This window comes from Pagrus pagrus (genome assembly GCF_965226575.1).
Source record: "Pagrus pagrus genome assembly, chromosome: 8".
NCBI lineage: Eukaryota > Metazoa > Chordata > Actinopteri > Spariformes > Sparidae > Pagrus > Pagrus pagrus.
In genome coordinates this window covers 8,620,897-8,749,690 of record NC_140192.1, presented here as the reverse complement: position 1 = coordinate 8,749,690, position 128,794 = coordinate 8,620,897, and the positions used below count along the sequence as shown (strand labels likewise).

At 40.8% G+C, this 128,794-nt stretch overlaps 8 protein-coding genes across 8 annotated transcripts; 4 read left to right on the top strand and 4 right to left on the bottom strand.

The window, feature by feature from the left end:
- Positions 1 to 8,021: 8,021 nt before the first annotated feature.
- On the bottom strand, positions 8,022 to 12,015 carry fbxo4 (F-box protein 4). The gene is made up of 7 exons (XM_084360973.1): positions 11,785 to 12,015; positions 10,082 to 10,347; positions 9,777 to 9,997; positions 9,389 to 9,464; positions 9,104 to 9,276; positions 8,787 to 9,004; positions 8,022 to 8,670 (listed from the first exon to the last, which is right to left on the bottom strand). Exons 1-7 carry the CDS (start codon positions 11,947 to 11,949, stop codon positions 8,575 to 8,577), a joined length of 1,215 nt encoding a protein of 404 aa, XP_084217099.1. The 5' UTR covers positions 11,950 to 12,015; the 3' UTR covers positions 8,022 to 8,574.
- Positions 12,016 to 12,890: 875 nt separating this feature from the next.
- On the bottom strand, positions 12,891 to 15,748 carry rimoc1 (rab7a interacting mon1-ccz1 complex subunit 1). Its single transcript, XM_084360974.1, has 6 exons — positions 15,622 to 15,748; positions 14,821 to 14,930; positions 13,989 to 14,135; positions 13,531 to 13,662; positions 13,308 to 13,422; positions 12,891 to 13,220 (listed from the first exon to the last, which is right to left on the bottom strand). The coding sequence occupies exons 1-6, from the start codon at positions 15,713 to 15,715 to the stop codon at positions 12,985 to 12,987; spliced, it is 834 nt and encodes a 277-aa protein (XP_084217100.1). The 5' UTR covers positions 15,716 to 15,748; the 3' UTR covers positions 12,891 to 12,984.
- A 7-nt stretch (positions 15,749 to 15,755) lies between these two features.
- Positions 15,756 to 61,956, top strand: oxct1a (3-oxoacid CoA transferase 1a). The gene is made up of 17 exons (XM_084360972.1): positions 15,756 to 16,258; positions 17,840 to 17,948; positions 18,541 to 18,631; positions 23,278 to 23,413; positions 23,635 to 23,784; positions 24,515 to 24,621; positions 25,418 to 25,478; positions 37,215 to 37,322; positions 37,621 to 37,735; positions 38,545 to 38,639; positions 39,298 to 39,346; positions 40,136 to 40,208; positions 41,947 to 42,022; positions 50,517 to 50,606; positions 51,516 to 51,596; positions 60,905 to 61,006; positions 61,119 to 61,956. Exons 1-17 carry the CDS (start codon positions 16,181 to 16,183, stop codon positions 61,152 to 61,154), a joined length of 1,557 nt encoding a protein of 518 aa, XP_084217098.1. The 5' UTR covers positions 15,756 to 16,180; the 3' UTR covers positions 61,155 to 61,956.
- Positions 61,957 to 64,101: 2,145 nt separating this feature from the next.
- On the top strand, positions 64,102 to 83,344 carry plcxd3 (phosphatidylinositol-specific phospholipase C, X domain containing 3). The gene is made up of 6 exons (XM_084360453.1): positions 64,102 to 64,393; positions 75,888 to 76,144; positions 76,924 to 77,097; positions 78,743 to 78,918; positions 79,477 to 79,578; positions 80,683 to 83,344. Exons 1-6 carry the CDS (start codon positions 64,291 to 64,293, stop codon positions 80,837 to 80,839), a joined length of 969 nt encoding a protein of 322 aa, XP_084216579.1. The 5' UTR covers positions 64,102 to 64,290; the 3' UTR covers positions 80,840 to 83,344.
- Positions 83,345 to 88,459: 5,115 nt separating this feature from the next.
- c7a (complement component 7a) lies at positions 88,460 to 95,343 on the top strand. The gene is made up of 18 exons (XM_084360209.1): positions 88,460 to 88,555; positions 88,913 to 88,974; positions 89,089 to 89,167; positions 89,314 to 89,455; positions 89,538 to 89,682; positions 89,769 to 89,907; positions 90,388 to 90,531; positions 90,620 to 90,863; positions 91,077 to 91,193; positions 91,308 to 91,474; positions 91,637 to 91,865; positions 93,067 to 93,238; positions 93,384 to 93,471; positions 93,604 to 93,736; positions 93,813 to 94,001; positions 94,485 to 94,584; positions 94,687 to 94,871; positions 94,963 to 95,343. The coding sequence occupies exons 1-18, from the start codon at positions 88,550 to 88,552 to the stop codon at positions 95,145 to 95,147; spliced, it is 2,526 nt and encodes an 841-aa protein (XP_084216335.1). The 5' UTR covers positions 88,460 to 88,549; the 3' UTR covers positions 95,148 to 95,343.
- Positions 95,344 to 97,882: 2,539 nt separating this feature from the next.
- rgs7bpa (regulator of G protein signaling 7 binding protein a) lies at positions 97,883 to 107,300 on the bottom strand. Its single transcript, XM_084359229.1, has 6 exons — positions 106,241 to 107,300; positions 105,145 to 105,311; positions 100,635 to 100,765; positions 100,075 to 100,219; positions 99,103 to 99,173; positions 97,883 to 98,940 (listed from the first exon to the last, which is right to left on the bottom strand). Exons 1-6 carry the CDS (start codon positions 106,388 to 106,390, stop codon positions 98,849 to 98,851), a joined length of 756 nt encoding a protein of 251 aa, XP_084215355.1. The 5' UTR covers positions 106,391 to 107,300; the 3' UTR covers positions 97,883 to 98,848.
- A 2,339-nt stretch (positions 107,301 to 109,639) lies between these two features.
- Positions 109,640 to 118,085, bottom strand: rnf180a (ring finger protein 180a; the record flags this gene model as incomplete). The annotated part of the gene is made up of 6 exons (XM_084360886.1): positions 109,640 to 109,876; positions 110,897 to 111,022; positions 111,956 to 112,193; positions 117,060 to 117,281; positions 117,396 to 117,500; positions 117,702 to 118,085. 6 exons carry the CDS (start codon positions 118,083 to 118,085, stop codon positions 109,671 to 109,673), a joined length of 1,281 nt encoding a protein of 426 aa, XP_084217012.1. The 3' UTR covers positions 109,640 to 109,670.
- A 5,492-nt stretch (positions 118,086 to 123,577) lies between these two features.
- On the top strand, positions 123,578 to 125,564 carry htr1aa (5-hydroxytryptamine (serotonin) receptor 1A a). The gene has a single exon (XM_084360226.1). The coding sequence runs from the start codon at positions 123,869 to 123,871 to the stop codon at positions 125,147 to 125,149; it is 1,281 nt and encodes a 426-aa protein (XP_084216352.1). The 5' UTR covers positions 123,578 to 123,868; the 3' UTR covers positions 125,150 to 125,564.
- Positions 125,565 to 128,794: the final 3,230 nt, after the last annotated feature.

Genomic DNA, 128,794 nt, shown 5'->3' with positions numbered 1-128,794 from the left:
CGCTTCCTTCAAAAGCCTGTAAAGAGTAAAGAATAGGCAACTATGGATCACTCATTGTTTAGAGGCTGCCATGTTTGCTATAAAACTTTGTGTGTGGTCACCAAATAAATTGACCAAAATATTGTGGATACGCATAAGCCACTGACACACCCTCTTTACCAAACTGAGGATGCCTCATCTGCCCTAGATGTACTCATGTTCCCATTTTCTACAGCCTAGTTGGGTTTGGACTATTATTTGAAGATATGCTGTTTTATGTTATTTGTTAACCTGTTTTCCTGTCTCATTAATTTGCTGTTGGCATTTTTGTTCAGCATCTCCTCCAAAGTTTGGGCTGAGGTTAAGGCAAAACATGCACATCTGTTTCAAATGCACCGTGTTTATTCATACTTGGACCCCAACAGAATACTAAACCTGATCAGAAACTGCTCAAAATGATATCTATCACCATTAACCCGCCCCCAAAGACCCCCAACCCTACAGTTCCTATGAATGGCTGCATCTGTCTGAGGAGCTGTAGCCTGTGTGGGCTCACGTGGAGGGTCCACTGGAGAAGTGACGCCCTGAGAGGCTCGACCAACGTTTCAGCTGTCACTGGATATACACCCCCCGACCCAAGAGCCAACAATGGACGGCCCGCCCCGACACGTGAGAGCAGGACACACCCATGCAGCCAGCTGTTGCTGCTGCTGCTGCTGCTGACTTGCGGGTTCTCTTGACCGATTCTCTTTCGTCTCCAATCAATGATCACCTCCAAGGCAAACATCCATCAGTGTAAACGACATCAATTGCAGTATTGAAGCGAAAGTAACAGATTTTTTTTTTGCATGAATGCATCCGGGTGTAGATACTTACAGATCATGCAGTCAGAGCATATGTCAGCCTATACAATTTAAAGGGAAACTATGTGGTTTTGGAGAAGCAAATTCAATATTTACAATATTCATGAGGTAATAATACAAACTCGGAAATATTTATTTTTCCCATGACTGAATAAACAAGCTGTCTGGAGCTAGAAAGGTGGCAGGGTCCGCCAAATATAAACAAAGCAAAACAGAACGAAATTGTGTTGTCCTTTAAGGTCAGTTTGTTTATTCAGTTTATTCAGTCATAAAAAAACAAAGAGAGTTTGTTTATTTAGTTTGTTTATGCATAAAAAATCAGTCAGTGAAGATCTTTTTCTTCTGATTCCCCAACACTACATAGTCCCTCTTTAAGTTAACGCCTGCTCTCTTAGATAACAAACAGATTCAATAGCATACAGCCTCCAGTCCACTCTATATAGTAGGCTATTCGACACATTCGGTAAATGGAAACAAACAAATGTACTGACAGTCACAGTCTCTAGGGAGTATTTTCTTGATTCAGTGCCTCTTTTTTTCCCTCCTCTCTGGCAATGCACTGACGCACGGTTGACATAATTTGTGATGCGAGGGGGAAAGAAATGGAATTGGCCCGTCTGTATTGAGCCGAGCCATCCTTGTATTTTTATATCCCTGTCCACTTCTGGTTTATAAGGTCCACAAGTTATGGCTTGGCTTTCTCCAAGTCCTCTGGTTGCAGTGCGCATAAAAAACACTCAACGAGACACCAAGTCTGCTCTCATGTAACACAAATACTGTAAATTATAACTTGCGGCACAGAGGAAAAAGCCATAAACTCAAAGGTTTACATTTTTCCAATATGCACAGTAACTTTCTTTATTTTATTCCTAAAGGGAAACAGGGTTACTCTTATTTGCTGGCCTTTCAGTAAACTTGCTGCACTTTGTGACATTAATTACCAAACAGAAACAACACTGGCAAACAATTTGCATGTATTAAGTGACCCCTGAACATGTCCATGTAGCGGTCAGTAATGGGACAGAGAGCTCTGATTGGAGGAGAGCGGGGGGCGTCCACTGAATTAGTTCCTTTGTTATGGAATATTCATTCCGGCGTTTGTCCGCTCTCAGTGATCATGTGGACTTATGCTGTATTGAATGTGACAACAGAACAATGCATCTGGCCCACAGGCTGATGCTCCTGGACCTGCACTCACTGGAGGGACGGAGCTCCTCAGCTACACTCTCCGTGGGATGTTTGGTGACAACGCTGGTGTTTGTTGTTGCAGCAGCCATCGGAGTGATGTCGTCTTTTAGTAATGTGATCTTTCAGCATAGCAGATGTCACGACTGAGGGGTTTTAAGGCTTGACACCATTAGCTATTAAAATGCACACCTTTTGGCATGAGTCCTTTGGTTCATAAATCTTCCTTATCATTCTGCTGTTATTACGACTGTGACATAATGATTGATGTTCAAAGATAAGGCTGGTGTTATTGTATAGATTTCAAATATGAAAAATGCTGGAGATTCCAAACATAGTTTCTATTGAGGATGTAAAAAGTGGGTCATAGTTTCATCTAACACTGAGGAAGAAAACCGTCCGTCTGTCTGTTCTTTGCATATCTCGAGAACCGTTCATCCAATCTGCTTCACACGTGGCAGGTCAGTTGCAGAGGACTCGAGGACGTGCAGTGTCGATTTAGACACACGACACATTTAATATTATTACATTTTGAATAAACAGCGAACACCATTCTGTGCAGACGTGGCCTCAGCGCTCTGGCATCGTGGCTCTGCAGACTGAGGCTGAGATCTCACGGGGAGGGAGGCGTAAACAAAATGGAGATTAGCAGGGGTGCAACCACTCGCTGCAGTCATGTTTGCTGTAAGGAAAAACAAAAGCAGAAAAGGGGGTTTTATGAGTCTGGATGAGTGTGGAGACACGGTCAACACAGGTTTTTCTTTTCTTCAGCGAGAACTGGAGGTGAGATTTTAAGTTTCTGTCAACTTTAGTATGCTAGCAAAGGCTAGAATGTTTACAGTTGCTTGGCAGCACCGTCAGCTGCTCTGGGATGCCTCTCTCATCGGTTGTTGCACTGATGTAATCATCCAGATTTCAAATCGCAAATATCAAACGTCAGAAAAATATCAACGATGAGTCTGTGAGCAGTGCAGGAGGCTTAAAACCGGATTTGTAAACCGCTCACATTACCAGATTATGTGCCCAACAGCATGTTTTGAATGAGCACTGCCCTAGTTATTAAAAAAAAAAAAAAAAAGGCTAAATCATTTCCTAAAACACTGCAGCTTTAATCAAACATAAGTAAAATGCGTATTTGTTGGGGACTATTTTAAGTGATGGATTAAGTGTGTCAGTGAGCTTTAACAGCAGGGTGATGATGTATTCAGGATCAGTTTAGGGATTAAGCGCCCAAATTAAATGCTATTAGAGACATGTGTAATGATGTGGCTCATTTCTGTGTTTTCAGCAGGTTTTGGACAGCAGTTGAGGTCTATGGCACAGAGGAGCAAGCCCTGTCAGGCTTTGGCAGTATTTGTTAGTAACGCCAACCATTGTTGTTTACTGTGGGATTAGTCAGCAATAAAACAAATATATCACAAGATTATCTTAGTATTTCCAAATGACTTTTTATTATCATCAGAACTGAGGCCTAAATTACAAAATAACATTTCCCACATTCGGTTTTCTCCAACAGCATGCCTTTCAATTGCCATGTAAGATCTACTTGTGGTTGGCTGTCTGTTTTTATTATCCATGTAATGAAAGAGTGCCCTTTGTGTCATCCCCCCCAAGTCACCTGTAATGCATTTAGTGCAGTTTCACATCTCTAGTGTGGCCTTTCAATACTATGTCAGCGCCCTGCTCCCTATTGGATTAGGATAAGAAAGAGGAGATGGCTACAGGGGACACGCACCGACATGAAATAACAACAACAGCAAGCAATAGATTTAAGGATGGACCGCTGTGCTCCTGGTTCTATATCTTCTTTATTATGGCGCTGCTGTTGATAGACTTAAAGTGATTCACAAATAATTCACCACTAACACTTCTGGACCCTAATCCAGTATTACGAGTCCCTAACTTGCCGTATATGTCAGCAGGAGGTAGGTGTGGCGCTCGAGTGAAGTGGGGAGGAAATTGAAGTGAATTGGTGAGATTGTATGGGATGAGCAGGATCCACAGAGTATCAGCATGAGAGCCCCACCATGTGCAAAACAACACAATTAAGAGGGACGCTTAGCCTAATCAGTGAATGCATCATGCAAATGATGTTTTTTTTGTCAATGCCAACTTTAATCTTGGCTGTTATCGTAGAATACAAATCAGGGACTTAACTCTAATGAAAGGAGGAGAGAGTGAAAAGAGTGGGATGAGACAACGGTGAAGAAAAGGGACAGCGGAAGACGCAGGCAGTGATGTAAGAAGAAGTGTGAGAAAGATGGCGTTGGTTGTGTGGTTACTGTATTTAACCCTGTGAGAAGCGTTTAGAGTCAAGTTCATAATTTTCGAGTCGAACAATTATTGACACAGCAACCAGTCTTCATTAACTTTGTATCTATATGTTTACTGCATGCTTTTAAATGTTCCTGGTAGCTCAGTTGGTAGTGCATACACCCCCGTACATAGCAGCTGTATCCACACCACAGTGGGCCAACGTTCGAATCCATCCTCTGGCCATTCGCTGCCTATCATCCCCTTACCCTCTGTCCTTATTTCTGTCACTCCTCCCAATAAAGCCATTAAATACCCCCCAAAAACTTTAAAACATATTCCACAACCCTCATAGATTGTGACTTTTATTCAACTTATATACACACATACTGACATAAACATAAATATGGCTGCCTGATGCAGTGGTCCAAGAGGTTTGAGCGCAGAACTCACGTCCATCCACTGAACCACATATCACCAGCTGTTGGTGAAGCAGCATGAGGCATCGTCTGCATTTCCAGCAACGGCCATTTCAGCATTCACACTGCATTTTCAGCAGGAAATGCATTTTCTAGTTGATCATGAAAATGTATGAAGCACAAAATAACTTGCTTCCTAACTGTATGCTGTGTTCATCAGTACAAAACAAATATAAAACTCAAGTGTGACCATTTTGTTTGTGAAAGTATTATTTTTATTTCTGTTATGATTTGTTCATGTATAGAATAAAATATGAACTTCTTATATGTAATATGAAATGTTATATAATATTATATTTTTGTTGTTGTTTTTGTGTATACATTATGCAAAATTGTTGATGATTAACGAAAATACACTGAACTGATATTGTTGCTGCGCATTGGTGTTTGAATAATAGCTCAAATTTCGGCAAATCAATTTAATTAAATACACGATTATACTGTACACCACCACAAACAACAACCTCTGAAAGCACAGACACATTTTCAACTGAGACTGAATATTATAAGCAAGATAACACCAGTTATTGCTATATTATAGATTTATGTTGTACCGGTGTTTTTATTAGTGTGTCCACCCCACCTAATGTTATGTAGTTGCACAAAAAAAAAGTGTTTTGAATAATATGTACTCAGAGAGCATATTTGGATTCAATGTCTGTGCAAATCTGAGTAAAAATAACCACTTATTTTGCATTTGTAGTACCTGGTAAATATGGTTCTCCAAATTCAGTATTTGACTTTTTCTACAAACGCTTGAAAGCTGTGCGTTGACCAACTTAAACATGGCATAAAACCAGATACTATACATGTCCAACATCAAGAAAACTCAAGTTTCATTGAGCAGGGAAACCCTTCGGGAATATATAGGAAATATTTCCAGCAAAACATTCTTCATATTACATAAGTTATAAGTGAACAGGCTGCCAGAGAAAAACTGCTGATTATTTCATTTTTTATGGCCTCAGGCTGCAGAAGGAACGGTATAAATGGAACTGCATTAAACTCTGTTGGCATTACACCGAGCTTAAATCACAGAGGTGATTTGGTTGATGCATAATTGATCAAAGGGCATGTGTTGTGGTGCGTTCATACGCTGCATCCTGGTGTCTCTATACACATCTTACAAGCATGGTTTGCTTCAACTGTCCTCACAATGTTTCTTGCGTCTGTAAACTGTCTGGGGTCAGGAAATAGGGTCTTGTTGCTCGTGACTTCATATCCCAGAGGCCCCTTTTGACTGTGGAAGAAAAGAGGCAGCTGGAGGTCTGGTCTTCATTCATCCTACCAAAACATGGTCAGGGAACCTCCCCCACCAAACTGCCACCATTATGTAGGAACATGTGCTAATGGTTCACAGTCTACAGCCTAAATAAGGAGAAACCTTGAAACTATCCCATTCAAGCACGTTTCAACACATCCTGGCTGCAAACCACTCACTTGATTTATACTGTTTATTTTCTTCCGCCTGCATTCACATAAAAGTAGTTCATCTTCATCATATCCATCCACACTGACAGTGTTCGTCCTTGTTCAGTCTCTACCTCCATTTGCTCCCTCAGGATCACAGAGTAATAACAAAGGATTAAGGGATGTTTTTTCCCTGCATACCTGCCCTAACAACGGGTTCCCATGGTTTTATATACCATTTTTTGGAAAGTGGTGCACCATTATTGTTAGACAGTCTGTGTGAGCATGAGCATGCATGACACAAGAAACACAGGCACATAAACATAGAATGCAGGTAAATACCATGGACTGAGAACTAAAAAGATGGACATCGCGTTTGCAGAGAACAGAGAGATGTGCCGAGATGAAAAGTCAGATTATGTCTGTTCGTCTCTCTCTCTCTCTCTCTCTCTCTGTCTCTGAAACACACACACACACAAAACACACACACCTGCTGACTCCTCCATCATTTCAATTTAAATTTCACCAGGAAAAAAAAAAAAAGAATCAATCTCTGCTTCACCAGCGACCATTCGGCTCATCTTAATGCACCTAAATTGCACCAATCATGGTTCTATTCTAAATCTGTATGTGTATGAAAATAATTGTTGAGGCTAAGGAACCTTTTGATGGAAAGGTTGCCAAGGGACGTACTTTTACCAAAGATTTGTGGTTACCTAGGGGACTAGAACAAAAGCGCATCAGCGAAGCCCATTATCTTGTCATCCTTACATCAGGGCATGGGAACAGTGCCGACAGGGATACAGAATATCAAACAGGTGGTAGTTCTCAGTGGACAAACACAACTTCAACAATTCACAACTGAATTCACAAAACACGTTAGAGTTGACATGAACAGTGTTTACAGTGTCTATCAATCAATATTAATCTAAAATGACCAAATGTCTAACTGTGGGTTTCTACCATTTTAATATTTAAGAATATATTGTGCATTTTTCATGCGTGCCTGGTAGGCAAAAAGCCATATGTGCCTCTGTTATCGAGAAACAGATCCTTTTGCCTCTGAACTAGAAAGTTTTAAAGGAGACCTATTATGCTTTAATGTTGTGACTTTGTGACATCACACTACGTCACCGTGTCACACATTTGCATTATTTATGTTCAGCGGCTGGTTTGGCACCTAGGAATTGATGTAGCATAGCTGCTCTGTTGTTGTTGAATCTGAGCATGATCATAATACGTCTCCTTTAGTAAAAACCTTTATGGCGTGGGAATGCTACTACTACTACTACTGCTGCTGGAGCTATTGCAAACTGTGTTTGAAGAAATCTCTACAGTCATAGAAGTCTTTCACTTGTGAGCCTAACACCCATTTAAAATGTACCTGGCTTCCTGAAGAGCTATGTGTCTTTTACAGCATTACATTGTGTGTTGCTTGCACTTTTAAGTACTGCTACTTTTGAGCTACTTTAAACTTATATGAAATTCAAAATAAAAGACAAAAGGAAGCTAAAAAGGCAGAACTCTCATTAACCGAGCACTGAACCACACAGTTACTAGTAGCACTCCCTGGTGGCCAAAACAGGACATTCATCCTAGCTTGCTGTCATGCAGATGTGGATTCAACCTTACATTCCAGGGCTGACGTCAGAGGAAAGGAACCACAGGGTACGATTGTGGCACATTACTTCGCAAAGTAGAAAGGAAAAACCTTCCACTCCTCACAAAGGTTGAAACTCGTGAATATGTGCATGAAATAGAAAGAAGAACAGAAGGAATAAAGAAAAAAAAGGCAAAGACAAAAAGCATGACTCATATACAGACAATAGTTTTGTCACTGTAATAACTTATCCATTTATCATGACAGCAATTTGCCAGTTATTTAACAGGCATTTAATGGTGAGCAACAGTCAGAAAAAAGTGACTCATTCACCACAAGAAACATCTGCCGTTCTGAAACCAAAGAACAAAGTGATTGTGCAACATTTATTAAAAGGCAAGATTTTTTCATTCCATTACAATAAATAATTTGAAGTTAAAAAAATGCAATTGCTTGTATTAAAGTTAGCTCTAAAAATCACACTTTCGTATAACATTAATAACATAAACATAAATTGTAAACCTTTGTCATTTGGCTCATAAATGAACTTATACCAGTGTATAATATATTAACATATACACTTAACATTCTATCCTGCGATATTTTCTCCACATCACTCTCTTTGTACATAAAAACGAGGTCTCTCTCAGCTCATTAAACTCCATTGGAAGTGCTTCTATCCTGAGACATTCAGTGCACATGTGTTAAAAGCACATCACTCAGGAAATGCCGTAGTGTGTCTTGGTCTCAGCATAATGCAGCAATGATAACTGTGGGTTTAATTCATCTGAGAGCAGAGGTTAGGCTACATGCTACCATAGAGTTTGACTCCAGAACATCTCAACAACCAGGAGATGCCTTCCAGAAGACCTGACAGGGATTCTGCTACTGTGTCCTGCACCTGAATAAGAAAGAGAGAAGAGAAACACAAACGTGGGTTAAAAGTATCCTCAAACTGACACTGGATGGATTTACAGGCAGTGAAGCCTTTCATTTGATCAAATAGCAGGCAATTACCATCCAGGGGTTTGCCAGTTGGGGTAGGCCGAGTCTCTTTGCCATGTCGACACAGGGAGTTCGACACCTTGCCCTGTTTCTCCTGGGAGTAGCTTGCAGGGTAGTTGCTTCTGATTCTTCTCTGGAGACACAGGAGAGCACCAGAAGAGGCCTGGATGCTGAACCCCCGGCCGAGCTCAGCACAGCTCGAATCTGAGCCACCTCTGACTCCTCCTCCCCTATTGAAGACATGGATTTCATGCAAATGTCCTGTGCTGATGATTTATATGACAACAACCAATGTGCATGATGTGACACGGTGGCAGCAGAGGTCTTACCTTTACCAGGCTCTGCATTGGCTACATAGATGAAACCATCCACCACCTGGCAAACTTGTTGGACCTGAGGAGCAGGACTGTAGATCGGGTGGCCTGAGTCATCTTTTCCTTCTAAGGTGAAAAGTTTATTACCGATGCTCTGCTGCTGCACTCTGGCTCTTTCCCTCTCTGCCCTGCAAACATAAACAGGAAGAGTTTAATAACTGTAGCCATAGTCACAATTATATGCAGAAAAAGATGAACAACTGCAACTCAAAGGGTAACTTCAAAGTGCAAAGTGCTCACCTGTTGGTTGAGTACAGAGTCAGGATATTAAATTTGTGTTGGTTGTTGAACAAGTAACTGATCCCTGAGCCGATACCTACAATAAAAAAAAAATGTTGACGTTGACTTGATTACATTTTGGGCTAATACTGCCACTTAGTGGTGGACAAATAAACCTGCAAAAAGCAAGATAATCCATGTTTTTTTCAGTAACTTCAGTAACTGAATTTATTTGGGATTTAAGTAATAATTGTAAATAATAATAATTGTATTGATGCATTATATTGCATGTGTATACAGTAATCTGATTCCAGTGACAGCCCCTTTTAGCTTAAGAATAAGCTTGATTTGGGGCTAGTTTTGTCCCTGAAAGGAGAGAGAAGCTTATCCTTCCTCATCATCGTCTCACCATTTATCTGTCTGTGTGGAGTGCCCGACACAGGAAGCACATCTGGTGCATGCATGAGCCTTGTGACTAAAGAGACATCCAGCTGCTCCATGCCAGGGCCAAACATGGCATAACGGGGTTCAGTCGAGGGCACCAGAGACTGAAGAAATGATGTCACGACCTCATACGCCGGGCGCGAAGGAAGCCATCGTTGTCTGCAGGAAGGGCAGCCTTTCAGGTATCTGTTGAGACAAAGTCGGTGGTCAAAAAATGTTTCTAGATGTTATCAACTGGAATTATACAGGACAACAGAAAAAGATACCCACTCTGACATGTAGTCAAACTTCGATTCCATCCCTCTGTCTTCCCCCTCTTCTCTGTCATCCACGCTCTCATCTTCACTGATTAATGGTGCATCCAGCTGTGGCATTGACAAATGATCAATGGAGGGCCAGTATGGCATGTCCCTGAGCAGGAAGTACCTCCACAGTAATGGATCTCTAACCATGGCTCTCCAGTACTGACTGGTGGCTCCCAGCCGGCAGATGTCAGAAGGCGACAGAAAGGTCATGATCTGGAACTGTACGTCCACCTTAAGGAGGGAAGATATGATGATAGTGATTTTTCCCCCCTGTAGTTTAAGGCCATTAACAAGTGATACAACAGGTCCCCGCATGACACGCTGGATGCTGGTTTTGTTGATTCTGTGCCCATGAGATTAAATTCAAATGTATGACAAATACAGAGAAATTTCTCCAATAGATAAAGGCTGCAGGCTGGAAAAGGTAAAAGTGTGTCAAGAACTGAAACAGGAAGGAAACACCAGCAAATTTATTATCAATAAAAATACAAAACAGGGAAAAAATGAAGGTCTAAAATGAGTATCATATTTTTTTTTTATCATTCCATATTCAACAATCTGCTAATCTTGAGCTGTTCACAACTTCCCCATTTCCAACTTTTTTGAAACATATTGCTGGCAACACATTCAGAATAAGCATATGCTTATAAAAATCAATGAAGTTAATAAAGTAAAACATGTAATATTTTGTCATTATACTCTTTTCAATTGATTATACTTCACCAAGGATTGGCAAATAATCTGTTTTACACAGCCTTTTTTGGAATCGGGGTTGTACTCTGACAGTAAAACTCTGGTACTTAAGATGTTACTTTAAGGAATGTACATAATATCAGCAAAATATTTACTTAGATTATCAAAAGTAAAAAAAAAAAAGATAAGATAAAAAGAGGAACAACATAGGCTACATTATACATGTTAGTTATATATTATGTAGCTGTTCGAAACTGGGGTAGTTTAATACAACATTATAAGATGATCATACCTTTTATTTAACATCAGAATCTGCAAGAGTAGGCTGTGTATATAAATATAATGGGATAAAGGACAATATTTAGTCATTAAAGAAGTGGAGTGACAGCATCAGTGTTGTTTAAAGTACCAAAGAGTCATATTTGAGTCAAAGTAAAGATTACATGTTAAAATATAACTTTGGTTAAATCACAGTCTCCAAATCTTGTAGTACCTGGCAATAAATGTACCTAAGTATCATAATGTAAAAGTAGGATAAATCATACATATATGTTTTTCAGCTGTCTTTGCTGCAATCTGCAAACTAACTAGTGGGCCAAACTCAAGTTGTCAAATAAATGTAGTGGAGTAAAAAGTGTAATACTTGCCTCCAAAATAAAATGCAGTGGAAGTATAAAGTAGTAGAAAAAGGAAAGACTGAGGTAAGGAAAAGTAAATCAAAATCGCACTAAAGTACAGTACTTCAGTAAATGTACTTAGTTAGATTACATCACTGGATAGCAGGAAGTACCATGGATTGGTCATGTGGACTAAGTTGAAGTACAAACTCTTTCTTTGAATACTGCTTGAAGCCGAGCTTTGTACAAATGCCCGACATCCCTTTACCGTCTAATCAACATTAGAAAATAACTGTTACCGCAATATATTTTTTGGACAGTCGGAATAAGAGAAAACCATTTAGGCTCTTCTTCTCACCGGTAAGATATCCAGAAATCCCGGTTGCGGTTCTTCTCCAGTGTCCTCAACAGGCTTCGAGTCATCTTTGAGAACTGTCCCTCTACTTGTAAAATATCTGTCTCTGAAGCGCCTGAGGCTGCGGATAACTACGGACTCGTTGAGCTGCTGGGTCTTCCCTGCCATGACTTCAGACTATCGCTGGTGAAACACTGTAATACGAACAGAGTGCGACATGACAACAAAGTTGACGTTTCCCTATCTCTGTCACACTTCCTTGTTGCTGGCGGCAGCGCGGCATTGTGGGTATTGTAGTCCTCCAAGAATGTACACTGCAAGTTATCAGGTATGATGCAAAGCAAACGTGTTTTTCTTAAAACAACGCGTGTGTTTATTGTCAACGAGGACATAAAAAAAAAGAAAATGATTTTCGTCCAGACAACACAGATTCTCTAGTAATAGTTATACTATCAAGATTATTTAAGTGGCAGAAAAAAATGGTACTTTCAATAGATGGGAATACAAGTGGTGCGTTATAAAGCTGGTATGAGCAAATCTGAACAAAGTTTAAATGGTCATGAATACAGCATTGTCAAACTGTTGTTGAACACCTTTCTTTGCCTTTAGTGTGTATATGTTTATACACACATACATATATAATGTATATGCAATTATAAATATTAAAAGCATAACAAAATGGCAACAAAACAATAAATAAAAATGTTACTGTGCAATGTCTCACTTCCAGCTGGATTATCTTCAAACTTGTAACAATCTTAAAAAATGAAAAAAAAGGTCAATTTTATTAATAACCTTTTTATATTCATATTAATGTTATTATAACACATTCTCAGAGCAAAACAAGTGCCCCAGTCAACAGTCTGGAATCAAGATGACAACTGCTTTTTAAGCAGGACAGGGCAAAAAATTATTCAACAGCTTCCCTCTGCAGTCACTGCCAGTTCTACACAACCTATCTTATACTTTCTGACCTCTCTTTCACCTGCTTTGGCCTGGGCCATTTGGCATGAGATGAGGTTGCCTGTAGACACTGATCCAAAAACTCTTCTTCACATACACTTTCTCCCTGTGCCTCCCCTTAACCTTCCACAACATTACACCCCACCTGATGGATTCCATTTTTATTTGGGGTTGACACACATTTGAATACTGAACTTAGATCTGTGCCTGAGGGCAACTTCAACACAGGAGCGGCTTGGTTCACTGTAAAATACTAAGGATTTCCTTGGCATTCTCTGTGTTCCAGCCCTGGCCCTGTAGTGGGCCCTCACAAGCAAGCACATATTTGTTGAGGATCTGCGTGCCAATGTCCCGAAACTGGAGCCGATCTTCTTTGCGATCCATAGTGTCAGCGCTGCAGTCCTCGTACTTGACTGCCCAGAAACACATTTCCCCGATGTACATCATTGTCAACAGGTGTGTGTCTGAGAAGATGCCTGGATGAAAGCAAAAACAGGTAGTGAGTACGATCAGTCCAGTTAAGAATGGTCTTCAACTTAAGACAAGTGAAATGACAGATTTACCTTCGGATAGGAAGCTTGCTGTAGCAGTGTCATGGAGCACCACCCCATCATTGAGCTTCACAGAGTTTCTCACCTGCAGCATCCTCATAAGGTAGCGCACCCCCTCCTGAATACACTGAATGACAATAAAATTTGATTAGTCAGATGAGAATCGGTAAAGCTCATATCTCTGTTCACAAATATACTTAAATGAAACTACTTCGTTCTTTTGTTAGTGCGGTACCTTAAGGAATGTGTCCTTGTTTTTCTTAATCCACTGTTTTCGCTGATGAAGGGTGTGACAGTACATGTACAGCAGAGCTCCACGTCTCCAATAGAGGCATTCCAACAGCTCAAGGCCCAAGACAGACTGCACCTACCATGGACCACAAGACGTGAATGAGGCTCCCAAACAATGACACAGAAGTTAATGGACGTGTTTTGCAAAACCATAAACCCCATGGAAAATGACAGTGCCACAGACCTTTTCCTGGGAATACTTGCTAATCAGAAGAAAAATAACAGAAAGTGTCTGAAATATTTATATCTCTTCTATATTCTTACACGTCTTTTTACCCTCAGATAGTGAGCTATAAATTGCACAAAACTTAGTGATGTTTTCCCTCATCTTCATTCATGCCAAGCACACATGGAGTCAGATGAAGTAAAATGAGACTTTCAGAATAGTTTTGATATACACACTTCTTGTGCTGGTGCTAGCCTCCCCGCCAAGACTTCTGGCTCAGTCAGGTCTTGCAGCAGCTGCTGGATTTTAAATGGTGAACAGTCCTCAGGGAACTCCTGGTCCACCAGTTTGTTCTCTTCATAAAACGTGATGTCTAGGATCACCTAAATGATGAAAAACAAATATAAACCCACAGCATACGTTGAATAAAATGTGCAAGAAAATTACACATTTTCAAAATCTCAAAAATCTCTTCAATTTGTCAGAAAACAAATACCCTCCTCTATTCACAAAATTACTTTATCAAGTTACTCATTGATTAGGGGGATGAAATCAGGGATGAACCAGATAATATACCTTCCATTAAGAGGTAACCACAGCTGTAGCCTCTTCTCCAAAGCCCTTTTCTAAACCCTTAGTGCCCACACTAACATCAAATTAACTTCAGTGTTCACGAGCAACCAGTTGCTTGATTACTGGTAACCAAACCTTATGCTAAAAAACTTGTTGAGCCTTTACACAGTTTTTTCCAACTGACTTAGCATCCCTTAAGGCTTGGTACCTAGTTAGATAACATTATCACTATAACATCTGTTCCCTTGAAGAGGGGAACAAGGATATCCCATGTAACCCACAGGAAAAGTGGTAACCGATTAATAACGTATCTGATTTATCTAGCAAAACTGTCAAGCATTTAAACACAATCTCAAATTTAAGATTCCTTTTCCCTGTCTTATATAACGATACATGATTAAATACTATATTCTGATGTAGTCAGACATCAAACAGAAATGAAAATAATCATTAATTGCAGCTAAACATTTCATTAAGTTTGATGTAATGAAGTACCTGTGTGTAATCCTGGAGCACCTTGGAAAGGTTGCTACTCTCCCCTCCTTGCCTGTAATAGCTTTTCAACTTGTCTAGTATGGCGGACGCATTCTGTAAATAGTCATCATCTATGGAAGAACGATATGTTAACATAGACTCAAGAAATGGCCCTCAGTGTTACACATTATTAAGTACTGTTACTGATGGCTGATGATTTATAGTTAACGTTACACACAATGTTAGAGCAAAACACTTCGAGTAACTTTTAACCGTTAGCAAGACTACGCAGTAGACGACATGGCAGAAGTTACAGTCAATGGCAATAAATGTTTAACTGACTATCATTTACAAGCGTCTGATTACGTTGAAACGTAATGACACATGTGAAAGGTACAATTCAGCATAAAATGATGGCAACGCTGCTTGGACAACTAAATCTCAACTCTCAGTTAACAATAGGCAAAATCATGTCTCATGACCAGCTTGACGTTTGTCAACAATAATGCATTTTAGCTAGCGTTAGCGAACTTAAGCTAGCCATTAACTCGAACATCCAGCTGGTCGAAAACAATCATCCGTCACGACACTAAGTTAACATTTCACTGACTTATTAGTTAACTTTGGGGAAATGCGTTCTTCATTTTTGCTAACATGCAACATTACATCAGACAGCAGCTGTTGTTATGGTTGCAAGCTACGTTAGATAACGTTAGCTAGCTTGCTATTTGGCTAACAAACTGAACAAACAAGTTAGCCGTGCACGCGAAGTGCCAAGAGCGGCCACAACACAGAGGAAAAGTCACAACAACTGGTCGGTACCTTGCTTTTCGGCTCTGAGACTAGAACACTTGATGTCTAACTCAAATATCCTTCTCTCCAACTCGAAACCCTGTCGCCTGTACTCGTCGGCCATGACTAAAAGTATTCGTCACGTGAGCCAGGGATTACTCACGTGCTCATAGAATGTCATCCCCGTTACCAAGATATCACTGTGTGTTTGCGTGCGCGCGCTCTAAAACGTTGAATTTAGCTAATCGCCGCCATTAATTCACCGCATTCGCTATTTCACCCGTGAGTGTTTTGAAATAACGTCGAGATTTGCCAAATGGTGCGTAGGTGACGGAAGGGTTAAATTTAAATTAGCATGCCGAGCCTCTCTGTTTCCACCCGTGCTAGCCCGGCCCATTGAGAGAGCCGCCAGCCAATGTCATCGCAGCGTTGACTTTTCGGTGTGTGTGTGTGAGCTAGCAGCGCTAAGCTAGCAGCACCGCATCACCTTCCGTCCACCAGCTGGAGCTTTCACTCCAGTTTCCACTCTCTCTGCCCATCGTCTATCTCTCATACGTGTGCGTGTGTGTGTGTGTTTAAGCTCCAAAACATGGCGGCCCTCAAAGCGTTGTGCAGAGTGGAGAATTTACTCTTCAGAAACCTCTCAGGTCGTCAACAATTGAGCAAGGTCGGTATGCAAACGGTAGCGCTAATTAGATTAATGAAGGACTCGGTTGAGAGGAGATGGTTTGCAAATGACTGGGCAAGATTAAAAGGTCATAATACAATGATGGTGTTTGCCCTTTGTCGTCCAACATTTCGGAATAAAGTGAATTTAGGTACATTTATCTTCACAGTTTACTTGTCGAACATATCATGGAGTGACCTCAGGCTGCTGCCGAACATACCCGAACACCTGAACTGGCGGGAGTCTATTTTTTTAAGCAGCCATATTACACGCTGATGATAACTTTCAGTAATGCATAATATCGATTTGATTACTTAAGGCTCATATGTGATTGCATGGCTCTGTGACTTCACTTTGACATTCAGCATAGTTAATACGCTCAGTGTCAGTGTGTAAGGTTATGTGTGTGTTGCAGGCGATATGATCACAGCTTGGATAATCCACTCCTACCAGCATAGTTTCACATGCAAACACATTACAATATTTACATTATGTTTCTCTTTGTCGGTGCCCTTAGTCTGCACAAGGTAGGCATGTCTATGAATAGTATGATCTGAGAAATTGGTGTGATGTCTGAGATCAGAGCTCATGGGGAAAGCAAAATTAGCTGCTTATGGGAACATGCACACTTGATGGTTTCTTGTCCTATTATAGTAGGGAAGCATCAGAGGTCTCAGAACACGATGATATTTATCGGTTTTCTTAAAGTCTGATTAGGGAAGACAGAGATACTGTGTGTTTATGGATGGACATCATAAAACACTGGCTGTATTGTCAGATTTGGCGTCTGTGACCTCAAGATGTTATACTGCAGTTGATATAATAACTTGAACCTTTAGACCAGCTGTAAAGCATCTGGATGACAGTAAAAACTGGCTTTTACTAAAGTGGTCATGCTTTGATGCCTTTCTTCTTGTATTTTATACAGGACAGATAAGTTAATGTTCAAACAATATTGCACACAAAGGGGTTTATGTTAACTTTATTTGCAGTTAAAGGAACGTGTGGAGTTTCCTTCTTCAAGTCTGGCTAACAAAGGTCTAAATAATGCAGCATTTTAAAAGCAGAAATCACAAATGTGTAATATCAAATGTCAGGATTACAGATTTACAATACAATTGCAATACAGATAGAATCGGCACCATATTACTTAAGAGGCAATACAGTGGGTAAAGGGAAGTACCTTGTGGTTGTGTAAAACACAACAAAATGTCTTTCACAATATATAAAAAAAAAGAGGTATTGAAGTTACATTTGAATAGACCAGTGTTGACACAGAGGATTTTAAATTTGAGTCCCAAGCAAACTCTGTTGTGTTGGGAGTCTTGGCTATGTGCTGCCTGGAATCTCTGCTCCTTTGTTGTAGGATTTGTCGAGCAGTTTTGCTTTTCTTTCCCCTTCTCAACTGAGTAAACTGGACCAGCCATTGAAACTGTACCTACATATTAGCTGCCCTCAGGCTTGTGGTCATTTTCAAGCATTATACTGATACGCTTTAATCCAGAATTACTGTCACTGAGTTTCCGTTGTAGGTGGATGTTTTGTGTAAGTTTAATTGACCTCTTCTTCTGCTTTCTACAGACCTGTGGCTGTTACTTTTCTACCTCCATCCAGAGAAGCTCGCAGTTTTATTCAGATCCTACCGATGCAGTCAAAGATATCCCGAATGGAGCTACCATCCTGGTGGGAGGTAAGATATACAGTACCATGAAGACGGACTCCGATGTTTTTGGATGGTCATATGCACACCTTAAGGCAATTGCTGGCTAATTACCTCAGTTTTTAACTGCATGCAAGTTCTGTTGACTGACAACAAGTGTAAAAAGATGTTCAACAATGTGTACAATAACCCCTTTACAGCAAAGTGAGCTTGACCTCAGTCTAGCATGGTGGTTGATTAGCATACACTCAGAGAGCACACACAAATTCCACAGCTCTTATTTATAGTCAAGTTCAGAGTGACATTGTTAAACATTTTCCACTGTGTCACACTTCAATCTGAGGGGGAAAACACAGACGGAATGAAATCTGCCTCACTCAATGTAATATTAGAAATGTTGAATAACATGCTCAACACACACGACTACATTTATCTGGCCCTCGATCCATGCTTTACCATGCTATTGGACTTGAGGTTTTTCTGTTTGATTTGTAATAGTTGTAGGCATTATATTTTTTTCTGTACAAAATTACAATGTACCTTATCTACTAGGTTAAAGTTCCACCTTAACATTTTTATTTGTTTATGGTGCATAACTTTATTTTTTGGGGTTCTTGCACAGGCTTTGGATTATGTGGTATCCCAGAGAATCTTATCAACAGTTTACTGAAGACCGGCGTGAAGGGTCTCACTGCAGTCAGCAACAATGCAGGGTAAGTGTGCGTAGAAGGGACGAAGCATGTGTGTACTATACATGCATGCTTCGCACAGACGCAGGTGCCTGCATATACTCATGCAGTGAATTCCATGGTGGTGCTTGATATTATTACTAAGTTAACGCCAGCGCTCCGAAATCCCGGCTTGTTTTTCAGGAGTAGATATGTTGACAGAGATGAGTTTGTTTATCAACTCTATTTGAGTAAATGTTGTGTAAAGAAATGAAAACGAAGTTCAATCTGACTCCGGTTGCTATTCAATCTTAAAAATGTAAGGGGTTAACTCTTTCACCAGTTTTGGAGGCTGCGTATTGGTGCTACCTGAACTATTAAAGGCCCGGGTTAAGGTTATCATTTCTGCTTCACTGTACATAAAAGTTCACAAGGTCCCTCATTTTGCAGTCTGTTACTTTCTTAATCTTTCCCCACATGTAAACATTAAAGTCTTCCGTATTGCCTGTAAATAAGTGATAGCAAGGTTATTTAACACAAGAGTCAGTGAGTGAATGACTATCCCCTGGCCCCCTGTAGCTCTGCAGCGCGTGAAGGGGAGTTTTAATTGGACACACAAAGGAGTTGTCACTTTAAATTCATAAGGGAGATGTGTTGGTGACCTTGTTGCTGTACATTCAAACCGGCATTGTTGACCTAAAGAGTTGGCCAGATGTTAGCTTCTGATAAGTTATCAGAGTTGGTTGCACAAGGAAAAGTTGTGTCCCGGTTAGACTTTAAAAATGCTTTCTGAGTTTTCCCCTCTCACACATAGAAAAACAAGTGCTGACTTCAGTGCTCGTTATTATGTATTCCATACCTTATCTTAAACTAGAGATGAAATAATTTGTTGTGCTAAACTGCTTTCATGGCTTAGTATTTTGGGGAAAATCTGAATCACGATAATCTTTGAAAGAAAATAATTATGTTTTCAAGGTAACACAAATTGCATGTTCAGTTCAGTGTAAGATTATTTGCAGTTATATGATATAGAATTAAGACAAATTGTGTAACACTGAAGAAGAAATTTCTCTATATAAATTTGGTCAAAGGAAAAAAAAATCCATTCCAGGAAAGAGTCCTGGTCTAGTCAGTTTTCCGTAATTTAATCCCAAAGTACTGCCACACCGTCAACATATTTTTATTTGATTTGTTGACATAGCAACACTGAAATTTAAGAAGGTGACCAAAGCTTGATGTTATCTACTGAAACATTAAAAAGATTTTCAAACATACGGGATTCCTCTCGGACTTCTGTAGCACAAAATCTTACATATTTCAACTATTTTGTGTGGTCGTTACACTACTCATAACTAAAAAATTTTATTATTAGATTGAAAGCACTAGCTTATGAAAAGATAAACTTAAACCCTAATTTATGGTGCAGAGTAGGACGATCAAAATGGCATCAAAGTCTCTGCACAGACTGTTTGTCACACATTTCTCTGTGTCAGTAGGTGTTCTAGCCTAAAAACACCCCCCCGATGAGGTATGCTAGTGGGCCTGACAGAAGTGACGAGACTTTTTTCGTGGACTTTGATTCTTGGTGAACACTGATTTGCGGGACATGCATTCATTGTTTGCTTGAGTCAGGCCACCCATCTGAACAATCATTAGTCCTTCTAATAATTTCCCTCTGCAGATATCAGTTGTTGGGGAAGAGTGTAACCACTTGCTAATGGCCATAATTTCTCTTTTGAGTAGTTTCTGAGCATTTCTGAGGAAGTTCCAACAGTAGTATGCATATTACATTCTACATGGAGTGTACATGTTGATTCAGTGGGAACTTTAGTATGTAATGAGCCCTGGAGCACACACTTCTCTCCCATTTCTTTGTGAATACCGGTTTGACTGGGGCTTATTGACAGAGACGGGCATCTGGCTTATATTGCAACAGGGAGAGGGAAGCTGAACATTGAGCAACATTGACGTTAGCAGCAATTCGTTCCACATGACTGTCATTGTATATTCTTGTTTTATAAAAGCTATCAGGCCTTAATAAAGTATACCCACTGTTTTCTTGCTCACAGCTGAATTGTGTTTACGTCACAGCGAACTTTATGTCCTCGCTCTGTGGGGAAGAGGGAAGAGGGCTAGAAGGGGAAAGAAGTAGTTATGTAACATTTAATTTTAGAGAGATGAAAACTCCCCTTTGCCTGCTTGTCTCTTCTTATATGCCTGAGTGGATTGTTAGTTAAATCCTCTTCAATGAAACATGACCAGACAAGTAATGTAAAGTACTTATAGTACAGTATATCAGAAATAAGGAATACTACTGACATCTTAATAGAGAGGGGATTTTATTACTGCCATGAGAAATTTGATATAAAGACAATTCTGCTGATCTAAATCTAACTACAGGTATGTAATACTGCAAAGAAAAAATATTGATGTTAAAATAAGAGTCTTCTTCCTCAATAATCTTCCATGCATGTACATTCAGTAAAAGTGGAATATTTTTTGTGGTTTGGAGCACTCCAAAGATTGAATGTTTGTTTGAATAAAGGTAAAAGTGAACCCCACTCATCCATTGAGATTGCATACACTGTTTGTACTGTACAATAAACATTACCTATTTTTGGTAGCAGTGTGTGGCAAGTGTAATTTTGAAAAAAACAAAACAAAAAGTATGGTTTGTGGCACATTGTCCTCAGAAAGTTTTTTTCTGTAGCGTTTTAAGTATTGTCTAGGCTAGCTGTTGTGTCTCACCACTCACATTGAGTGAATCGAGGGAGACACAGCTGTTCGACTTTATGGAGCACTGATACAGTGGGCTCTTTGTGTTCTGTAATATGAGGTGGGAGATACAAATCTGTGCTCTGGCAAAACAGCATCCCCTGCAGCTTTATATCAATTCTTTAATCAGCTTCTTCAGGAATAGATTCAGTATGAAAGGCATTTGTGTTCAAGAAATTGTTGGAAACGCTTCTGATAAGTGAATATTTGCATTAAGTGCCACTGATAGTGTCCACCCACTTGATGTCATTGTTGAAGCTGACAAGGTTTTATTCCTCAAGCACGCTTCCTTTTGCATAGACTTCATATTATGTGATGTATCACATGTGGTGTACACAACATGGTGCTTGTCACAGTCATCTGTTTTTGGTATTCTGAGCGAGCATGGCCTAGATATCGTGTCAGCTGACCTGAGGTTAGGGTTAAGGACAAAGCACTGATAGCTTCTTGGAATACAGAATAGAAGGAGATCCCACCCTTTGCAAAAATCAGCGTTCTTCTTGGCTCTGATTCGACACACGCTCTGAAAAACATACACTGAACATCTTTTTATTTCTTAGGTTAATCTTTGAAATGGACCAAATTTGATCACACTGTGTTCTCTGAATATTGCTTGTAATCTGATAAGGTGTAAAATGTGAGACGATGAGAGGTTTGATTTTACTTTTATTTTGTATCACAAGACAATGCCCTGTTTAGAACAGTTTAATGTGTTTTATAAAGTACAATGACTTTATGTTACAACTGACTAGCCACACAAAGTCAGTCCACCAGTAGCTAATGGCCCATTTTATGACTATGTCAACAGCCCTGGTAAAACAATAACTTTCTTTGGTCAGAACTCTTGTGTGTTCACAACACTGTTTAGGAATGAGTTGTTCTCACTGTCAAATAATTATGGTTTGTTCAGGTTTTAAATGTGTGACATCCCATAGTACAATGTGGAGCAGCTGCAACCCAGACTTGAGACCAAGTTGATGAGCATCACAGCTTCATTAAAGTGTTTGCGGAAAACTGCACTCTACATTTGATTACACTGTGTTCTCAGAGGAGTATTGCTTGTAATCCAACAGGGTGGAGAGGATAAGATGATGACAGTAACACAAGACAGTACCCTGTTTATAAAACATATAAAACTGTTTCAAAGTTTTATGATTACTATGCCTTCATAGGTTAACAACTGACCAGCCACCCAAAGTCAGTCCCCTTGTTGTCAATTTATGACTATTTCAACAACCCTAGTAACACAATAACTTTCTTCGGTCACAGACAGTTGGAAAAAGGAACCAGACTTTGAGTGTAAAATAACTAGCGTCACAGCTTCATAAAATCTTAATCCCAGATGATAAACAAAGAGGCTGTCACAGTAGCTACGCCAGTACTGTGGATAGGCTGCAGGTGACCTGTGCTTTGCCTGTGTTTAAGATCACAAAAAGGAGCTGTATCATCCGGTGTGACCCAGTTACAACCTCAAATACAACTGCTGGGGATTTATGATGATGTGACCTGTGTTACAAATTGATAGGAAAAAAATTACGACAGTCAAAGTGGACAAATGAGAAGCAAAGAGTGAATCACAATGTACTGTACATAGTGTCTGTACAAATGACCTTAAATGATTACACATATGAAACACAAAGTTATTGATTACAACATTCAAGACAGTTTGTGGGAGAGGCACCTTTGGCAACTATATATCAGCTTTGCACATCCAAACATTAAAGTTTTCCCCCTTTGTCTTTGCAGTAATCTGCGTTAAAACAAGGCTGACTGGGAATATTTTCCTTATTGTCTTAAAAACACTTGCAAATCATGCATTAGTAAACTATTAAAATCTAAGTTAAAAAAACGCCACACTTCTCTGTACTGGTTTTTTTATAATACTGTGTGTGTGTGTGTATCTGTGTGTTTTTCAGAGTGGATAACTTTGGCCTGGGCCTGCTGCTCCAGACTAAGCAGATCAAGAGGATGATCTCTTCATATGTCGGGGAGAATGCTGAGTTTGAGCGTCAGTATCTGGCAGGGGAGTTGGAAGTGGAACTGACACCACAGGTTGGTCAGATAACACATGAAAAGGTTTACACGTGAATTTTCAGACAAATAAAAAAAATATGTACTTGCATATGAAAATAAACATTCATCATGCAACATCTATATGTTTAATTACAACATCCACTTGTTAAAAAAGGATATATTAAAAACGTTAACAAAGGTTTGCAGTGGACTTTCATCTGTTATACTCATCTTTTAATCTGTCCCTTTCTTCCCCACAGGGTACTCTTGCCGAGAGGATCAGGGCTGGGGGTGCTGGGGTTCCAGCCTTCTTCACAGCCACCGGCTACGGCACACTGATCCAAGAGGGAGGCTCTCCTATTAAGTACAACAAAGATGGCAGCATTTCTATCGCAAGTGAGAAGAGAGAGGTGAGGGTGCTGTCATCCCTGTTGTGGTTGTGCCATCAAGCCCATAATGAAGTCAGTGTTTTTCTTGGGAGGACTGCAGAACATGGCCACTATCCCTGAGTGTTTGTTTACTGGGTTTAGAGCTGCATTCGAACTTGGGTGCGGTTAATGAAAGTGGTGTTGAACCCACCGTTATTGGCTTTCCAAGAGCTCGACTGTGGGCTGTTTGAGTTCTTGCTAGAAGTGAAAGCCAGCTTCTCTATACAGTGGAAGATAAATAAAGTGCTGGGTTGAACACATTACCTTGCATTATGAAAAGACACTTAAAGAGGACAGGCCTCTGCAATGGGTTTACATTTGTAATGTGAATGTGAGCATTGAGAGCACTGCACAAACTCATGTCAGGCAGCTTGCATTGTTTTCAAAAGGAAATTGCAACGTGTTTGACAGGTTTCTTAAGTTCTTCATAATTATACGTATAATGCTTTTCACAGGTGGAACGTAGATGACAATGTGTTGCCATGAATGTTTGTCTTGCTCTGATTTTCTGTTGTGGATAAAATGGCTTATGTTTGGATTCATGTTTTTTTTTTCTCAATATGGCAGGTTTTTTGTTCACTGTACAGATTGTAAAGCCCACTGAGGCAATGTGATTGTGATTTTGTATAAATAAAATTGATTTGAATTGATTTGATTTGGGTCAAGTCTGACAATGCCGTATATCCTTGAAATGTGTTGTCATTGTGCACAGGTAAAGGAGTTCAATGGCAGGCACTACATCATGGAAGAGGCCATCACGGGAGACTACGCACTGATCAAGGCATGGAAAGCTGACAGAGCTGGAAACATTGTTTTCAGGTAAATGAAATGAAAGCACAGACTTTTGACCATGTTGACCTACGTCATTAGTACAGACCTGTTGTATTATGTCACTGCCAATATTTATCTTTTAAAGGATCGAGCCTCTCTGTGCCTCAAAGCATATTAGACTAGTCTTAATCACCTTGGATGTGTTTGCACAACAATCAGCACATGCTGCTGGTGTCATGTGGTGATAAGTGAAGCAGTAGCCGTTTCAGATGATCTTATAATGGGCATTCACTTAGTTTGACCTTGACCTTGATAAGATCTTTGAAGGCTGTACTGTATGAACTGATTATAATCAGTATATCTGGATTAGCAACAGGGTTTTATTTTGTTTGTTCTGCGATATCATTCACATCCGCTTCTTTATCTCCAATTACAGCACACTTATTTTAGGACATGGTTGAGATAATCAGTCATTAGTGCTAATTTAGTTTCAGGCCAAAATATACATTGATGCTGCACAAAGTTAGAAAACTCTCCATTATAGATCACTTATTACACCTGTTTGTTGCTATCCTCATTATTTATAGAACAGTCTAAATTAAGTATAGGCGCCGCTCTCTAGCACTAGCAAGTAATTTGCACCAACCTGTTGTGTGTGTGAAGTATGAAAGTTAGGCAATGCAGTAAAATCTTTCTCCACAAGGGAGCAGTGTCTTGCAGTAATCTAGCACCTAATGGTGGATATTACAGTAGGAGTGTCTGAGTTTACTTGCTTTTCTCTTTACAGTAATTGTCCTTACCTCCTGGTTTTTAATATCAGCTCTGTTTTGCTCTCTTCTGTCAGAAAAACAGCCAGAAACTTCAACCAACCAATGTGCAAAGCAGCCAAAACCACCATTGTTGAGGTATGCACTTCCAGCAACACAAGGATTTGCTTGTAAACCTGATATCTGTCTGGAACATGTCTACTGACACATATCAGTCAGACTCAGGAGGCACCATCTCAGAGTCTACACTACAGCTTTCTTTTAATGGATTTCATGCATTATGTTATGTGAATTTATTTATACTGGCCTCCACAGCTAAAGTGGACCCTCGAGGCAAAATGTAAATGATGTAAAAATCTACACTCAACACAGTATCAACTGACCTTTGAAACAAATACTCTATATATTCGATATAAACAACTAAAAATAAAGCCATTCTTAAAATCTAGCACCTCCTAGAACTGATATGGAATGAGCCCAAGTGTGAATTTGTGTTTCACCCGACTAAAATCAACACCACCTACATCTTCAAATAACGTGTGGAAAAAAAAGTTTATAACGGTAGATTATTAAGAAAGTAGGGGAAAGAAACCAACCAGCAGTCCCCTAAACATCCTATTTCCAGTCAAGCAACCAAACACATCATCATTTCAAATAGATGCTACAATATCAAACCACAGTCAAAGGAGTCATGGGAGGAAGCAGAAAAATAGTAAAGGTCAGAAGCAGAAATGTGAGTTGAGAGAGGTGTTTTGTAGCCATGGGCTGAAAAGATCACATTGAATTGCGAATAGTTTATTTTTTATTTTTTATATGAATATGACTCTAGGACCTCAGATATTATTAAAAGATAAGAAGTTGTAACCTCCGTCTGTGTGGTCAGAAAAGAGGTGAGACTGTCCTGTTATCACTGTGCTGTTTGTGTCATACCGAGTTTTATCTTATCTCTCTGCTTACCCAACTGTCTATAGCATTTGACGGTCTAGATGTGTGATCTCCTCCCTCTGTGCGCGTGTGTGTGTTTGTGTGTGTGTCTCCGTCTCCCTCTCCACCCCTCCAACACACAAACAGCTTCACACCTCCCATATAGGCACCGTTTGATTCAGAGAGCAGCAGGGAGAAAAACTGCGTGTGAGTGAAAACCATAAAACACAGGCGCATTCTGAAAATAAATCGGTAGCGAAGGGTCTCTCATAAATCTAACGGGGTTCCACAAAGCACATTTTCAATTATTCCACGGTTGCTGGACCTGAGATTTAGCCTGCTGTTGATTAGAAATGTCTGGGACCAAATGGGGAGAATAAATTCTCTCACTATACAGCTATTTTGGACCGTTACGGTCGATTAATTACTAAAATTTGGTTTATAGCAGTAAATAGCACAGGCATTAGTGGCTTTTAAGACAACAGTACTCTGCAGACTTCCACACCAAAGTAACCACTAAATTCAGCTATTTTGCATCATGCCCAATCGAGTGCATGTGTTGTGACAATGACCATGATGAATATCAATTACATTTTAAATCAATTGTAGAGAATCTATGCTCAGGTATAATTGAAATTGCCCAATTTTCTTTCTGCAAGGATAATTAGGCTAGTCGCTCTAACAGCAGTGACGCCGCCAAGAAGTGTGTCTGTGTGACGTCTGCTGGAGTTGTGATGTAGACAGTAGTGACATGAATGACAATGCAGCTCTGCTTAGAGAGTCCTATCATGAGATGGAAACATAATTGGTTGGATTTAATATTGAACTGTCTGCTTCAACCTTTGTGCAGCCAGAATTGGATGCTCAGGTTGTTTTTTTTGGGAGGCGGAGAGGATGAAACTGTTGTTTAACAGGTTTTAGAGAACAAGGCTGCATTTGGACTGAGGAACAGAAGTGTTTTTTCAATTCCCAGGTGAATTTCTAAGATTGCTTTTTGTGGCATTTCTTCTTGAGTACAGTGAGGAGTTGCAGGAATGATAGGAAAGAGAGAGAGGAGGAATGACATGAGAAGTTGAAAGGGAGATTTAGATCCTGCAGTATCACAAGCCTCCAGGATGCACCTGACACACTTCAGTTAACAAGGCCTGAGGAAAGTTATGAACATAAACAGCCCCTGAAGACTCTCACAGACACAGAAATAATTGCTTTACTTATTAACAAGGACACAGTTTAAGCAGCCTTTTTAATTGAGTATTACACATGTGTGTGTAGCCTAAAGACATGTTATTATAAACTGCCTATTTATGAAACTGAATTGTCACATCTCAATCAATTAACCTCACCCAAAACACACCCTGACACAAATCATCTTATTTTTGGAAATGGAGCTCTGCATTTGCATTTCAACTTAAATTAATCCATTTTATATGTAATTTTCTGTTCCCTGCTTGACATGCTGTGACTGTGTCAAACAACTGTGTCAGTGTCATCTTAGTCTTTGAAGATTTTGGATTTCACTTCTTTTTTCTGTCATGTTCTCATAACAAATAGTCCTATCAGACACTTGTCATCCACATATCAACTAAATGCTTCTATCCGACAGGGCATTCATTGTAAATTGTGCTCCAGTCTGACATGTCAAACAGGATTTCAGAACATTTTAAAACTGTCTTCCTTACATTCGGTAGATATTCACTTGTTCGTGATTGCTTCTTTGAAATGTGACTGCAAAAACTTCTGAAAAAGTTTTTTTTCACAGTTCTGTTCCTTGTTTACCCATCCACCTCAATTCCTAGTTTAAAATGATAAACATGTCTCATAATTTAAGATAAATAAAAGAAATATCTATTTAGAATATGCTTTTGGAATAATATTCATAGACTGTGTCTGCTCAGTTGCCATTTTCTTCCTACCTCACTCTCACGATGGGAAACTTGAATGTTGGGATAATGTAATGCTGCTGTGTTCTAGGTTGCAAGTCATATAAACAAAGGTAATCTGAAAATTTGTTGTCATGCAACTGAAAAGATGATTGATAGTGAAAATCTGGAGGCACATTCGGCCATATTTCAAGGTAAAACAACATACTTGATAACTCCTTAGCTAATGTTAGCATGCAACAACTTCCTACCTGACATTACCGTTTGATTAGATCCAGTATATTCACTTCCAGGTTTTGTCAATTGTCTTCAAGATGTGTGTTGATAATTCTAAATTGATTAATGCCTTTCCTAACAGGATCATAATGTGGTTGAATGCTAACATTAGCTGTTGTTTAAAAGAAGTGAAGCGCTTATCAAAACCTGTTGTTTTACCTTAAAATATGGTGTGTGTGCGCCTCCGGATTAAACTATCTATTGTCTTTACAAATGTTAATCAATCAAGAAGCAGTGAGATGATGACAATTTGTCAGATTACCTATACTTTTATGATTTATACCCAGGAACACAACAGCACTGTACAACATCTGAGCTTTCCACCCTGAGTGTGATGTAAGAGGAAAATGGCCACCGTGTGAATATGGTCTATTAGCTGTGTGCTTAAGTACTTGGGATCCACATCATAGCTGTCTGAACAGTTTGTCTTATCATCCTATCAGGTGATTTGTCAGATTGTCCACCATTTTTTATGGTGCCTCCTTTTATGGCAGTGCAGGTAACGTGAACATTATCTATGACAAGCCTACTTATTGGTGACCATAAAGTGATAGACCTATATTGCAATACTCATTAAGAACCTTTTTATATCTGATATTGAAGCAATTACCATCTCTGTGGCAACAAACTTATCTTTAGTATTCAGTGCATGCTCAGTCATAAATCTAGTGATCCGCTGTCAATATTGAACCTGCTGTTTGGTGCACTGGTGAAAGCAGAGAACTAACAGACAGGGTCAGGGATGTTTGAAGGTATTCATTTAACTTGCAGCAGCTCAGCTTGGCATCACAGGCCAGCTTGCGGCAAGCTCTTTGACGATCATGTTGCACAGTAAGCTGCTTGTCTGCTGGACCAGATTTTTCTCTGTAACCTATATGCAGCCAGGTAGGCTCAAGCTGTTCATGGGTAAAGCAATTAATTGTTATCAAAGCGCGAAAAATGTCAAGACATTATGGAGGGAGACTGACAGGGGTAGAATAAAGATGATTTGTGCCTTGGCTTGCGTCAAAGGGCAGGAAGTTAGACAGCACTTATAACTTGGACTAGATTCTATCCAGATTAATTTAAATTCTGGCTTCAAAATACTTAATCAGTTGTGAAATTAAGTATTCGGAGTCAGGAAAACCCCAGAATTTCTTTATTAGTGTAATTCTGGTCATTGTTTTTAGTAACTCCTAGAATATCACCACATTGAAGTGTGTCAAACTGAGTTCCAAAAATACCAGTGCGCTCCTCCTCGACACTGCAAAAACTGGTGCCCATTAGCCTCTTGAATAAAATTTTGTTTAGCCAACCCACTCCTGTCTAATGGCTGTTTGAATTACCTGTGCTTGAACTCTTCACTCGCAGAATCGGATGACAATCTCCTGTCTGTAGCTTTTTTTTTTTTTTTGGGGAAGGCATAAATTTAAATATTTACATATTATATATCCTTATCTGTCAGTCATAGAGTATTCATTTTATTTAAAATTCGGAGCCAACTCCCTCACCTAAGGCTCAGTGAATGTGTGTGTAATGCACTAAATCCCAAAGGGGCTAAGAGACGCATAGATAACCTGGTGACTCCAACTCTGTCTGACATTAATGGCTATTCAGGGTAAAAAATTCAAATGATCTCCCAGTAGTCTCTTATCAAATCTGCAAGTGTCACCAGCCGGCTCTGTTTCTCTTAAGAGACCCCACATTTGCCATGTTCAAGATAAGTGGATTAACATTAAAGTCCTTTTTAAAGTTGTGTCGTTATTAACAGATAGCCATCAGTAGGCTACTGATTCAGCCCCTCGGGTCAGTGATCACTGGCGTATCATCGTAGTCCCTGTGCGAATTCTGAGACGTGCATCTTCCATTTTTTGTGCTGAATTTTTACTACAAAAGACAAGAAAAGGGTGAGAAAACGAGATAACACAAAAGCACTTTGAAAATTACCAGATCATCACCAGCGCCTGCCACGGTTGCTAGGCAACCAAACCCTGCTATTCAATTGTTGAATGTTCCAGGGTATCCAGCTGGTCCGGTTATTCCCTTATCGCAGGTACAGTGAAAGGCCCCAGTGCATTGTGGGATATAATACACCAGAGACTCGATCAAAGCGGTGGTTTCTGCTGTTGTTCGTCCATCAGTCACAGCAAATGACTCAACTGTATTCTGTTACTGTGGCAATGCAATGTAGCCGTGTGGGTGTTTGTGTGCACGCACAACCAACCAGTCATGCATGCCTGAATCGAATGGATGTGTTTATGAGTGTGTTTTTGTTCTTTTAACCAGCCTAGAGGCCTAATTGGATGTAAACGACCTCAGTCCTCAGGGGATCAGCTCCAGCCTTCCACTGTACATTAGTGTTGAAACATAAATAGCAACAAAAAGACATACAGCTTCAGCTAGGGTGAAGTTTATTCACTGCATGGCCACTTGCTGGAATGATTATTTGGTATTATCATGACCCTTTAAGTCTTTTCTGTGGCACCCACTTCTTTGTTTGCTTGCTGCTGGAATTTAGATTATTTGTCACTGCCCACATTTTCATGCTGTTTTACAGCACTTGCTATGCCTTTTTTTTGTTTTTCGTGCCTTGATCTTGACTTGTGCCCTTGACTAACTGCATCACTCATCACTCAATTTCCCCCTTCATTTCCTGCCTTAAAAGGTTTATGAATTTGCCTTTGTGTGCACAATATGTCCAATGAAGGTCATAATTCCGGTTTGTATTTTGCACAAATTGTGGTTACGAATGATGTTTCTAGCCTTCTTTGCATCCTCACCATAGTGTTGCCAAAGAGAAAAAAAATCCTTATTGTGGAACATAGTAGTGGCATTTTCTTGAATTAGTATAGCTACAAAGGCATTGCACACTACTGAGTCTTCATTTATGACATACTTGAGAATGTGTCAGCAACAAAGTTAAAATCGTACTTAGTATTGTGTCACTTTTTTGACTTTGAGCTGAAACCTCTCTAGAGCAAATGGTGGTAATTGCAGGGCAGGCTGGGCTACAACCACAGCAATTTGGTGTAATATCAGTGGACAGATGGGTATAAAAGCCTTTGACATCTATTTCCCCCCAAAACTGTGTGTATGCTGGTTTGTATGTGTCAAAAGCATATCTTGAGACTACACATCAATGATATTAGCAGTCTTGATAGTGATGAAGGACAGCAACATTATTTTATTTCAGCCTTGAAAGAAGCACACGTGAATTAACCATTCAATAAGATTCGACAATGAAGTATTCTGCTAAGATTTTCCTTTGCTACTTAGTGTCTTATTTTGAAAATAAATGTTTGCCACCTAACATAAATGACAAGTATCAAGACCTACATTCATGTGTTGATTCTCTGAAACTAAATGTAGGCTTCTGTTTGTCCGCCAATTTCTGTTTAGGCACTCCTGTATACATTTGTGCACATAATAAACATAAAATGTATATTGGCAGCAGACTTAAGTAGTTGTCTAAATGTAGTCTGTGGGCTTGCAGCTGCGCAGCTCAGGCATTTTCTTCTTTCATTAGAACGTTTGAAGATGCAGTCTCATATTGAGCTGAACGGAAAACCTGATTAATGTTTTGTAACTAGTATATTTTATTTATTTTTTATTTTTATATTTTTCAGCTTACCTTTTTAGAGATATTGCTGGCATGGTTCGTCTTTCTGCATTGCCAAAATATTTTGCTAAAGCATGGCTCCAATTTAAAAAAATAAATAAATAAAAAAAGTACTTCTTCCTGGACATGAGAGGACTCATTGGGCGTTTTGGTCATGTCGAATCTGAAAAGGAACATTTACAACTCCGGCTGGCATTGACTTATCTAGGAGTAAGTCAGGTTTGGCATTGACCGAAATTCACATGCAGTGCTGACATTTACTGATTGCGGTTACAGACTGTAGGTTGTGATAATCAACTTTGGGTCACTCTAGGAGCAGTTGAACAGAGAGACAGAAAATTGGACAGAGAATATCATTTTAAAAACTGATGGGAGCCAGTCGAAGGGGATGACAGATTTGCTGAGCATATGCACAAACTGAATGTTTGTTTGAAATGGCAAATTTGCATGTTATACGCACTAACTATAAGTTCAAAGTTCCGTAACGACTGCCCATCATCTGAATGTGAAGCACATTTCACAGGCTTATGTGTTCTTTGAAATGTAAACATTTGAGCTGGGAGATGAGCTGTCCATGTGCAGTTTGTGTGATTTCAAAGAACGTATTTTTAGTTCCCTGTGATGTTGTCAGGGTTTGCATTGGCTGGGTTGTCTCACGTTTTTTGGATACCATAAAGACTGTCATAGGCGAGGCAAGCTTCCACTGTGAGGAAACAGATTGCTCGTGTTGACAGTATTCTGGGTTAGAGGATGGAGCCGGAGCTGAGCCCCGAAAGTGGCGGCAGAGCATGGCCAAGTGCCGGCATACACAAACACACATGCACACACACTGGGAGGAAAATGGTGAGGCTAAAAATACACAGGGTAATGAGAGTGCGGTGTCGCTGCCATCGTCATGCTCTCTCGCCTGTAGCCACACCATCTCTTTCCCCCGACAGTACGCGCACAAACACGCAAACACAAACAAAACATAGGCTCGGTGGATTATATGCTCAGGTAGTGTCACAATTAAAGTATTCGCTACTGAGCTTTGCCAGTCTGTTATATCTCAGTTTGTCAAGGTGATTTAATAATCTGTTGAAAAAATCGAAACATGAAATTGAATATGCATTTGTGGGGTCATATTCGTCAGGTAAATGTACTACAAGGAACTTTAACTGGTTATGAAACAGTCTTGATATACCATTGATGCTTCTGTATGACCTAAACAAGACCATCATTGGCAGACTGGCTATTTCTATATAGTTATTCTTAATGGCTGCCACTGAGGCGGATTTTGAAAATGACATTTTTATGGTTGAGTGCTGAGGATGAATTGAGGCATCTCACAGCCTGAGAAAAGAAGGTGCTCTGTAGTCTGGTGGTGTGGCAGCGGATACGTCTGTATTGCCAGACAGACGGCAACAGAACAGCTGGCTTATAACATAACATTTTATTTACATACATTACTCGTGAATATTGATAACTTAAACTTTAGCTCAACAAAGTTACTATTACAGAGCAACCAAATCTCTTAGCTGAGGGATTACATGTCACCTAGGCGTATGAATGGTCAAATTGAATAAAACAAAGTTTACTTTGTTTCACCATTGTTACATTACTGTTATAAAATAAATAGGCGAATAGCTCCTTGCCAGATAAATTTTGAGTTTGAGATTCATAGTCCCTAGCAGATGATTCCCAGACGCCCAGACCTCTACCGCCACCATCAGGTCAAATTTACCCTTGCATACAAAATAGACAAGCTTTTTTAGTGTCCAAAAGTGAAAGGGTCCTTTCTCCAGGGGTGGAATGACTTGATTTTCATTAATGGGTATCAATGATTATCAGAGGAAACATTTGAATGTTTTTGGTGCATCCAAAAACCACATAGCACCACCCTAAGGACAAATTCACAGTTGTACACCAGTCATTTGTATCAATGGGATGTTCTTCATCCACCCAGTCCATTACCTCTGTAATGAAGAGCATAATGACCATAGTAGCCTCTAGGAGCTGCTTCCTAACATTTTGTTTGAACTGACTTATAATGAAGACACAAACGTACGATCCTGTGTAAATATGGTGACTGGAATGTAGGCCAGATTGTCAGTATGAGTGCAATCACCTTAATACCTTTCAATACCTTTTCAAGTACATGGAACTAAAACCAATTATGATCCGTAAACGAGTAACACCAGCATACCTTCAAACGTAAATGTAGCACCAACAGACATGAGTGATATATCCAGCATTGGTCATTAACCGATCCCTCTTTCGTTAATGAACAATGCTGGGTATATCACTCATGTCTGTCAGAGAGTGGTTTATTCTAGGAATCCGGTAGCATTGTAATTCAATCAGTTTGATATTAACAAGATTTGACAAAGCTCACATCCTAAAAAAGCACAACTCTCGGAAAAAAAACGCACATTGCGTCCCCGGAGGGCACTTTGATTCTCTCTATCCTTCTGCCAGCTCACTTCATGCCTTGCTCAGCTCTCATTGATGTGAAAATCGTTCGACAGATACTGGAATATCAATGTGTGTGTCTGCGCGTGTGCCTGTTTGCCTGCTCCACACACCTGCTCATTTGCTTCTGTGTGTGTGTGTGTCTGTGTTATTCCTGTGTGTGTGTGTATGTATGTGTGTGTGTGTGTGTATTTATAAATTATTTTATTTTAATGCTTTATCTGGCCTCGTCCACTGAACCTCCTGTCTGCGCTGCATCTGAGCGCGGGTGCAGCCGGGACACATCACCTAGATGAAAGGAACGGAGGCTTTTTTATGTACGCACAACATTTAAATTGCATGAGCTTGTTATTGTGCTGTGACTTATCTTTGGAAAGCTAATTGAAAATTGAACTGAATACAGGATTTGTTCACATGTGTGTGAGAGACCAACAAATGATCTGGAGAAAAAGGTGTGATCTCCCTCTTTCGTTGTCATCGGTTTTCGAGGACATTTGAAACCTTTTTGATTGAAGAGACAAAATTAGGGATTGATGCTGTAAATTAAATTCATTTATCTGAAGTCTTGAAACTCATGACACCAAATATCTGAAGTGATTCCTTTGCCCCCCAGTCTTTCCTATTTTATTACACTTGCTGTTTCGTAATATGATGAGCTCAGTCTTGCTTGATGAGGACGCCTATGGAAAAATCACAAAAGACAGATCGAGCCCCCCAGAGAAAGACGTGGGTGGATGTGTGGGACTGCTGTATCAATTCTCTCGCGCTACCAATCTCATCTCGCATGGCCTCGTTTTCACTGCGGTGCATCAGAGACTTACCATAACCCGACCAAGAGAACCAGAAAAAGAGTCTGAAATCACTTTACGGTCCTGAGTGGCCCTCGCTCACCGCAGACCAAAGCCTGCGTATCCATGACAACGCTAAGATGGGATCCACTCTTAGCCATTGACTCCTCTCAGTCAGCACTGAGTGCTGAGGGAGGAAGTGGAGATAAGGAGAGATTCAATTCAATTTGCTCCGAATAGCTGCTTGCCCCTCATGTAAATGGAAAAAATAGGTTACTCTCTGAGCTACACAGGAGCGAAGCGCAGAAACGTAGAAAAAGGAAGGGTGAAAATTACCTTATCATGGTTAAGTCCTCTTTTTGGTCCCCCGAGATGTGTTAACTCTGCTTGGCGCGCTCTTATTTTCTCCTTTTTATTATTGTGTCATTTCAAGTGCTTTTCCCCTCTTCAGGAAGAAAGAAATTGCACCTCCTCCCTCTTGGAGTCTCTTCTGTTTGCTAAAAGAAAGTCAGTTGTCTTTAGAAAGTCGGCTGTAGAGTCATCCCCAGTTAAGTTTGATTCTTATGTTGACTTAAAATCTCAGGGGGCCACTGCGTTAAATAACACAGCCTATTGTAAATATGAACAAGACTTGTGAATTTGAGGTGCTGGAGCAGGCTTAAATGGGCAGCAAGATTTAGTTTAGCCCACACATATGCTGTACAGCTGCCCCTGAACACCTGTATAAGTGGAGACTGTAGGCACGGTTTATAGCAGTTACCTAAGGAGGAGGGAGCAGGTGCGTTCATTCTGGGATTTCTATCCCAGTAATGTTGACCCAACTCTGCTTAAATCAATAGCCATTTCCATCCGTGTTGTGTTAGTCAGACAGAAATAACCCCTTTGTGTACACTCTTCTTCTTCTGCTGGACACTTCCTACACAAAGGTGCTGCACTTCTGTCTCAGAGTCAGGAATAAATTGTGTGTTAGGTGTCCGAAGACATTCCTTTGTTATTACGGTGCCATATTTATATAAATGTTAGATTAATTAAAGTGCTATGAAGGTAAATTTAGACAATATCATTGACCAATGTTAACACAGCTCCTGCTGAACTGAAATGTAAACCTTGTAGGAGAGTCCTGAGGCAGAGCTTTGTGGAATAGACCTAAAAATAAAAATGGTTGCTAAACAGTGTTTCCCACATGAGGGAGTTAAAAGTTTTGACCTCCGTGTTTGGTTTGACCAAAGTCCTCCCAGCGCCATAACAATCTCTGCAACGCATCCCTACTCTCCATCGCCTTTGATCCTGGGATCAAGCTTCGCTCCCTGGGCTTGGTGTTTCAGATAATCCTCTGCATTTTTTTTTTTCAGCCAAGCTGGCTTTGGGTACACAGACAGAGTTGCTAAAAAAAATTAAATGTAACGCCTTCTTCCAAAAATATTTACCCTCTTTTTCCTGTGAAAGATGTGACAGTAGGAGGATTTGAGGTCATATTTGGAGAAGTGTCTGCCTGTGCGTCACCATCAAGATTTTATTTAGAATTGTCAATATACAGTATACACTTGGGCATCAACAAATAAAGACCCACAATCTTAACGACAAAGTGAAGACGAACCAAACAAAAATAACATGCGACAACACACATTTATATTGCCCTCACAGCACCATCTGTCTTTTGCAGCTCAGTCTGGGATTTAATATCAAACAAATTAAAAAGACTGCTGAATTCCTTTTTAAAAAATACCCCACAGCCTATAAATCGATGTAATATTTGGAAATTAACCTGCAGAATGGCATGAAAATCTGCTGGTCTCTATCACTTAATCTGTTAAATGTCATAGCTGTGTAGGCAGAGGTTATTTCCTGATGTCATGGTTCCATCAGCTCGTGATTTCCTTATCTGAGCTTTAATCTCAAGGTTTTCGAGACATTTTCCAGGTGAAGGCGTAGCTGATCATTCTGTGTCTGTGTGTAGGTGGAGGAGGTGGTGGATGTTGGGACCTTCGCTGAAGAGGACATTCACATACCCAGCGTCTACGTCCACAGGGTTGTCCAGGGAGCCAGCTACGAGAAAAGGATTGAGGTACAACACAATACCTTTCAGAGCTTGCAGAAATAAAGAGATTATACATTTTGTATCTGTGTTTTCTGGATTATCACAAATCATGTTCCATTCACTTATTGGTTCAATTAATAAAAACGATAAGTGATTAATCCTATAACAATAAAGTGTAGAGTTAAACCCTTTCTGACTTAGCCATTGTAAGAGGATTTAACATTTCCATCACCATCTCTTATCCATATGTGTCCTTGTACTTGGCCAGAAATAGCCTCTCAACATGCTGTTTCCCTGTTCTTCATGTATCTCTGTATGGTTCCAGAAACGAACAGTAAAGAAAAGCCAAGACGCGAAGCCCAAACCAAAGAAGGACTCGGATATTGTTCGTGAAAGAATCATTCGCCGGGCTGCTCTGGAGTTTGAGAATGGGATGTATGGTATCCTTTTATAAGAAAACGTCATATAAATGTGTGCTATAATTATCACAACTAAAACCAAACAAGGTGTCAGTCCATAGCCACAGAAAAGAAAGAAAGCTGTGCCTTTGTTTCCTTTCCTTTCCAACACGTAATGAATAATTGTAGCCTTTGAACCAGTTGATTGCACTGGCTAATTTCACACATACTTTTATTATACTTAACATTTCATGTTTACAAGCTATTGTGATAGCATTCATCCTTCCTGATGAAAGCAGCCAGTTTTTTAGTGGGTGATCTGTGATTAACCACTGATTTTTTTTTTTTTACTTATTTGCATTACCCTATAATTCAGTCTGACACATTTGGTATCTTTGAAAGGTTAAGAATTTAAAGTTCTGCAGATTTAAGCATAGCCAAAAATGGATGTTCCTTACCACTAATTTTCCTGACATTTTAGCAGAAAAAATATTGTTGTCCAAAAAAGTATTGCATATATTGTAATAGCCATTTAAAACAACTACATTCTTGAATAATTACATTGCATATTTAAATGTCACGAAAATGCGTTGCACCTTGAGCTGTACATTAGGAACATCGCTCATTATTCTAGAAAACAAAAACAACTCGCCTATAAAAGTTAACAAAACATTTTTATTGAAAACAACATTCAATGTAACAAAAAAACAAAAAGGCTATGTAGTGTATGGTAGTCTCTGTTAGCCACATTTCAACATTATGCTGTATATGTTTCTCCTCACCTTAATGCCTGATTTCCACTGCATGATTACAAATGTAGCTGTAACTATCTTTAACCAAGTGCCAATCAGCCAACCTTGGTATTGGTATCCCCATGCTGGCCAGCAACTTTATAAAACCAGACATTACTGTCCACCTCCAAAGTGAAAATGGAATTTTGGGACTGGTAAGACGCCTGAAGAGAGCTTTCTTCCCCCTCAGATTTCAGTGCTTTGAATCTCAACTATAGAAGCTAACGAGCAGCATATTCTCTGACGGTCGTTTCAAGCAGCAGTCAACGTTTTTGAACTGAATTGTGCCTCTGAGTTTGTAGCAAGATGAATAGCCATTCATTTTAGCGGTATCATTCCTAGTTAGGGTCTTCATTTGGAAGTGTGCTGGGTTTGTTATGTAACAAATTGTGTCAGTTTGACAATTTCTCTTCCATTTTCCTTTCTTACAATTATTATTTGCTGGCTGAGCCTTCAACAAAGGCTGCTGACGCTGCTATGGAATGACTTCCCAATCAGTTGTGTTGACAGGAGAATGTAGGCGCCTTTGCTAAAGCCTTATTTGTCAAAGTGTCTTTTAATAATGAGTACCAGTTTATAAGAGATCCTCTCCTCTCCTCTCCTCTCCTCTCCTCTCCTCTCCTCTCTGGCCACAAGGTTTGCTCCTTTTGTTGAACACAAGGAAAATCAATGTCTCATCTAATCAGAAAAATGTGGTTGTGTCTGTCTCTCCCTTGAAAGATCATGGCTGGTCAGGCTGAGTGACGTGGGAGTGTATGTGTCACTGCCCACCTGTGTGCACATTCTTGTTTATCTTCATTTCTCTCCGTGTAGGGCCCATACCCCACTGACGATGCGGTGGATGCAGACCTGATTAACGCTGGTGAGGGGTTATTCTAATCAATACCTCCCAATAGGAAGGTATATAAATTTAAAAGATTTAAATCTGTGGAAACGCCAGTCTAACTTAGAAGAGAGCTTTCTGGCTAAATTGGACTGATTTCTTGCATTAGAAGAATGCTTAATGAAATGGATCGGTAATGATCATTGAACATTTATTCATTCTACTGATATAATGATAACATGATAGCACAATAAGGAAAGGGAATGTGAAATACATATTAAAATATTCTTAATAAATAAAACATAAATAAAAACTAGAATGGCACTTATTCGTGTTCATACCTCAGCCAAGGCCCAACAGTCCCCTTTAATTCAATCAAGCAGAAATCATCATTGCATAAAACATATTTAAATCCACTAGATCTGGATTTTTATTTGGATTCAAGAAACCGACAGGGCTGAAAAGATAACTTCCTTGTTGGAAGTCATAAACAAAAAATAAAATGTCAAAAAATTCTTAGGTGCTGTGCCTAACAACTTAAATTTTGTTAATCTGATAAATCTAAAGATATGCGCAATAAGATATGTACGATATATAGTTAACATACGTTTATCGTGATAACTTCAATTATGTCAATACTTTATCCACACCAACATCTTCTCATTAATTTTTCTGTTTCTGTTTTTTTCATTTACCCTCTCTGTGATTATATTTATCTGTAAACTATGTTTCTTTTAAAACAAGTTTGCTGTTAACAAAGTTTATTGCTACACTAAAATAATCCAAATATATTATTTTGGCCAAAAATCTAACATTCTAACTCTGCAGGGAAGGAGACTGTCACTGTGCTCCCTGGGGCTGCCTACTTCTCCAGTGATGAGTCATTTGCCATGATTCGAGGGTAAGGCCAGAACACAGCTTTGAAGCTTTGAAATCATGTTTGCTGTCTGAAGTTATAAATGCCTGACATTTCTGCATTTTTATTCAGGCTGCTTGTTAATGCTTAAAAATAATTTTCATAATGCCATGAGTCACAGTTGATGCAAGAAAATCAAAACAGCTAACACACTTCCTTGATTTTTCTTTGGGAGCTTTCTCTTAATTCAATAGGTTTTCACTTGCACGATAAGCCAGCTAAAACCATTTGGCAGCACTTGACCACAGGACATGACACTGAATATTAAGAAAATGCCTTCTGTCACCGGTACAACTAGACAGCCGCCCTGCCAATATTCCCAAGGTCCCTGGTTTTTATTGATTTGCCGGCTGTCTGAGATTGCCCACCCGCACTCCCTGCAGCATCAGTTCTGTTTGTCCACCCAGTGGAAATCCAATAGTGCTCATAAATAGCGCTGTCCAGTCACACCGGTGGGGCCAAAACGGAAACACGCTGACACTATGTGTGTGTGTGTGCTGCGTATGTGTGTCTGCTGTTGTGCGAAAACAGTTGAGAGCCCAGAATCGCTGAGAAAGAATAACACAACATATGGTGGTGGTGGATCGTGAGCCATGTTACCTCAAATACCACACTAGCTTCTTCTTGTACTAGGATAGCATTTGGATGTGTACTTCTTTATTGCAAAATTGTATCACTTTTTAAGTCTAAGGCTTTGTTCATATGTGGTCTCACACCGGCTATCTTTTGCCACATGTAAGATCCTGTTTTAATCTATGCAACTGTAAGCATCCTAACAGTGCCCCGAACTGCAACTTGTTGGATACCTCATTTAGGATGTTGAACCATTTCGGAGGAAAAGAAATTGCTCTCAGTACACTGGAGCACACATTAATCGAGAGAGGAAATGAAAAACTTGTTCTGCTAATACAGTACATTTATAGATCAATCAGCATTTATACATAATTTATACATCAATCAACTTTAAAACCACCTGCATAATATTGTGTAGGTCCCCCTTGTGCCACCACAAAGCTCTCATCCGTCGGTCATTGACACAGAAACTCTGGCTGTGTCCTGTGATGCTGGCACCGGGTTGGGGTCTGGGGACTGGGGACTGGGAACTGGCAAGGTCAACAACTTAAGGCAAATTTTTGTGCTCCTTGAGTGGTTCCTGAACTGTTTTTGCAGTGTGTCGGGGTATATTGTCATACTGGTGGGGGCTTTTGCCATGAGGTGTTGTAGTTGGTGTGCAACAATGTGTAGGTGGGGAGTATGTGTCAAAGCAACCTCTGCATGAATGTCAGGACACAAGGTTTCTCAGCAGAACAGTGCATTGTAAAGAGATGATCAATGTTAATCACTTCAGCCCTTTGTCCTTTTAATGTTGTGGCTGACTGGTATATGTAATATGTAATGTGGCAGCTGGAGCAGATAAGACATTAACACTAACCACAGAGGAACTATGCAAAATACATCTTACATTTTTTATAAAAAGTAGATCAGAAGGGTTGAAGATTAAACATTGTTCACAGCCATTTGCTTATGACAAGTTCTGCTGTCAAGAAAACAGCAGAGATGTGAAGATGGTTATTATTGTGAGGACATTTGTTTTGTTGTATGAATCTGTCTTATCAAGTTGTATCAAGTGTATTTTTTATTTTATTTTTGATGAGTGAACTTCACCAGTTGAACTGACTCCGAAGTTGACAGCTGTCTTTTTCTTTTGTGTCATTCACTGTAGGGGTCACATCAACCTGACAATGCTGGGAGCAATGCAGGTGTCAAAACATGGAGACCTAGCCAACTGGATGATCCCAGTAAGTTTGTTGGTACAAGTCTATTAACCTTGTTTTCAAGTTCTACTGGTGGTCATCACAGAAATGTCGGTACAAATGCTCCAAATGCTGCTTCGTGAAGATTGTAATAGTTTCAGGCTCAGGTTATATGAAGCTTATAGTGCTGTTGCTGTGCATGATACACATATATGTATATTTTACATGTACATTTTTCTACTTCTACACTCAGAAACTCTGAGTGATCAAGTTACATTAGTGTTATTTCAGGGTAGGAAATAAACTTTAATATGTGAACATCTGCCAGCCACTGAAAGATAAAAGTTCAAATTCACCAGCCACTCATTAGTAAATCATTATTTTGTGCCTGAAGTCCCACTGTGATATTTTACAAGCATTTGACTGGTGGCTGTTGCTAATTTCCCACCCTATAATACTTGATATTTCCTCTGATTGAATGTCAGTGAAATAATTTCAATATTTATTTGAATGTCAGTCGGTAATGCAGTTGACATGAGGCTTTGGAATCAACCGAGAAAAATATCAAAGGAAACTTTGAATTAGTGCTGTAAGTAACAGCGATCTTCATCCTCGTTAAAATATTTTCTCCATGAATCATTTTGTCATAAAATAGTTAAAAATCTTTTCAAAAGTCAATAGTAACATCTTCAAATTGTTTTTGGCCAACCAACAGTTCAAAACCCTCAGGCATTCAGTTTGCTAACATAATACAAAGTACATTAGCAAATCATGTTTCACATTTCTGCCTGAAAAATACATTTCCTGTTAATTGTTTTTTTAGCTCTACTCGGGGCGATGGCCTTAAAGGTGCGATATTTAACAAACTGACTTTAAAACATTAAAAACCACAGCATCTGAAGAAATCCCAAAGATGTCAATGTATTGTGTCGCAGAGACATCTACTGAAGCTAGCATGCTAACCAGCTAGCCCCAGTCCAGCGCTCCTGTGTTAGCCATATGAGCTCACAGTGCGTATATACTCCAGTCAGCTAATTGGACCACTATCTACATGGCTAACAAAGCTGACTAACGGCAGTTACAGATAGCAACAGTTAGTGGTAACTCTGGAGATATACTGCTCCCTATTTGTTTGGAGTATGAATTGAACAGGTGCCCAGTTCTTAAGATAACATTGTGATATGTAAAGACTATGATCTATCTCAATCATTATACCATTATATCCCCTCAAAAGCACCGCTTAAATGCGAGGACTAGGCGACATAAAAAATCAGTCAAAGATCCTCATATTCCCTTGTTGAAATTTTAAGTTGAAAAGATCTTCAAGGTCTCTTGAGGTATATTATTTATCTGTAGTCAGTTCAGACTTTGTTATCCTATGATCATTTTAGGAATGGTCTCCGAAAACATTTCTCAAAAAAGGAGATATCCTGGTTGAATCAGATTAAGAGAAGTGCGGCCTTGGTTGTTGTTATTCAAGAGCACAGGGAAATACTTGTCAGGAGGTCGTGGTGTGTGGGGAGGAACGTGTATGCGAGTGCCACAGTATAATGGGTGGAAAACATTATTGCGAGATGTCTCATCAGGTCAATTGGTCTTAAGATCACAGTGGCCGTGGTTCTCCTCAGTGATTACTAAGGTCAAGAACCCATTAAAAGCCTGTTCACAATGTGGGAGAGCTCAACCAGAATGCCCCACGGTACATAGCTGTTTTCTGCTTGACTGAAGTGTACATGCAAGGTTGTTTCAGCCAGTGTATTTCATAGATGTGTCTCCTGAAGCAGCCGAGTGGATTCAGACACACAGTGCAAAGATATTTACACCCAGCTTAATTTAAACATAATATATATAAATCATGTAAGCATGCACTGTACAAATAATACCGTCATTGATGGTGATCTAGGCATCTTTTGCAACACAATTTATTTTCTCTTTACCAAGTACGTTGTACTTGTTTGTCCATGGTAATTGCCAATTAACCGTTGCTTGATTAAGTACGTTCTGCAGTTATTGAAGGCCTTTAGTGGAGCTGTTATTTAGAAGCTGGGAGTTTATCTTGTCTGCCCAGTCTCAAATTGGACAGGGTGAGCAGCAAAAATGATGCAGCAACACAGGCGCACACACCTCCATCCTCACCTACGCTTCAATCTTCATTGTCCCCTCTTTTGAAAGGATATATGAAGAGAATTACATTTCCCACCTTCTGTGATAATGAAAATTATTCACTATCTAAAGATGGGTACATAGCGTGAAATTGGAAATGGTGTACGTAGGAGTCGGGGATGCAGTACTCTCAGCGTGATTATGTTGATTTTGAGCGCTTTTAATATGCAAAATGCAGATGAACATTTTCCAGTTGAGGGCTTTGAAATGCTTTTACATCTCCACTCAGGCTGAAACATCTGGAAAAACAATAGATGGAGAGACCGGGATAATAGAATAAAGGGTGGCATTTTGGATTTAGTGTGCTATTTTATCATTTAGCTGTTGGAGCTTTGTCACGCTGCCCTAATCGTGAGGGGTTTTGCACCCAGCAGTTCACAGGAGATGCAGACACTGATGTTCTCACAGCAAGCTACACACATTTTGTAAAAGCAGAGCCATAGAGTCAGACTTTTATTGACTTGAATTTTGCTTCCTGAGCAGTGCTATAGTTTCATTTTTTAATTTTAGTTTAAGTTTTACCTTCAAACCTGAGGCATTACCAGATAAACAGCTATTGTCAATGAAAGAACACTGATCATATTTAATTTGACTAAAATAATAGACATGTATCATGTCAACACAAATACCATGATGTGTGTGTATATATAAACAGAATTCAGTTTGATCGTCTTCAGAAAAACAAGCGCTACATCAGCCATATATCCCACACCCCTGGAGGCTTGCTATAACTGCAGCTTAAGTGCTGCAATAGCTCGAGCTACTGACTATTAAAATGCAGTTACTAGCTCAAGTGTTCATGATAAGGCCTAATGGCAGCTTTAATGAAGGAGCTGCTTAAGGGCGTAGGGGTTTTTTTCTCAGAACTTTACTCGTTTCCCTTCTGTATCATAAACAGATTTACCTGTACATGGTTGCCAGGTTATCATCAGTTAAAGATGCCCTGTTAGGTGGTTGTAGCAATGCATACCTCTCAGTGTCTGAAATGTTAAACTTCTGTTCTCCCGTGTATGTGACTGAGGTGAAGCTCTACTGATCATTCCAGGCACCCTGGGTCACCTGATGTTTCCGACATTAACACTTTGTTTAAAAGAAACTACGATCTAGTCAACAAGCAAGTGCCTTAAACCTGCATTCTTTCTATTGGCCAGCAGGGAGCAACTCCCCTGTTTTCAAACATAATTCAGATTGTACGCGAGAAAATCACCATACTTCTCACTTGATTTATTACATCAGTAAACAGTTAACAAATAAGTTTATTGTCTCAAGCGTTAGTATCAAGTCTTCCTTAATATTGCATTATGTTCATTTGGTAAATTATGGCACAAAGTAAAATAGATGATATAGCAGGGAATGCTTTAGGATGTGGCAACCTTGTGATTGACAAGCTGCTAACACAGCATGTCCTTGGTCTTAGTCAAATCTAATCAGAATATTCTCCCCAGCTCCACCCTCTCTTTTAAAAATGCCATATTCTCATGATGCCAAACTCATGGCTTTAAAATGGTATTCGAACAAACAACGGTTGACGTCGTCACGGTGGGTTTACACTTGGGCTCGCCCAGTTGCAACAATCTGAAGCGTCGGAATCAATTACAGAAATATTGCAAGTTCAAATTAATATCAAGATATTTGGTCATTGTTGGGAGAGAAAATGTTCATTGTAATTTCTAGTGATGGATTACACTTTATTCCCCAATTATACACGGTAAACAGTCTTTCAGTTACTTTGAACTCACGTCCATTGTCCTCTTGTCAATCCCATCTCTCCCTGTTGATTCTTGCCATTAGTTGTCTGGGTAACGAAGGCTCGTGGCGGTCCGTCGCTATGTTATTAAATAGAGAGCCATTTGTATCAGACAGCGGAGATTGTCAGAGAATTTGTGGGGGAGAGAAAGGAAGCCAGTTGGTAAGTGGGAACTCTTGGATTGTAAAGGGGGTCATTTTCAGTGGTGTTTGTGCCACTGACTGGAAAGTGAACACTTGCACAACAAGTGAGGAAATCGTATTCTGTCGTCATGGCAACACACAAAAAAAAATTGCAAGCAACCCCCTATGCTTAGTAAAAGAAATACAGTGCAGGTTAAAGGATGCTTCCCATGATTTTTTCCTAGTGCAATAGTGCATCAGTAGCATATTTTGGAAGACCGGTCCCACTGTGCATCATATTCACAACTGGCTACTGAATCCATCCTTTAACCAATAATGGATGGTCAACCCTGTTTTCCTGGACATAAAGGCTAACTTTTGTATGTGTAGATTCACTGCTTTGCATTCTTACTCCTAAAATGCTTTAAAAGCCTTATATAATAGCTGTAGATATGTGCCATTTGTGGCGCGCTGAGAAAAACCTTGTTGTTCAAGTGAGACCGACTGTGTCTCTGCTCTTGCATGTTCTGATAAGTGTCATCCTAGCAGAGCTTTAACGTAAGAAGTTCTGTGTTATCTGGGTTCTGCACTGCTGATGCTGCCACCCGCAGTCCTCCATATTATCTCTCGCTTTAAAAGCCATTATATGAACGGATGTGCCATCGCTTACATCTTCTCTCATGTCAATTCAATTAGCATATGGGTAGGCTACCGCTACTGTATAGCTGCCGCTGGCAAGGATTAATTTCGAAAGAGAGTTCAATATGCCAGTTAAAAAACAAGTAAAATGGCATTTTCTTGGAATTAAGGGGCTATCTGTGGAAACTAGAGCAAGGAGATTTGTCTCAGTACTGGCTCTAATGTGAAGCAGCGAAATAAATAACTACAAAATTAGCATAAATGTTTCTTTAAATTATCATACTTACTGTCGTTTCTGCAGTTAAATAGACTTAGGTGTTTTGTAATACATTATATAACAAAACAACAGTTAAACAGTATGCATGTGTCCTATTGTGTTCAGCAGTTGAATAAAAGTTGTCTCTGCACAGAGAGAGACGCCTTACAGCTTAATTTCATGTTTGTATGTGTTTTTGCTAATGAAATGTGTCTAGATACACATTGTCAGGTGTCCTGTTGCCCCCATGGTGCTGAGATTATAGCAGGCAAATGGACACAGTCAGAGTGGCAAGGAAATTAAAAACCTGTGGGGCTTCAATCAGACCAGCAAAGTTAATATCATCAAAGCTGTGTTAATTAAATGACTAAATTACTCAAGCTCTTGTTGGTGACTTTGGCGGAGGATATTTCTCTCCACGGATATTGTTCTGACAATATAGTTTTTCTGTTTTAAGTGTCTTCCTGTGGGTTCTGCTGGCCTAAAGCCAGATACTATGAAATCCATGAAACTATCCATTTAGCAAAATAATATTCTTTTTAATCTGGAAAAGAAAAGATTCAATCTTTTGCTGCCTGTTGCAAGTGACTAGGTTTACAGAAGCCTTGCAACCAAACCGAGTCAGACAAAACAAGTCGTAACAGACAACCAAAAGGTAAGGCTTGATTGGGTTGAATAAAATCACTTTAGTTTGTCGGATGGAATAGTTATTAGCTTGTGCCATTGTACCATTTAATACATTTGCTCTAAGTCACACAAGATAAGTGTGAATTTTCCTGCATCGAGCAGCTTAGATCAAAGGAAGTTTAGATAACCGCATGCAGAGCTTTAAATCAGAGGCAGCAAATGCCAATCCTTCCAACAATTTAGGTCACAACAGTACTCAGTGAGCAACAGAGCCCATACCTGTCTATAAGTCTCCACAGCAATGTAATTTGCAATAGTGTTTTCTATATAACAAGGTCATAACCATTAGTGAGACATCTGGCCCATGCACAAACGCGCACACACACAAGCTGGATTGTTGTTCCTCTATGCTTGGCTGCTGTCACTGAGATGCAACACAGGCACTGTAGCCACATCATTTCATTTCCTAGGAAGCATTCATTAAAAAAATGAATGGCCTATTACAATTTCAGTCACACGATGCCTGTATTTTCAGTTGCCAGAAACATACAACCAATTTATTTTTGTAGTAAAGGGAGGTTCCCATAGAAGTTTCATTGCCCCGCAGTGAAACATTTTGTAATTTGACTCTTTCATTGATCATAACCAGACTAGAAATTTAACAGGGATGTTAAATAATAAAAAAAAATGATGCCCTCTTTGATTAACAGCAGCCTTTCTGTGTGGAGTATATAAGCAGGTGTCTGGCTCACACAGCTGTAAATCCAGACTTGCTACTATCAGATCAGACAGTGTTATCCCCCTAGGGCCTCTGCACACACCACCTATCCCTTTGACTGTCAGAAAGTGCATTAACATTGATCATATAAAAAAGGACAGTTTCCTTTTATAGTATCATCTTAGGAGTCAGTTTGTGTTGAATGAAATGGAAAGAGACAAAGGAGGAGAGACTTGTTTGAAGGCTTAATGTCAAAATGAATATTATTTATTGACTATTTTGTAGCATACATTGTTGTGGCTTAATTCAAGGATGTTTTGTGAGCTGTTCTAGTAGGCCTCTTTCAATTGTTTTTTTTAAGTATATGAAATTAAACGCAGCCTCTCCCAGTGCCAGTCTGTGCTTTTCTCCACTTCCTCTACCCCTCCCCACCCCCTCCAAGCCCTCCTTCCGCTCCCTGTTGATATCTTCTCCACCCAGCTGGCCTCCCCGGAGGCAAACAGTATCCTTATGATGCACCACACTTGGCATATATATCCTCTGGTTATCGAGCAGAGAGCAAAGCAGGCTCTTCACATGATTGATGAGCAAATGGGATTTTAATTCGGTTACTCAGCCGTCACCCTGTGGCCATATCTGCATGTCAGGCTTCCTTATTTGGAAAACCGTCTTCATTGGTAACAATGAGGGACTAGAAGCCAATATTTCACCCAGCTGGCAGTTCTGCTGTTGTGATGATCTTTCAGATTTCTTATAATATATATAATAATTATATAATATGTATTATTATATAATTCTTTTGATTTTTTAATAATATTTATTTTTCTTATTTCTGAATGAAATATAACTCACTGTGATTTTCTTTTAAACATTTGATAAAAACTTTAATTTTATTTGCATACTGAGCTACTGCACTGTGTATCTACATTGGAACATTTAGGCCAAAGGTTAACCATATAATCCAAGAAACTCATTAAGATAAGGAGAAATGAACACTAAAGGGGTGCCTCCTGTTTGAAGTTTGCCTAGGTGCAGATGCTTTGCTGCTTGCTCTCTGCTCTTCTCATTTCTTGGCCATTATTATTTTGTTGTTCTGCCTAAATAAGAGACAGTGGTGCCTGGATATCCGTGAATTGTAGGGATTGTGGTGTATAAAAGAAATTGTGGGCTACAATCATATTTAACACATTTAATTCTGTCTTTAGTGCAGTGTTATTGTTTCTGAGATCTGGCAGTAAACATAGTTTTACACCCATCGTTTTTCCTTAAATATACGGCTGTGAAAGCCATGTGTAGACAGCAAAAGCACGATTTCTCTTATGATGGTACTAAATTTGTCTGGATACTGAATGCTGAAGTCCTGTACAACCTTCAATACCTTTGACCATTAAATATACACTCAGAATGCAGTTGCTGTAAATGTACAAGAGCCCATACACTTAAGGTTTTGTTCACACAATTACTGAAGGCATATTTTCTCCCTCACCTCCATTGGTATGTATTTGTGCAGATAACTTAAGTTTAATTTGCTCAGGTTTCCAGTTATCTGTCTGTGACATTTCTGCCAGCACACCAGTACATAGCGGTGATAATTTAGTTTTGTGGTGCTCACAACATAGAAAAATTACATTTAAAAAAAAAAAAAATATATGGACCCATGCCTTTCCAGAAACAACCTCCCTGCTACACTGTTTAATCCTCAGAACAGGCTGCCAGCCGTTTTCATTTGAGCTACTTTCCACCACAGAAATGGTTCCTATTAAAAGCTGTTTTGCAGTGCACTGGATTATTTTAATGGATAATAGGTATGTTCACCTTCCTTCTCACCTAAAAATAGGTGGTTAAGGTTTGTCAAACTGGAATTGTTTATGACCTGTGCGCTCCATTTTGCACTTTTAATGTCTTATCAATTAAGCTGAGACGTAATATGTTCTAGTAGCCCATACAGTAAGAATAATGATTGAAATACTAAAATAGGACCCGGGTTGATATTTTGGGATGGACCATTGTGTAAACTTTGTTGTGATCCAACTGTAATCTTACCACATTTTTCTAAGTTTTTCATTTTCTCCCAACTTTTCTTAATGCTTTTGTTTACTGGTATTTTGTATGGTTCTGTTTATCTCTTGTACATTGAACTTTAATTTTTAAGGCCTTATTTAATGGCAGTTTTGGATTGGATTGTGTTATAATGTAAGGTGTTGCGTCATGGACGGCAGCACCTCTTCTAACTAAAACCTCAATCTATTTTTATCTTCTATTGTTAGGGTAAGATGGTGAAGGGAATGGGAGGAGCCATGGATTTGGTGGCTAGCGCTGGAACCAAGGTGGTGGTCACCATGGAGCACTCAGCTAAGGTGTGTATATATGTAAGATTGTGTGTGTGCTTTAACTATATTCTAACCAACATTTCCTTTACAAATTACCCCAAACCAATCATTCCCTTTCTCAGAGAACCAGGTTGCATTTAATTGACAATTTTCTTTTCCTGTGTTCACGAGTATACCTTGAATCTGCTTACAGCAATAATGAGTGTCAGTGTTATGACTGATCAAGGATAATTCTGTTAATGGATTGCTTCAGATACCTATTTACTACAGAGCGTCAGCTCATCCGGATGAGATTTTCCACACAAACCATCTCCTGTTCGTTCATCTTTGGCTAATTTGAATACAAGTCTGGAAATGAACTCAGTGTATCAGGAAGAGCTGATTAGTCAGACTGGTGCTGCAGCTAGAGATGAATAACCCCACAGGGCTTCTGACAATAGCAATGGGCAATCCAACTGAATTGGTTTATGTTTGGAAACTACAGACTGATATGATGCAAGGGCGACGTAGCATTCTGTATTCATAGAAGCATGCTGTTTTTTGCTAATGGGAGCCTGTCTGGTGCCCAGCTATAGTCCAGATGGTGCAGCAGGTGAGCATACATTTACAGCCCTGAAGCCTGTTTTCATTCTTGATGGGATAGGGGGCTGTGTGATGTATGATGTGTGTTTCTCAGGGAGCGTCACAGGCATTTGGACGTGCGTTTTTCTAAAAGATGACTTACGGATAAACTGAGGCACACCCACATGAAATATTTGCTGTGTCTCCTTTGTGAATGGGATGAGTGTAGATAACCAGTTGCATGCCTGAATATATTAAAATTTAAGCTGCATCCCTAAAAGAATTAACCCACTGTTCGGGATGATTGACAGGCTCAGCCGACTGAACTGGCCTCCAGTTACGTCTGTATTTTAAACAGCTACCCTTTTCTTTCAGGGGGGAAAACACAAGATATTGGACGTATGCAGCCTGCCTTTGACAGGGAAGCAGTGTGTGGATCGGATCATCACAGAGAAGGTGCGTTCATTTCTTCATGTGATGGATGGGCACATGCATGAATGGATGGATGAGCCATTAGTCATAAACGTAGGCTGATTACTCATAGGTGCTACATCGATGGTGCCACTGAGTAAGCTATGTCTGCACAGTACTCCCGGCCTGTAAAAGACATGAATCTGGGGGACAAGAGAGAACGTTATACAAGCAGTTTATTTAGTATTGTTTTAATTGAATGGATAATTAATTCCAAAATGATCTAGTACATACAGTTACCGAGCCTTCGCCCATTCGCTAAAATTACCAGTCAGTATTCCTTCCCTGCAGTTCTCCCCATCTACAAATAGCTTTAGCTTTTTGGTTTCTTAAATAGTGATTTGAAAATCTCTCTTTCTTAAGTTTTTTAAGCCATTCAGGGCTGGCAGTTCACCTTGCAAGGTAGTACAATTTCTCACCCTCCAGTCAGGAGTGATTAACCGAAACCAAAATGTAATAACTTTTGCAGTCAGTGAGTTTGCATTCCTGTTATATCGCAGCCAATCAGTTCCCTGAATGTGTCACCAATAAGGGAACTCAACGAAAACACAAGTTACACACATTGTATCTGTATCTCTCAATTACATCTCCCTCACACTCGCCCACATACGAAACCATTCTCACTGCAAATGATAGATTGGTATGTTGCAGCCGGATGACGTGGGTAGATGGAAATTACTTTTATTCAATTAGCACTAATTCAATCAGCTGATTTCTGTAAGGAGGCTTATTGATTTTGTCATGTTTTTTTTTTTAATTTCATGGTTGGGGTTGGGTTTCCCTTTATGACTTTTGTTGATACACCCATTCCTGTTTCAGGGTTATGCTTGTAATGTTGTTGACGCTTGTGCAGTGATCGTAGTTATGGCCGATCTGCACTATGTCTCTCGATCTGTCTGGTGAAAAGCCAGACAGACCCTGTAAACTCAAATGTTCAGTAAGGTCAAACCAATATTAAAGGAAGCCATCAAGCTGAAGGAGGAGGGCTATTGTTTTGATATATAATTCTCTTTGTGTTTCATCGTATGCTTGAGTATCTGAATAATTGAGTTTATTTCTGGCTTGGTTATCCGTGGGGACCCTTTGAATTAGCAGACAGGTTTTCAGAGGTCAGTTTTTCAAAGGCCATTAACTTCAGGTGTGGTCTGAGTTTTGGACTCTAGTTGGCCTCAGAGAGCCTCAAGGCTTGTTCAGCCTGCCAAGGTCTGGGTCTTGGCATATCAAGATTGCATCCAGCTTTTTAGGATTTAAAGAAGTCTGGACAGCAAAAAAAAAAAACCACATAAAACATGTGATTTGTTTGAAATGTGATTCAAATTCAGATTTCTACAGTTGCATCTCAGTCTGGATGGAAGTGTTTATTACACTTGCAATGCGTTGGAGGACAATGACATCAAATCCAGAGTGATGCAAGGCCAGCAGAGCGGCTGAGCAGAATCTATGCTGCTACTAGCAGAGTGGTATGGATGACAACACAGAGAACTAACGTCCGTGGACAGTCGCACTGAATTAATGTTCTGCTTCGCAACTTCAGAGTGTGATTGTTTGGAGGGCAAGATGATGGATCTCCATTTCTCATGTTTCCGTGTTGGAAAGCCACAAGAAAGCAGAGCCACACTGTTCTCAGCTCACTGGGTGAAACTCTCTTGCCCATAACTTAATTTTTAATCGACATGTCCTCCAATGAAGGAGGTCATTTAGCTGTTCAAGACGCTCCAAGGTGGTAGGGGATCTATATAAGATAGACCCTGATATTTTAAGTATCATTGCGTAGTCTTGGTTGACACACTTTTTCAGTATTACATGAGAATTTGGGACAAAGCCTGAGGGCCTTTGACTGGCAGGTGATGGGTGCTGTTTCCACATTTTTATAAAGTTGGAGCACTGTGTACTTTTGGAAATCTTAATGCTCAATCTCCCCCTGAAAGCTTATGGAGCTTAGCCTGAAGGCAAATCTCCATCGCCTTCATTTGTGCGTGAAGAGCTCTGTTTTTGGCTCTGTTTTTTGAATTTCATCAGCTCCTCATAGTTTGAATTCTGCATGGAGTGATGGAAGAATGTGAAAGCATTTGCTAACCTGTCAGATATGGCCCCCATTTACAACGATATGTTGTCATACTTTGTAGCACAGATGGCGAAAGGGGGGGGAAACAGCCGGAGAATGAGTCGAGCTGTGTTGGAGCAGTATTTTATCATTTTTTCACTCTGCAATTGTAAATGGGGCTTAAGTGACCATCATATGGTAAAGCTTATCTTGTCAGAATAGTAGTTCAAAATTGATGGAAATTTCTTTTAAAGGGGATATTTAAAAAAAGCAGACGGTAAGCAAAAGTACCAGGGTGAAAAGGTAAATAAAAGTGAAGATGGAGGGCAAAGGGCAGTTAGATGGAATGGAGAAAGGAGGGAGTATAAATGCTGATTGAAAAAAAAAGTGTGGGGGAGGTAAAGAAGAAAATGTTCAGAGGGAGGTCTAGCAGAGCTGGGTGCTTATGCAGTTTTTGTGTTCTCGTGTTCTTTGGTCAATTCCCTGTAAGCCTCTGGTGGTTGCTGCTTTTGGAACTTGCCCATTGAAAACATGACCTGTCAGGGGCAAAGTCAGACAGTGTGTCCATGCCTTTTATTTCTTCTTTTTTTTGCTCCCGTCTGTTCTTTTCTGCTCAGATTGCTTTTGTTGTGATTGCACAACATTTCTCAGCCAGCAGATTTCTGTCAATATTTATAAAGGTTAAAGCTCTCTCTACTGCCTTGCTAACGCTGCTACCACCTTCCTCATTTCATCTCCAGCTGTTTTTTCTCCCTCTCTAACCATTAGTGCTTTCTTCTCTTATGACATCCCCGGCTCTTTACTTTCTTTGTAATGACTTTAATTCTTACATTCTTTCATTCATGACCTCATTTCTCATTTCCCTCCATCTCTACAAACACACAGTTTCCGTCCTATTTTTTCCGTCGTCCTTACTTATCTTCTGACCTCTTCATCCCTCTTCATCTACTTTTTTCTTCTGATGTCTCTTTGCAATGTGAATAAATGCAAGAAAAACAAATTCTCTCCACATTGCATCCACACAACGGGAAACATCCATCCCTAAATGTTGACATTTTAAAGGGCTCTTCCTTTCACAACGCCAGCCTCTTTCTTCAGTTTGGACATGGAAAACTGAGTCTTTCAAAAGATGCTGACATATGACTGTCAGCTTGTCAGCCTCTCAGGTATTGCCAAAATACTTATACTTGGCAACAATATGAAGAAGCCAGCTTTGTGTTACCCCTAGGTCTGGCTTCAATAAAGTCGTTGTCATGTTGACATGTTTTTCTTATTCCCCTGTCATACCAGTACAATATAGTGATTTCATGGGAGTATCAGTGCAGCAACTCAGGAATTACTGTTAGCTGGTAGCTTGCAAGAACGTCAATTAAGTTGTAACAGATGTGAAAAAGCTATGTCAGCATACTCATTTTGCATATTCACGCTATAGAAAGACGAAATATGAATCGGGGAGAAAACGGATCGAAGACCACACAAGATGTCACGGCATGTTTGCCATAACTGTCTGTTCATTCATTCCCACATTAGCAAACTTGCTGTGAGAAAATGGAGGAACCATGAATCCATGTCATACTGTGTGAGACTGGAACATTGTCAATTGAATTATCACAAATCTAATCATCTAATTTAATAAAACGGATTACAGTAAAATAAGATATAAAATAATTACAAATTGAATTTTGATGGGTTAGGGTTACTCAGTTACAGATTTTTCATGTTACTTTACATTAGACATGTAATTTCACAGTCTATTTCTGTAATTTTATGGGAAAATCTGTAAAATATAATGAAATGATTCCATGAAATAACAGTGTACTGATTTTGCTGAGTCAGATTTTGCTCATCTCAAATACCTGATCTATATTTTCCTCAGGCCTCCTTTCTTCCCTTTTTAATATTGTATGAGTAAAGATTGCCCTGCCAGACAGGTGCACCTAATAGAAGTGCAGCCTAGACACCTAAAAAAACCTTTGAGACAATGCCAGAAGTGCATGAAATGTATTTGTTAAGTCTGAATTCATTGGAAGGTAGACACTGCGATTTACCCCCAGGGGATCTCCTCATATATTGCCATTACTGCGAACCACCTGACACCATTAACTTCCTTTGAGGAACCTAAGTGACGAGTTAGAAGAGTTTCTTTTTCATTTTCACAGCATCTTCACTAGTTCTATTTACATGAGGCATAATATTGGTTTCAAAGCCCAAACAAAATACAACGGCTCCATATACATGAACGTCAGTCAAAATAAACAGGCCCAAACTAAAAAACACAGATGACAATAGATATCCATCTTAAGGACAGGTATCTGATCAAACACGAGCCAAAAGAGATAAAATCTTTAACAAGGAAGATAAAAGCATACTGATTTGTCAGCAATCATCCAAGTGTGTTGAACCTTACTGTTGAATAATAACAAGTTTTCTTTGCCCCTGAGTCCCAGATCCCCATATTTGAGGATCAACACCCAAACAGACTTGGAAGATTTTACTATGCTGTACTTGTTTCACAGCTGTTTAATTGTAGTTCATGTAGTGTTTATAATATAAATACTGTAATACCTTTTTTCCAGTTGATTTTCCAAAAGCAATGTGAAACATGGATAAAGCATAAACCTTTAAATTGGCCTTTTAAACCTGACAACACAGAGACACACAAGACACACAATGAGACAGTTTACTGAGTAGAAATGATTTCCCCTCATATTGCCAGTGTGATTCAACTTGCCTGTGACAGATTTCGGAGTCCTTGTGGTATAATTTAGTCGGTGATAAATCTGAAAGGAGAACTGTGTGCTCTGCTACCGTGTTTCTCTACGACAGTGATAAAGAAACAATAACCTGTTATTGTCAGGAAACGTGTAACAATAAAAGCAACCATTAAGAAGTATGCAAGGCTCCCTGAAGAAATACTACCAGGACAATTGTATCACATATCATACAGGATGGAGGGGTAGATAGAAACTGAATGTGGTTACCAGCTAATACTATGGCTTAAGACCAGGAGAAGTGTCGTGCAGTCTCTCAGCCAGTGTTTCCACACTGGACAACAAACCAATTTGGGCTTAATGGCTGGCTTAACCTTTTTATGCAGCGTCTCATGGTTAGATGAACCACCCAGCGGCATATCATTGGAGCTTTTTGTTTATTTATTAGCCAACAACACCATGATTACAATCACTTGTGGGGTGTGAGAAAAGATTGTGGTGATCACCAGAGGAAACAACCAGCAGTAAAAAATTATGGACTATAAACCAAACGGGGCCTTTAATAAGCCTGTTAATGGTTATCCACAATTTATTCTCCAGTTTGTTTTCTTTACATGATTAAAATTTCTGTTCCAATTTGTTTACAAAATTAGAGCAGCAACTCTTATTTTGGCTTCCAAACCTGCCAGAACAAACAAACAAACAATAAACATGTTATTTTCCTTCCACACAGGCACATGCATAGATGCTGACATACACAATATATTCTCACAAGCACAGCATCCTCCTTGGCTCGCGATGGCCAGGAGGGATGGTGATTCAGGCGTTGTCCTAAATAATGTTGCTGTGATTTGAGACCCATGCAGGGTGGGAGGAAACCTGTTGCCTCAGGCAGTGTCTCTGCTGTTTCTCTGTACGTTTGGACCGCTTCATACACTACGTTGCCATTTCTTCTCTACTAACCACAGTTCCCTTGTTTACGAGCTTGCTCGCTTGGAGCATTGTCACTGAGATGATGGATTGGGATATTTTTTGGTTCATCATATGTGCAGGGAGTAAAGGACATCACTTCCATGGCCCTTGGTGCTTGAGTTACTGCCATGAGTTACTGCCATGACAAAGGTGCACATGTTAAGTACTTCACTATTTTCCCTTCTCTTGGGAATTATTTAAGCAAAAACTAATCGCCTATTCATTTGCAAATGAAGCAGAATGACTCCTGAATTATTCAATTATCATAATGGGCTCGGAAAAGTGTTACCTGTAGCATTTTTCATAATCGGAGCGGTTATTATTCCAGCAAATTGAAATTCTTTTATGGTCTTACTGTGAGGTTTTTGTCCGAACACATCTCAAAATCTGCTCCTTGCTGTAATTAACCTAATACTCGAATTTTAAATCTTATTTGTTTGAGGGTAAAATGTAAATTTTGACTCCATTATATTGACATTTGTGGAAAGCATCAAGTGGGCAGAGTGGTGGTGGCTTTTTGTTTTTGCCTGACATTCAGCCCACTTCTCGCCAGACAACACATGTGGCAGACTAGCAGCTTCTTAATGACTAGCTTGCATCAATCTGGTTAATGATGGTGGTGACTTTGAAGACTGTGGAGAAAGGTGACTCAACAGTTTCACAACAAAAAGGCTGCTTTGCAAGTAGTGGCACAGTTTGTTATTCAGTCGTAGGTGTGATATTGGAAACTAGGACAGTCAATAGTTGATTGCTTTAAATGTTTACTTACCCAGGCAATTTCATGTCGCGGTCTTGTGTATTTTAAAGAAGAGCACGTCAAACTGTGAGCTCACGTTGATATTACATAGCACCTGCTATATCCTCACACCAGTGTTGCACCCCTATCGACCGCCTTGGGTGCATATTGGACGAGTCTTTAATTTTCCTTCATCACTTGTGACATGTGCCACGATTAGAGATGCGTGTCGGGGGCTGTGTTATCCATAGACCCCTGTTCCCTGTGACATTCCATCTGTCTTGCTATATTGGAGTGAGATATCTGCCTCCTGCCCTGTCACTGTGTGTGCGGTCATAATGAGCTGAGAGTCCTGACGGGCTTTGCCTGGATGTGACTACAGCTTACTGTCAGTCCCTGCTGAGAAAGCAACAGGAGCCAGCTCAGCTCTGTGTGCCTTGCCTGTCCTTTTTTTCCCATTGTGTGCATAAATAGATATACGGTATTTCTCCATATTCAGTTTTAAAGGGTTATTCTATAAGCTGTGTTATATGTACACCACCTACCTAACTAGTTGTGTTGGAGTCGTATGTTCCTCAGATCTATACAGCACATAATGAGAACATGACAAACTTCCCATTCAAATTCTTAATCAACTTTTGAATGCTGCACAGCTTCTTTTTTTTTTTTTGCATGTCCATTCAGTAATTCTGGAGAAAGGTAGTTGATCGCTGAGTCTCATTCCCAAGTCGTCAAATACCGACACTGGCTCGGACTGAGCCACCAACGTAAAGAGTAAGCGAGGTGACCGACTCCTTTTCCCATCCATGTTATAATGTTCCCTATTGGTATTGGTTTTGAATCCAAAATATTGCCAAATAGGTGCTTTTGCTTTTCCTAGTTCCTGGTCCGCACTTTTAACACCCCTTGAAGGCATATTTCCAACTCAAAAAGTTGGACACACTTCACTAACGCCAACCTCAAAATCCGAGATGGCATACAGTTCTGTCCACTATCTGTGGACATGTTGCCTCAGTGTTTGTATGATGAAATACCGTGTAATGCATTGTTAATCACCTGGAATTGTTAACAATAGCTAACAATCTCTAACCTGGCTAGAACTGGTTTTCCGACTTGTCAACTCGGGTATGACATCATTCCCAGCTCCAACTCCCAAGGTGAATGGAACGCACCAAAACCCTCCTCCCTCTCGTCACGTGATAAGTAAAATGCGACCTGCTAGTCTGTGCTGCGACTCTGCTGCTGCTATCTGCAGCAGACCCTTTCAGTTTATAACTATAGCGTCTGTCGCCCAACTAAGTATTGATTTGAAAAAATAAAGCAAACAATTGTAGGAGCGGTGGGAGAGTAATGCAATTAGTCTGTCCCTGAACACTGTGGAACACTGTGGAACACCGGTAATGTCGACATTCATGGCGAGCCTATTTGAGAGAACAACATATATCACTCGTGTTGTAAACACAGAAATGGCTCAAACAATAAAGATAGTTATTTAAGCTCATAAAAGAAGGCTTAAAGAGGTAATAACAGTTCTGTTTCCTGAAGTTGCAACATTGTGTCAAATTGATTTTCTTTTGTTGCCCTTTTCAGAAAACGGAGCGTTACTTTTCTTTGGTACTTTGCCCCTTAGTGTGAATGACAGGAATCTTCATGATAGTTTAGAAAATGCTGTCACCTTCTTGAAGGCACTGGACAACGTCATCCTGGACTAAATAATTGCAATTCACGATATTATCCCGATAATCATCAATATATGTTTAAAACTCTGAAAATGTTGTGCTAATGAAGACTGGAGTGCAAACTGGAGGTGTTGATTACATTTCCACTTTTTGATGTGCAATACCATGGAAAAGCTGTGCTGTCAGCCATGGTAGGCTCTACCTTTGTGGCAATTCAAAACATTCTGGAAACCTTTATAGGACTGTACGCTAGCAAGCTAGCCAGCTTTTTAAAGTCTTTTATGTGAGGATATTCACAATCATCCTAATTCATGACAATAAAATTATCCTGAATGTTTTTATCATGATCCACGATAATACCTACCCTTATTTCTCCCATCCTAACCTTCTTCTCTCTCCTCCAAGACCAATGCCTTTGGCCATACACAACATTTCATTACTTTTAGAGATGCTGAAATCTCTGTGAGCTTCAATTATGAGACATGCGCACTCTGGTTGGTGCATAAACCAAGCCTGGAAACAGATTTATCAAAGTTTGCTCGAGCATGTGTGTAGATTGCGAACAACTCCTCACAATGCATATGCACATACCCCTGTTTCTTTATAATGTTATTGAAGTGTAAATGAAGTATGATCAGTATGAAGAAAAACCAGAGACTCGCATTGCCATTTTCAACCCCATCAGGATAAATGATAGGTGACTGTCAGCTACCCGAAGTTTTACTTTTCAACTCCATGATTAACGTGATTGAAATTAATTTTCTTTGATGTTTCAACAGCTATAAGTAGTTCACCAATTAAAGCGTAATTGCTCACTTCTGTGTAGTGGTCCAGAGAGTTGAGGACCCACTCTCATGGATCTGTCACCAGTATACAGTAATTGCAGCTATTTTGTCATTTTTGAATGACACTGAAGTGGTACTCTGGCCCTCGCCTGTGGCACAGATGTGAAAACTTTTTTAAAAATTTCTATTGGTCAGGCTTTTCATCTCTTGTAGTTCTCCCACAACCTAATCTGTGACCACGAATCATAGTATTATTAAAGAAATCTTAATTTTGTCTTGGCACCAACTCCTAGCTATCTCTCTCTTAACATCTTATCCTTTATTTTCTTTCCCTCACTATCTTTCTGCCCTGTTTCTTTTCGCCAGGCTGTGTTTGATGTAGATAAGACAACAGGCCTGACTCTCATAGAAGTGTGGGAGGGGCTCACTCCCGAGGATATCAAGGCATGCACTGGCACAGATTTTGCAGTAAGTAATGTAAAAAGTTTGACTACTGGCATTGTATTTCATTTTCCAAATTCAAGTATCATAAACATGTGACATCTGTTTTCCTAATCTTAATCTGTTTGATGTCTTCTAGGTGTCTCCCAACCTGAGGGCCATGCAGCAAATCTAGAGGAGCTTGCGATGTAGCTGGGGAAAGCTGTTGTTGTCGTGTGGCAAACATTCGGCTGCCTGTGAAGGGTCAGATAAGATCATAAAACACAAATGCTTGGTTTAGTTCTCTGGAAGTCAGTGCGCAATATCAGAAGGATTTATTCCTCACTAATAACTGAATGGAAGTCACAGAGCCAAGCCTTCTTTTCTTGGTTCTCTATTAAGTTATTCATTTTTACTAATATTTGTACAGCTATTACCAAATAATCCATCAGAAACTGATACTAAAACTTGGAATATTCTTTGTATGTTCTCGAACAAAACAATGCAACTGTATTACTACCATGAACAATGAAGATACAATAATGTGAATCACATTTACAATTGATCAATACGTTACTGTAACAGGATACCAACTGTAGAGCTGAAATGTAATGAATTTAGAAGATAATGTTTGCTGTGATTCTTCATTCAGCACAGAAGGAAATATGTATGAAGTAGTTTAAACTTGTGCTACATCATGTAAGAACTGTCCTTTGATTATGCGCCTGTGTTAAATTTTTTTTTCTGTTTGGAAAAAATGAGGGAGATGTAAAATATAAGGTGCTGACTGTTATAACATGTTCGTAATAATCACCTCTGCCGCAATGGCGAACTGTTCGAAGTCTCTTTTTTTTCCACTCGGCCTCATAAATCTGTCAGTTTTGGTGTGCGTACATTTCAGCAGGAAAACACAACGCCTTAACATTTTCTACTTAGACCTTTGCTGTCCCCTTACCTTTGTATGTAAAATAAAATTCAACCTTGTGTGCTGAGTGAAACGAGTGGAATTTCTTGCCTCTTAACTTTGAAGATGATTACTGGATAAAAAAGTCTCTCAGAAACCACCAACAGTTGACTTGTGTGTTCAAATTATTCAGCTCGTCAGATTCCGCAGTGATTGAAAGCAAACGACCTCTTTGAGGGTGATGGCTTCTGACACTTTACAGGTTAGAGGTTTCTATATATGGACGGTGCGCTTGCATTGACATTCTTGATGTGATTTCTCCACTCGAGTAGAGAGGGGACATTACCTGAGGGTTGTTGCATAACTGGAGAATTCAGCCAGTGGGCTTTTGGGTTCAAGATCAACTGGATTGGATCGTCAAGCAGAAAAATGTACGAAAGTGACAGGGGGGCTGTTGCCACCGGCTGTTGATGTTAATCCAGCACATTGCTTCATGAATCAAACTAGAGTGGTACCCTATAAGCCTACATTTTTAACCTATTTCGAGATGCAGTGAAAAGAGAAACATGACAGGCTTTTACACAAATAGGTTTGAAATAGAACAGTGCAATAACTTATTGTCATTACAAATGAAAACATTTAAAGCCAGGTAATGTGAATAGGTACAGTCATTTAAAGAGGAGAGAAGATACAGACAGAATATTTAGTGTACACGGTGGCTGTTTTGGACACTCACGTTGGTAGAAAGCTGCCTGTTCTAGTGTCTGAAAACTACTTCAACTCGTCCAACGAGAGCTTTAAAAAACATACCAGACCTACTGTACTTATTATGTTAAGTCACTTTATAGTCTCTCAACAAATAGCTGCAGTGACTTTCCATTATTTCTCTTTATATGTAACTTCTTTCCCATGTGATCTCTAAAAGTTGGACTTTCATGTTTTTACATCACTAGTAGTGGTGCCCCGTGTTTGAAAAAAAAAGCAGCGTAAGAGCCCTCTTGGATGCCCCTATGGTAGTTAAGTGCCCTCTAGGGTGCCCTTCCAGTGGACAAAATGTGGTGAAGTGCCCTCTCTTCGTCAATGTATCAGGACTTTTTGCAGGCTGGCTTCCCCCCGCATACATCTGGTGCCCTTTTTATTTTTTTTCCTCCTGCCCCTCGAACATCCTGAGTCCACCACTGAGCACAGGTGTGACCAATAACGTTAACAATGGCTCATTCTATTAAGTGTCACAGTAAGCCATGTCAGTGCGTGAGCATGCACAATACCAGAGCCGTGGAAGTAGCTCACCTAAATGGAATGCAGCCATCGTTAATGTTCCTCCAGACTATGACCTTTCATTATTTTCATAGTAGTGATAATTTACAGTATGGATGCACCATCCAACCAGGAACAAATGTTAGTTATGTCGATGAACCATGATGATATTCAGTCTATAGGCAAAGCGTAATATCTGACAGTCTATTTGATTTCTGATTATGCTGGGTGGTTGTGTGTCTATTGATTTTGTGTGTCCACAGCGGTTTAATATGATCAACCCTTCCTCCTGTCACATCTCCTCAAACATGACGAGGGTACATGATGATCACAGGTTTGAAATGTCTCCCATTGTGGAAAAAAAAGTCTGTCTATCTAATGTTGGTGCAAATCATGATACATGTCCCATTGTGGGTATAGTCATCTTTGAATCAAGGTGACCTAGTTTGTTGAATGGCTCACTTTAAGTCGGCCAAGCCAGCTTATTATGATCACAGTGAATATGTCAGTTATTCATTGTGGTGGTGATGAATCACTGCCATATTGCTCCCATTCATCTAAGTGCATGGCCTCAGACAATCCTCCTAGGTCAAGTGGGACTTACATTGAACCAGAACTTTATTTCCATAGATAACATATAGAATTAGATAACGCACATCCTTAATGCTACCAGACTTGTGTCTTTGTGAGGATACCTGCACATTTGGCCACAAACTAGGCTACTACTACACCTTTACAAGCAGGCATTAGATATTATGAGAAAGCTGTTACCTTTTGAGAAATACTATTTAAATGATCATTGAGCCTGTATGTGGTATTATTTGTGTATTTTTTTGTATCAGATTTGGTGACTGTAAACTGAAATATGTACCCCTTGCAGTGCTGCGTATTATTAGAAAGCCATGTTGTCACATTTGGATCCATCCAACAAACCGCATTTTCATTACTGTGCTGCCCGCCGATGTGTTCAGCTCAGGGGGGTGTGGACTGCCGCTCGGTCGCGCTGGTGTGTGTGTGGAAAAAGGGAGCGAGAGGCAGGGAGTGTGTGTGTGTGTGTGTGTGTGTGTGTGTGTGTGTGGAGATGAGAGAGAGAGAGTGAGAGAGAGAGAGCGCACTCCACGTTGGCGCAGGCACCGGTCCGGGAGAACGGATCGTTGTGCACGGCGGCAGCATGGCTTCGTCTCACGGGAGAAGCGACCTGCGATTTGCAGACTGGATGGCAAGTTTACCGCAGAGCATGCACACTATTCCGCTCACCAACCTGGCCATTCCTGGTAGGTGTTTCTTAACCTTACTCCCAGCTCAAGTGGATGAGGAGTGTGTGTCCATGTCATTTTTTTCTTCCTTTTATCCGCGCGCAATTGCATGGAGCTATCCTAGCGCATGAGAAATAAAGACATAAGCTTTGAGTGTTAACGTTCAAATAATCTTTTACTGCTTTGCAAACTTTGACGTTTTACTTTACCCCGTGCGATCTTAAATCTGTTTTTTAATTCCTCTGTACCCCGTTTGGACAAATGGTGAGACCTGTTGCGCAACGTTAGAAGTGCCGTTCTTCCTCTCACTGGTCCGCTGTCTGAAGGTTATGAATGTTCCAGTACCCACATGATTTCTAGCATCTCCATCTCATATTCCAAACGATCGACCCCCCGAGGCACATAGACTGCCAGAGCCCTCCAAAGACTCACAGCAGACAGACGAACCATGCTGCTCTGTTTTGTGTAGGACTTTTTTGGCTTTCGCACTGGGGTGGTGGCCATAGAGGAGAGGAGAGGAGACAGGGAGTGGGATGGGTTCAGTCTGTGCTCTCAGACCTGTAGCCAATCAGTGCGCAGGTCTCCTTAAACTCCATTCAAATTGGAAATGCTGGTTGTAAAGCCCACCATTGATCTGACTGATGGAATGGCTTATTAGCAGCCGGTTAATTCCATATCTGCTGCCTAGTGATTATCACACCTCCACACAAAGCGCTTTCATTCTTCATTTGCTTGCATTTCTAATCCTGTGCGCTCTCCCTCTCCTCTTCCCTCTCTGTCCTTCCATCCCTCTCTTGCTGTTGAACTACAGACTACCTGGTGTGCTCAGGGTTGGCATGTGCCATGATGGCATTTCAGATGCAGATGGCTTTGAGCTGGGTGTCCAAGGAGGCGTGGCATGTTACCAGCACTCACCACTGCTCTCAAGGATGCCAAGACAAATCCAATTAATTATAGATTTGAATAAATACGGACTGAAGACAGAAACAACATGGCATGTATTACCTCATGCTTGTAATTGTATTGGAACACGTGACATGTGCTGTGTTACACCACAGTTCATCATGCCAGACATGGGAACATGCTCTGTTCCATTTAATTAGATATCATTACTTCTTATTGGCCCCGCAGCCTGCAGCTCAGCTGCTCTCAGTTTATCCTCCATTTGGATACAGATTCTGTAAACATCCTCCAATTCTGTGCACTTTCTTGTGTTTGTGTGTACACACTGGGCATAAGGTTTGTCAAAATACATTTCATAATCCACAGGATTTCATGAGAGCCTATTCAGTAGCAACCATGTGCTCTGCTGCGGTGTGTGTGATTTCTTTCAAAAGTGTGTCTTTGGAGCGTGACATCACGTCTCTTCTGAGAGCGCAGCATTACAAGCCTTTGTTCGAGCAGCATGAAAACTGCGACAGACATGAAACAAATTAGATAATAGTTTTATTTTCTCCACAAATTTCACTCTTCCTCAGAGTTGTAAGAATAAAATATTCTTCATGTTAGATCCCTGCTGTACAATCCTCAGCATCCACCCACTGTTGCCTTGGATTTCGTGATGCTATTTATTTTACTGGGAAAAAAGTTCACCAGCCGACAGCTTCAATGATCCAGGCCAGAGTGTTTTGGCAATTTGGAGTACTCTACCATGAGGGGGTGATGTGATGACACGGTGCTCTGCTGCTGCCAAAAAGCTAAACAGTCCCCACTGTGTCTGTGCTGCCAGCTTTCAGCAAGCATCGCACAGCTGTACTCATTAGTATACATAATCTTCCGTATGATTGGCAATGAATTTATTTTAGGGTTTTTAATGGGTGGAGAGAAGACTTAATTAGTTGCAGATTTCTATGATGTTTTAATGTAATTATTGGTCATGTTTCAATAATTTGTGTATGCGCTTATACAGGATAAACATAACAGATTATAGATTCTCAGGGTAGCATCTGCTGTACCACAGATAGTATGTACTCACCATATGTGCTGTGATTTAGATCTTTAATCTACCTGGCCCATCTCTTTGTGAAAACAGGTTGAAAACCATATTTTACACGATGTGGTTGATTAACCCTCTCTTCTCCACAATAACATTTTTAAAGTATTGAATGTTTTCAAAATTATGTGTTGCTGAGCAACGTGAATGCTACCTGGATTGTGTTCAGAACCGATGTTTCTTTGAGTGAATAAAATGTACCGTGGCATTTGGATGACTGGGGTAATGGAGTTTGTACAAAGTTCAGGCTCTACTCTTCGCGTCCAGACCATTGACTGTGAAAAAAAGTGGTTAGAGCCTCCGCGTTGTTGGCTCCAGCAATTTTCATCGTAGTAATGCCTGACTCCGACTAACTCCCAGCTGATCCAAACCGGGCAAAGGGGTGGAGCGTGGGTGGAGTTGAGGCGAGCCAAATAAAGCCTGGTTACCGTCAGACGCCCACCTACCTGGAACATACCAAGTGAGATAAGGCTGACATGCTGGCTGTGTCTACACAGAAAGAGAAGTGAATTTCACCTCATGTTATTAGCGTGAGTTTGATGACTCGCACCAGTTTCGACCCCCTGCCAGTGAGCAGGCACCATCGATGTTTTATGTCCGTCTGTTTGTGTTCGATATAGCCTCTGACTAAAGTCAGCACTCACCAAAGACTCTGGTTCTTCCTATTAACCTGCTATCCTATAATATGCATTTCCCCTCCATTCAGCAGTCTATGGAGATGGACTCGCTTTTGGAGCCTAAAGTGGCCATTAGAGGAACTGCACACTCCATTTTCTCAGCCCTGGAAGTTTCTGCTCGGTCCAGACCAGTCTTTGATCAAGTTTCAGCAACAAAAGCACTTTGGTTAAGGTCAGGGAAAGATTGAGAATTCAGTTAAATGTTAAAAAAAAGGTCTCATGTCTCAAGTAACTGTTTGTTTATTAGAACGGACTATGATTTTTCCCCAACGTTAACCGAGTGCTGCCAGTGCCCAAACATAACCATAAAATATGTGAATAACGCGCTGCGAGTGGACAGTGTAATTCAAGATTGCCTATTTTGGCGGGAAAACAAATAAAATACTTTGTCAGTGAACATTTTACTGATACGTTAAGTATCAAAATTTTTGCAAAGTGCAAGGTACGTTATTAACAATATTTCCCTTACAATGTCAATTCGCAAACGTAATTCGGACAGAATTATGTTTCCCTCATTTCCCTTATTTGCTGATCACAGACAATCACTTCAGTCGTAAACCGCCGTGGTCATGATTGCCGTGATTGAATGGTTAGTCAGTTTATTTAGTTAGTTTTCTTCGATAATTTTATTGTTTCTGTAACCAAAGTCGGCAATTAGAATAGATTCATTTTCACTCACAAAGGTACAGGGGTTAATAGACCCACAGATATTGGCTCAGTCCATCATGTGCACTGAGGTGGTGACAGTAATAGTGCCATACTCCATACAGTATGCATATGTGACATTAAAAATGCTCTTCATAAAGAGCATTGCTGTTGCATGTTGCACAAGCTGCAGACAAGACAAGGCCGACTGACTCCTACAGACAATGAGCTACAGTAATCAATAGGTAAAGAGATAAAAGCATGTCTCCGGGCCCCCAAATGTGACAAACAGCTTTTATTTCTTAGGTGGAAAAACCTAGGGCACAGCTGGTGTGAAGACGTCTGCTCTTTTTCTTAGCCTTTTAGTGTTCGAAATCCCCACAAAAAATAATAAATCCTTAACTTAACAATCTTGTAGCTAAGAGTAGGGGCTGAATAATATGCAAAAAAAAATCATACAGCCATTATTAAGACAGACATTGCAATTGTAATATGAGGCACCATTTCAGTGGGAATGGAAAAATTTGCATTTCACTAAAATAACCTAAAATGAAGATGTGAGTTGTTTTTTTTCTGGTTCCTGTACCAAAAAAATAAATGTATTTGTTGAAGGGTATGATTTGTATGCACGGACATCTCTGATTTGGATATTTTTTCATCAATTATTCAGCCATAACTAACTCCCAAACCACCGCGAAGATGCCGACAATGTGGTTCAGACAATTTAAGAGAAAAGAATGATAGATTTTGTCAAAAAACAGCAGAGAGGTCCGACTGAATTAAAATTGCATGATCTCATGATTGTGTCCAAAGATGCCAATAAATCACTTGTCACCCTGAGGAGAGCTGACTCAGTGTTTTGCTGCTGTGGAAACTTGCCTGAAATATGTCCAAGAGCTGTGAAAAGACCGCTTTACCAAAACCATAGATTAAAACAACAATTTTTAGACGAGAAGGTATTGAATGCAGGCAGATTTAGGTAGGGTTTTTTGATCAGAGGGCAGCATGGAACCTAACCATGTTAACCATGACTCATGACACAGCGCAGCAGCCAAGCGCATTGTACTTGTAGCAGTTATTGAATAAAAGTATGACATACTGTATTGTCATGAGCATGATCCTGCCAGTCCTCCGCTGGTAAGAACCACCTTGTTCTTGACGTAAGAAAATGGTTGCTTTCAGACATGACTCAGCTCTCTGTGTTGGCCCTACATGCCACTTTGGCCTCACACTGTGCCGACCTATCGAGTCTACAAGCCAGATGACCTGCACTACTTCTTACTCTACAGCTAATTAGGGGAAAGGATGAGGCGATGGGCAGGAGAGGAAAGAGAGAGGAAGTGGTAGCAGATTAAAGATGGAGGTCGTTAAAGGAAGAGGAGGGAAAGAGGGAGGGAGTAGTTATTGCTTTCCGTTCGTCGAGCTGATCAGTGGAGGCCACGGTGGGCTGTTTTCCTGCTGCTTTTGTCGGATCTGCTAGGTGAGTGCTGCAGACTGCCTGGCTGCGTGTTGGTCAGCAAAGGTGTGCTGCGGGAGATACTGTCAGTCTATTTCTCTCTTCTGGCACCATGAAACAAGCTTTACTGGAGGAAGGGGAAGGGCTCTAAAGGCTCAGAATTTCACTACCATAGTAATTAATTTTAAGCACTAAATTATAATAAAAATGACTGTTGTATCATTATTTATATTACTCTCTGAGTAAGTGGTACAGGTGATCAAATCATCCACATCTTACTATCTATATTAAATAGTAGGATAGTATAGTATACTATCTATACTATCTATACGGCTTTTTAAAGCTGCATCAATCAGTTTTTGACCACTAGGGGGCAGAATAATGCCAAAACACTTCAATAGATATACAGCCCTGGCATATTATTCCCCTTATAGTGGTGTTGTTCCAACTGTGGGGGGTGCCAAATGCCAATTTCTACGTAATGTTCCTTTAACAGGACAAAAGCATTTACATTTACTCTGTGAATAAGTGGTAAAGGTAATTGAACAATGCATGTCTTTTCTATATGGCCTTTTAAAGGCAGAAGAACTCCAAAACAGGCCAAAAGACATACAGCACTGGCATATTTTTCCCCTTGCAAATGTATTATTTATATTTATGTTTACCCCTTTTAAATGACACGTAGTGATTTGTTGTAATGGCAATATAAACAATCTCAATCAATGTTTCTTATTATTATCAAATAATTGCCATAATAACATTATTGTGATGATTTGGCCTTAATATAATCAGCCCAATCCTGTAGGCTAATAACTTTTAATATATTCAGTTACAAATTGGTACTAAATTAAAAAGTAGACAGTAGATTGTAAAGCTAATATTGATTAATTTGCTGTCAGGGAAGATTACATCTTGTTGGGCTTGATTCAAAGCAGGCAGACTACAGGATGAGAGCCATGTGGTACACTGCATGTTGACAGCTGCAGAGAAAAATGAAATGTTATCAATCCTATCTTTAACTAAACAATCTTGTAGCTAAGAGTAGGGCTGAATGATTTGCAAAAAAAAAAACAAAAATCATACAGCCATTATTAAGACAGATAGTGCAATTGTAATGAGTCACGATTTTAGTGGAAATGGAAAAATTAGCATTTCACTTTCACTGAATAAAAATCTAAAAATGAAGATGTGACAAAAATGTTATTTTTTTGTCGAAAGATATGATTTGCATACACGGGCAACTAAGTGACTTCACCTTTAAACATGCTACAACAACCACAAAGAGCCAAAGTGTCAGATTACACGACAGGGCTCTCGAGGGAGCCATACTTAACCTCGCTGATGGCTGACAGCAACAGCTTAAGGCTTTACCGGAGGTAAGAAATGAATAGCATACCTAAGGCCAGAGGGAAAGGGTGAAGGCAATTGTATTGAGTTAAGATGGCACTTGCGGGAAAAAAAACAAAACAAATCCATTGCAGAAGTGGCATCTTCAGTCTTGCCTGCTCCTTGGGGTAAAGGCTGGCCAAGGACTTTTAGCTGTAAATCCGTCCATCAGTCCATTGACTAGATCCGTTCTGCTGCCACTTAAGCCCCTGAACAAGGAGGATGAATAGTATCAGATGCCAGGATAAATACTGGAGAAGGGCAGGAAATCAGCCCGCTAAAAGCCATTTAAAAATAGAGGATGTGAAATTCAAAACAAACAAAGGAGGAGAAAATAGTTTGGGGGGGAGAACAATTTCTCCTGTTAGAGGAATGAAGCAAATGGGAAGTAAAGAGGTAGGAAGGGTGCAGCTATTTTCTGTAATAGATATGCTCCTAAATCAAAGTCATTGTGTTTGACCAGACGCATATTCTGCCTCTTGTGACTTTTAGCGCTTTTATAACAGTATAGAGATTCTGTTTTGTAAAGTAAGTTTTTTTTTTTTTTTGCAAATAATTGCTGCATTGGTATTTGGTACACTCATAATGAACAATTTCACTGGCAAACTTTTCCATTTATAAGAGTAGAACTTTTGTCAAAACATCTTAGAAGCAGACGGAAGTGGTTAGTTATGAATTTTCTTCAGGCTGCTATTGCCTCACCACCGGAGGTTAATTGAGTTTCCAGCAGGAGGACATTTATCTTGCTTCTAAAAAGTCAAATAACTCTGTCTCATCGGAAATGTATGTGCTTTTGTGCGCAGTGCCGCTCGAACAAGATGGAAAAGTATTGCAAGGTAGCAGACAAAGAGCGAGACTGGAGAGAATTGGGCAGGAATTTGAAGAATTAGAGAGGCTGGGTAAAGTAGATGGAAAGTGCAACTCTTGAAGGATTATTAGTAAAAAATATAGCCAGATCTCCTCTCCTCTCCTCTCCTCTCCTCTCCTCTCCAACCCAAAATAGATCTCATCGTTATGATATGTCATGAAAAAGGGAATAAACCACCAGTGCTCCTCTGAATGGTCTACTCTCATTCAGACAGAATGACTCACTTAACGCAGGTCATTTCTCTAAGGTAGCGGTCGTCACCCACTAACAGCGTCACCCTCGTCATCATCATCGTCGTCATCATCATTATGTGATTTGCTGTGTTATCACTGTCTCGGCTGGCTTCAGCCTTTATCCGTCTCCCTCGTTCCTCTCTCTTCACGTCTTCCTCGCCCTCCTCGCCCCCTGTAGGGCACCATCTTCTTTGTGTTTATGTTGCTGATGTGCGGGAAGAAGAGTTCCCGAAGTTCACACTGTGCGTGCAAGAAAGCGCTGCTCTGCGCGGCTGCTGTGACACATGAAATACATCAACCAGCGTGAGAGTAGACAGTTCGGGGTGTTGTTTTCAGGAAGCACGTCGTTCCGAACGACTGACAGTGGCACTCTCAATCAGTGTGATCAGATGGAAGCCAAGGCAGAATCACCATGCAGGTCTCTCCTAACGAACTGGGTGTTTTTCAAAAGAGAGTGGAAATGTTAGATCGCCGAGGCGGAGGCCAGGAGGGAAGCAGTGGTATAGATTTCCTTTAGTAAGCTATGTGCTAACAGTGATAACTGTGTGATTGCGCACACACCATGGCTGTAGCCATTATTCAGAAACTACTTTTTTGTCAAACTTCTCGCAGGTAAAGAAAGATGAAAACCTCACCAAACATCATTAACTGCCTGACGAATGTGGAGTTTTAGTTCAGTTAAACAAGAATAAAAAGGAAAATGACTCACTTATATTTCCAAATGTGAGTCATGTCACGTCATTAAAGTTGAGCAAGCAATTCCACAACATAAGCGATAATTAACCGTGTTCGGAGCTTGATTGTGTTGAATGTGCTTCTCGCCGCTCTCCGCTCAGCTCTCTCTGCAGATTCCTATAGATGTTCCCTGCACGCTTGGCAAAACGCTTTGCCCTTCGGCCCCTGCTCCTCCTGTGGGATTGTTTCTCTTGTGCAGTATGGCGCGATGCACAGGCTTTGTCATACATATTTAAGGCAGTGCTCATTAGTAAAGCACAAGCAAGCTTTATTAGTTTGCCTTACAGGAGCTTTCATTAAAGCTAGCTAAGACGTGGCCGCTTGCGTTATCCTATGGGACTTCTGGATTTAATTTGTGTGAGCTGCTCTTCTTCTATCTATCTATCTATCTCAGGAATGTCCTCATGAATTGTGCAGTTCTGCCTTTAGCTACTACAGGTACACTCTCCGGCTCCTCATTAGGTACAATTGTGCAATCTGATGTGATCCAACACAGATCTGCCATAGAGATAATATTAATAATGTGTGTACTAATGATGTCGTAAAATGTGGTGATGTTGTACTGGAGTGCATTCAACTGGAAAGTGTTTCTAACATTCTGCCCATCTCATGTAATTTTGCCAAAAATGCCAAAATATTGATACGTATCTATTCTAAATAGCCAGGCATGCTGAAAAGACACTAAGTGAGACAGGGCTCACCAGTTCTGTGTTCATAAAATTGGTATTGGAGAAATGTCTCATTCAGGAGCCGGTATCGAAGCCAAGGCATCGGTATTGGTACCAGTATCGAAATTCATCAACAGAAAATTATTCTGCAACAATTAAGATAATAGAATAATTGTTTAACTAATTTTAAGCAACAAAAGCCAAGTTTCTTCTTTCTTCATTGATTTATGTGATATAAAATTGAATATCCTTGGATTTTGTACCGTCAGTGGGACTAAACAAGCAAACCAAAGACCTCACCTTGCACTTTAAAGATCCAGTGTGTAGGATTTAGTAGCATCTAGTGATGAGGTTGCAGATTGCACCGCGGCCACTAGAAACTTCTTCTATAGATATATATGCGTTTTCATTCTAAGGTAACGAAAACACGTTGATTTTTAGTTTCAGGTATTTAAACACCAATAAAGACAAGAAGGAATAAAATATTACATTTCTGCCAACAGATGCCCCATGAATCCTGTACACTGGGCTGTGCGATCGGGTATTTTCCACCATTTTCTGACATTTTATAGACAAAGCAATGGACAATGAAAATGACTGTATCAGAAAACCTTCAGAGGCAGAGAGAGATATCTTTGTCTGCAACAGCAGCAGAGCCAGCTGTTGCGACTGGTTAAGGTCATACTCTGTTGCGCTGTGACCCTGATGGTACGGTTCAGCCTGCAGTGATGCTGTTTGCTCCTCTACCCCAGGATTCAGCTGTCTACCCTGCTTACGGTCATTCTCTGGGCCGACTGCGAAGGCTTGGCACTGGAGTATCAGCTGAAGGTCAATTCAGGCGCTGAGTCAGTCCGTGTGTGTGTGTGTGTTGGTGGAGGAGGAGGGGAGGGTGTATGTTTGTTTGAGTGAAAGAGCGAAGGAACATGATTAGGAGACAAGACGAGGATGAGAAATTGATTGCAGTGATGAGAACGGGACACCAGAATTACTATCAGCCTGATTAGCATGTAGCGATGGCACAAAGACACACTTTATTATTTTATGGAAGGACACACGACCTTTGGAAATCATGGATCGACTGCAAGGAAAAGTCTTACCAAGGAATGCATCAGTACATTGATAGACTTTGACAAGTGGTCCATTGTTATTTTTACTGCCACTAATGTGAGAAGTGTTACTCTACTGCTCCTAGAATAACTTGAATAATTAGCACACACAATAAAACTAGAATGAGCTTTTGTTTAAGTCGTTTCTTCAACCAAATGATACCGAAACACAACACTTTCTCAGGAATAGCTGTACCGATCTATTCTGGTAGTTTCTGTTTTACGTAAGGTTTTGAGATGTATTATGCCTGACATTTCTGCCGCCAATTCATCACTAGATTGGCGAACGGAAATGTGTTTGTGACTCTCAAGGCACTGAAAAATGACATTTCAGTCACGGTTTTCTGTATCGGGACTGTTTTCTACAGAAGAGAAATAGATTCATGATATTTATATATTTTTGCAAGATGATAATTAGGCACCACCAGATGGTAGGTCAACTTTTTCGCATTGAAAGCAGTAGTTCAGCCATTTCGGCTGTAAGGCGATGTGTCGTTAATATATGAGTCAAAGCCAGTAAGTTTCTCCAGTTATTTCTATCTTTGTCTGCAAGATACAAGCTGACATGTTGACAATGTCCTTAAAAACTTATTAAACTTATTTCCGCTCTGGAAAAAATTGGTCTAAAATAAAATCAACAAAGCTTCATGAGAAAGTTACCACCAGGAACTACATCACCAAGGAGGAGTATGGATGAACTGATGAACCTGTGTAAAAAGGAAACAAAAACAGAAGGCAGTCATTTGCAAACAAAACTGTTTACGGTTAGAAAAGTGTTCCTGAGCCCATGTGTACCCTTTACACAATCATGTGTTTCACAAAGTGTTGCACCTCGTCCCATCCTTGCTTATGAACGACTGAGCCTGTCGAGAATGTCCCTTTCATACCCAATCATGATACTATCACCTGTTCACAATGAACCTGTTTACCTGTGGATTGTTTCAAACAGGTGTTGTTGGTTCATCCCACAACTTTCCCAGTCTTTTGTGGCCCTTGTCCCTACTTGTTGGCGCAGAAATCAGTTTCTCCTGCGCTTGCTCTTGTCATATCCATTTACTCTTCAAAAGTAATTGCTGGGAAACCATCGTCAAACTGCTGTTACCAAGGTCAATGAACTTTCAATCTCAAATAGAGAAATCTTCTATCAGCTACTGAGGAAACGTTGTGTTGGGTAGACCCAAGCGACGACTTTAGGACGTGAAAAATCATTGCGGAGCGTCAAAAACTGCAGATCCTCGAATGGCCACTTGAGGATGGCTCCAAAAGTGAGTCAATCCCAACAGAGCCCCACATGAATCTTTACATCCTGGTACAAAAAAAGGTTTTGGTCTCCATCTATGGCTAATTTTCTTGTTCATGACAAGGTGTCCATTATCAGGAATGTACAATACTACTGCAGTAGGTAGAAACCACCAATTGACAAATGGATTTGAAGATTCCCTACAGAAATACTGTGCACACAAAGCTCTCAGGAAAATATAACGTAATAATCCCAGCATTATTGTTCTGTGATGGATGAAAAATGTGTGTGTATGTGAGCACAGACCTGTTTCTTTTCAACTTGTCAGAGTTCATAACTAACTTCATAACCCTTACCCGGAGGCTGTTGATCACACAGTCATGTTGTTGTTGCCATGGCACCGGGCCCTGACCCCACTGTTACAGCTGTGTAACCCCCCCCCCACAGCAATCAAACAGGCAGCGGTTGAAACCTGCATACAGACTCATGTTTGTGTCTTCTCCAGGTTCCCACGACTCCTTCAGCTTCTACATCGACGAGGCGTCTCCGGTGGGCCCCGAGCAGCCGGAGACGGTGCAGAACTTTGTTTCTGTTTTTGGCACGGTGGCCAAGAAGCTAATGAGGAAGTGGTTAGCCACACAGACTATGAACTTCAACAGCCAACTGGAGGCTGGGATCCGCTTCTTTGACCTGCGCATCTCCACCAAGCCCCGCGACCCCGACAACGAGCTGTTCTTCGCCCACGGGCTCTTCAGTGCCACGGTTAGCTCACAGTTTCGGTGTTTTTTTTTGATGTGATGAATATTTGTCAAGGCTTGTTGTTGCTAAGGGATATCTGTGCATTTGTGTGTGTGTTTGTGTGTGTGGCAACAGTTTTCTTTGTGAGTGCAGACTGAGAGCTTTATTATACAAGGTCCTTTAGAGATTTTAAGTACAACACAACTGTTTGTCTGGCCATTTTTATATAATTGTGTCATTTAAGAAAATACAGTAACAATTTACATAACTGTTGACATATCAACCATTAACTTGCTGCTTATTAACATGCATATTTGTAGCATATTGGCTCTTTATAAGTACAACCTTTGTGGGTTAATACGTGTGAACTACTTGTGAATGAGCTATGAGCAAAACGTTTTTTCAGATAAAAAAAAATACATTTATTAAGTGTTATTAAATGATAAGTTCATCCAAAAATGAAAATTCAGTCATTATCTACTCACACCAATGCCGATGGAAAGTCGGGTGACGTTTCGTAGTCCTTTTTGGATGAACTTCTTTGTCATGCTACCACTTGGTCAGGCCTAAACAGACCAAGGCATATTAAGATCGTAATTCATGTAAAACTCACTATCACAATGCAGTAATTAGAAGGTTATTGAGAGAAAACTCTTAATTTATGGCCTAGTATTTGGCCATTTTATCTCTTTATTACGGCCTAATAAAGAGCCAAATATGCAACTAGTTAATGGTTAATATTTGTACCCTAATATAAAGTGCTTATTATTAATACATGTATTTTTCTTTTTCTTTTTTGTTAGGTGAGAGAAGGTTTAGAGCAGATCAGTAGTTTCCTGTCAGCTCATGCCAGAGAGGTCGTGTTCCTGGACTTCAACCACTTCTACGGCGTGCAGAACCTGCACCACGAAAAACTGGTGGCCATGTTGAAAGAGGTGTTTGGAGACAAACTGTGCCCAGTCGTCTTTGCTCAGGAGGTACTGTCAGACTCAATTACATTTGATGCTTAGCAGGCAGTGGGATTAAAAGCAGTTAAGTGACCTTGCAGCAGGCCTTGAACATCTATTTCAGATGTTTCTTTCACCTTTCACAACTCTTGATTGAGAGAGGAAACGGCAACGCATTTTTTGCGTTTGTGTGTTCAAAAGGCTTTTGACGACTATTGTTTTCTCAGCCCTGCACAACTCTCATGTCTGTGATTTGATCACTTGAGATGCAGAATGAGGGTTATCACATCCCTACTCATTGTTGTTTGCCCTTCTGCTTAGAAGTCAAGTAGAAAATCCTGTGCTCAGATTTCTCCCCGTGCTTCATCTCCTCCACTACCTGTTCCACCTTCACCCCTCCCATCCGCACCCTGAGCTGCTTTTGTACGTGAAGAACCTGGAGGAACGAACACCGATCAGCCTTAAAGCTCATCGAAACCTTCGCCAACTCCCACGCCACGCACTGCTGCTGCTCAGTGAGGATGAAGTGTAGAGAAGAGTAAAAGGCCGGTCGAGACGAGCAGATTCTGGAAATAACAAACTCCTTCTCAGAGCTGTAGGGCCATCTGGGGTGGTGTTTAAATATAGAGTAGACAAATGACTGGTGCTCTTTCGTCCACAGATATTCTTCCAGGAGTACATTGGCTCTACTTTTTGCTCATCACCTTTTTTACCTCGCAATTGCTCTCCTACACAAACTTAATCCACTGCGCTTTTTTTGGTTTTCAGCAGTAGTTTAATAGATAATGCGCAGCTAAAAGGTCATCTTCACAAAATAAATCACCTCATGAGAAAACAGAATAAAAGACAGGGTACAAGGTAAATTGTAATGCCATTTATTAAACAAGGGTTTAAAAAACAAAGTAATGATGGAGTCCTTGAGTCCTGCTACATCTCTTTTAGACAATAGAGGGTTGAGGATGAGTTCAGGTGTCTCACAGCCTGGGGAATGAAGCTGCTCCGTAGTCCGGTGGTGACATGAGGTGTATGGGCGTTGGGGTTGCGATGAACTGGCTTATATTTCAGCTAGAACCACCTCATCAACTGACAGGGAATATTGATTTTTGTTACTGTTGCTGTCTTGATTAATTAAGCTACAATCTTCTACCAAATATATTATATATTACAGTATATACTGCAACCACAGAAATGTGAAAATATTGGCGTTTGCTTTTGTTTTATTGAATAATTAAAGAGAGAAGAGACATAGAAAGCTGCTCTTAAGTGTTATATTTATTATTTACAAGGAATTTAATTTTGCGCAGGTAGTCCTTAGTCTTTGTTAATGTATGAAACGCTTTCAAAAATGTGTTTTACCTCTTGAATAGCCTGTAATAGCTTTGAAAATCAAATTCGAATTATGCTTTGTACTCCTCCAGCTCTCGAGCATTGCCTTCAGAAATAACATACCTTGCCGTTTCTATGGTCAATCATAACCGAGTATTGAACAAAGCTGCTTAATAATCATTTTATCGAACAATTTTATCCACTTATTTCTATTCACTACCATTTTCCCCATCATTCAGCACTGAAGGAGCTCTTTACTATTCAACATCTGTCACCTCTTTTAACCCCTTTGTCACCTCCTGCCATGTCCCCCTTTATAACCTCCTGCTCCCCCTCCCTACCTCTACAGGTGACTCTGCAGTATCTGTGGGAGAAGGAGTACCAGGTGCTTGTCTTCTACCACCATCCCATGGCTCTGGAGGTGCCCTTCCTGTGGCCAGGACAGATGATGCCCTCTCCCTGGGCCAACACCACAGATCCAGAGAAGCTGGTGCAGTTTCTCCAGGCGTCTGTCACAGACCGCAGGTCGGCCTCTTGCATTTATTCCACTGATGGCACTCTGTTTCCTTAATACAAGACAACATCTCTGTGCCTCATCATGTCATTCACACATGTTGTTTTTATTGCCTCAATTAACTGCTGATGTATCCTCACCTGTGTTTTATGTTTTCTTTATAGCATTAGAAAGTCCAACCATGATGAGTCAGATCTCATATGATGTTGTCATTGTCATAGTATACTTAGATTTATATATTTTATTTGCTAATATTTATGGACGTAATTACAATTTAATTTGCTGTAATTAGTTAAGAATAGCCAACTAAGAGGATGGGAAGTACAGTGAAACGCACAAGTTACCACAATGTCTGGGCTACATGCTGTATGTGAATACATAATGTATTACGTACATAACGTAAAGCTATATTTCACTACCCCAAATTCTTTCACATTTTAAAAACCTGACATAAATTAGCAAAATGTTCATGTCTTTTTTCTTTTTTTCTGATAGAACTGTGTTCCTTTAAATTCCTACAGAAATACACAGCAAAAATAAACTGCAAATGCTTGATGTATCTCCTGCAGGAGGAAGGGGACCTTCTTTGTCTCGCAGGTGGTTCTGACACCGAAGGCCAGCACTGTGATGAAGGGCGTGGCCAGTGGACTGAGAGAGACAATCACAGAAAGGTGTGTACACCTGTGTATGCATGTGTCTGTGTGTGATAGAGAGACAGAAAGAACAAGAAATGTGTGTTACGTTCAAGTTCAGTATAACACAAAGTTAGCAGGTTATCAAGTTATAAATCAGGATATGCTTCAGGGCTACCTTGTGATTGAAAAATTGCTATCACGGTGTGTCCTCTTGTCATTTCTGGCGCCAAAAAACCAAGATGGCGATGGCCATAACGCCAAACTTGGGGCTTCAAAACGGGAGTCCACAAACCAGTGGGTGATGCCACGGGAGTTTTAGCACCGATGACTGCACACAGTGTTAGTCAACATAAACACAGGCACTGCAGGACCAAAATTATAGCAACACCTCAGACACCGGAGGCTATGGCCATGACATGATTTGCTCCATAACAACACAACAAACCTTTACAGGCATGTGCACCAACACATATATGAGTCATTGTGGCATTTTATAACTAAATCCAGAGGGTGAGGGTTGGGAAGGTTTTTTTTTTTTTTTTTTGAACAGCTGCCACAGACCCGAGGCGATGCTTCTCATCCTCCCTCTTTCTATATCTCCCTCTTCTCAGTTCTGGTTCATGATTTTTTTCTTTTTCTGATTTACCCTGCGCTTTGTCTGCATGTCACTCCCTCTTAATGTCACCAGCTTGTTAAAAGCGTTGGCAGAATAACCATCAATTTCCCTGGCATGAATTATTCATTTGGTTACTCCACTATCAGCCATTCTCACCAGGCTTTTGGTGACTTTGATCCAGGCGTCTTTCAAATTCCATCCATTCGCTTTGGAGGACTCGACAGAACAAGAAAGCCGGCGCGAGGAGGAGACGACTCGAAGAATATTTTGCCGTGCGGTAGTAACACCCTCCCTCCGGTGCACGGCTCTCATGAACATGTCCGGTGTGTTCCAAGTGTCATCCCCACAGCTGGTGTCTGGCTTGTAGACATCTCATGCTGCGTCACAGAGATCTTTTATTGCAGCCTACCGCTCTCTGCCATGAATCATCCCTTTTTCTATGCCTCTCTGTATCTTTTGTGACTTTATCACCTCCAGCCTCCCCTGACGTGTGTGTGTGTGGTTTTTTTTGTGCGTCCTCCCAGGGCCTTACCAGGCATGATGCAGTGGATCAGATCGCAGCGACCCGGGGAGAGCGGCATCAACATTATCACAGCTGACTTTGTGGAGCTCGGAGAGTTCATCAGCGCCGTCATCACCCTCAACTATCACCTCGACGACGAAGAAGACGACGCCACCTGAGAGCCCTCAACGGGGCGTCAGGGAGCACAGTCGCCACCGCCGGTGGTTTGGTCTGCGCTCTCACTCTTTTCTCTTTGGCATTTATTTCAAGAGGGGAGCTGCCTGGCTCCTTTCACTTTATTTAGGGCTATAGTGAATTGAGAGATCGAATGGCAAAAATGGGATAAGGGGAGAAGAGAAGTTGGGATTAAGAGGAACAACAGTGATGTTTGGGTTGGAGCACAAAGAGAATGAGGTTTTGTTTGTTTCCCATTGAGGGATCGACATAGTTTTGTTTTTCAAATGAGACGTTCATTTCCTTTACTTCCTATGCTGTAAAAATAACCGCTTTCTCTACTGATCAAATGCACTCTTTTCAGTCTTACCACTTCGCCAAGGGTAGATTCCTCCGAGCATATCAACTTTCTGCTAAATGTATAGATGCATTCATTCTTGGTATTTCTAGTGACAGTGACAGTTTTTCTCAGAGGTTGTTTTAAAAACCATCTTGTGTAACTTAAACCACTCAAATTGTGGGGCTGGTGTAAGTAGCTTGCAGTTATTTGTCTTGTTTGGAAAATCTCTTTTTTTTTCTAACAATATGCATCTTTAGTCAGATCGCTGCGGGTGTTTCTGAATAACGCCTCGAGCAGCTTGAAAGCAGACTGCGTTCACGATGTGTTTACTCAATACATAGTCAAGATATTCACCATTTTCCGAGGGGCTTTCTCCCAGTAATTCTCCACTGAAGTCAGCCTGCAACCCAAACACTGATCAGACAACTCTGTTCATTGGTAAAGCATCGATTGACTCGTTCAAAACCACAGAGAAATAGAGATTGAGAGGTTGGCTTGCAGGCAGAAATGCTTGCGTGACTTTATCATTGGTGCATCCAAACGAAACAATAATTATCACCTCGTTGTTGTGTCTAAAATTTCAAGACAAATCGGCTGTTACCGTGAGGTAGCCGACATTAAAAAAAGAATTTGTTCAGGACAGCTGGAAGTGCAATCCGTTGTATTACTCATCTCTGACGGTTCCAATGTGACAAATTTATTAGATTTTGTAGTGGGTGCAAAGTCGTGATAGCCAAGTATAGAAATACAGTACATCTGGATACAAGAGCGTATCTGCTGTCTGTGCTTCCTCTGCTGACTGCTTCCCCCCTTTGTGTGCGTCTACACCTGCTGCTGTAGTGAGGTCTATCTGAGTCACCATGAGATGTATCACGGTTTTTGTGTCTTTCATAATAACAGGTGGTAAAGTTGCTTAACACCCCATTCTCGAAATCCATTTTTCTCAAAGTCAAGAAAGGGTAGACATCACATTTTGGAGTCAGGAGGTCTTGACGTGACACTTAATAATAATACAATAAATGTTAAATAAGATCTAGCTGTAGCTCTTTGGTGTCTACTTTATTAGGTGTTTCATGTTTCTGAGTGTTTATGAATCTCTGGATTTCTGCTATATCAGTCGTACACTTCACACGCTCATGTTTTTATTTATCTTGAATGCATTTCTTTCTAAACCCTGCGATGTTTGATTTCAGATGATTTTAGAAAAGTACTTTGAAACGGCACCCCAGAAGGATGATAGAAATCTTTGTATTGCAATGTATTATGCATGAGAAAAAAATAAATAAAAATACTAGTCAAACATCCACACACACACCAGATGATCAGTGTGACATTTTCTGCAGAGAATGTATTCTGTAAAGACATTGTCGTCTAGTTTGGTAATGTAAAAACCGAAACGGGAAACTCAACTCTTTTGGATTTGTGAATGTATGTGTCTCGTGAGTAACTGTGCCATTTCTAAAAGTCTCATGTGATGGAGTGACTGATCGGGTCGTCAGCTAGAAGGTTGTTTTTGTATCGTATGCTTCAATGTGGACATGGAGTTCAAGTTTTAGAGTTCAAACAGTACTTCTTTCACTTCAGCGTGGTTTCATGTTCAAATGTTTTATATCGTGGAGAGTTTGTACATACTGTAATTGCAAATAGCATACTGCCGATGAATTGTAAATTGTTTAAAATCATTGCGAAGAGTCATTGATTACAATTTCTTAACTTATACCGTAACTGAGCTAGCACAATGCTTCTTGTTTTTCCTATTTTTCAGTTCTGTGCATGAACTAAAAAGTTCTACCGAGGTCCATTAGGTTCGTACATCTCCTCAGTCGATTTTCTGCGTAATGTTCTGAAGAGCATGGGTTCGTCTCAGCTGGAAATGTTTTTACCCTTTAAGAAAAAATCTCTGAATTTATTTATTTTTTAAATGTTGCACTGCTACTCCACCCATGCGGATTAAGGATGAACCCACGCGAACGAGCAGATTTGAAAAAGGCTTGCAAATTGTGTTGTAAGGACATTTGTGTCTTCCCAGGTCCAAACTGTTGTCACTGCCTTTATGTTCTGGTGTGAAAAGAGTCCTTTTGCTGTTGTAAAACTCAAAAACTTCTGTTCAAATGAAAGTGACTCTGTTCTAAGTGGAAAACGGCCAATCAAATAAAGCTTCTATGCCTAATGAGTGTGTAAGTGAAGTATCATTTTCATGAGTCTGTGTTGTCTGAGCTTGTTGAGAGGTGATTGGTTGGTTAGTTGCTGTCATTATTAAAGCCATTATTATAAAACTGTAATTTAATTGAATCACCGATTGGCTGCGCTGTAAATCTGAAGTACATTTGCAGCTTTTGAGCTTTCACATCCAGCATTTTATTACCTATCTGTGCAGAGGAGCATCCTGAAATCATCCAGTTTCCAGGGTGATGAGGATGGAGGCGGGTGGGCAGCGGCAATCAGGGTGACTTTCTGAGACTGTGGTTCGTAAAAACAGCATCTGCCATCCTGCAGCCAGGTGATGCTCATAAAGAGGAAACAGATAACCCAGATGTTGAGAGGTTCACTGTGTGAGTGCTTCTTACTGAACAGCAGGCACAAGATGTTTACTTGCAAAAGAATAAAATAAAAAATGAAATGTTGATCTATTCTGAGCTTCTGTTAAGTGGCTGGTGAAATGTAAGCTTGTGGCTGTTTGGTAACATCACTAAATCTCAAATTAATGCTGTTTTATGCTTATTTATACAGGATTAATTGAACATCATGTTACACACATGTGCACATGTCTGGAAGCTGCTTAGGAAGGAAAAGGCAGAACTCATTCACTTGCTCTGTGCAGATTATTGTGCACATGATGTCAAGATTCTTAAAATCATCACGTCCTGTGGGTTGTATTTGGTTTCACTGCCACATTAACATGCTCTAATCTATTTCCTAATGGACCGCAGCTCATTTATAATCCTTTTTGTGGAAAATCTAAAAAAATCGCACCATTATTTGCCCTTCGGTTTTACTGAAACAGTCGTTTGCTGGAGAAGCAAGAAAATGCAAATGCACCATGTTATTGTGTACTTACAGTATGCCTGTGTGTGTGCATGTTTGTGTCTGTCTGTCTTCCTCTGTCACGCACACACAGGCAAGCACACACAGATGAGGAGGAGGAGGTAGAGGTGTAGGAGGTAGAGATGGATGATGGCATTCAGACAGTTTAAAAAGGGGCAGCAACGAATTGCACAGTTTCGGAAAAGTTTGGAGCGTGAGGAGGAGGAAGAGTATTTTCACCAGCCACTCCTGTGTCTAGTTAGGAGAGTACATGACACAGGCTGGCAATTAGCAGCTACAATACAACGGTCCTCAATATATCAGCGAGAGAGACATAAAAGAACGAGCGTCATTGTCCCTTGTATAAAACTGAGCAAAATGAGGCTGGGACGCACAGTTAATTATTTAAAGTCAATAAAAATGGAGTCATTATCGACAGACTGTGGGAAGCGTAATGATTCTTTTAGTCATTCAGACATGAAAACTGCAAATGACCAGAGGGAGGCAGCAGGCAACACCAGAGGGAGAGAGAGAGAGAGAGAGTTGTAATTTGAAAGGGCCGTCAGTCAGAACTGACCACTGCTGCGGTACGACCTTGTTCATCACAGATCATCGTGATCTGTTACTGACACCAAAAGGCATCACATCAATTTGCTAAAGGCTAATTAATTTAGTGTGTATGTCAGTGGTTTACAACCTTTTGGGCTTGTGACCCCTTGTTCCTTTCCAGTAAAAACAGATATCTAATGAAGCCAGCGTGCTAAAGTTAGCTCTGGCCTGTTGTGTCTCATAACTGGCTTCCACTTTGTACCTCAAGAGGTGACAGTCCAATAGTCTAGCCCCCTCCATCAACCCCTGTAATTTTAGCTGGGAGCAAGTGCAAAAATCTGATGTCAACTTTGGAGAGGATGGTTACACGACATTTTCTCAAGAGCAACTAAAGGACACCAAAAGTAGTGCTGTAACTCTGCCAACAAACACTCTGTCGCCCTGCCAGCTGAGGAACACTACATTTCATCGCCAGCTTCTCTCGTTGACTCGAATTCAATCAGCTTGCAAACTCCGGTTGATGTTACCGTGGCTCGCTAGCAACCATCAGCTAGTCACTGTCTAACATACAGTGACCTATGATTTAATGAAGATTATAAATGTGTTTAATTGCATTGAGTGGTAGCGGAAAAAATATACGTCCTTCGGCCTTTGATAGGTAGCCGTATTTTAAATGTTGCACCTTTACGCTTTGTGCACAATTTGCAGATTATTCATTTTGGACTGTTATATTTGCCAAAGACTTGCAGTAGAAGAACATTTGAAAAGGAACAACTTTTTACTGAGCAGATGAAAGACGTGTGTCCTTCTGAAATGGTTTCATTCAGTTAAATGCATTTTGAGATGCCTGAAGGGACGACATCATCAAGTACTTCACAAAAAATAACAAATACTTTAGAAAAGTCAGAAACAAGTAATACAAAAATACATCCTTGCTCTTTCAGATGTGGATCGTTAGGTTATCTACCTAGTTTTTAAATGGACAAAGATGTTGTAGATGTTGTTAATCCCTGTCTGACCTTTACATAACTACTGCTTTTTAATACAAGCTCTCGGCTTGATTGACAGATAGTAGAAACAGACAGGTAAAACAGGGATGATAAGGTCCCCAGTAGAGTCAAGCCGGGGAAGCTGCTGCTCTGTACAGTAGGCATTTTAACCACTGGGCTGTTGGCACACACACACACGACACCGTTGAACCTGTTGAAACGTGATATTCGGGTCATTATGGAGGAGCGTGAGCACATAAGCTGCATATTCATTAAGTCTCTCACTGTCTGAGCGTCACAGACTGTCGTTCTCTGGCAGACCAAACTTCCAGGGCAGATGGCGGTCAAAGATGCCCTCTGAACATCATGAGACCCACAGAGGCGGCACTAATGGAGGCCACGGTCTGGTGGCCCGTTGTCTATGCCAACTGTTATTCTAGCCTGCGGTGCTGGGACTTGGCTTGCTGTTTTACAGTACCTGAGTCATTCGTCACTGGCCGGCCATTTTTAGAAACACGGGAAATCATGTTTCTAGTCATCATCTCTTAAATACGCACGACTTGTGTTGTGGTTCTCTTGAATTTCAAGATTTTTTCAAGGATTAATTTTCTTTTAATGCAGTTCTTGAGATGCCTTCTTGTACATGACAGACGTTGCACAAAATGAACATTTTGCATAGTGCAGCCAGACAGAAGGCTCACTTTCCCATTTGCTCATCAGTGATGACAGTTGGGTAGAAAATGACGTGCATTGTTTTAAAATAGATGTACCTGGAAAACTGCTCTGGAACAAGATGCCTAAAGCCTGAGCTTCATTTCTCAGTGAATGAAGGGCTGGGATTGTGTGCATAAAGTGTTTGTTTGAGCTTGTGTTACTCTGTTTTATGCCTCTGCTATTGTATGTAGTGTCATGTATTCTCATTTCCGCAGCGTCATAGTAAAAGTAACCGTTTCTGTCCCTTGCAGCTCATTTTAAAATTGAGCTGTACGTTATTTTGACATCATTTATTTAGATTATTCTTGAAATGAGGAATCATTGCTGCTAAAAACATTTCACTCAAGCTCTGTGTGCGCCTCCTTGAGCTGCCAGTATGTGATGGATATGCGCAGTATGGGCTGTGACAGCAGATATATGTCCATAATTAGACAGAGACGCAGCTTTCACTTACAAATATGCGAACACTTCCTCATTAAAAAGCAGAGAATCTTGAGTTTGGCTGTAAGACATGTCTGCCTGCATGTCACAGCTAATTGTCATGGCCCAGCCTCTCTTCCTCTCTTAACACGTGGAGAAAGAGAAACATTTTAATTGATTCAGGCTCAACCTCTGGAAATACCCTGAAAGGTCCTTTGCTGTAAACTAGGAGGGATTGCTGTGGCTTTGATCTTAGTGACTTAATATATCCACAGATTTGCTCAGCCTTCAATCTCATCTCAGCCACTGAGAGGAAACGGTTCTCAAATCTCTACTGCCCTCCAGTGTTTGCAAGACTATATCACATCTCAACACCCACAGTTCCTCTGTGACTGTCTTCATTGTATTCACACAGCAAATCTCTCTCTGAACAATTGACAATAGTCATTTAGAGGACGACTCAGTGGTCATTATAACAACATTATTACACGAGTACTCAGTACTCATGGGTTGGACCACGGCCAATCGGAAGTTTCAGGACTGCATCTTGCACGGTTGTGACGCTATCGCAGACAAACATCTGTCCACAGACAGACGGAGAGACAGACAGATGTATAAACACCTGGCAAAGTACTCAAAACTGCTTCAATGTGTGTCTCCTGGACCACAGTTTGCCATGAGGACACACACACACACACACATACAGACTCCCAAGGTGAAAACACTGATCGTTAAAAAAGTGCATAGCTACTTTTACAGATCTAATACGTAGTGCGATGGCAAGATGATGCTAACATCACAGCTAAACTCATTGTTTTGACGTATCGTGTGTTTTTTAGGGAAATAAGACTGGATTGCATTTCAGGTGAAGATTTAAGAGCGTATTTTGTTCATGGATTTTTGGGGCTTTATTTGATAGGAAGGCTGAAGATAGAGCGGTAGGAAGGAGGAGAGGGGAAGACATGCAGCAAAGGGCTACAGGTTGGAACCAATGCCAGGACACTGCTGAAGACTCGGCCTTGGTACATAGGACACAATGCTCAGGACGCCCTGAGAATTTTTTCATGATATTGGAAACTTTCCAGTCTCAGCATCATTAAGACTTCTTGTCTATGGTGGCTAAAAAGTTCAGTTTTTAACTTTCTTGAACTTTGAACCAGCCTCAACTTTAAAGCCAACATGGAGTATGTGTGTACAGTATGTTGCTGATAACATTAACGATGGATCGGTTCTCTTCAGGTTTCCCCCGGTCAGCCATGACAGTGAGCCAACGCGCACAATAGAGGCAGCTAAATGGAATTCAACCATTGTTCATTTGATTATTATTACACCTGTGCTTTTTCTACTGTGACATGTCAAAATGTCTTCTGTGGAAGAGGGACTAAAGGAAATTTTCATTTTCATATGAGCAAATATACGTTTCAGTTACAAAAGTGGAGCACAGAGAAATCCTCACACTTGGAGGAAGCTTTACTCTCAGTTTCAGAATGATACTCTTTGGAAGGAGTTACCACACACACACACACACACACACACACACACACACACACACACTTTTCTCCCCATGACATTCCATTAAGTGTTTTTCTCTCTCGCAAGAACAAAACTTGCAGCAACAGTATAAGCAACCAGCGTCGAAGCCTGTTCAAGGCGCCTCTGTTCGCTGCTCTTCGCTCACCATGAAGGCAAGTAGATTTTACACTCTCTAACAGGGAATTACAAACATATTCTATAGATAACTGCAAAACATTTGATTATGCATGAGGATTTACTTTGTGTTCTCAGTTTACAAATGAAATCCATTTCTCTTTCTTGTCTTATCTCCCCTTCTTTTCCCTTCTCTTCTACATTCTTTTGTTTTTCTCTCCTCGCCTCTTTTCTTCTCCCCTCCACATTTCTCTCCTTTCTTCTTCCCCTCTTCTCTTCTCTTCTCTTCTCTTCTCTTCTCTTCTCTTCTCTTGTTTTCTACTCTTTTCATCTCTTCTCCCCCCCTCTTTTTTCTTTCCCTCCTTCCTTTTCTCGACTATTTTTCACCTCCTCAGAATATTACACAACTCCTTTCTGCAGTCTTGCCATGGCTGCTATTCCTGTTCACTCCCAAAGGGTACATCTGTCTTTACTTTACTATTTCAACATTAAAAGCACAACATAATACATGACAATTGAGTGTATGTGGTTTCATGTATTGATTTATTTTGGTTTAAATGTCACTTTCAAGGTTTTGTGACCCACAAGTTTATTGCCAGTGGGGGTCTTTCAGTGATTGGTCCGAGTGTGATCCCTGCACCAAATTACAGGTTAGGAAATGATGATAACAGACACATTTTAACAACAAAGCTGCTCAAGATTCTGTTTTTTTGTTTTCTTTTTAATTGATGAAGACATTTTAAGTCTATTTACTTGTTTTCTTCACATTTCTTTGTCACGTTGTGCTATTTTACAGGCCAGAAGCCGAGTCATAGCTGTTTACCCTCAGTTTGGAGGGTACCCCTGCAGCGGACAGAGAACTGAGACCAGGACCTGTGAAACCACACAAGAGTGCCCTCTAGAGGAGGGATGTGGAGACAGGTTTCGCTGTCGATCAGGTTTGAAATAAAACTCTGCTAACTCCCATAATCACACAGAATTAAACAACGATCACTGAGCTGTCTGTCTGTTGACCCTCAGGGAAGTGTGTCAGCCAGTCTCTGGTGTGTAACGGAGATCAGGACTGTGAGGAAGATGGACACGACGAGCGTGTCTGTGAGGCTCAAAGTTACATTACATGCGGCAAAGAAGCTCTTCCGCCTAAAATTGAAGAACTTGGACAAGGGTAAGTGACACATCTTGACATGGACCTATTGGGACATGAGCAGATACCACATGCTTTTCAGTGGGATGCTTTTATTGCTTCTGTAGGTTTGATGTGACGTCGGGGAAGAGGAGGGGCAGTGTCATCAACACAAGGAGCTTTGGGGGCCAATGTCGCACCTTCTTCAGCGGTGTTGCCAACACTGTCTACAGATTGCCTCTCAGTACCATCCAGTACAGCACTGTGGTTGGTCCAATTGCAACATAATGTTGAAACTTATCTTGGTTTTGTTAATACTGTAAAGGTACTCTGTGGAGTTTTGATTATTCATAAACACAGTTTTGTTTACATTCAATATATACGCTACATTTACAAGCTCAATATTTATTCAGCAGATGTGGTGTGGTGAATGCAACATTTTTGCATCAAAATATCTAAAATATCTAAAACGTTTTCAACTAAAACTCTTACATATTGCACCTTTAGCCAATGCTGGTTACCAATGTGTATGTCGGTGTTTTGTGAATGCTGGAATGCTCGTTGTCAAAACATTACTCCATCTCTCTCCACAGTTGACCTTTAAAGACTTAACATCTCAGTTTAGTGGAATTTCCTTTGTTGATTTAAAGCTACTTCGCTCAGTCAATTGAACATCCTCTCTTATTCATTATATGAAGTAGCAGACGTGGTTAAACTGATTAATCAAATGAATTGTGCCTCTGTCAGGTCAAAGCTAAGAATGACTTCAGTGACGAGATGTTCTCCAGCAAATGGCACTACGCAAAGGACATTGTCCAAAGACAGACTGTGAAAGGGACCGTGTCAGGATATAGCAACTATGACTTTCATGAGACGGACGACAGGACTCGGGTGAGTAGGAACCTGCGATTCTGCTCGAGTATCTTTCGTAGCAAATCCCAGTAACAATGCGCCTCATTTTTTTTTTCACTCCTTTCAGTTCCACAAGCTTCTGGTTATAAAGAATGAGATAGAGGTTGCTCAGTTCCAGAACAACGCTCCTCAGTACCTCCCGATATCCGAGGAGTTCTGGAAGGCACTGGCCAAACTCCCGCCTGTCTACTGCTACGGCGCCTACAGGAATGTTTTAGAAAGGTTTGGAACACACTACCCGTCTGAGGGAACCCTCGGAGGATCCTTCAAGGCCATCGCCAGGATTGATCAGGAAACTCAAAAACAAATGAGTGAGGATAATCATTAGCAACTTCGTATGGGCCAAAATCAAAGAATAGCTAATCTGGCAGCTAACAGATTCAGCATTAGTATTGTTTTTAAATACAAATCTCAACATCAGGTTGATAAATGTGCCACTCTATCCCCAAAATGCTGTCTTAATCCTGCTGTTAACTTCCTGACACTGACTCGTCTTTTTCCTTGTACTCTCTGTTGTCTTCAAGGCAGAGAAAGCTCTCAGTACAGTGAATGTGAAAGGGTTCGACACACCGTCTTCTTTTTTTTCCACTACTACACCGAGCACTGCAGCAGTGGGGGAAGTAGCAGCTCAACATCCAGCAGTACAATTTTGATTTTAATTCTGCAAACATTCCAGAGCCTCTAAAAGCACTTATGATTTCTGAATCTTCTGAATCTGAATCATCGGATCATCTCTCCAAACCTTTTTAAAATAGGTAGCGGCAGCACTAATCATGTGTCAAGAGTGGATGTAGAGGGAGGAGGCATCGAACATGGTGGTCTGCTGAAGGCCATGCAGCTCTCTGATCCAGCCAGCAATTGGCAAAGGTACACAAACTGGGCTGACTCTGTTCGATCATTCCCAAAGGTCATAAAACAACAGGTAAGCACGAGTAGAATAAGCCCCTTTGTTGAACTTTAAAAGCACCGACTCAGTGTTGGATTTAGGCTGATAGCATTATGTTTCATGTGTCATCTTATCAAATAATACAACCTCACATCCCTCCTCACTTTGACTGTCTCACCACGACTCTTGTTTTGGCAGCTGCGGCCGATCTCCGAGCTGGTGAAGGAGGTTCCGTGTGCCGGAGTGAAGAAGCTGTACCTTCGCAGGGCCATAGAGCAGTACCTGAGTGAGAGCGACCCCTGCCACTGCCGGCCCTGCAGAAACAATGGCATGGTTTTCATGGATGGCGACATGTGCAAGTGCCTCTGTAAGCCTGGCACGTCAGGACTGGCCTGTGAGTATGGAACTGAAGCGGAGGGTCAGCCAGGTGGGTGTTACATTTCAGACTGATTCTTGGTGGAGTGTTTTGTTTAAAGGAATCATTTGGGAAATACCTTTATTTCACTTTGCTGAGAGTTTGCAGAGAAGATCGATACCACTCTTCTGTTTACAGTCAGCTTACGGAGCTAGCTTAGCACCGCTGAAGTTCACGAAGAAACATGTTAAATCACTATATGTAAGATATGGCCAAAAAATGAACTAGAACTATCACAAAATCATGGGGGGAAGGAACTACGGAAGCCCTGAGGGGCAAGGGGGGTATTTTTTTTCCGGTGCTCCTTTTTCTAAGTTACAAAATTTTTTTTTTCATGTGAAACATTTTTCTTTCAGGGCTAAAATTTTTGTGTTGAGCCAAGTGAATTCTTTTTTTTTCCGCGGATGATTTTTTTTTTTTTTTCATGTGTCGAACTCAGTTACAAAAAAAAAAAGAATTTTTCACTCGTGAAATTTTTTTTTCTCCGTGTGTGAAACCCAGTGAAAAAATAATTTTTCCAGAGGAGCTAAAGATGTGTTTCTGTAATACTCATTTTGACCACGAGGCAGAAGTTCACCACTACTCATGTCGTTAATAAGATGAAAAGCATCCATGTTCATTCAGGGTTGAAGTGAAAATGTATTTTTCACTGGTGAAAAATTAATTTTTGACATTTTTTTTCACTTGGCTCGACACATGAAAAAAAAAAGAAATTTCACCCGTAAAAAAAAATTTGCTCGGCTCGACACATAAAAAAAATTTCACCCATGAAAAAAATTTTTTTCACTACGGAAGCCGAGAACGGCCATGGATTTTTCTTCTTTTAATGCACTGTTATCTCGTGATAACGACTTATTATCTCGTTATCTCAACATAAAAAATCTTGTTTCCTCGTGATAGCAAATTTATTATTTCGTTATCTCGATATAACAGAGTTCGGTAAAGTTAGAAATATATTCACAGATTCGAACTTCCCGGACCAATAACTCATAAGTGAAACATTGTTAAAACACAAACGACGACTCTCTACTGCCGTGGTAAGGTAGACAACGAGCTACAACCGTATTTTCATCAAAACAAGCGCAAAATAAGCTTCCTTTTGTCTGAGTGGTGGTTTTACCAGGATGAATACAATACCTGTGTAACCTTTTCATGGATAATATCACATGGACTGTTATAAAATCTCCCTTTGTCTTCCTTTCTGCTCATTAAGGAGTGATCCACGGCAGTTGGGCCTGCTGGTCTGCCTGGTCATCGTGCTCCGGGGGTCGAAGGTCAAGAAGTCGTTCCTGCTCTAATCCCACCCCCCAGAACGGGGGACAGCACTGTATCGGAGAAACCTCCGAGAGATCCGACTGCGAAGACCAAGATCTGCAAGACTTGAAGTCAGAGCGAGTTTTTTTTCTCTTTCAGTTTGAATTTTTGTAACATTTTGACAACGCTTCGAATTTTCAATAAGAGGAAGTTTCCTGCTGATTTACATCAATGTGAGGTTAAACAAAATCATATCTCTTAACTATCTTTCTCCAGAAGCGTCGAGCCTCAGTGCTTTAACCAAAGTCTCCCTGCAAGTCAGAAGTGTGGAACCCCACCTGCTCTAGTCAATGGCTACATCCTGGTAAAGATCAAAACTGCATTTATTGTTCATTATTATCATTCATATTTAGGTCTCTTGATCTCTATTCCTTTTTAAGAGGATTATGCACAAAGGTCAGAACTGAAAGATTTAACATTTTTGAATGCTTCACAGGACCCAAAGGACATTTACCTTGTGGGTAGTAAGGTTGAGTACAGCTGCACCGGTGGTTTCTTTCTCTCTGGTCATAGCATCCTAGAATGCACTGCTGATCAAACCTGGTCTGGCAGGCCTGGACTGTGTGCAAGTGAGTACCTAAAGCCAAAGTTTAACATTTACGTGGATGACAGTGTTACTTTGCTAAAATCCAACTTGTCTCCCAGTCTCAGTTTGCAGGATTGAGACCCTCGGCGATGGTGTTATAGCCTCTCCTTTGTTAGAGGCCTATAGCATAGGGGAGACCGTCGAGTTGTCCTGTCCAGCGGGTAGACAGCTACTAGGAGAGAGAGTAATTTCATGTGACCCGAGCCTGCATTTTTCACCAGACCCAGCAGGCATCAAATGCAGCCCAGGTAAATTTGACTTCAAGGTCCATTTAAAAAGTCCAGTGGAATGGCTCTAAACTGCTTATCTAAACTGTCTTATCTTGTATCCACTCTGGCGCTTCTCTGGTGCTTCCACTGCTCTGTTACTACCATGTGAGTTAGGGGAGATGTCCTATTCTTAGAGGGGCCCAGAGGCCCAGGAAAGGGATTGGATGAGGCTCAGCATGAAGAAAGCAAGTTCAGGAAAAGCAGATGTTTTGTGCACGTGTGTCCAGGCTGCTCCATGAGAGGACAGGCATGAATAACTAGGTTCTTGTCTTGAAACAACTATTTAAAGATAACTATTATTCTTTCCTTACTTCTGACTTCTTGTAATAAGGTTTCCTCTTGTCTCAATAGCGTAATTACAATGAAATCTACTTTAACTTAAAAAAGCCTTTAATTGATTAGAAACTGTCTTGTTTTTAGGTTTTAATCTTGTAATGTCAAAATTATTTCTATGTTTCACAGTCAGCATATCACAACAACCCATCTCCCCTTTGGTGCAATGTAAACCATGGGAGAAGTCCTCCAGAGGAACGTGTGTCTGCAAAATGCCTTTTGAGTGCGGGTATGTTTACTAATCATCAAATTGGTCATGTGACTTTTTAAAGATTGTGCTGATTTGATTGATTTTCTTACTTTTGTATTTGATGATGATTTTTGTCACCAGCTCATCTTTGGAGGTGTGTGCCACTACTGCCACGGGTAGAAAATCCATCCCTCTGACTGTGTGCAAAATGCACGCACTGCAGTGTATGAGGAAGAACTACATGATAGCCGAGGACAGCACATGCAAGTGGCCGGTGCGCAGCACAACAGGCTGCACCAACTGTCACATGTGGGAGACCTGCGACGGTAGGGACATCCGAGGTCACAGACCGTCCATAATTGCGTACAGCAGTTGCAATTTGCCTTCATCTCATTTGTCCCCTCAACGCTCTTTCAGATCAAACCAACGAGTGTCGCTGTAGGGACTCCGCAGATTGCTCGGACCCGGGAATAAATGTGTGTGTCCTTGCCGGGGAGGATGCGACCGCAGCGAATCAGACCATGAGTGAGTGTGAAGCAGGGTTACAGCGATGCAAAGGAGTAAAGGTGACAGTTGTCAGCATCCTGCCATGCACTGACTGAGGATGCAGGAGTAAGCTTTGACCTTATGACCCTCTATCACCACCTTTATTTACCAGTTAACTCTGTATAACACTTTTTCCAATGAATTTGTATTCTTAGCTTCAAGTCATCATAGTACAATGTTATGCATGTGTAAAACTATAATGTAATACTGTACTAAGACAAAGAATGAATAGTAAAACAACAGCCACCTTGAGTTTCTTGTCATTATTTACCTTTTCTTAATATGTTAAATACATATTACGCTGAATAAAATATGTCTGGGATTGATAAAACAAAAACAAAAAAAAACTAGTTTCCTAAATGTCCCTGGAGATAATGTTTGAAAATCTAAGTTCTGGACTGATATAGTCTATTTCAGAAGATACCCTGCGCTTTCCAAACCAGACAGCGCTAAGCCTGCCAAGCAAACCCCTGCTGACAGTCTATTCCTGCCTCTGGCACGCCGCCCTCTCACGGCGCGAGTGCATGTGTGCCTGAGCCTGCCTGTGAAACTGTGTGAAGACACCAGCTACCTAATGTCTCCTCACCACACCAGAGTGCTTACTGTCGGTGCTCCTCAGTTACACTGTGTTGTGCACAGAAACTGGTGGGTGAAAGGAGGGTGCTGACTTACAAGACATTTTTTTGTGCGAGAGAAAGAATATTCAGGCATGAACGAGCTCTTAACATCATCAAATCCAAGGAGGGCATAAAGACTGGTGACAAAATAAAGGGGGAAACAGCATCACTCAGGTGTTGGGCCACTTAAAGCTGCCCAACTGCTTTAAATCTCCCTCTACTGGAGGGTTGTTCACCATTCTCTCCTTTTGAAAGGGGCCATGTTCCCTCATTTTTTGATATTTTGGTGATGGTGGTGACACATCAGTTCAAAACCTCCAATAGCTGTTCAGTAAAGCTGAGATGTGATGACAGCAAAGACTCACTGAATCAAACCATTCGGTTTCCTTATATGACCTGTACAGAAGCATCCGCGTTAGATTCTCCACATTTCTCCAAACACTTTTCTCTTAGTAAGAGGGAGAAGGAATCTACAGGCATTTTCTCAGCTTTTGTGTGTTGCTGTCCCGTGAAAATCTTATCTCCAAAGAGTCATATTTTCATGAGCTAAGAAAAAAACAGCCCTGTAAAATAGTTCAACTGGTTTTAAAGCTGTTTAGTCAACTTAAGAAGTTGGTTTAGCCTCACAATTACCAAATTTGGAGATTTTTTAATGTTTTGCAACATTTTTACAAATAAAACTATAACAGAATCTCTGCATGCACTGGGCACGGCAGCCATTTTTTCAAAGGGCACACATTCAATTTTTTTATTTTTACAGGTCCACAAATTAAATGGTAAGTAGGTGGTAATTACCAAGTAGCATATTTGAAATGTATTTTAAACTACCCCTAAATTACCTGAATAATTAAATCATAATTGAATTGAAAATTACCCAAACAGGTTTTAATAGTAACATTCTTCCAATAAGTAGTTAACAGATAGCTGGTAATTTCTTTAATACATTTTCCAACTAGTTTCTGTCTAACTTCTGCTCAGCAGGACACCAAATTAACCTTTTTTTAATTTTTTTTATTTTATTTTATTTTTTTACTATTTACATTCACACAAATGTATATCATGCCGGCAGGTCAGTTTTTTTCAAAATGACTTTAAAATAATAATAAAAAATAAAATAATTTAAAATAATAGCAAAGTTAGTCACCATAAAACGGTAATTCCTGACAAATACAACGTCATAATGAAAAATCATTTCAGCCAAGTTGAAGAAAAATTGTTCCAAAGTTGGACTTACCTGAATAGAAATGTGTGAAAATGTAAATAGTTGAAAAAGGTGCTCACAACAACTGACCTGCAGCAGTTCAGGTCAGAGACTAGTTGGAAATTAAGCTGCAACAACTTGCTTCAGTTTGGTTTCCTGCTCAGGGGACGTGAGGCAGAAACTAGTTTGAAATTAATCAGCAGAAGTTAAGCAGAAACCAGTTGGCGGTTTCCTGGAAACGCATTAAAGAAATTACCAGTAATTTATGAACTGTTTGTTGGAAAATAGCAGAATATTAGAATTAGATATTATAATTAAATGATATTGGGGTGATTTTCAATCAATTTTGAAGTAATTTTTGTGGTAATTTGTGGGTAATTTCAAAGAAGTTTCACATGTTCCTTGTTAATTACTCCGAATTTACCATAAAAATGTATAGACCTGTAAAATGAAGAGTTGTGGGTTGTTGGGGAGTTACAAAAGAAACTATGTCAGCCGCAGAAACTTAAAAATACTTCATTCCAGCAGCAAAAGTAGGTGACCAGCTGGATCCTGTGCGAGGTCTAGTGGTATAATCTTTCTCTCTCTATTTCCTTTATATTCTTTTTCTCCAACACATAATAAATATAAACAAAAGTGGCTTGATATGGGCTTAATAAAAGATTATCTGGATTTTACTGTCTTGCAACAGCTCTGCATCTTTGTCCTTTAACCCTCACAGATAGTAATGTTTACTCTACAAACAGGCTCAGCTGTGGGACAATGCAAATCAGGAAGAAATATCAAAATATAATACAGTGAATGTTGGGATGTTGATTCCTAAAAATATGACATATTACATATGACCTGAAAAATGCAATCCATCCATGAAATGAATTCAGTTTGAGTTTTGCAAGTGTGTCTTTGTGATGGTTTGTCTCCATCCAGTGGACATTTCCGTGAATCACATACAAGAAAATTACCGACTTGTTGATTAGTTTCAATAACAAAAGTTTTATTAACAATGTAAAATGACCTATATCAGCTTTGACTATTGTACCTTCACCGTGCCCTAAACATTGATCACTATCATTTAATAAGCAAGACCCATGCTGCCCCCCTTTGTCTGCCTCAGACAGAGGGAGACCCTCCCTGCTTATACCAACCAACAGACTCTTTGCTTTGCTTACCATCTCCAACTTTGAAAATAATTCAGAGAGCATTGCGTAAAGAGTATGTGTATATACAAGTCTAATGTCTCAGTTTATGGATAGATATTGTGTGCAAAGAAGTTTTCTTTTTGAGTATTGTATCATATATTCCATTTTGAAGCTGGAAAGATAAAGTCGGGTACAGGTTCTTGGTTTATGGAAGACTAAATTAAGTACATTAAGGAGAAAAAACAGCAAGAAACAGAAAACAGAGACTGTAATACACAACAAACTTACTCTGCACAAACCTGTCATCTCAGCTCAGACAGACGAGTGTATAACTTTGCCTTTGCAAGTGCCATTCTCAAAGATTTGGACGGCATCTATTCATAAGTTATCACATTATTTCTGACAAAAATGGACAATTATATTCCCTTTTTTTTAAAACATGAATCCTCATTTCATTCAGTCAGGTTCATGGAAGTAACATTGACATTATTTCAAATGACCTCTCATTCTCTTTTACATTGGACAAGCGGATATCTGACTTCATTTACCAAAAAAGGGAAAAATTTGTTGCAAAATATCTTAAAATATATGTTCATGACTTTTGTTTTCATGACATTGCAGTTACAATTCTTATTTGTATTACAAAATAAAATTATAAAATGGGCAGCCTTTAAAAAAAAGTGAAAGAGACAATTTATTTGAAAATGGCAGTAATAGATTGGTGGGAGACACAAGTGGTGAAGGACAGTGGGTAATGGTGTCTTTGTTGCCGGCGCCTCCTACCCACGAAGGCGGGGCCCTTAGCTGGTTACCAGGCAACAGAGCCCAAAGAACCGCCTCTTCCTCTGTCGGACCAGTGGGTAGGGAGTCAGGTTCAGCAAACTGCTGTCATCTGGGCACAAGAACACACACAGACCACTGCCAAGTCAGACGTTTATGCTGGTTTGAACCATGACACACAAGCCGCGATCTCAATCAAGATTTTAAAAGTGTTATTGCTCCGTTGCATTAAGGTGTGTGTGTGGGGGGGATGGGTGTGTAACGGGGTTCTCACCTTGGTTCTTCAATGGTAAAGGCATTGTCTCCCTGAGTTTGCTGAGAAGGTTCTTCATCTCCCTCATATCCCTGCAATCACACAAATAAAGGCTTTATCAAATGTGCCCTATCATGTTTCATGCACACAAACGTACAGATAGGCACGTATTCTCAGGACCACAACTTTAGCAACCACTAACTTGCCTCACCTGATCGAAAAATATACCTTAAAATATAGGTATGTTGCATGGTAAACTGTATTAATGTCTAGTTTCAGCACCTAATATAATGAACATAGCACAGTACCCTCCACACACGCTAGGCCATCCCTGAGGATGTGTAGTATTTTTCAAGTAGTTGGCAAACAGACTACTCTGACACCAACATCCCAATTAAAAACTAGAAGTTATAAAATACTTGCAGCAACCGCATATACTGTGAAAAATTTGTGTTGGCACACAAATGTAGGTTTGTAACCCACATATTTGGCAGGTCTATGATTTAATAGTAAATTGAATGTACTGGGTGTCTTATATGGAAAAATATGTAAATTTGGTTATTTTTCAAAGCACACACTGCCATGCAATTATATTTTCATAAAAACCGATGTTAAATTAACTGCAAGGAACTTTTAACTGATTATGAAATTGTCTCAATTTAATATTGATCCCTCTGTATAACCTACATCAGCCAATGAGGCCATCAGCAAGATGATTGGCTATTTCTATGTAGTTGTTATACTTATTCTCGATGCAATGCAATTAGATAAACTGTTTTAACTACAATTATGTGTCTCATAAAGTGTTAATAATATAAACAGAAGAATGAATGTTATAAAGCAAAAGGTAAAAAGTGTAATTTTAATGTGACCTGTGTTTTTTGCATTTCTGTTCCACACATGGGCTTCGACCAATAAAGATGAACATGCACAATTATTATTCACACACAGGAGGACACAACGTGCACCACAACACACGGTTCGTCGACCTACTTTTCTATGTTTTCTATGTCAGTGGCCACCAGCCAGCAGAGCTGAGGACAGTCAGTGGGGGAGGAAGACGTGTCCTCCAGGATTGGGATGTCCGAGCCCTCTTCGGTCTTACTGTCGATCCCGGGAGGGCCACAGGAATCCTTACCTAAAGCACACACAGATAGCCAGCCTTAAACATATCTCGCCACAACACGCATTAAATCATGAGGAAGAGGAGGTGGAAAAAAAAACACAAAAAACCAAAACAAGAAAAGAGCTCAAATTAAGTTAAATCAAGCAGGTACAAAAGTGCTGGTTTCTATTTATTCACATATATTCAGCATTGTTGATCATGCTGCAATTATTGGATGATGATCTGGATAAAAATAACATCTCAGAAAGCTCTTAAAGAATAATGATATCTCTGCATGTATTTTGAAAGTCTGCTAGTGATTGTCTCGGTTTCTCTGAAATTAAAGAAACAGAAACAAAGCATGCTGCAGATAAACCAGCACGCATACTGTATGTAAACTCACACCTACACACAATAACAACGCAATGAGGCGTATTCGTGTATTAACCTTTCCTGTGGAGCTGCAGGGAACCGAGCAAGCACACCGACTTGAGCATCTCAGTGATGTACATCTCCAGACAGCACTGCAGCTGTATGAAGAGCCTGCAGATCTCAGGGTGGATCTCCCCATCCTCTGGCCTGAAACAGCATAACAGGAACACACTGAGGTTAAAGGCTGGAAGTTGATGAAATCTTGATACACTGACCAACTTTATGGATATGGATAAGACACAATGAGCTCATACATGGGTGCTGAATCTTTAACTCCACCAGTTTTACACATTAAGGTGTGTTTACAGGTCTCGGGGAGTACGATTGCATACGTGTAATAAGTAGTATAAAACATTTTGTGGCTCCTGAGGAAGCTATATAATCTGATAAATTGCCTCCACTAAATGGTTGCATTGTGGGTAATATAGGCACCAGGTTTTTGAAACGCATTACATTGGTCTAGCATTGTACTCGAATAACACTGATGGACTCATAATGGATATAAAAACAAATGATCAAAATCGATGCAGCACAATCAGAGATATCGCTTCAGTTTCCGCACACATTTTTCTTCCTCTTCAAAACCTGGCGCCTACATTGCTCACAGTGTTACTTGGGCACTGTTTATCAGATTACAAGCAATTTTCTCTGGATCCACTAAAAGCTTTATTCTACTTTTTCACATACGCAGTAATACTCCCCAAGACCTGTAATTCAATTTTAATAAAAATTGGAGGTAAAATCGGAGGTGTCAAACCTTTAATGTGGTGAATAATCAAAAAAGAAGGACAGGATACAATTTTGGATACAAATTGAAAATTAATTTTGTTTTGTCTTTTTGCCCGGACAGGAAAAAAATAAATCCTATTGATTCATGCCTCTGTGTACAACTGTAAATACAGGTGTAAGTGCTAACCCCAATATTGGCAGGAGCTCCCCTCAAAGATCAATGTTCAGCCTGTGGCTTTGAAACTTGTCAAACTTGACATGTGACAGAAAAAAGGCAACACAACGTCCCGATCTGAGTAAGCAAAAAGTAGCAAATTCAAATTTACCAAACATAATTATTCCTTCAATATCAAATACATTTTAATTTATGAAAGATTTTGTCTTGTTTTGAAAATGAATGTTGTGAGTGCAGAACGTGTTGGACATACAGCATATGATCACTTACAAATTTACATTAGATACGGAAAGCAGTGTCTGATATCGAAACCTTTGTAGAGTATTTTCGGCACACACATCTTTTTTGTCCCATCATAAACAGCCAACCGCAAATGTCTCTAACAGGGGCACTCCCAGAAATCTTTTTAGGGTGGCTGTGGCCCCCTCTGGTCCCCCTAGGGATTACAAAAACTCAAATGTTTATTTAGTAAATATAATATAAAAATATAATTTATTAAAAAGTCTACCAAACATTTCCACATGAAAACAATCGATGAGATATAAGCTGTGAAGTTTACATTAAGGATGAGTAAACAGGAGCTTCACTGAACTTGTTCCTGTTGCTTTGTGTCAATAGCAGACATGCTCAACACCACTGCATGATTATGTTATTGTGTTAGTCGTGTGTCCATATTTCTGGCTTCTTCAGCCACCTGAGAGTATATAAATAAAACGCAGTGAAGAAGTTCAAATACAAGAGCCCCTTCTGAGCATTTTTTTTTTTATTTACCCAGAGCTGATCACTAGCTTTTTATGAGACACCGCAGTAGCTTCACAGCCATATAAATCTGGTGTTCAAGGGGAAACTACAGCAGGTGATATTCAGTGGGTGTGATATCACATGGGAAAGTGACAGCGATGAAAGGCGTGAAACTTGCACCTGGTAAGAATATTTTCTCACACGAAAATCGTGCTGCTGCGTTCCCCTTCTTCTGACGGCGAGCTCTCTCCTTCCCAACCTTGTTTTGTCACACTGCTGCCTTCTCCAGCACTGTTGCTAAAGCACAGCTGTCATCGGTGCTATCCCCGCTTATCAGCTTTCTTCTAGCACGTTGGAGAGGCCCCGCATCACTCAAACCATTCAGACACACTGGCTTTATTTGATTAAAGGGGAATGACCTGCGCTGTCTAATTCAAGCTCTGTGTCTCTAGTAGCGGAGACAAACATTGAAATGGCCCGGAGAGCTTTTAGAGAAGGAGGTTTAGAGTATGTGCTGGTGATGATTATGACGATGATGCTGATGCTGTTATCAGTAGGGACTAAGAGTTCTCTCTAAAGCTGCTGCACTGTCTCTATTTCTGTTGCCGCAGCTGGAAATTCAAGAAAAGAGATTTAATGGATAGAACTTGTTGTCTCGGGGAGAAAAGTATGTAGCTGTTGCGATTTGGAGCTACGTGTTTGAAAAAAGAATAGTGCAGAGCATGAAGGTGCTGCACTCTTTCCCAAAGATTTAAATAAAGATGTTACTGAGGCCGGTGGATGTTGTATGATTCATGACAGGAAACATGCGGCAGACATGTTCGTGAGTTTGCCACGCACATGTGGCTCGAAGCCTCGGTACATTAAACGGATAGATTTTGTCATGCATGTAACAGACAGTGAAGGATATGCACTCCTAAATCACTGTAAGATATAGCAAGATGATTAATTATTGAGTCAGGAAATAGGTCACAGTGCAGAGCGGCTCACACTATTTTAAACTCGTCACGAGCATCTCACAGGTCTCCAACAAATGTCGCTCAATAAAGAGGAATATGAGCTATACTGTGGCTGTAGTAAACCTGATACTGTTATTGTCCCAACATGCCCTGGCTTTGGCGAGCAGCTAGCACTGCAGACACCACTCCAAACCTCTTTCACCACTGGCTTCAGTCTGTCCCATTGTTATTTAAGTAAGTCTGAGGGTGCCAAGTCAGCTGGCGTCTTTAGCCTCACTGAGGACCTTCAAATCCCAAGCCTCACATTGCCCTTCTTCCACTGGCACCAGTAGATGTTGGGCTCAGTGGAAGGGTGCAGGCCAAGTCAACAGACACGTCAGGCTTCTATCATAGCTGTTTTCTACGGTGGCCTTGAGGGTCAAACACAAGATTTCACATAAACACAATAAAACGTTTTCTGTTTGCTCCGTCTCCGTGCGTTCTTAAATGTTGTTGTATTTTGCGAAATCTTGTTGTATTTTGACCCGTTAGAGCCACTGTAGTTTTCCCTCCAATCTTCAGCCAAAACCTCTATCAAAAACAAACCACTTGTAATATATTTTAGGATGAAAAATAATCAGAATATTTTCTGGTTTCTTTACTCCTCTACGACTGAAAAATTAATCTTTGGGCGAAGACTTTTAAAGGACAACGGCACCAATTTTACACATTAAAGTATGTTGACAGGCTGTGGGGAGAACTAGCTCCAGAGGACATTGCATGTAATCTGATAAATTGCCTCCAGTGATGTCACTCGGAAGCTACGTTGCATTGTGGGTAATGTAGGCGCCAGGTTTTGAAAAAGAAAAGAAATGCTGTATCGATTTAGATCATTTGTCCATAATGAGTCCAACAGTCTTATAGGAGTGCAATGCTAGACCAGTGGACTGCTTTTCAAAACATGGCGCCTACATTACCCACAATGCAACTGATCTGGAGGAAATTAATCAGATTACATGCAGCTTCCTCTGGAGCCACAAATGGCTTTATTCTACTTTTCCACATGTGCGTTAGAGCTCACCAAGACACTTTAATGGGTAACACTGGTGGAGTTGCCCTTTAAGGACGCCATCTCATCTTGGGCTTTGGAAAAACACTGATTTGTCACCTTTTTCTGACATTTTATGGACCAAACATCTAATCGATTAATTGAGAAAATAACCAATCAATTGATCATGAGTGTAATTGTTATTGCAGCACTTTTATCATTGGTTTCTGATGAAAACTAATATATAATCTAAAATAATCTGCACTCTAGATAACAATAACATCCGCTGTTGAAAAAGCATGATAGTAGCTAAATGTTCAAATGACCATAACAGAGACACAACACACACACACACACACAGGACCACTCTCACAATGCATTAAAAGCAGCTATGCAAAAGTCATTGGCTCCACATTATTGATACTATTATCTCATACATTCGCCCTGGGAAGCATTCCACTTCATGCATTAACGTTTTAGGCCCGAGCTAATGGAAAGTGGTCGGTTACAGTATATGCTGCTGTGACTGCTTCCTGGTAAAGCTGTCCCTGCTAGCAATTAGAGACTATGGTGGTTTTTAAAAGCTGATCTCATGTTCTGTTTTTCTCTCCACAACTCTTCCCTCCCCACCACCACCACCACCAACACTTCTTCAGGCTCTCTTGGTCTCACTCTAATGGAGCAGACACTTGGATGATTTCTTTGAAGTGGAGAGAAGCAGGCTTAAGTATACATGTGCCTAAAAATGGGGATGCTTATGCAAATTGGAGATAAATTTAGATACTTTACAACTTTAGGCGCAGCAGTGTTGCAGAGCGCCCCAATTCCGAGCCCCTGTCTTTGCGAGAGGAGCTCGGTTTTCAGCACCATGGACAGCGTGTGTGTGCCAACTCACCCCGATATCAAGGAGAGACTGTGGTGTGCCGCTCTCGCCATTTCGCAGCCTTTAGTTCGGGTCTTCAGCATTTCGGCCCGTAAAGTGGGACAGTCCACAGTGATTTCGCCGATGGAGATGACCAGCTCACGGTACAGAGCCACAAGTGTATTGAATTCCTGGACGATCTGTGTTGCAGTGAAATGACACACACAATAAGTTATGGCACAAACTTCCTGTTCTGGTCTTGGCAGTAGAAAGGCTTTTATAAGTCGGCCTGTGAACATGAAAACACGTCAACCAAGCTTTTCTTTTGCACACTGGGGATAAATAATAACGTGCCTGTGCAGGTGCACGATGAAGTGGTACTTGCACTAAAAAAAAAATTGCAACCTTGCGCATATTGCCGTCACAAAAAGCCCACTGATCTCTGACAGAAACCAAAAAGTGACGCGTTAAAATGTAATCCGCAAAGTCAGGACGCACGATGAATGACCTGATTTATTTATTTATCTTTGTATTGATGGGGGTTATGCTAAGTTTGGTTGTTTGCACAGCCTCAGAGCTCAAGCATTTCGCTCATTTTTTTTTTTGTGCAACTCCTGCAGAGCATCCTGTGAACGACCAGCGAGGCTCCATGACGCTCGCTGCTCCGTGAAAGGGTGAAGAAGGCTTGCACATATGATCTGTCACAACACAGCACCTATACTGTGTGTGCGCGCGTCTGTGTGTGTGTGTGTGTGTGTGTGTGTGTGTGTGTGTGTGTGTGCCACGACCACGATCACCCCCCACCCCCGTGGATAATCATGTAATTCGGGTAATTTTCAAAATCAGCCCCAGCACTCCAAATGCAAATCACACAGTCAATCTGCACGCCGAGATGATCTGCTTGGCTTCACTGCCGACAAAGCAATGCAAATGCATAAAGCTATTTTTAGGCTCCCAGACCGGGTTACAGTCTTTTTTTTTTTCTTGCAGCTATTAACAGCTGTCGCGTGTGCATCCTTGCATGCACGGGATGGTCGATGGTCCAAGAACAAAGACAAGGTTTGGGAAAATAACACAGCACTTCTTATTAGATGGGAACCATGCAGGCATTGACGTGTCGCAAACCTACCATTCTGCAGTCGGCCACGGCGCGCTGGGCTTTGCGGGTACTTTCGGTGCTCTCCCTCCTCTCTGGGTCTCGCTGAGGAGGCTTGCCGATCTGGAAGATGTTCCCGGCGGATCTGGGGCGATTTTTGCGCCCATTCGATGCAGAACTCATGCATACACATCCACTAACAAAACAGCCCTAATACAGAACGGTTTGGTCTTATTTCCCACCCCCCCAAAAAAACTCCACCACTTTCTCTCTTCCTGCCTCACCAACCCCTGCACCTCGCTGTTCACCTTCCTCCCGTTTACGCTCGATTCACCTTCGCCAACTACTGGCTGGGTTTGAACCTCGGTTTATTGTTATTGCTCTGTCTACCTCGCTCACGTTCCTCCCCTCTAGTGTGGGAGACGGAGCAAATATTTTCCCAGACGAGCCACGGAGCGCAGGAAAAGAGCCGGATGAGCGCCTGCGACTCCTCTCCGCATTGCCTCGACTGCGACGGGGCGCGAGTCACCTTCACTCCAGCAGCACACGGTGCACAGTGAAGACTTCACACACCCAAAACCCCGGAGTCCAGCTAGCTGAGGTGTCTTCTCTGACGCACCGATGTCGGGAGGAGACGATCGCACTCACGGACACTCTCCAAATGCAACCATTTTTTATGATTGCGCGTTTCCATTAAGCACCACTAAGACGGGGCGATAACGATCTCTTTCTGAGCTGCACAACCTCCTTATAGAGACGAAACCACGCTGCCAGCGTCCCCGCAGCGCGCAGAACGTGCCGGAGAAACGTTCAAGGAAACTTAAAATCCTGGTATCGCGGTGTCAGCTCGGCTCCGCGTCTTTTCTTCGAGTGTCTCCAGCTCGTCGGGCGGGCCTATATGTCTAACCTTGGAGAGGCAGCAGAAGACGAGCAGTTGCTACAGGCCTGACGTGGCTCTGTGGCTGGCAACACTGCGCACCCAAAGGACGGGAATACTAATAGGGCCCATCAAGTCAGACCCCCGCCCAGAGCTGTGCATGAGCTCCTGAACGTGTGAAAATCAGACTACTGGCTACTTTTCCTCCACAATACAACACACAAAACTCAATATCACAGTGCATACTTTTAATATTCTAGTAAACACTTATTACAGTTTCCCTGACCTTGCATCTACTATGACATATTTATATTTCTTATACAGGCAGGCCCATTTTGTTGAGACTTCTTCTTTCTAAATCTCTACCCCTCTCTCTACTCCATTATTTTACTCTTATAGACACATAGTGTGGTGTAATGTTCCTTTATTAGAGTCCACAGTGATCTCAAGATATTTTAAATGTTTTATGTGTTGAAATTATGCGTTTTTTTTCTCACTAGGCCTTCATGTTGGTGCAGAAAACTTATGGTACGTCCTCCATGGCCAAATACATAAACATTGAAAGTATTATGTAAATTTGAAATAAGCTGCTTTCAGGCACACACATACAAATGGAGCACAGCCGCATCAAAGACAGAGTGAACATACATGTCTGTATGTAAATTTAACAATAAATGTGCCAGTTTGTTGTCTATGATTACACTATAAAAGAAACTAATAAATACATATTTCTTTTTGTTTTCTTTGTGACTGTTACTGCGCCTGAATCCTGAGTGACTATTTGTTTCCTTTCTCGCCTCCTTCCTCCGTAAAGACGAAAGCATGTATGTGGTGGATACTGTGAATAAATTAGGAGTCCATTTCAGTGTTATGGTGAGTGCTCCTTCGAAACCTGCATTACTATTTAATTGTGAATGCAAAGGAAGATTTTCAAAAAACCCATCTGTGTAAGTGTTTTGGACACACACAGCTGCACTCACACAAACACACAGAGAGAGAGAGCAGAGTGGACTTACAGTGCAAAGTTTGTCCACTTCAGCTTGCCAGTTGAAAGTCTCTCCTCATGGCCTCCCCAAACTCTCCTGCTGGGGGCCCTCACACCTCTCATCACACAAACTCCAGCAAAAGACAGACTCAAGTCTCTAACCGGAGCTCGTGCTTTCCAAAGAATAAACCCAAATATATCTGTTTGGTGCTGCAGTAGCTGCTGTGAACTTCCCACCCACAGAGGTGACACATTACGTTGCCAGGTTTCATAACCAGAGGTCACTCCACCAGGCTGCAGACTTTGTTAGCATTCCAGCTGGCAACACAGTAAACCAATTGACCTACGGTGTTGGTATTGTGTTCAAATATATACATTGATATAACAATACAATATTACTATGTCTTTTAATCATTTGAAAATGATTTAAAATACCTACTTCTAAATAACATTTTATGTTTATTAAATTTGTTCATAAAAAAACAACCAATTACTTATTTAAAATGACACAAATACATATAAATAATGTATGATTTATAAGCTAAACTGTAATTTTGTGATTTGCATTTGATTTCTAATGGAAAAGTTATACCAAACTGAAAACAAAGCCCATCACAGACTTTAAACGAGTGAAAAAATGAACATAAAGCGCTTTGGAAAAGCACAAACAGAAGAATATTTGGCATCCCAACTTCAAAACTTTAAGTGCGTCGGGAATAAAGTCATTTATTTGGCCGTAAAACATGGTTTCATTACCAAAAAATAAGAATCACTTAAAATGTATTAATCATTTTAAAGCCATATGTGTTTTCACTGCATGTGTTTCTGTGTCAACTTTATTTGCTATAAAATACAGCGACTTAGTACAACCAAACGTTTATTCCCTCCAGGGGGCGCTTGAGAACAATTAGAACACAAAATTGCTTTGCGTTTTAAAAATTAAAAAAACAGCAAATTAAAAACATCCAGCAAGACATGCTGCATAGTTTAATGCAAGTGCTGATTAAAAGTCAATTAAAGTTTAGTAGCAAGAAACCGTGTGTGGCGGTAAATTGGAACACGGAGGTTCATAAAACCATTAACAAATGGTTTCAACCCAAACCAAAGAGCAAGTCTTTCATTTAATTAAGTTTTCTGAGGATGCATAAAGATGAAAATCCACCCACAAAGTGCTCACTCATGTTATTCTTTTGTTTTTATTATCACAGGGATATGCACTGCCTGTGGTGGTCCTGCAATGTTATGTTCTGGGAGATGGTAAATTAACTCCCCTCCTTACAGCAACAGGATGTGTTGTGCAACCCACATTACAAGAGCTTCATGTGGAGACAGAGAACAGAGAACACTGGATTTCCAAACATCCCCCTACACCCTACGTTTCCCCATTTCAATCATTTATTAATGAGACAAAACAAGCTGGCACGCTGTTGTTTTCCCTTCACCACGCCATCCCACCTGCTTTGATTCACTCATTGTCTTCTCATTAAACCCTTCATCTCAGTTTTTCCCCATATATATATATTTATCTATATATATATATATGAAATCATCTTTTCAACCTCTCCTCTTTCTATGTTGCTCCATCATTGTTGCCAGAACTGTCAAAAAGAAGGAAAGAAGAGGTAGCAAAGGAAGCAGAATATGAAGAAGCCAATAACCCAGTTGACTGAATAGATGTAGATGATGACCATGTCCATGTCAAAGCGCCAGCCCCGAGAGTCATCCTCAAAGTCCATAGCGTCCAGACGGTAGCCTCCTCCGTGAGGGAACTGGCGTCTAGCCATGGGACTGGACTGCCTCTGGAAGCCTGGTTTGGGTGACAAATGAGTCATCTCATCTGGTGGTTTCCATTAAAGTGACACTCAACTCAGAGTCTATGAAAACGGACTGTAAAATATGTCTACAGTGGTTTTCTTATTGGTTCAATTTATGTCAGTTAGAACAGATTTTAATGGTGGTAAGTTTTTATGATGGAAAAAGATGATGAAAAAGGATTATCAACTCTTCCACTGTCCATATGCTCAGTTATATTACGATCAACTATTATTTGCAGTGTTGTAAACACAGTATAAGTAAAGAGATCCTGTTAAAATATTACATTTAAGTGAAAGTCACCCGTACAAATAGGATTTAGGTAAGTCTAAAAGTATCTGATATCAAATGTACTTAAGTATGGAGGGTACAAGTAAAGGTAAATTATACATACAGTATCTTTACATGTACGTATACTGTAAACTATGTGTCGATCGATTATCGGCCTTAGTAGCTAGTAACTAAAGTAATTAAATGAATGTAGTGGAGTAAATGTACAATATTTGCCTTCAAAATGTAGTGGAGTGGAAGTAGAAAAAAAGGAAATACTCAAGTAAAGTACAGTACCTCAATATTGTAAGTACAGTACTTTCGTGAATATACTTAGTCACATTCCATCTCTGATTTGGCCTTTATTGAAGGTGTGAAGCTTTGAAGCTTGAAGTCGTTCATTGAGTCAAATTTTGCTGAAAGGAACTGTTGCCATGAGGGTACAGTGTTCAACACCAAAAGAGAGATTTGGGATCTTGTATTTCTATAATTAGCAACACAGTATCCGTAGTTGTACATTAGTTGGGGGATGGTACATCACTGTTTCCCCTCAGGAGAGAGACGAGGAATTCTGTGCATGATAGGAAAGGCAGCAACCTAAATTTGCATTATGTGCGCTATAAGTTGATGCCATGTGTTTAATATACCACCGAAGCCTTGATGTACTCTATATTTGGGTTACTCTGATAAAGCAGCAAAGTTGAAAATGTTTCGAGAATTTCAATATAGTGAACTGAAAACTTGCCTCCAAAAATTCGGAAGAGTTTCCTGCAGCTTGGCAGAGGCCACTTTGCACAGCTTGCTTTCTGGAAGTTCTGCTTCCGGGATAGGTACTCCTTTGGGAAGAACGTCCTTGCGGTTTGGTTTAGCTCTGTCAAAAAGACAAGGAGACAGACTCAATATTATCACAAGTGAACATCTTACTCACACCTCCATTTCTTGATTGCACGGATAGATTACGTTTGATTTTATTCAAAACATTAAAAAAAAAAGAAAAAGAAAGCAAATGCAGCATCAGCAGACTCTCATTTTCTCCTTGTTCTGTTTCTGCGTGACCTTGGCTTTGGTAATCAACACAAGAATCTAATCTACAATCCTTGTCACCTAATCACTCACAAGGGCCCTCAGTGTGTCTGCAGTCCTCATAAGCACGGCCACTCTGCCTTTTTATGGCCACAGCAGTGTCCCTGCCGCTCACTCTCTCCTACAGACATCTAGAAGTAGGCCAAAGTGAATCACAGAACTTCATTACTTATTCATAGCTTTGTCCAAATCAGACATGTCCTGTGCAATCAGCGTGCGTTGATCACAAGGTTACATGTAGCCATGTCACTTTACAGCTTGTGTGTGCAAATGTTATTGTCACAGTACATTGTGTAACATTGCTGTGTAAAGACATTACATTTAAGATTAAGGGTTCTGTTTTTTTGTCCCACCAATAAGGATTATTATTTCTTATTTCCGTCAGAAAGCACTAAATAAAAGTGTTGAGATTGTGTTTGATTTTGACTTCTCGGTCTGGGTGACTCATCTGGTCGGAGCTAAACTAAAGGTCTACACTGCTCCCTATGGGACATCTGCAGCTGGGCCCCTCTGAACAATCTGCAGCTTGGATGTCATCCGTGCCACAGCCAACAGACATATGAATACACGTACTGTATATCTGGAGATAAACATGGTACACAGTCAATGCTGTATCTAGCTCGTATTATTCAATCCATGCTGAGTAGAGTCATAAGTAGAGGTGATAAGTATTTCAAATCATGTAAATTGTGCAGTGAGTGCTTTCCGCCCATTAGCTCACCCTTCTGGAAGAAGACATGTGTGATGATTGTTCTGCAGAGGGGGCACGGGGTGTTGGTGGGGCTGTTCTTAGCCAGTGTCCTCAGACAGGGTTCACAGAAGATGTGGTTGCAGGGGTGACACATGTAAGGACTGAAGTACACATCCAAACACACTGCGCAGATGTAACCTTCCCTGTCCCCGGCGCTCACGTCCTCATCATCCTCGCTGCTGCTGCTGGATGGGTTCCCTGTTGAACTCTGGGAGAGGAGGAAAAAGGCAGAGACGCTGTCAAACAACGAAGGATCAAATGGATTGTGAAAGGTTGATCAGCACTCATGCATGATGTCTTTTCATGTAGACCTCCTCCTCTTCATGCAAATGTTATATTTATGAGTGTATACATGCAAACATGCATGTGCCACTCTGCAAGCCTTTGTTTCCGGTGTGCGTTTTTGATTGGATTAAAATCCCATCAGTGCACGAATAGACAATTTCCGATACTTTTTCAAAAATAAATACACTTCTGTGAATCCTGATTCTTTATTTCAACATCTGTTACTTCCTCTGTCTGGGCCATGTCTACATGGGATGAGCTTCTCAGACAGACCAATTAAAAACTGACGAAAAGAATAAAGAACAATCCAGACATCTGACCCCCCCAACATATGCGGTTGTTAAAATGACATTATCACTATGTCATTGCACCAGCTGGCCATAAATATAAGCGAAAATGTATTCATCTGCGGTCCTCTTGAGAATTAAAACACTCCTGCTTAACACACCCTGTTTGATGAGTGACAATGTCTTTGACTCTCACCTGCTCAGCACTGTAATACGTGTGAGGCCAGGAGGGTGTCAGGTGTGAGTTCAGCAGAGGGAAACGTCTACCAACTTATATTTTCTCACCTCTTCCTGTAAAACATAAACATTGCTTGCAAGAGAGAGAGTAATCTAACCCTGACGCTGGACCTAATTCAAACTCAGAGACGTGTTGTATCTCCCCAGGTAGAGTGTCGCTATTGTTGAGGAATCCATTGTAGGTTTTCTGTGAGGAACTGTGACTCATGCGAACACAGTTCTTACAGTAAGCAACACATTTTGTTTATGCTGCATATAGCCCGTCCTCTGTTATTTTTAATCTAGTTTGTATCCTTTTTCTTTCATACAGAACAATACATCTGCCACCCCCACTCCTCAAATCCCTCTCATTCCCCCAGCAGTCTACTTGCCCTCCCTCCCCTGAATCCACACTCAGCTTCCTCTTTTCCGACTTGCAGCTATAACTCATATGAGAGGATGCGCTCTTTTTGAGAAGCCCGGAGAATCTCCTCCTCAGACCTTTGTCTGCGGACCCTCGAGGATTGATGTCTGAAGCTCCAGTCCTGAAAAAGGCCCAGGGGTGCTTCCAGAGTAATTACCACTCTCTCACCTAGGGGGAGCTCCAGGGACTTCCCTGTTGCACCAGCCCTGACTCCCAAGCTGTGTCATTAACACAGAGGAGAGAGCACAGAGCTCACACGTCCTATGTAATCATGGGCGCCGCGGCTCTCCCCTGGCACAGTAACATGGCAGCTTTGTCTTGGTTACATTGGTAAATGTATACATAAATAAATAATTATTCTTTATCATATTGTATTTAACTAATACCTTTTTTAGTCGACGGGGAGTAAACCTCGTCTCTTTGCTATCTTAACAACAATTACTGTAGCTTAATTTGACCAATTAAGCTACTTTCACGGCTAACCTGAATACATGTAGTTGGTGTAAACTTGATATGATTATAGTTCTTTTACAATAGCAATAAATGTTTCTGCAGAAATACGAGCAGCAACTACAACCACACTGATTGCTTTCAGTAATTAGAGGCAGCTGGATAAAGCAACTGAACAATCCAGCACTAATTACCTCTCCATCACACAGGATGCAACCTCTTCCTTTGGGAAGCTGGATGACAATAACACCTGCTCTGACCTTTGGCCTACTGTACGCTCAATACTGCACAAGCCACCACAGGACATCGAAGTACTAACAAAAGATTGGGTTTAAACTGCCTTAACAAGAAACCAAAAAGGCGTGTAGGCAGCAATTTACAGGGAACTCATAAAGGGCAAATAAATAAAGCATCACACCGAAATATTAACTAGCCGTCGTGGCCGAGGCGTTCAACAAAAACTATTGTCGAGCTGCCCTTGAGCAGTCTCCTTAAGTCCTGAGTGCTTTATGGCTGATAGCAGAACTGCTGTGGTTGTGAGAAGCCCCAAAGTGAGGGTGAGTGTAACTGTGCAAGTGCAAAGAGCTGAGAAAAGAGCATGCATACTCAATAAGCCTTAACAATGATAAACGACCACGAAAGTTCATTCATTTTCCCTCCGAATAAAAAGTTTAAAGCTGAACAAACACGCTTAGAGTTTAGCTTAGCATAAACACTGGCAGCAGGCGAACCACCACAACTCACAAAATAATAGGCTGTACTTGTTTGTTTAGGGTATACACAAACAGAGATGCTGAGATGATGAGTTGACAAGTTGATGACTTCCTGGAGTCTTGATTTAATTGTGAGATTGACGGGCGCTTATTCGCTTGTCATTCACCTTTCTGCCTGACTGCTGATTGGTCAAATGTGCTGCACTCGCTCAACACTGAACACAAACAATGAGAAAACCAGGTGACTCTCTTCTGGGGAGAGGAGCGATGGGCTTCCCACAAAGTCTCTAGATGTGTCGCTATGCATTTATGGATAAAGATAATCTTGTAACTGCTTTACATACTTTAAATATCTGTTGATGTTCAGCAGTGAATTTAAGTGTGATGATAGGCGCATTTTTGAGTTTTGGACGGAAAGCTAGCAGTAAACTTCCGGCCTTCATTCTAAACTAATCCAAACACAAAGACATCAGACATCTAACAGCTAACATCTAACGTTCAGCAAGAAATCGAATAAGCACATTTCCTACACGGTCCAGATATTCCTTTAAAAAAAAAAAAAAAACATATTATGTGTCATGCTTCAGCATTAACACCCAACTCCAATGAGACAGAGTGAACCAAAAACAATATAACCTGCAGGGGGGGCTGGCATTAGGAAACAGATATTCTCTGTTTCAAAGCAACTAATTCTATTCAGCTGTCTCTAATTCAGCAGTCAGAATAATTTCAATCCACCAACGTGACTGCAGATCTGCAGCAGCCAATCAAAACAAAAATCTGCTCTTTTGTCTGGTTGGTTTTGAAGGGCTCTCCGCCCAAGCCTCATCATGCAACTAATTCAGATGTAACCCCACTTTAAACCGCACAGACAATGGCTATTGAGATGAGCTGGGTGCTGATAGGGCTGTCGAGAGTCAGACTCTAGATGAAAACACACATGACACATACACATAAATGCACGTGCGGCCGCACGCAGTCACATGAAATGGCGTTAAAAGCAGACAGAGCGACATTAGTCTGATTTTTGTGCATATTTTGTGCAACACACAAAACTCACACTTGCTTTTTTGTGTTTTTCATCTCCCATCTTAAAATGCAAATAGACCTTTAAGTGGATCAGTTATGTAATTCAAGGCTTTAAGTGTCGCACTTTAAATTTCAGTGCCTCACTTGAGAAACTTTAGAGTTTGCTGCGTCCAACAAAAGTCACGGCATTACCAAAATAAAAAGGCTTTTTAAAAGAAATGTATTACAAAGTATCCTGGTAATGCAAATTGATGAAAGACTGCACATGATGACAGCAATGTTTGATTTGGTGGACTAATCTGCCCCTACTTCTCCCCAAATCATGTTGCTTTGATAGTTAAAGGTCCATTGTGTAGGATTCAGTGGCATCTAGTGATGTGGTTGCAGATGCTGACCAACTGAACACCCCTTGTCTCACCCTACCCTATAGTAGTCGCGAAAAATGTGAAAGGCTCTCCTCTAGAGCTAGTGTTTGGTCACGTTTCCCCATAAGCTTACACTGTGATAGAAGCAGCTGTGAAACAATACATTTTTGGGGGCATCACAACCCCTGTGACTCTATAGGAGATGCACGATTAGATTGTTTTATCTCCATTCAAGTTAGCTGGGCATGTCCTGCCTCAGGCTTAGAGTTCTTTTAGCAACTCTTAGCCTGAGCAACTAGCACCTCCTAGTGATGGTTTTGTTTGTTCAGGAAGTAACCTGTCTGTTCAGGAAGTAGTTCTCATGTGACCTGAAAGCAGCCTTTTCTCCTCAAGCAGATAAAAAGAGCAGTCTTATCCGCTGCCATCCTTTCATTTAAAAGCTTGTGAAAGCATCACCTTTAAGTTTCTGTGTCATTTAACCCAATATTGTAATAATGTTTGGTGATATTTGTGGGGAGGATGTTTTTGTGGGATGTGTGCTGTGGTCGCCTGGTGTGAAACTGGTATTGGCTAGAACTGTGTGGGCTGTTGTGGGAGCTGTGTTGTATGTGGACTGCAAGTGCATTATTATAATTTAAATACATTTATAGTAGAAATTCAGACAGATTTGTTTTATTTAAAATACATGTAGTATGTAGCAGTAAGCTGTAGCTGCCTTGTTATTGCACCAGATATAACGCCATCGAGTTGCTTCTGTATTTTGTGAATTTCTACAGTTTCACTGAGCGGCGTCTTATTAAAAGGCACAAATAAGATGATCCCCGACTCTTGAGCTTTTATTGGAGGGAGTTTGGCTGGCTGGTAAACTGTGTCATGACAACGGTACTGGGCACTTAACTGAAAGTTAGCCGGCTGTTTCCAGATTTTAAATTTTAGATCTATGACGTTCTTTCACAGTAGATATAAATGATTTTAGGTTTTTTAGGTAACGAAAACACAGTAATTCTTAGTTTCAAGGGATTATACACTAATGAACTTTGAATATAATATTCTCTGCCAGTCCCTAAATTCCCTTATATTCCTGCAAATTGTAACACAATGGACCTTTAATAAATTATAAACTTTGTATTAACATAGTAGTAAATTATTCAGTGATATTATCAGCAGCTCTGTGGTTCCTCCAGTGGCACAAATATATGAGACACTGACCTAATCCTAATCCTCAAATCACTGGAAAAACATTTGGTGAAAAGACAGTAACTTCAGTACGTGTTGACACATTCAATGCTCAGTTGTGTAATTCACCTGTCGGCTCTCCTGCAGTTGGCTTTGTCTCCACCTCTCCCTTCTCCTCTGCCTCCTCCTCAGACACTTAATCCTGTTCTTCTCTCTTTTACTCATCCTTCTCTCGCCAAAAGGAACACAAGGCGGCACGGCTGCCGAGGTCACGGTTTGACTCAGCACCTCCATCACACCACTGCCTCCTTCCCCGCCATCCTCCACATCCACCTCTTCTTCCTCCTCCTCCTCCTCTTCTTCATCCTCATCTTCTTCTCCGCGCTCTGAGCTGGGGAAAGATGGACTGTGCGTCTGAGTGTGATGGCTTTGCGATGATCGTCCGGTTCCCGCCCGTCTTCTCACATCCACCCAGAATGGATCAGGCTCTCTGGATGAGCTGAAGGAGTGGTGGTGCAGGTCTCCTGCAGCAGTCCTGGATGAAGGTGTGGATCTTGTTTGGATGTTAGGCTGAGGGAGAGCAGAAGACGCGGACCTCAATGCGGGCCAAGGAAATTGGGGGTTCAAATTGGCGGTGATGGTTCGGGTGAAGCCGATACTGTGTGGTCTAAGGCACGTTTGTCCCCTTTGCAGGTTTGATCCTTCCCCACCTTCCAAGGTACTGTTTAACTGGACGTCAGAATTACTGCTAGATGAATTTTCGGCGCTTACTCTTCCCTGTGCCCCCTGGGCTCCGTCTCCATGTGTCTCACTTCTTTCAGTCTTCCTCTGCCTTTGTTTCCCTCTTTCCCTGCCTCCTACATGTTCAGCACTTTGTCTTTCTTCATCCCTGTCTTGGTTTCCCTCTCTCCATCCTTTTCTGTTGCAGGTCTTTTTGTGTGCTTTCCTCCCCGGCAGGGCAGGTCTCACCAGCTGCTCCACACTGCTCGACCTTCCCTCTCCAGCTGGATCTGCACACCTCAACCTCGGTCTCAGCGCCTTTAAACACGGGGTGTAAGTCTCGTTGTTACTGTTGTCTTCACTGGCATCCTCAGCTCCACGACCTCCAACTCTGCTTGAGCCATTGACACCAGAGGCGCCCGCATGGGAGCTCATGACGGTGCTATCGAGCCCCTCGGCCACCAGCAGAGCGCATCTGATGCAACGTCAACCAGCTAGCCTGGTCTTTCCCCTGTCATCTTTCCCTGAGTCTTCTCTCTGCCTCCCACTCCTTCTGGATGTAGAGGTTCAAGCTCTTTTTCTAAGAGCCAGGGGGACTGTTCCAGTGTAGAGGAGGTGAGCAGTACAGCCCCTGTCCTGGCCTGTCCTGCCCCTGTTAGCCCCCTGGGACATTCCACACTGTTGACAAAGACAAAGTCCCCCTGGTGAGCCCCATTACAATAGGTGCACTGTTCATGGCCTCACTATTGTCCTGTGTGACCTATAGAAAACACACTGCTATGGAACCACTGAATACACAAAAATAAGGTGAAAAAACCAGAGCCACCTTTTTTTCTCACGTCCACTAGCATAGCGTCAGCTTTTTTTTCACTCTGGGGCGAGTGGTTGTGTGTGTGTAGTTTTCATGAAAAATTTAACTATCACTTTACTTGCCCCTGAGAAACTGCCAGAATCAAAGAAAGTCTACAACCACTTTTACAGCAAGATTAGTGTTTTTCACATTGCCAGGAGAAGAGTTTGCATGTCTGTCTTTTCCCTGTGTGTCACGTTCATCTCCACAAATGCGGAGGAAAAGCTGGGAGCAGTAGAGTACCTCATCAGACTACATCCAAAAGATATTAAAACGTGTTTCAAAAAGTCTTAATCACTCAATTGCTTGATTAAATGCATCGTTTTTTCGAGAGCTGGTAATGGAAGTTGCTAAGGAGTGAGATATCTTCCTTCTTTCTGGTCTTTGTGGAGAGTTGCACATGTGCCGTACACATCAGGCAGCTCACAAGAACAGAAGCTGCTAAACAACGGTGACTTTTTTTTTTTTTTTTACATCTTTTACTTCAGTCACTCTTTCAAGCTCGGCGCCGACCGAACGATGTTCAAGCTGCTTCAACAGAGAGAGTTTTAAAAGTGTTAACAAGCTAACAGCCTCAGTTCAGCACACGTGACCAGCGTGGTCACCCGGGCGTTGTGTTTACATCACAGACAATGAGCCGCAGCCAATAAATACCCATGACTACTGCAATGCCAGGAGTAAATGCCGATTATACACATTCACACTGAAGACAAAAGCCAGATGTTAGCAGGTAGAAAAAAGTTCTGCACTGGGTCAAGAACAATAGTAAGGTAATACTGAAGTAAGCATCAGGTCCTCTTTAAGGATAGGGCCCAAAAGAGGATGTTACTGATCAGCAGTCTGAAAGGAATCTGAGGCACCCTGATAATAATTATTACAAATCCTTTACTAAATCAACTTGTTTCAAGTCAAATAGTCTTCATCGCGGCACAGCAGTTATTCCCTGAAGAAAATTCTAATGTATTTTATTACAAATGTCAGGCTAACCTGTTCAATAGCGGTTTGTTCTGACAGGCTGCTGTATTGTTTCTTAATAGAAAATCTGAGGAGGAGGAACAGAAGATTCTTTGTCTGAGGATAAAAACTCAAGAAAAATATGAAATCCAATATTATTATGGGCTCGGTTAGGTGAACTGTTCAAAGTCACCATTCTAACTCATTACGTACATTTTTATGACTTTATATAACAAATACGCAGGACTGAAAGGGAAAGTTTTATATCACAGTATACGTTAGTCATGCCACTGCTACTGAAATGACGGAGAATGGCTCGGGTGGGTGCTTTGCGTCATTTTGCAGGCCTTGGTCCTCGATGTGAACTTTCAGACTACACTGAATAACATGATAGCACATTCTGAGCACAATGCGAGGAGCCTCTTAAACTGCATTTTATCTGGGAAAATGTTTCATGTGAGAACAGGACTCCTCCACATGACAGGGTCACGTAATAAACTCCAAGTTAAGACTCTCCACAGTGAAAACACTACAGAGACCTTGTCTGCACTGAAGAGCATATTTCCAGTGAACTGAGAAAACCTGAAGACAGAAAAGCTCAGAAGAAGAGAAAAGAGACAAAAGTAAACCGAGCTCGTCTGAAGGACGTCTGAACAGAGACAGGTGAGTGAATGCACTTCACATGAAGCTTAAGTGTTCAATTAGTTTTGAGTTTAGAGATTATTTTACACATTTTAAACACATGACAACAAAGTGATTAAGATGTTATTTAGTTAAGTAAATTATCAGGAGCAGCAGCAGTGAGTGGGTTTCAGTGTGAGCAGGTGGACAGGTAGCATCTGTTCACCTGTCAGAGACAAGATAAAAACTTCACCGCCAAAATATTTCAACAATCAATAACCAGATAGTCCGTCAAGTCTGGTGACAAGAAGCCTTCACCCAGAGCTCTGTGGATCAGTCTCAGTCTGACTCTGACTGTCTCCAAACTGATGTTGATGGCACCAACTCAAAGAAGAGCACTGCTTCATCCACTTCGTCAGCAAAATCTTCTCAAAGGTAAGAATGCATTTAGGTGAAAGGTGAAGGAAGACCACTTTAAGTGCATAAGAATAGATCAGACTAGATAAGACGTCAGATGTTCTGTCAGGTTGAGAGACCAGCAGAGACACTGTGAAGGATTCATAATGAGCTGTCTCAGTCATAAGTCAAAGGGAGGAAGGGGTAGGACGTCTTCAAGAAGGACTCGTTGTCCTTGAAGATGTCTTATGCCTCATTTCGTTAGTTTTGAACTTTTCTTCTGCTTCCTTTCCTTCATTTTCTCAGTAATCTTAAAGCATTGGACTCCTTGTATTTCCATCCATCTGCATCTTTGTGTTGTTTTTCATGAATTGTTTAGTGATTAAGCTTTTCTAGACAAAAGTCAGAAGTCCATCTGATTTTGACTTGAAGACGTCTCCTGAATATCATCTTGTTGTTGAACTGAAGACGAATATTTGCTTTTTTGTACAGACGTATTTTTAAAAATGTTTGCCTCTCCAAAAGAATGAGAGGAAGATGAAAAAGGCTCCAGCAGAGAATGAAACCACGCCGCCTCCTTTTTGGAAGCAGCTGCTTCGCTGCTGCCTTTTACTGTGATGACTCAGGACCAGCTCCAGCCATTGGCCTGATGATTACATGATCACACCCAAAATGTAATTTAATTTTATAAGTTAATAAAAATAATAAATAGTTATTAAAATGCCCTCAAAACAGATGTGTTGTGAAATGAGGTTCTGGGTTTCTCAAAGATTACAGAGGCGTATATCTTCCAGAAAATCAAGATGCTTAGGAATCCGACTTGAATGCTCAATAAAGCAGCGAGTGTTGACAAGCATAAGTTAGCGTTGGCAGCTCTGACTTGAGTTTGATCCCACTTTACACTTGTGAAAATGTTACTTTGGTGTAAACATGGCTTAAAGGCTTTATCTGGTTACATACTCATTTTAACCTTGAGGCTCAAGTTCAATGAGCATGTGAAGTTTGGGTGTCTTACAAGATCTGGACACCAGACCCGAAGATGGCATCTATTCAGTCAAGAATTGCTTTCTTGGCACAGAAGCTTAAAAAAGTTACTTGCTTCTGGCTTTACTTCCAGTGTCATGTGAGTCCTTAAACTTGGGAATAAATTAGCATTTTGGCACTTCTGGCTCTCAAGTCAATGTGTTTTTTTTTTTAATGGGTTTTTCGGATAGAAGCCTTCAATAAGGTCTGTGTTAAACACAAGCTTAAGAGATTTTCACATTTTCCTCAATACATCACCCGTACTTCTGCATATCTAGGGACGGGCATTGCAAATTAGCTTCAGCAATAAATGCTGTGGTGTGTGACATTACATTATGTTGCCTGCACTCCTATATAAATAAACATGAAATAAATAAATCCCATCATCTTCACCTTCAAGTGTCAAACATTCATGATAGAGTTATAATTGACCTGCTGTGCAGCTCAAGGTGCCCTGCCAGCATCCACAGACGTCTCCTTAAAAGTGTTGGTCTACGGGGAAATGCTTATTGGGCAACAGGGGGACTTTTTCACTGCAGTACTGCGAGTGGCCAATGGGCTGAGTTTAAAGCAAGGCTGTTGAGGTCCAGGTGCCATCATACATCCAAGGTGTTGCTTTTGTAGCTATAGTGGAAGGTACAAGTGGTGTGGTGTCCATCCTTTTATAAAATCTACAGTATATGGTTACAAATATTGAAATTCTGTCCATTACTACTGACTTAAAGCAACATTATATAACTAATAAAAGCTTCAAAATCATTTTGGTGGTACAGTGTCTCCTGAAGTACAAGAGCCCCTCCTCCCCCCATCACTGGTTTCTGCACTATGTAACTTCAGTGAGAGGGGAAGGATCACAGCTTCACATACATGTTTGCTGCAAGACACAAGTTTTCGACACACAACATTGTTATGTCCTAATGAGTTTTGTTCGTAGTTAGCGCCTACATCATGTCTGACAAATTGTTACACGCCTGGGATTTGTGTTTACGACAGCGGTGTTGCACTCAGAAAGTGTGGGGGGCGCCAAAATGCCAATTCCCACATAATGTTGCTTTAATCGGTTATAGTTATGCGCTAGTACCAGGAGCACATTCTCGACACACTGTGCATGTCAAAACTAAAAACAACAGATCATTTGAATGGTTCATTTTGTTATATTTGAGTTTTTCTTTCCCCCATTTCATTTCAACCCCAGGTTAAATTATCATCCAAACTCAGACCTGGAATATAACTGAAACCCTGCAGCACACGCCTCCCTCCCTGCCTCCCTCAGCTCTGCATGAAGGGAGCATTTTGTTCTCCCTCACCAGCTGCTTTTACTCCACCTGCTGACATTATTAGTTGGCAAACGCAACTATTGTTCTCCGCGGAATCCTCCCCCTCCTCTCCTTCTCCCCCCCTGTCTCTCACATAGAGTTTGATTCTCATCTCTTCCATCATCTCCCTCGGCAGCTCAACGCCTCCCTCTCAGGATCTTTAATAAGCCTTGCGCTCAAAGTCCCGGCAGAGGCGTCCGCCGTGTGTTGCAGTACCCGCTGTGGGCAGCAGATGGCAGCAGCTCTCCTCTCTGGACGGTCGTGGCGCTGTCCCTGGTCCTCAAACTACCTCTCGCTCATAACAGCGAGGGCTTGTTACCTCGCTCTCCATCCCGGCTCGAAATGCAAGATTTCTGTGTGAACTTATTGAAAAGAAAAATCTATTTGAGGTCTTAATAATAAAGCACATGTTTCAAGTGAGATTCAAACCAAAAGTTCATCAGAAGTAATGAAAAATGAAGATAGTGTATCGGTTTTCTTTGCAATCTTTTGGTAAAAGATAACTTTATAAGTGCTACTCCTGACCGACACCTGCGCTTTCAGATGCAAACTAATAAAAACAAAACAAAAAAATCCACGAAATGTCAGATTCTGTGAGTAAGGAGTAAAAACTAATGAGAGAGAAACGGACAGGAGAGCTCTGCGCCCTCATCGGCTGTCTGCAGTGAAAAACGGAGCAACGAGGAGAGCAGAGGCACAAAACTCCAGGGCGACCTCCACACGGTCTGACGTACCCGAAACTGCTCGTATAAATGAATTCACGGCGTCACCGAGCTCAGATGAATTCGCAGTGCCAGTGAGCGCACCCGGCTGTCAACACTCACGGGCTACAACACACACAAACCCCCCCTCTATCTCTCTCTCACACACACAAACTCACAAACACGTCTGCGTCATGCGTCCTGAGAGCGACGGCACGAACGCGGTAACTCCGATGGACCCCGGTAAAACGCACAGCAGCAGCAGTCTGCGGGGCTGACTGTGTCCTGCTTATCTGTCCAGCTGCGTGTCCCCCCATCACTGCTCTGGGAAAGTTGCGCTCCGAGTGTGCTCGCATCATGGATTTTGTAACAACGAGCAGCAACGACAGCAACGCGACCAGCGGTTACCCTGACGGGGTGGACGTGGTCGCCGACTGGGACGCGGGTGAGAATGGCACGGGGTCTAGGTCTCTACCAGACCTGCAGCTGAGTTACCAGATTATCACCTCTCTGCTCCTGGGGGCCCTCATCCTCTGCTCCATATTTGGCAATGCGTGCGTCGTGGCAGCCATCGCCCTGGAGAGATCTCTCCAGAATGTGGCTAACTACCTGATTGGATCTCTGGCCGTGACTGACCTCATGGTGTCGGTGCTGGTTCTGCCGATGGCGGCCCTCTACCAGGTTTTGAACAAGTGGACACTCGGGCAAGAGATCTGTGATTTATTCATCTCTCTGGATGTACTGTGCTGCACATCATCCATCCTGCATCTGTGCGCAATTGCCTTGGACAGGTACTGGGCCATAACAGACCCCATTGACTATGTAAATAAACGGACACCAAGGCGAGCTGCGATCCTGATTAGCGTCACCTGGCTAATTGGTTTCTCTATCTCTATTCCGCCTATGTTAGGCTGGAGAAGCGCCGAAGACAGGGCGAACCCCGACGCCTGCATCATCAGCCAGGACCCGGGCTACACCATCTACTCCACATTTGGGGCTTTTTACATCCCTCTCATCCTCATGCTGGTCCTGTACGGGCGAATATTCAAGGCCGCTCGGTTTCGGATTCGAAAGACGGTCAAGAAAACCGAGAAATCAAAAGTGTCAGACAAGTGCTTGACTGTGTCCCCGGCCGTCTTTCACAAGAAAACCAACGGGGAGGCCGGGGGCAAAGGCTGGAAGCGCGGCGACGAGTCCAAACCGAGCTCTCCGTGCGTAAACGGCGCGGTGAAGCACGGAGAGGAGGGCGAGTCGCTCGAGATCATAGAAGTTATCAGCAACTCCAAGACGCACCTGCCTCTGCCCAACACTCCTCAGTCCTCGCATGGCTACGAGAACATGAACGAGAAGAACTCGGGGGCGAAGAGAAAGATCGCGCTGGCCAGGGAGCGTAAAACGGTGAAAACACTGGGGATCATCATGGGAACTTTCATCTTCTGCTGGCTGCCCTTTTTCATCGTCGCGCTGGTGCTGCCTTTCTGTGCAGAGAGCTGCTACATGCCCGACTGGCTGGGCGCAGTCATAAACTGGCTGGGCTACTCCAACTCTCTCCTCAACCCCATCATATATGCCTACTTCAACAAAGACTTCCAAAGTGCTTTCAAGAAGATTATAAGATGCAAATTCCACAGAGCGTGAAGACTTTTATGTTTACTTAAACGTGGAGTAAGCAAACGGACAGCAGGAAAATGTTTACTGACTGTATAGAACAGCAAAAAATAAACACAGACTCTCATTCAGGGACAGTCTCTCCTCGGCCTGTGTTGGAGGAGCGTGTAAAAAAAAAGAAGAAAAGAAAAAGAAAATCCAGGGTCACTGATGAAATGAGACAAGACGGGAACTTTCGCTCTTAATGTACAAGCCTCATGTTTATTCAGTGTTGTAGCTACAGTATATAGCCTTTACGCGACGGCAGCCATCGTTGTATTGCCATGCAAGACGTGTCATGTGCTGATTCCATGCATTTTAACCATGAGACACGCGGGGGTTTCCGTCTTACATCACCGAGCTTTGTAGCACTGAAAAACAATAAAAGCAATCAAAGTTTGTCATTGAGAAATACGAGTCCATGTTTGTTTTGGATCAGGGGCCACAGCTTCACCTGGGACCTGTCTAATTCATGCATTTCCATGTAGATGGCAAGGAATGAGCCCTTACAGTAGCTTTCACAGGCTACACTCATGATGATGATGATGATGATGATGGTGGTGGTGGTGGTGGGGGGTGATATCAGGTTATCAGTGTGTGGTGTGTGTGAGGCCCTACAGCAGAAAATGGGTGCCAAACAAACCCTGCTGCCTCTCCATCAAATCCATCTCAAAGCTGGAATCAAAAGTAGATGGGCATTTTCTTTTTTTTTCTAGGATGGAGGCTGGTAATGCATCTATGATATGTTCTCAATCTTTCTCCCACCATCCCATCTCTCTATTTCTGACTCCCAGATTGCCCCGTGTGTGTGTGTGTGTGTGTGTGTGTGTGTGTGTGTGTGTGTGAGAGAGAGAGAGAGAGAGAGAGAGAGAGAGAGAGAGAAACAACAACAGACTGAGAAAGAGAAAAATCAAGAGAGAGCATCAAGCATTTCTTTCTCTCCCTATATAAGATTGTCATACAGTAACATTTCCCATACAGGCCTATAGTGCTTTGAGTGCTTGAGAAGACAGTGTGTTAATCAGTGCTAAATTTAGCACACACACACACACACACACACACACACACACACACACACACACACACACACACACACTCATGATAACACATGATGTAGAGGGATGCTCAGGCAAACAGAACAGAGAGGAAACCTCCTCGCTGTGTGGCCGCTCTCGTCGATCAAACAAATCCACTTACTGTAGATGGAGAGATAAGGAAGGTCAGGTATCAAAGGAGGAAAAACAACTTTCAGGAAGAAGACCCAGTGAGGGCTATATGGCTCGTTGTCATGGCAACGCGTCAAGGCATCATGGGTCGCTCAGAGTGGCAGGTACAGACACGGACAGACCAGGATGTGAGACAGTGGAGAGGGGACACCTGTGGGGTGCAAACAGCCTCTGGTGGAGTGGGCTGATACTGAGCAGGCTGCACACAGCATCGTCTGAACCATGTATCTCTACACATATGGTGAAAAAACTGTGTTAGGAATCATTAATGCACTCAAAACTCATGATAACATAACATAGAGTATGACAATTTAGTTTGATTTCACACAGAAAAGTAACTCAACGTCCTCGTGTGCAACTAAATCATTTTCATTACTGATTTGTTGGCAGATTATTTTCACAATTAGTCGATTAATGGTTAAATATCAAAAAGTTAAAAAAAAAAAAGCTCATCCCAATTTTCTCAGAGCCCAAAGTGACATCTTCAAATTGCTTATTTTTTCCCACCAGTAGTTCAAAACCCAAAGACTCCTCATCTATCATCAAAGACAAAGAGAGTTCTTTACATGCAACAAGCTGGAACCAACAAATTGACATTTTAAATTAATCAAAATAGTTTGCAATTAACTTTGTTTCAATCCACTTAGTGATTTATCAACTAATTGTCGCAAGCTTGTCACCTCTGCTTACTTTAATGGAGAATGAAGAAGTATTACAAATAAATAAATAAATCATCAATAAATATAATAATAATAATAATCACGAATACAATAAAAACGCCTTATATAATTAAAATAATAAAATAGGTGATAAAATAAACATATTTATTATTCATGTAATATATATATACACTCAAATGTGCAAATGTTTTACTAATGTTTACTTAATGTTTTCTAAGTGAAGAGACTAAAACTAATCGAGGAAACCGATGATCTCAAAATTGCCAAGTAAAGTAGACTAATAATTCTAAGCTGTTAAAACTTTTTAGCTTGCACAACTTAAATGTAATAATTAGTAATACATATATCTGAGGTAATCAGCTTCCTGACTTTTTTAAAAAGTAAAGTCAACTTTAAAACATTTTGAGTCTCTGGGAAAGCGTTGGGAAACCCAGAGGGTCATTATATGACAAGTTGGTATTGAGACAAATCTAAGAACACTTCACACTGTTCTCGGATCTGCTAACAGCTACATTATCAGTCATTCTTTAAGTGGATTTAAATGCTTATAAATTTAAGGGGGGTAACAATAAAATGTGCCATAAATGGCGCTCAGAGCACTCCTCCAGTCGCAGAACAATACAGTACATTTCTTAGACCTTAATCTATTTAAAAGAAATAACCTTCAGCTCCAGAGTTAATATCCCTCTTTAATTTCAGGAGATAAAGAGTTAGCCTCTGAGGCTGAGGTCTCAGTACTTACAGTAACACTCTCTCTGTACTAAGCTGAGATGATGAGTCAATTAATCGACAGGCGACTGACAGAAAAAATATCCTGCAACCGTTTAAACATTCTCTCATTCAGCTTCAAGACAAACTTGATCAGGCGTTCACACTAAACCACAACCAGCTCTGATTTTACTTACGTAAACCTAAATTCATAATGTGTAACAGATGTTTAAAGCTTTGATAGAGCTAAAAAAAACCAACAAAAAGCCATAACAAATCATAAAAAGATTGAAATTATGTGCAGGAGGAAGTCATACCAAAAAAAAAAAAAAAACCCTCTCTCTTTCCAAGCCAGGGTTTCTTTCTCCATCTGATCACTTCTGCTCGGTGGTGTGTCATTGAGACATCAATGCACTCAAAATGCTTTTGGGGAAATTAATCTAATACCTGTGACCTGCAGGTCAAATTCTGGGCTTACGACAGGCTCAGGGAAGCCAATAGAGGATGTGGTGTGGGCTGCTGAGCAGGATTGAGTATATTTTTCAATTGTGAGTCACACTGTGTATAAGACCATTAAAATCATTACATTTGGGCCCTGATATATGGGATTACAAAGCAGCTGACCTGCTTTGAACTATGCCGTAACATCAAACGCTTGGATTGTAGGGCTGCACTAATCCCACCCACTCTGGGATTCTTACATGGGATGTAGGTAGGTGGGTGCAGTGTGGTGACGCAAACCGAGAGGAGAGGAGAGGAGAGGAGAGGAGAGGAGAGGAGAGGAGAGGAGAGGAGGATTATATAAAATAGCACCACTCACAGGGGGATTTCAGGGTTTCTCAGCCCTCTGGCCTAAAACTGGCAAAAATTGTACCAGATTTTGCCCTTACACAGACGTTTGTTATTCTTCCTAAGGGAGCATTTCAGCAAGGTAAAAAATGGTAAAGGGCAAATGTGGAGCTCTTGATTTCACATTAAAAAGTGACGTAACCTCTTCGTCTGACAATACACGAGATGTTAAA

What these genes read in the sequence shown, in the direction of transcription:
- rimoc1 (XM_084360974.1), bottom strand. Translation starts at nt 15,715, where the DNA reads ATGGCCGACGAGTACAGGCGACAGGGTTTCGAGTTGGAGAGAAGGATA. An exon ending in ACAAGGACACATTCCTTAAG is followed by an intron (nt 13,423 to 13,530) that starts GTACCGCACTAA and finishes ATTGTCATTCAG; the next exon opens with TGTATTCAGGAGGGGGTGCG. An exon ending in AGCAAGCTTCCTATCCGAAG is followed by an intron (nt 13,221 to 13,307) that starts GTAAATCTGTCA and finishes GCTTTCATCCAG; the next exon opens with GCATCTTCTCAGACACACAC.
- rgs7bpa (XM_084359229.1), bottom strand. Translation starts at nt 106,390, where the DNA reads ATGAGTTCTGCATCGAATGGGCGCAAAAATCGCCCCAGATCCGCCGGG. An exon ending in CCGTGGCCGACTGCAGAATG is followed by an intron (nt 105,312 to 106,240) that starts GTAGGTTTGCGA and finishes ACTGCAACACAG; the next exon opens with ATCGTCCAGGAATTCAATAC. An exon ending in CCTGCAGCTCCACAGGAAAG is followed by an intron (nt 100,220 to 100,634) that starts GTTAATACACGA and finishes TGTGTGCTTTAG; the next exon opens with GTAAGGATTCCTGTGGCCCT.
- plcxd3 (XM_084360453.1), top strand. Translation starts at nt 64,291, where the DNA reads ATGGCTTCGTCTCACGGGAGAAGCGACCTGCGATTTGCAGACTGGATG. An exon ending in GCGTCTGTCACAGACCGCAG is followed by an intron (nt 78,919 to 79,476) that starts GTCGGCCTCTTG and finishes TATCTCCTGCAG; the next exon opens with GAGGAAGGGGACCTTCTTTG. An exon ending in AGAGAGACAATCACAGAAAG is followed by an intron (nt 79,579 to 80,682) that starts GTGTGTACACCT and finishes GCGTCCTCCCAG; the next exon opens with GGCCTTACCAGGCATGATGC.
- htr1aa (XM_084360226.1), top strand. Translation starts at nt 123,869, where the DNA reads ATGGATTTTGTAACAACGAGCAGCAACGACAGCAACGCGACCAGCGGT.
- c7a (XM_084360209.1), top strand. An exon ending in CAGGTTTCGCTGTCGATCAG is followed by an intron (nt 89,456 to 89,537) that starts GTTTGAAATAAA and finishes GTTGACCCTCAG; the next exon opens with GGAAGTGTGTCAGCCAGTCT. An exon ending in TAGTCAATGGCTACATCCTG is followed by an intron (nt 93,472 to 93,603) that starts GTAAAGATCAAA and finishes AATGCTTCACAG; the next exon opens with GACCCAAAGGACATTTACCT.
- oxct1a (XM_084360972.1), top strand. Translation starts at nt 16,181, where the DNA reads ATGGCGGCCCTCAAAGCGTTGTGCAGAGTGGAGAATTTACTCTTCAGA. An exon ending in AGCTACCATCCTGGTGGGAG is followed by an intron (nt 17,949 to 18,540) that starts GTAAGATATACA and finishes GTTCTTGCACAG; the next exon opens with GCTTTGGATTATGTGGTATC. An exon ending in GCTGGAAACATTGTTTTCAG is followed by an intron (nt 24,622 to 25,417) that starts GTAAATGAAATG and finishes CTCTTCTGTCAG; the next exon opens with AAAAACAGCCAGAAACTTCA.
- fbxo4 (XM_084360973.1), bottom strand. Translation starts at nt 11,949, where the DNA reads ATGGCAGGGAAGACCCAGCAGCTCAACGAGTCCGTAGTTATCCGCAGC. An exon ending in GATTTCTGGATATCTTACCG is followed by an intron (nt 10,348 to 11,784) that starts GTGAGAAGAAGA and finishes TCCCTCCTTAAG; the next exon opens with GTGGACGTACAGTTCCAGAT. An exon ending in ACTCTGTACTCAACCAACAG is followed by an intron (nt 9,277 to 9,388) that starts GTGAGCACTTTG and finishes TTATGTTTGCAG; the next exon opens with GGCAGAGAGGGAAAGAGCCA.